General features: G+C 38.2%; 6 protein-coding genes and 2 long non-coding RNA genes across 8 annotated transcripts; 4 read left to right on the top strand and 4 right to left on the bottom strand.

Annotated features, from left to right (window-relative positions):
* The first annotated feature begins 5,201 nt into the window (after positions 1-5,201).
* Positions 5,202-5,650, top strand: LOC110904046. Its single transcript, XR_002572319.2, has 3 exons — positions 5,202-5,323; positions 5,414-5,551; positions 5,636-5,650. It is a non-coding gene; the product is annotated as an uncharacterized LOC110904046 (long non-coding RNA).
* Positions 5,651-8,175: 2,525 nt separating this feature from the next.
* On the bottom strand, positions 8,176-10,451 carry LOC110907496 (RNA exonuclease 4). Its single transcript, XM_022152472.2, has 7 exons — positions 10,187-10,451; positions 9,752-9,903; positions 9,478-9,608; positions 9,172-9,383; positions 8,870-9,076; positions 8,679-8,759; positions 8,176-8,585 (listed from the first exon to the last, which is right to left on the bottom strand). Exons 1-7 carry the CDS (start codon positions 10,207-10,209, stop codon positions 8,339-8,341), a joined length of 1,053 nt encoding a protein of 350 aa, XP_022008164.2. The 5' UTR covers positions 10,210-10,451; the 3' UTR covers positions 8,176-8,338.
* Positions 10,452-24,650: 14,199 nt separating this feature from the next.
* On the top strand, positions 24,651-27,707 carry LOC110904048 (protein KINESIN LIGHT CHAIN-RELATED 2). The gene is made up of 3 exons (XM_022149857.2): positions 24,651-24,886; positions 25,120-27,079; positions 27,179-27,707. The coding sequence occupies exons 2-3, from the start codon at positions 25,164-25,166 to the stop codon at positions 27,351-27,353; spliced, it is 2,091 nt and encodes a 696-aa protein (XP_022005549.1). The 5' UTR covers positions 24,651-24,886; positions 25,120-25,163; the 3' UTR covers positions 27,354-27,707.
* Positions 27,708-54,436: 26,729 nt separating this feature from the next.
* LOC110904051 lies at positions 54,437-57,994 on the top strand. Its single transcript, XM_022149859.2, has 14 exons — positions 54,437-54,653; positions 54,765-54,909; positions 55,886-55,953; positions 56,042-56,095; positions 56,165-56,248; positions 56,324-56,409; positions 56,486-56,566; positions 56,661-56,791; positions 56,915-56,956; positions 57,031-57,107; positions 57,188-57,278; positions 57,356-57,437; positions 57,507-57,579; positions 57,646-57,994. Exons 1-14 carry the CDS (start codon positions 54,559-54,561, stop codon positions 57,812-57,814), a joined length of 1,278 nt encoding a protein of 425 aa, XP_022005551.1. The 5' UTR covers positions 54,437-54,558; the 3' UTR covers positions 57,815-57,994.
* Positions 57,981-61,520, bottom strand: LOC110904050 (phosphoglucan phosphatase LSF1, chloroplastic). The gene is made up of 10 exons (XM_022149858.2): positions 61,026-61,520; positions 60,829-60,935; positions 60,257-60,713; positions 60,091-60,162; positions 59,856-59,977; positions 59,556-59,771; positions 59,366-59,471; positions 59,108-59,217; positions 58,852-58,996; positions 57,981-58,538 (listed from the first exon to the last, which is right to left on the bottom strand). The coding sequence occupies exons 1-10, from the start codon at positions 61,359-61,361 to the stop codon at positions 58,419-58,421; spliced, it is 1,791 nt and encodes a 596-aa protein (XP_022005550.1). The 5' UTR covers positions 61,362-61,520; the 3' UTR covers positions 57,981-58,418.
* Positions 61,521-71,276: 9,756 nt separating this feature from the next.
* On the top strand, positions 71,277-72,265 carry LOC110904052. The gene is made up of 2 exons (XR_002572321.2): positions 71,277-71,959; positions 72,101-72,265. It is a non-coding gene; the product is annotated as an uncharacterized LOC110904052 (long non-coding RNA).
* Positions 72,266-114,806: 42,541 nt separating this feature from the next.
* LOC110906000 (binding partner of ACD11 1-like) lies at positions 114,807-115,187 on the bottom strand. Its single transcript, XM_022151363.2, has one exon. It carries the CDS (start codon positions 115,185-115,187, stop codon positions 114,807-114,809), a length of 381 nt encoding a protein of 126 aa, XP_022007055.1.
* Positions 115,188-124,742: 9,555 nt separating this feature from the next.
* Positions 124,743-125,605, bottom strand: LOC110904053. The gene has a single exon (XM_022149860.2). It carries the CDS (start codon positions 125,554-125,556, stop codon positions 124,912-124,914), a length of 645 nt encoding a protein of 214 aa, XP_022005552.1. The 5' UTR covers positions 125,557-125,605; the 3' UTR covers positions 124,743-124,911.
* Positions 125,606-144,179: the final 18,574 nt, after the last annotated feature.

A 144,179-nucleotide genomic window follows, 5' to 3' on the forward strand; every position in this document is an offset into this window, starting at 1 on the left:
GGTCGGGGGTTAAGGGAACGGTTTGGTAAGGGTCTTGCCTTTGTTCAACGTTTAGAGGTCCTGCAAGGGACCTGGGTCAAATTTAGTAGGATCTCCTTCAATGCCCATAGGTATTGGATGGCGGGGATCCAAACTCTTTGACCCCCTCATAAGTTAACTACTATTAATACTATAACCCGGCTATTTAGGACTGTATCCCTGCTGACTCAGACTACTTAGCCGAGGGTAACGTCACCGCCAAAAGCGGGGCCTACCATAATTTGCATTAATAAGTTAATTCATTATCTTCCAATAATCCAACCCTTTAGGATTGTATCCTTGCTGACTCAAACTACTAGGTTGAGGGTAACGTCGCCTTCAAAAGAGGGGCCTACTACAATAACTAAGATAATCTCTTAAACAAGTGCAAAAGTGCGAAAATAATCAAAGGTTATACTAATACACGAGTCGGATCCAAGTGATTCATCTTGTCTATCTGTTTTTATTTTATTTTAATTTTCAGCATTTAGTTAGTTTTTATTTTCTTAGTTTAAAAATCTTTTATAACTTCTTTTTAATTTGATTAGACGTTGAGGATAAACCGGTACTAAAAGCTCTTGTGTCCTTGGACGACCTCGGTATCTTACCAACACTATACTACGTCCACGATGGGTGCACTTGCCCATATGTGTGTTTAGTGTTAGTAAATATCGTGTTTTATAAATTTAAAACTTGGCTAAAAGTGTAAAACGGGCTTAAATATACATCTAAATTATATCACACCTAACGCACATCATTGTAGCCGATGCACTCAGTAGACGGAGTTATTTGCTCAGTATTCGCAATACCCAAGCCCAGCACAACCTCGAAGCTCTCATCCACAAAGCCCAACATGCTTCTTTTAATGAACGCACTTTAAAGAAGGAGAGAATCTATCACGATGGAGCTCAACTGGTAAGCAAGGCAGATGGGAAAGAGAATCTGGACCGAATTTGGATCCCTAAGCGGATCGATTTGCGAAAGATTATAATGAACGAAGCCCACAAATCCCTGTATTCTATTCATCCCGGTACCGATAAAATGTACCAGGATCTTCGTTACAAGTACTAGTGGCCGGGTATGAAACGGGATATCGCCCTCTATGTTGGAAGTTGCCTGAGTTGTGCGAGAGTCAAGGCTGAACATCAGCGACTTTCTGGCTTACTCGAACAACCTCCAATCCCTATATGGAAGTGGGAGAGTATAGCTATGAATTTCATAACCAAACTTCCGCCCACGCCATCAGGTCACGACAGCATTTCAGTTATAGTTGATCGTCTGACCAAATCAGCCAACTTTTTGCCAATACGGGAAGACTACAAGGTAGAACGACTAGCCCGAATCTACACCGACGAGATCATTTGTAATCATGGTACGCCTCGTGATATCATTTCAGACCGTGATGCTCGGTTTACTTCGCGATTGTAGGAAACGTTTCAAGCGGCCCTTGGTACGTCGCTTAACCTGAGTACTGCATTCCATCCTCAAACTGACGGACAGACTGAAAGAACGATCCGTACTCTTGAAGACATGTTCTGCGCGTGTGTTATAGACTTCGGTGGTAGTTGGAACAAATACCTGTCGTTAGTCGAATTCTCGTACAACAACAGCTATCATGCCAGCATACAAATGGCACCATTCGAGGCTTTATATGGAAGAAGATGTCGTTCGCCTATTGTGTGGCACGAGATCGGTCATTCGCAATTAACCGGTCCCGAGTTATTGCAAGAAACGACTGACAAAATCCTCCAGATTCGAGACAACTTATCGAAAGCCAGGGATAGACAGAAAAGTTACGCCGATAGAAGACGCAAGCCCCTTGAATTTGACGTTGGCGACTACGTACTCCTAAAGGTATCACCTTGGAAGGGTGTGGTCAGATTCGGCAAGAAAGGGAAACTAGCGCCTCGATATGTTGGACCTTTTAAGATTCTAGAAAGGATCGGAAAAGTCGCCTACATACTCGAACTACCGGAGGAACTTAGTAATGTCCACCCAATTTTCCATGTGTCGAACCTCCGAAAATGTCTAGCTGATCATGATCTGATTGTACCGCTCAACGACCTTCAAGTAAAGGAAACTCTACACTTCGTGGAAAAGCCTGTTGAAATCATGGATCGCCAAACCAAAAAACTCAGGCGCTCGCGCATCCCTATCGTGAAAGTCCGATGGGAAGGCAAACGAGGCGCGGAGTTCACTTGGGAAAGCGACATGAAGGCCAAGTACCCGCAGTTGTTCAAATGAAGATCTGTAGCGTCAAATTGGTAATTCACAGTGCTGTGCAGCATTCGGCCTAATTTCGGGACGAAATTCCCTAAACAAGGGGAGGCTGTAACACCTCGTGTTTTCGAATGTCAAAGTCCAAGTCAACTTTGACTTCTTTGACTATAATTAGTCTATTTTTATTTGTATCATGTGAAGTAAGTGTTGTTAATCAGAATGAATCGAAGTAATCTAATGTTTAATCGACGCGAACTGATTTACGACTGTGAATAGTAGGAATCAGTAATCAAACTGATCTAACCATCATCGAACTCGAATCTCGAATTACGCGAACTTTGGTTGTTATTATACGTGTGTGTGTGCCTTATGTGTTACCTGTGCGTGTTTACTTTATGTTTTGTGTGATGATCAATCGAACCAATCGAAACTCAAATCGAAACTCGAAACTCAAAATCGAATGCAATCGAAATCGAATTACGACGAATGGTAATGTAAGGATAGGGTGAAATATAGATGATTGTATGTTAGATATAGTAGTTGGGACTGAAAGTAATTTGAATAGGAAACTCTACCGTACTCGTATCGTCTTCAATCGAAATATCGAAAATCGTCGCACCGAACACTCGAACCAGGCTGTTGATCGATCAGGCTGTCAGCCGATCGAACAGCCCAGCCGATCGGACGGACTGTCCGATCGAGCAGGCTGTCTGATCGGGATGCATGGCCGATCGGCCAGCCCTTTCCTCTTTTGGAGCCTATAAATAGGGCTGTCATTGTCATTCTTTCCACTTTTGGAAACTCTCTGACCGACCAGCTCGTGCTCCCCTCCTTTTCTCAGATTTCTTCCAATTTCGGTAAGTTTTCATCCTAAATCTTGTACTTTCTTGATCAAAACATGCTCATACACCTTTCTATCTTTCAAATATTGATTTCTAACCGTGAAATCATCAAGATCTAAGCATTCTAGTCTGATGTCATCATGGTGTTCTTCAAGAACATCATGTTTTGGCCTCAATCCACCATGAATAGCTCGGATCTAACCGATTTCCACATAAACAAGCTAAGATCTATCACAAATCTAAACATTTACATGATGTAAAGGATTGAAAGAAGGAATTTCAACTTTCTTTCAACTCTTTTACACTCAATGCCTTCGAACCGGTAGAAACGGAGCTTGAGTCAACTCACCAATCATTCTAGTGGATGAGTGGTTCAAGATTCGGATTCTATCTATGAGGTTCACCGACTTCGGGTTAAACATCGAACTACCGTTCCAAACAGTTTATCGACCGGACTTGGGTGATTCCTGTCCGAGCAGAGGAAACAAGTAGGAACGAAAGTTCCATGGTTTAGCTTGTTGTCAAACTACCTCGAAATAACGTCAAATAACCAAAACAGCCAAGTGTTAGACGAACAGGCCGACCAGGTCAGGATGCTAACCGAAAGGTTAGGCTGTCCGAACGAACAGCCCAACCGATCGGACATATCAGCCGATCGACTAGGCCAGCCGATCGGCTAGCAAGTGGCCCCACACTTTGAAAATTTCATGAAGTATAGTATTGAACGAGGTGATGTTCGATCGAACGAGCCGTTTGATAACATTACTCATCGGATCATGAGATACTATGCTTCAACACTTAATCGATTTTCAATTCGTTTGACGTATTGGAATGCCACTCGATCGAGCATGCTGTTCGATCGAGTATGCTGTCCGATCGATTGACATCCTGCTGAGGGCTACTACTGAAGTTCCTAACCGATCGGTTAAGCCGGCCGATCGAACAGACCGTTCGATCGATCGACCTGAAAGGTAAGAACACTTCAGTGTTCTCAAATACTACAACGAAAATTTCAAAAGGTCAAACCATCATACACAAACACATCCTACTCAAGGAAGAAACAATCCACTCGAACAGTCCAGCCGATCGAGCCTACCGGCCGATCGAACAGACTGTCCGAACGGATCTTCCAACCGAACGAACAACCCGTTCGATCGAACCTGCTGTTCGACCGACCAGGCTGTTCGACCCACTTACACTTGTTTCCATTTTACGTGTATTCATCGTTATGCTATCGAACTGTTCAGGCTAACCCTACTCTCAAGCGCTCCCTTCAATTCATCTATCAATCGTTGTGAGTACACTCGATCCCTTTTTGCTTTTAGCACTTTTGGGTGTTACATACGTTACTTATATCAAAACACACTCGATCACACTACTCAAGTTATTTGAACGCTAACCAATGTGCATGTATTACGTGACTAAATGAATGCTTGTTGATTGTGTTTACACGTGGAATGCTGTCTACCTGCCTTAACGACGTAGTACTATAGTTTGGACTCAGCACCCGTTCACACGGGGGTTGTTAAGGATAATTACTTGCATGGATTACGGTGGTAATCATGTATTGCGAACTGTCTCGGACAGTCAACCCGTAGTCACTGGTATCGATAGGTCCATGTCGATAATTAACATGCTTTGTTTTCCTCTGTGTATGTGCTGGTTATTCGTAAACTATTTGAACTCTATATGCTACTATCAAACTTGTATGCTCACCTTTACATTATATGTATTGACTTTATTTTAACGTATGTGACAGGTGTTTAAGATGTTTGCTTGCTAGGAAAGCGAGGCTAGAATAAAGCTCTAGAGGCCCCCAACAAATAGTTGTCTGTCAGGAAAAAGCAACTAGAGCATAGTTGTCTGTAGATCTTGCCAGGCTGGGTCTTTAGGAGCATTTGAACAATATTTATTTGTTTTATTTAAATCTGAGTTGTCGGAACAGAGTATTTGACTGGTTGTTATCTGTAATAATTTGTTTGTTATTTGGGACACGGTATAGGACGTGTTATTTAAACTAAATAGTGATGATAATTGTTATGGAAACTTCTGGACAATCTGTTTAGCTCAGTGCCATGCCCCGATGATTCTGCCATCGGTTGGGGTGTGACAGTTGTTGTGCCGGATCACGTACATTTGTACATGAACGTGTCTACGATGAGTTTGTAGAGAAAGCAAAGGCCCGCACATTAAAACGTGTGGTTGGCGATCCCTTTAGAAAGAGTGTTGAACAAGGTCCTCAGGTATTGCATTTTAATAATTAATTAATTACCCAATAACAAAAAAAAGATATACAAATTTAATATTTTTTGTGATTGTTGTTTACACTGCAGGTTGATTCTGAACAATTTGATAAGATCTTGAAGTATATAAGATCTGGGGTTGACGGTGGTGCTACTCTAGAAACCGGAGGCCAAAGATTTGGCTCTAATGGATATTATATCCAACCAACTGTTTTCTCAAATGTTCAGGTAACGCTTTCAAGTTTCAACCACCGACGTTTTTATTTCATTTTAATCAAATATAGATAATATGCTTCTCCTTATTCCAAGCAGGATGACATGCTAATTTGTTTCGCTTTAGACGTAGAGCTTGAGGCAAGCCAAACTCGAGCTCAAGCTCTTTTGAATTAAAAGAGTTGAAGCTTGGGCTCGGCTTGTTTGCACCCCTACTGTCAGGGTATGTCAATCACCTTGTCAGGGTATGTCGATCACCCATTCTGATATAGTTAAGAGCTAAGGTTGCAGCTATTCTGGTTTTTGATAATGAATGTGTATGTATTTGGAAAATGTGAGAGGTTTCAAGGGTCGTAGATAGCATATTTGTCATTTGAGACTTTATTTAGTCATCATCAAAGGGTCGTTCCGAATGATTATTAGATGACACACCAAGCAGTGTGTCATTTGTGCTTTGCAGGTCATATGGGCATGATTACCTACCAAACCATCAAAGTGCACAATCAAAACGGCACACTATATTCATCATACATGGTTACGAGCATGTCACTTGCACTTAAGGGTGCTTAGCTCCTTTTAATCCTGTATTTTAAGTATGTCTGTAAACGAACCGAACGAACACGAACACGGGCATGTTCGTGTTCGTTCATTTAACTTTAACCGAACATGAACACGAACAGGAACATATAATCGAACACATTTTTTTGTTCGTGTTCGTTCATTAAGAAATTGAGCATGTTCGTGTTCGTTTATGTCCGTTCGTTTAAAGCTTAAACGAACAGTTCACGAACATTAACGAACACAAACGAACATAAACAAAAAAATTTAAGTGAATGTATTTGAATAAACAGAAACAAACATAAATTAGCATGATTGAACAACAAGTCTAACATATTGCAGTTCATCCAAAAACACATCTAAATTAGGGTTCATAGATATACTAATGAATTATATTTATATAAGTAGTTAGAAAACCTAATATTTATATAAATATAACTATTTATGTATTTACTAAAAATTAAATGAACATAAACAAACGTAAATAAGCGAACGTTCACGAACATAAATGAACGAATGTTCATGAACATAAATGAACGAACACAAGGTGTGTTCATGTTCGTTCATTTAATTAAACGAACAAACTTTTATGTTCGTGTTCGTTCATTTATTAAATAAACGAACATAAACGAACTTCCCGCCGAACAAGTTCATGAACGTTCTGTTCGTTTACAGGCCTAATTTTAAGGGTGCTTAGCTCTGTTTATAGGCTCACAACTCCCGTTATATATGGGGAATTATGCAATGGTTCAGTTCAAATGATGTGTCACATTGATGTTCTCAAGGGTCATCAATGGCTCAAATGGAATGGCAGTTACCAACGAACCTTTGTGATGGTCTTGTTCGCATCCATTTGAAACGTCATGACTATCCACGAACCTGATCGGTGCATTTTATATTAATCTTATACCCTACTAATTACTCGATAAATGCACCAATATGTTTACAATATATATTACTTTGATTTCTATTTGTTAGATTATGGAGAAAACGAGCTAAAGCGTTGTTACTAAACTATACTTGAAGAGACTTGAAGAGTTGAAGATTGAATTTTCAAATATCTTTACATATATTATTATTATTATTATTATTAACTTAAAGTTGATAGTTAATAATATTGTTTGCTAAAATTTAGATGAAACAATTAAAATTTTATGAAGAGAAAGAACAAATGTTAAAGATCGATGGTTAACATATGGTGAATACTTGCGACAAAAAAAAAAGGTGGTATTCTTTGCTTTGGGCTTACAAGGATAAATTAATTTGGTTGGATGAATGGGCCCAATAGAAACTTGAAACTTAATTGGATTTTTACGTTGTAAGAACTAACTGGGCAGGGCCCAATAGAAAATGGTGTTCACACTGAAATCTACATACAGCCCACCAAAACTTATAGGGTTATTCACAAATTCACATCAGCCAACTATGGAATTAATTCTTTCTTTTGTTTTTATGATTTGCTAGTTATTTTCCCAGTGGTCACAATCAGGACTATGGCTTAGTTATTTGTTGAATTTACACATGAATATTTACACGGTTATATGCATGTGATATTTTTTCGTTTTGGTGTGATTGATTTTCTTATAGTACGCCGCCCGATCATGCCCAATACACCCTAGTTAGTTTAGTTAAGGATCGGTTGGTGTGTAAGTACTTGAATCGTGTAGAAAGATCAATATAGGCTACGTCTACGTAACCAATTAAACATTGTTGTAGTATAGTATGGTTCCAGTTACAAAATGTATTATTATTATTGTTATTATTATTATTATTATTATTATTATTATTATTATTATTATTATTATTATTATTATTATTATTATATTGGCTTTGTTTTTGTTAACTAATTGATTTTTGGTCTGTGGATTCTACATTTTGGATTTCCAGGTATGGTTAAATATTGTATTGTAAAATTTCATTAAGTTTCATAGATTAGATTTTCTTGTTATAAGCATGAAATTAATATAGGATTAGCTATTGCTTTATAACACACATTCATTCATGTTTAATCAAAATCCAAGATATACTACTATTCTCATCATAAAACATATATATAATCAAATGCTTCAACAATTCATATATATAGGCACATGCCTGGATCATATACATTATGCAAATAGATCTTTAAATCTATAGATAGAATTAATTGACCATGGACAAATTCCCATGTTTTATTCCTCTAATAATCTCATAGATATATAATTAGCTAAAACAATCTGGATTTCAATGGTAGGTTCCGTTAGTTTAAACATAGTCTTTGCCGTCTAGGCACCAACAATAGAAATCGGACCTTGAGATTGCCAACAGTTCCTCAGGAGTCATCCTCTCAAGCTCACTTTGTCTCCATGAAGCAAAGTTATTCTTATTTTGTGGGTCCGAAGCAAGCGGATAGTTCTCATTTCTATGAGCCTGTGATCTCATCCTCCTGTAAAGCCTCATCGTTGCAACGCAATCTTCATAAGGATCTTGTATCCCAACTTGAATATCATACCTGTGTAATCAAAAGTCCATCCATTATTTCAAATTATGGCTCTTTTTAGTCACTAATTCTATATAAACATGATCAAGGTCTACCAAAGATTACCCGAGGTATGCTTTTGTAAGATACTTAAGTGAGTTGCTGAGCTTGCTAGTCTTCATTAAGGGTGGATAGTTTGCTGTATCTCTATATGTTACAAAAACCAAATCTTTATAAACATCAAGAATATATCATGATAAATGGTCATACATATTTATATCATGTGATAGTCTACAAGAAGATGCTAGCTTGCTTGCCTTAATTTAATTGCAGGGTACTCCAACTCCATGCATTTAAGATCATGATCCAAACCATGACCTACAAGAATCCTTGCTTTCCCACCTCTTGGGCGGATCTTCCACATGGGTTCTCCATTGCACAAGAAATCTTGAATCTTTCTTTGAACTTGTCTAAGTGGCATTGCATCCCTGAGGTATTCGGGCCGAATGCCAGTTGTCTCATACCTATGTAAATTCAAAATTTATTGTGTAATACTTACATAATAGAGTAACACACACTCACAGATACATATATAGTACAAGAAGGCAGAATAAAATACCTGTAGTGTGTAACAGGAAGGTATGGTTTGACATAGGACCGGAATAATATATTCTCATATTCATCAATGATGCAAATTTTTGCACAAAGATCCAAAGAACCATCACTACCACCACCAACCATCTTGCAAGCAAGTGCAACAGCTCTTGATTTCCCGTTATCGATTCTTAGGTCATCTTGGATGCCTAAGTTAGCAAATCGGTATAGTACAGCCTGAAATAATTGATAAGCGTGGAGCGGATTTAATTTCCTGATTAGCACACAGAGAAAATAAATGCATTTTCAATCAAGGTCGATGATTTATTACATTATATCCATATGATAGTTGGCATGTATCTCGGTGAACCCTGAGAGCATTGCGACTGCCAAAGATGTTTAAGCATAAGTCACAACCACGCTCGCGAAACACCCTTTCACATTCTGCCTTTGGTAAGGGTCCTGTGAAAAAAAAGTAAGTGGTATGTGTAAGCCATGTTCTTGATGCTAAGAAAATCATGTTATAACACATGATATGATCATTTGTGAGTGAAAATTCATGGTGTGCAATCACTCTTAACAAATCTATATCATGTAGCCAGTACCTATAAGATGTTCTCGAAGAGATTCAAATGATCGAGAGCGTTTTCCACAAATTCCACAAATGGGCTCATGAACCGAGTGGTATGAGGTCCTCATGTGTTCCACTAGGTGCTCCTTTCTGTTGAATTGCCTATAGCAGGATGCACACTTATTCCTGGTCAAAAGAAAGTGTCATGAGATTATATACATGTTTATGGTTGTATGTTATACGTATTAGTTAACATTTATGGAAGAAGTTGGTATATGTAAATGAATAATATATCCTATATCATGTTGGACAACATGTAGCTGATTAAGATATGCATGCATGCTACTAAAATCTTGCAGGTATATGCATAGCTTATTTTACTCATAATTAACTGATAACGTTCTCTAAACACGCCAATCAAAACATAAAGGAGATAAACGTTTCATGTTAGTCGATATATGTTTGTTACCTTAGAGTCTCTGAAGGATCCATTATGCTATCAACTTTGATGTCAATAATCTTGAGGTATTTTTCTTGTAGTTTTAGAAGAAGAAGAAATGTTGAGTAGGAAATGAGAGTATGTCCAAGGTATTTATAACCGAGAAAGAATATTTTTTTTTTATGAAACCAGTTGAAACTGTATAGCTACATTCTCATCTTTTATCCCAGTCTGAGACAAGCACTAAAGAAAACATAGTCAAGGGTTACAAGGTGGTCTGAAAGTGACTGATTCCTTAAGATTAGACCTGTTTGAGTTGAATGCTCCACTGCATATACTTCATTCCCAGAACATGCTTGAGAACTCCATGGGCCCCTTCCAGATCTTTCTGAATAATTCTACTCCTATCCTATCATCATTCCTGTTTTTGTGATTGTTGTGGTTTACTTTATTCCATCCTGCAACTTGCTACTTCCTCTTCGGGCGAGATACCATGCACACAACATAAAAGATTAAATTACTTACATTAATCTATAATTATTTTTTATTACAATCACATATATAGCTACACTACTACATGTGTGTTAATATAACCGGCAGGTAAAAATATGTAATATAATGTAAAAACCAATCCGAAAGGTAATATATATAGGATATGATCAATAAAATTAACCTACTAAACGTACAAATAATTAGAGTAATTATTATTACTCTAAAGTTTTTCAAGAAAAACGCCCATGGGACGGTAGAGGGGCATTATGGGACGTTTTTTGGGGGAAAACGCCAAAAAAAACCCCACTACGGGTGGCCGTGGTCTAACGCACAAAGATGTTATACAAGCCTTTTTTTCAGTTAGAAAAATATAACCCTTTATTCTTATCCAGAAAACCAGATTATATCAAGAGGTACGTATTTCGTTTTTGTAGTAGTACATGACACACACAAATTATATATCAGTTAGTTTGTGTATTCTAGTTGGGTAAATATTGTAAGGAGTAAATTGCCATTTTAGTCCCTGAGTTTTGTCCAAATTTGTCATTTTAGTCCAAATAGTTTTTTTTTTTTTGCCTCTGATTCCCTGACTTTTCCCTTTTTTTGCCATTTTGATCACATACACTAACTCCATCCAAAAACTCCATCTTTAACCAGGGGTATTTTGGGGATTTTCATTTTAAATATTTTCAATTGCCATTTTGATCCAATTCCAAAAAATCAAAAAAATTCCAAAAAATCAAAAAAATTCCAAAAAATTCTAAAAAATAATATAAATTCTAAAAAATCATAAAAATTCTAAAAAATACAAAAAATCCGATTCGGCGCGAACCGTTTCAAACCCGAACCGTTTCAAGCTGAACCGTTTCGACCCGTACCGTTTCGAGCTGAGCCGTTTCGACCCGAACCGTTTCGAGCTGAGTCGTTTCGACGCGAACCGTTTCGACCCGTACCGTTTCGACCGGAACCGTTTCGAACCGAACCGTTTCTAGTTGAACCATTACGACCCGTACCGTTTCGAGCTGAACCGTTTCGACGCGAACCGTTTCGAGCCGAGCCGTTTCGACGCGAACCGTTTCGAGCTGAACCGTTTCGACGCGAACCATTTCGACCCGAACCGTTTCGAGCTGAGCCGTTTCGACGCGAACCGTTTCGACCCGTGCCGTTTCGACCCGAACCGTTTCGAGCTGAACCGTTTCGACGCGAACCGTTTCGACCCGTACCATTTCGAGCCGAACCGTTTCGAGCTGAACCGTTTCGAACCGAACCGTTTCTAGCTGAACCGTTTCGACCCGAACCGTTTCGAGCTGAACCGTTTCGACGCGAACCGTTTCGGCCCGTACCGTTTCGAGCTGAACCGTTTCGACCCGAACCGTTTCGAGCTGAGCCGTTTCGACGCGAACTGTTTCTAGCTGAACCGTTTCGACCCGTACCGTTTCGAGGCACGGTTCGCGTCGAAACGATTCAGCTCGAAACGGTTCGGGTCGAAACGGTTCAGCTCGAAACGGTACGGGTCGAAACGGTTCAGCTAGAAACGGTTCGGTTCGAAACGGTACGGGGCGAAACGGTTCAGCTTGAAACGGTTCGGTTCGAAACGGTTTGGCTCGAAACGGTTCGGCTCGAAACGGTTCAGTTCGAAACGGTACGGTTCGAAACCGTACGGTTCGAAACGGTTCAGCTCGAAACGGTACGGGTCGAAACGGTTCAGCTAGAAACGGTTCGGTTAGAAACGGTTCAGCTCGAAACGGTTCGGCTCAAAACGGTACGGGTCGAAACGGTTCGCGTCGAAACGTTTCGCGTCGAAACGGTTCGGGTCGAAACGGTTCGCGTCGAAACGGCTCGGGTCGAAACGGTTCGCGTCGAAACGGTTCAGCTCGAAACGGTTCACGTCGAACGGCTCAGCTCGAAACGGTTCGCGTCGCAACGGTTCAGCTCGAAACGGTACGGGTCGAAACGGTTCAGCTAGAAACGGTTCGGTTCGAAACGGTTCGGGTCGAAACGGTACGGGTCGAAACGGTTCGCGTCGAAACGGCTCAGCTCGAAACGGTTCGGGTCGAAACGGTACGGGTCGAAACGGTTCAGCTTGAAACGGTTCGGGTTTGAAACGGTTCGTGCCGAAATGGATTTTTTGTATTTTTTAGAATTTTTATGATTTTTTATAATTTTTATTATTTTTTTTGGAATTTTTTGGAATTTTTTTGATTTGTTGGAATTTTTTTTATTTTTTGGAATTGGATCAAAATGGCAATTGAAAACATTTAAAATTAAAATCCCCAAAATACCCCTGGTTAAAGATGGAGTTTTTGGATGGAGTTAGTGTATGTGATCAAAATGGTAACAAAAGGGAAAAGTCAGGGACCTAGAGGCAAAAAAAAAAAAACTATTTGGACTAAAATGGCAAATTTGGACAAAACTCGGAGACTAAAATGGCAATTTACTCTATTGTAAGCATTAACTTGTGGCGGAGTCATTAACTCTTTTTCTATAGTGTCAGTTTTTTTTTCGGTGCTAGGAATTATAACAACCATGGTCAAAATTTTCAGATAATTTTCTCACAAAACCAATAAAATATGCGGTCAATATTTTTTTCATTAATTGGTGTCGCTCATAAAAAACGACTGGTGTCGTGCGAAATTTGACTATTATACGTTCTATATGAAATGCGAAAAAGAATGGTGTCGGTTGACACCAAACCAATAAAATATGGGGTCAATTTTTTTCATAAAATTAATGGTGTTGGTCGTAAAAAAAGATAGGTGTCGTGCGTAACTTGACTATTACATGTTCTATATGAAATACGAAAAAGAATGGTGTCGGTTGACACCAACACCGTGCATGTAACTCCGCCAATGAGTCTACTTGAATAAATTCTTGTCACTTTGTTGATGTGTTATAAATCCAAGTTGTAGATCTGGTTCGTGTTTGCATGGATAAATCAACTTGCTTTTTGATGAGGATAAAAATAGGATACTGACGATTATTTTAGTCTTATCAAGTTGTTCTGAGTAATCGGGATTTAACTGAACACCAAATGAGGAATCATAATAAACATTGATTTAAGTTAAGGGAAGTGTATTTACGAGTTTTTTTTTTTTTTTTTTCAAAAGGGTGTTGATGTAATATTTTTTAGTTTTTTACCAAAATAGGTGATTTAAAAAATATTTATCAAAAATGGGTGTATTTCTTATTTCAAACTAACCTATTATAATTCTTCTCTTTTATATATTTAATCAACCTATTATCCCTTTTGTATTTGTTTTTCTTCAATCAACTTATTATATACATTTTTAAATTAACTTATTCCTTTTTATCATATAACTAGGTCAAAACCCCGTGTATTACACGGGTTGCATAAATAATTTATATACTAAATAATAAGAAAATACATCTTTAAATAAAAACAAGAGTTAATTGCTCGGATGGTCCCTGTGGTTTCAAGTTTTTTTCACGTTTAGTCCCCACCTTTTGAAAATAGCATGTATGCTCCCTATGGTTTGTCATTTTGTTACTCGGATAGTCCCTGAGTAGATGTTAGTTAGTTTGGAAATAGCAGGTATGCTCCCTATGGTTTGTCATTTTGTTACTCGGATAGTCCCCAGAGTAAATGTTGGGGGACTATTCGAGTAACAAAATGACAAACCATAGGGAGCATACATGCTATTTTCAAAAGGTGGGGACTAAACGTGAAAAAACATGAAACCACAGGGACCATCCGAGCAATTAACTCTAAAAACAACATTACAATTATTAAGTATATACCACATGGGAACGTTTGATTCCTAATTTACCATAATTTAAATCACCAAACTCCAAAGTATATATATCTACTCATAATATTTGAGATATAATTTTATGATTATATAAAAAAACAAAAGTTTATTCTTATCTAAATTTTTGTTTAAAATTATTTATTGAAAAACAAATATTTATTCTTATCTAATTTTCTACTTAAAATTATTATTTACTTTTATCTAATTTTCTGTTAAAATTATTATTATTTAATATAAGAGATAAGAGATAAATAGGAAAATAAGGTGAGAAAGCAGATTTTTGTTTATTAGTATAGGAAGATTAAACCATGTTAAAGACATTTTTAAATTAACTTATTCTTATTTATCATATAATTAAACCATGTTAAAACGACTTCAGATTGTCGAACTCGATTTATTTTTATTGAAAGTACCTCTCAGCTATTATTTTAATTTAATTATTTTGAGGTAATATATCATTTACGAGTGTGTGATTATCAATTTAATATCCATATATATTGTATCCTAATGTTATTTTAATTTTATTAGTAGTCATTGTGTTAAACGTTTACTCGGTTTCATAGATATGTTGGCGGTTTCATAGATATGTTGGTTCGTGATATTTCACTCACGTAATAAATCAACTCGATGCTTATTTTATTTTGAAATTATTAACATTTTTTTTAATATTAACATACAACATTTTTTTTCTCATTTAGTTAATGAAATAACATGAGTGCATGTCTTGTTGGTTTATTCATGTTCGTAAACGTTCATTTACGCTTGTTCATTTGAATTCGTATAAGTTGGTTCATTTATCCCGTTTATATTCGTTTGTTTATGTATTCGAATCTTTGAGTTCCATTACAATGTCTAGTTTTATAAATTTAAAAATATAAAATAATTTATCTTACATAACTGTATAAAAGGGAATAAAAGGAAAAGCATTAAAAAATAAAAATAAACTAGTATTAAGTAGCCCCCGCGTTGCGGTGGGGCATACACTAATGCCACACTACTGCCAGCGACCATCGACACTGAAGTTGCGGTGTGTTAATGCGAAGAAATTAAATTGAAACGTAAAACATAAAATAAAATAACTAAGTTCATCTAGCACTCGCGCGTTACGATGAACCCGCATTTATTTTTTCCCATTTGACAGGTTCATCGTAATCTATATATAATATATATCATTACCACTATAAAAACCATAATGCATACATTACAACAACCATTGCATCAATTTGTTGCAAAATATATATTTATACAAGATTTTGGCTAAATTAATTAGATTATTATAAATAAGAATAATTTTCAAATAAAACAACACAACTTTGAATGGATCAAACTGATTGAATATGGTAAGATAATGAAACCATTATTTGATTAGGATACAACCAATTAAGCACAATTTACAACCATACATGCATACAAACAGATTGAATTTGTTAAGGTAATGAAACCATTATTTGAATAAGGTACTTAAGCACAATTTACAACCAAACATGCATACAAATGTTCCAAATTAATAATATATAAATTTACAACCATACACGCATACAAAAATATTGAATTTGTTAAGGTAATGAAACCATTATTTGAATAAGGTAAAACCACTTAAGCACAATTTACAACCAAACATGCATACAAATGTTCCAAATTAATAATATATAAATTTATAAATAATGTACAAATAACCAAAGAAAAGGTACAACTAAAAATAGCATAAACCACAACTAAAGCCACACTTACAACTTCACATTGCACTAACATATTGTAAAATAATAGTATATAAATAACAGAATTATAGTAAGTTAGTAAAAAGGTAAAAGAAAAGAAATACAATAAATTTGAATAGAAAAAAATAAAAACCAGATATAGTAAGTAAAAAGGTTTAAAAAAAAAGGGTACAGTAAATTGTTCGAAGAAAAAAAAAATAGAAACATCAAACATGATAATAGGTTGATTGAAAAAAAAATAAAAGAAAACAAATTACAATAGATTATTTAAAAACAAAGAAATAAGGAAAAATACCCATTTTGATAAATATTAAAAAATCTATTTTGGTAAATATTCTTTCCACCACCATCATTCTAGGAAAAAAAACTTAGAAAACACCCATTTTAGTAAGGCGCTATTTATTTTTTCTGAAAAGCTCTGCGCAAGCTCTTTTGTCTGCGTCGCGCAGACCACGCGCAGACATTGCCAAGCGCAGACTGTTTGTTTTTTCGAAGATGTTTCATTAAAAAACGTCTGCGCGAGCTCTTCTTGGTGCAGATTTAACCCAGCCACTTCTAAGATCTTCTAAGGTCTGCAGAGAGTTAAACACCACCATCGCCCATCAACAGCACCACCACAGTTCACCACCACCCACTACCTTCCATCACCACCACCACCACTGTCTACCGTCCATCACCACCACCACCACCACCACCACCGTCTACCGTCCATCACCACCACCACCGTCTACCACCATCACCGTCCAACACCACCACCACCCACCACCACCAGTTTATTTTAGAAGTGTGCATACGTTAAAAAACAAACAACTTTCTTCTTGCAGACTGTAGAGGTTTTTCCACCTCTTCTTCTACAGATGCGTGTAGATGTGGTCCGCAAATCAAATTATTAATATTTTTCAAATCATACATTTTGGTAAATATTTTTTCCACCACCGCCCTTTTGGAAAAAGACTAGTGTATTTACACGCTTGATCAAATTATTATGATTTCGAGCACCAAAGTTCTAAAAGGCAACACCCTTGGCTGGGGTCGGATATTATCTTACCTTTATATGGTTCGGATCTGCATGGACGGAAATATGCTACATGAATTATCCTCAAAAGTTAGTGACGAGTCAATGTGCATGAGTTGATATTGCTGCCGCACGGGCGAGTGTTGAGATTAAAGTTGGAATCTTATATGATACCCATCTTTGAATATGAGTGATGGGTGCACCCACATAAAGACATATTATAGATTAGACTGAATAGCTAGCTTTTGACCAAGTTGGGGTCCAGGAGATTCGAGCTTTGAAGATACCCGATGATATGAAAAAAAAGTAGTAGAAAACGCATATTTTGCATGGATGCTTCTTGGTCCACTTAATTCATGCCATCAGGTTCCATCTCCAACTGTTGAGTAACATGCTTGAATATCGAATGTCAAATAGAGACTCGAAATGTGGCTTAGAAACGAGAATAACATTTTTCAAGTCATTCATACGGTCAAAGAATGCGACAGTTCGATGAAAGGGTTTTCTCAACTCGTACATTCAAAAGACCAAACACGTATCATTCACTACCTTAGAATATGAAACAAGGCGTCTCGCGAGTTGGGCGACCGCCTGCCCAGGACCGTTGTTTTTTATGTGTATATATATTTTTATTATATTGACTTTAAAAAAAGGCGCCTGGCGAAGTGGGCGACCGCCCGCCATGACCCATTCTTTAGTTGTTTTTAATGTGTGTATATATTTTTTTAAATAAAAACCTACAATAACTAATTTTAAAAACAAAATGTTTTAGTTTAAGTCTAAAATCTTTGAATGAGATTTTATTTATTTTAGGTCCACTAAACATTTGAACTATCTTTTTTTTTTTGAACGGCAAATTTGGATTACTGACGGACCATTGGAGTATCATTGTGTCACCAGCGGAACCACCCGATCACATCCATCTCCACTAGGCATAATGCCTACACACCAATTCAGGAGGAAACCCAATAAATATGGGAAAACCCCCCTTGTGGGAATCAAACCAAGGACCTATTGGTCCCAAAGCCTTATCCCACCATCAAGATGTCACTAGGTTAGAAAGCCATGGGCATTTGAACTATCTTTTAATTAGATATGTTTACCATTTACTTATTAACCAATTAAAATTATAATTTTAAACCAAATCAAAAGGCGGCAATCGAAAGTCAAAATGCTAAACTTAAAAGAGAGAGAGAGAGAGACAAGAGTCTAAGATCAAGAAGAAACACCGGATCTATGGTATGGTCTTGTTCAACCTTTGCAAGTTAAACAAGGATTATGGTATGGTCCTCTACGCTTAAGATGAATTTGGAGTGATTATGGTATGGTCCTCTGCGCTTGCGCAAGGTTTTTGGAACCATACCCCTTCAGATCACAATCAAAATTACGCAAGGATTGAAGGTCGAAATGAGAAAGCATTTATGTGATGTTTTTTTATTGTGCAAGGCTGCAAATGAAACAGATGTTTAGCGAACAATTCGTGAACCGATGAGCGGTTAGTTCGTTTATGTGCAAGTTCGGCAACGAACAGTTCAAACCAGTGGTGTTAAATGAATATGAACAAGAAATTTCGTTCAACTAGTAAAATGAACGAACACAAACAAATGTCTCAGTCGTTCAATTGTGATCGTGAACGTTCGGTAATGTGTTTATGAACATTCGTTCATGTTCGTTTGTTTATGTTATTTATTAAAAAATTTTGTGCATTTATTTAGTTTATCTAAAATTTTCATATTCTTTAATTCTTATTTATATTATTACCTTAACAAATAAAAAACGAAACCTTATTCCCGCATTGTTATGCACCATTCCCTTTCCTTCTCGTTATTCATATCAATAAATATGATCATCCTCCGTCGATAAGGGCTTCATGGTCTAGCATCGCTCCCTCCCGACATCCACCTTTAGCATGCGTGTATTTTATTTGTGTTTGTTTGTGTTGTGAACATTTTTATTTCCTTAATGAACGTACACGGACATAAAATTTTGTTCGGTAAGTGTTCATGAACCGTCAGTGAACACTCTATTTTCTTAACGAACGAAACGAACACGAACAGTGTCTTTTGTTTGTGTTTGTTTGGTTCATTTGCAGCCCTATGCGCAAGGGTTAAGGGTTTGATTATCAAACTTGAGGGTTTGATTGAATAATGAATACTATTATACTAATTTAGTGATTTTCGGACTTGAGGGTTTGATTGAAGGTTGAACTTCGAAGTAATCAAGGAGATAGACGACTTCTATGTATTGACATGACTTGAATATGCTAATTAGAAAATCAGGTATGTAAAATTCAAACCTGTGTTTTTCTATTTGCCTTTAGATATAATATGGATAGGTTTGAGTGAAATCCATAAGTTTTAGATTTGAAAATTTGAATATGTGAAATCCATAAAATTTAGTCCTCTTTAAGTTTTAGATATCTATAAGAAACATTAAATCAATCTAAGTAGCTAACATTGAGTTGATCAAAAGGTTTGCTTCAAAAAATGCTATAGAAAAGTTTCATGATTTGCTTAGGTATTTAAATTTAATCATTTTGCTACAATACTTTTGTTTACCATTATCACAATTACCGTCATACTATTCACTTTTTTATATACGACTTACTGAGTTCATATTTTAAGGGCCTACTTTTTTACTCATCCCAGGCCCCATAATTCTTAGGAATCCTTGGGGACGGCCCTAATGATAAGCCATGACGAGTGACGGTCTTACCGTACATAAATAGTTTTAGATTTATTATTAAACATGCTAAGTTTATCATTTAGTTAATTTGAAAAATAAATATGCTAAGTTTATCATTAGATTACTTTGAAAAAATAACTTTAAGGTGATGGTGATTCTTCAAACCTTAAAATGGCTAAAACTAAAGGTGTTTAGGCTCTCATGAGTCAATGTCCTAAAACAAGGTGTTGCATAATGATGAATTGTGCTCTAACGGATGGATTCCAATACATAACACCTCGTAGCACCTACCACTTAGTCAGGCGAGTTCACTCATATAATAGATAAAAATTAGAGACTTTTCAAGAAAATCTTGTTGTTTTGAATAATTCCAACTGACATTTTTAGTTATTGAGCACGTTTTCATCCTTCAGTGCGTCTCATAAGCTTAATGTATACTTGATTAATAAATCGATACTTGTTAGGTTTTAATGAGTTCTATCGGAGTTTAGGATCTAGAGTATGTAGATCCTTTTCGATTTTAGTTTGAATATCCTCTATCACGTTAGTAGATGAATCAAGCAATGTTTGTTACAAATAATTAATTTGGATATATAAAAAACACAATATATTACAAGTGATTGGATCGAATTTCTAAGCTTTTTTTCATCTTATTAACTTTATGCACAAGTTGGACAATTGTACAAAAACAAAGTTGTGGTCAAAGAGAAAAATAAAGCGAAAAGACAGATTCCAAGATTCTTGGCCAAAGATCATTACGGCTGATGCTTTTTTTTAATAATGTATTTTTATATATAATAATTAAAATTGTTGTACTTCATAAAATTATTTTAATCGAGATAGCTAACACCGGATTTAAAACACCTAGAAGACATAACGTAGGAGTTGTCAAACTATTGTCATATGCTATGTGTATATATAGTTTATCTATGTGTGTATATGTATAAAATAATTGGCGTACACAACCATTGTGTGACCCTCTGAGAAATTCTCAAGTTGTGACATTTAATAGGAAGAGAAACCTTCAAGGAATGTTGGAAATGCTAAGCATCTAATTCCCCTCCATGAGAAGCTTCATGTTTAGATCTTGCTTTCATTGGTTTCTTACCACTTAACCTCTTGAAGGTCATATGTCCAATGCAAACTGTGATTTACTAGTTGTCATTGTTTTATCATGGTGTAGGTGGGGCTTGTAAGTTTTCCCTAAATGGTCATTGCCATGTGTTAATGAGTTAGTTTAGGTTACAACCATTGTAGGTGATGCCAAGTCAAGTTGGTGTGCTAATATGGGTATGATCACTTGTAAACCTTTGGGTCTTTCAATGTGTAACGTGTTAGTGGGCTAGTTTATGTTTATACAAAACAACATTAGATTATAACAAGTAATTTTGCTTGTACACTTAGGAGACTAAATGAGCAATGCCATGTGTTAGTGGACCTGTTTAGGTTACACAAAAACATAGTAGGTCATAATATAGTCATTTTGTAAATATTACAAATAAATTATAAATATTATTGTACTACATTATATATCCAAATATTTAATATATATTTTTTGTTTACATATACCAAGCTATTGTTTGTCTTCAAAACGTTCATCTAGAACAAGAAGCACATAAGAAACCTACAAGGTTATTTTATCTATTTTCTTGGATTAGGCATTAATCCAAGAACACCGCCTTAACCACCATGTGATTTTAAGTCCACCCATCGACGCCTCAATTTTGAGACCACTAATTTCAAGATATTAGTTACACCAAAATAACAAAAAGGTTATAAATAAACATATGAGAATAATTACACAGCCTATATATGTAATTACCTATGATAATAAACATGGCCGGCCCTGAGAGTGGGCGGGGAGGACCACCGGCCAGGGCCCGATATTTCGAAGGGCATGATATTCTAAAAAAACTGGTATGTATATGTAAAAAAAATTAATAGGGTATACCCATACAAGCATCAACATAGCCCCACTTACAAAACTATTTTTATGGTTTATATTAGTTATTAGCCCATTGAGATTAGGTTTAGACATTTAATGAGCCCAATACTCAATTTCGTTAAAGCCTAAGGGCACGTTTTTTGAGTTCGAATAGGGTACACGAATTCTTAAGACCAGCCCTGCTTAATAGGTTATGCCATATGTTAGTGGGTTAGTTTAGGCTACACAAATATACATTAGATTATAACAAGTCATTTTCTATCTATCAATTCACCTCTAAAACCATGTTTTCACAAGGATTCGATCAATTTGAAATCTTTGCCCCTTAAAAATTTAGAAAGTCCTGATCAGGGATGGCTCAACCATTTTGGTGGTCTAAGGCGAAGTAAATTCTTGTGGCCGTTTTCCCAAAAAATTGTATGTAATTGAAAGTTAAACTTGAAGGGTCCAAGTGTAATTATTTGAAAGATTGTGTTAAAATTTAAAAACAAGAAAAAACAATGGTGAACCAGGGATTCGAACCCGGGTCTCACAAACATCCATACATACACAAAACTAACCAACCATCAATTTGTTGATAACTCACACCCTAAATCTTTTATAAATGGACTGTGGTTTTATCAAATTGTAGAGGCCCTATAGTTTTGGTGACCCAAGGCCCAAGCTTCATTTGTCTTATCCTTGCACTGGCCCTGGGCCTAATACAAACTAAAAGTCTGAATAACTTAAAAATATTGTAACTAAAAGAAAAAAAGAGAGGCAAAAGTAGGGTTCAAACGCCTGGCCTAGTTGTTGATTAAGTGAAAACAAGGTGAACAACTTCACACGTTGTTGTGTCGATGTGGGGATTGATCCACACTATATTAGACCATGTGTAGTGGAGAGCATGAATAATGCCCTCACTTATGGGCACTGTAGGACACGTATCATCCTAGTTAGCAATAGAGTATTATGGGGTGTTTTTCTAAAATGAGTATAGTGGGGATGTTGGCATTGTGAGCCATTATGTTAGAAGGGTGTAAAAAGTTAAATAAAAAAAACCACAAAAAAGGGTATTGGCCAACCAAAAAGTAGAATACATGTCATTGGCCAATTCTTTTCTTCTCTGGCGTGGAAAAAAGGACGCACATGGCTTCTTTTTTGAAAATAACGCCTTGGGGGTGGAACAAGGGCGTTGTGGGGCGTTTTTTTAGGGGAAAATGCCTAAAAACCCCTCACTACGGGTGATCTTATTGTTGATGAAACCGAAAATTACTTCATTAATAAAGACTCAATATTAACCCAAAATCCTAAAAAAATATGACTTCGTAAATATTTTGCTTTAAATGGATAACCCAGCTAAAGAATACTTAGGGTAAATTACACTTTTCGTCATTTATGTTTGTATCAGATTGCAGTAGATAACCTTTAACTTCATTTATGTTTGAGTTAAGTCCGGTCATTTGACTTGCACAAAAGGGTAGATCGGTAATTTTACTTATTTTGAATTTTTTTAATATATATAACACATAAAACTCTAAATCTTTCTCTCAGTTATCTCTCCCCCTCTCCTCTCCCTCTCTCTCTTCAACCACCACCATCCCACTGAATCCAACCCCATCACCATCGAATCCAGCCCCACCACCAACCGCCGTATCCAACCAACAACCCCCACCACCGGATCCAGCCACCAAAAAGCCCCCACCACCGCTGACAGCGCACCATGGCCTACCCCCTTTTCTTCAGTTTTCACCTCCCCTTCGTTTTTTTTTCCGACCAACAACCACCGTCGATTTGAAAAAAAAATGTAATAAACAAGAATATGAAAAGATGGAAAAATGGGTTTTGTGGTTGGCGGCTGAGTTGATGGGCAACAACCACCGTCGTTTTTTTTTCCGGCCAAGAACCATCAGATTTGTCTTCACAACCGTCCGATCTACCATCTGAAATCACTTCTCTCTCTTCGCCGGAATCGAAATTCACCAGATTCGGGGCTAGGGTTTGATGAAATCTAACCAGATTTACGGCTGTTATGTTATGAGTTTAGAGAGAGAGAGAGTGGCGGTGGTGTAGCTCCGATGATGATGGTGGTGATGATGTATGGCGGGCTTATGCAACGGTTGTATTATTTTAGAGAGAGTGTGTGTTTAATGAGGATGAAATAAGGTATATCTATTGACCTTTTGGTTTTCTTTATAAAAAACAATTTGAATAAAGGCGTGAAATGACCATAATACCCTCATGTGATTAGACTTAGCTCTAATTTTTAACCATGTCAGTACTAAAGGACGAAATGCGTAATGAGTTATCCAAATAAAGGATTGTGGCTATAATTATTAAAGTTAAAGGTTATCTATTGCAATCCGATACAAACATAAAGGACTAAAAGTGTAATTTACCCAAATACTTAACTACCCCTTAGGGCGGAGGGTATGGTTTGGGTGAGTTAGGGTGTTTAAGTTTTTTCTACCCAATGACATAAAGTCATGTCAACTCCCCCTTTCACTTCTCATTTTCTACTCAAACACTAGGTATGGTTCAAGCACCCACTCAATTAAAAAATAAAAAATTTTGATTGGTTCTTCTCTCCTCTCTCTCTCTCCTCCCTTTGTTCTTCTTCACCTTCGGTATGAATCACCGCTCGGCAAAAGCACTCCCCGAATGGGGTCACCGAAGCCATACCGCCCTCCCTTATGTTTCACAATGTGAAGTTAACTAACTATTAATTCCAATATATCCATAGGAACAAATCAATGGTCCTTTTTATACAAGGATTTGTACTTTTGCATTTATACATTTCAAAAGACAAAAAAAAAAAAACCGTTTTGGCTAATTGAAAACATGAATTTATAAAAATAATCCATGAGGAAATAATAACCAAAAGCGATTGAGACAGAAATAGGGAGGTTGCGCACGGTTGCGGAGGGGGCGTAGATCAGTCATCTTCTAACAATCATTCTCTATTGTCTCTTCCACCGCCATTTTTGTCTGAATTTCACGTTCATTTCATCCTTTTTAAACCCACAATTTCACAATACATACATTCTACTTTGTTTCTCTTGTTGGTGTTGGTGTTGGCTTGAAGAATTTCGGATATAATCGGATTGTTATTCGGTGAAATATCAGGTTTGTCATACATTTTTCGATTATTGTTTCGTTTTGAATTCGGTCATATTTAATTTAATTTAATTTAATTTTGATTGTTAATATTGATGGATCATCTGTTTGTTATTGTGATTGTTGAACTTCAATTTCTTCATGCACATAGATGCATGGTTATACGTGGTTACAAATACGGTGATCATGTCATGTGTTTAGATAATTTGATTAATGGGGTCCTTTTAATTTTCAATTTGCAGAAACAATAGTTTTCTGGTAAGTCATAATTGATTGAGGGATTAAGATGTCGAAATCCGGGGTACAATCGAGCTCGCATGGAAACCTTTCCTTGCCTCGTAAAAACCTGTCCATAGTGCCACCACCAAGGAGTTCATTAAGCACACAAGAACTCGACAACGATATAATCGATTTAGATCAAGCCAGCCCTTTGGCTGCTGACACTTATGAGCAGTTGTTTCGTGATGCATTCGACGAGCAAAGCGTGGATGGATCACCCGTATCATCCGTCCATGATATAAATATCGAGTTGGAGCTACGATCTCTTGCGGCAGGAGGGCATGCAAAAGGAGATAAAACCATGAAAAGGAGTGTGATCAAGATTGATACAATGGAACCATCTTGTAGTACTCCAAAATCTAGTACTCCAAAATCCGGTACCCCAAAATCCGGTACCCCAAAAGCCGGTACTCCAAAGAAGTTAAATCTTTCTCCAAGTGTAAGAAGTGTATCTTCTCCAAGATCTCCACTAGTTCCAAAACCGAAAACAAGAAGCAAATCGTTCCAAGACAATAACCTACCTCTTGGGAGCCCAAGGATAGGGAGCCCGAGAGTAGCGAGCCCAAGAGTAAGCACGTTGCAAGGATCGAACAAAGAAGATCCTGCATACTTAGGGCCTTACTTACTGAAGCAAACTCAGGAGTTGATATCATCAGGGGAGAACCCGAAGAAATGTCTGGAATTGGGGATAAGAGCGATGAAAGCGTTTGAAACTGGTCGGTTTCAGAAGCCGAATTTGGAGTATGTCATGTGTTTGCATATTGTAGCAGCGTTGTATTGTAGTTTAGGGCAGTATGGTGAAGCCATTCCTGTTCTAGAACGTTCTATCGAGATACCAAGTATGGGTGAAGGTCATAAGAACTCACTAGCGAAATTTGCGGGGTGTATGCAGTTAGGTGATACACACGCGATGCTTGGATACATTGAAAATTCGATATTATGTTATACAGCGGGGTTGGGAATTCAACGACAGGTTTTGGGTGTGACCGATCCTCGATTTGGAGAAACTTGTAGGTATGTAGCGGAAGCTCATATTCAAGCATTGGAGTTTGATGAAGCCAAAAAGTTATGTCAAATGGCTCTCGACATACACAAAGCGAACGGCTCAACCGCTTCTGTAGAAGAAGCAGCGGACCGGAGACTTATGGGGCTTGTTTGTGACGCCAAGGGTGAATACGAGGCTGCACTTGAACATTATGTGTTAGCCAGCATCACCATGTCTGCAGCCGGTCAAGACTCTGATGTTGCAGCCATTGATGTATGTATCGGTGACGCTTATTTATCTCTGGCTCGTTATGATGAAGCGGTTTTCGCTTATCAAAAAGCGTTAAATGTGTTTAAGGCTACAAAAGGAGACAATCACCCATCAGTTGCTTCAGTTTTCGTTCGTTTAGCTGAGCTGTACAACAAGATGGGGAAATTTCGCGAATCGAAATCTTATTGTGGTAACGCATTGCGTATTTACGAAAAGCCCATGCCAGGAAGCCCAAATGACGAAATAGGTAACGGCTTCATTGAAGTTGCTGCTATATATGAATCCATGAATGAAATCGGGCCAGCGATAAATCTACTAAAAAAGGCGCTAAAGGTTTTCGGGAAAGTTCAAGGTCAACTGAGCACGATTGCAGGCGTTGAGGCTCAAATGGGAGTTTTGTACTACATGATGAGGAGTTATTCGGACTCGTATGATTATTTTAAGGTTGCTGTTTCAAAACTAAGAGTGGTTGCTGAGAAGAAATCGGCTTTATTTGGTAATGTTTTGAACCAAATGGGACTCGCTTGTGTTCAGATCGATCTGTTAGACGAGGCTGCTGATCTTTTTGAAGAAGCAAAGGGTGTTTTGGAGGTGGAATATGGGCCTCATCATCCAGATACACTTGGGGTTTACAGCAATCTTGCTGGAACATATGATGCAATGGGCAGGTATTTAACACTAATGGGCTTAACCATATTTACAATAGTTTTATTATGGTTTTCTTGTTTGTGTTATAATTAAAAAGATGAATGTCTTGGTACCTACAGGTGGGATGATGCAATTGAGATACTGGAATATGTTGTAGGGATGAGAGAGGAGAAGCTGGGAACCGCGAGTTCGGATGTGGATGATGAGAAAAGAAGGCTGGCCCAGATACTGAAAGACGCGGGTAGGGATCGAAGCAAGAAAGATTTGTCACTTGAATTCCTGCTTGATGGTTAATTAACAAACTCATCTCTCTCTCCCTCTCTCTATTTAAATAGCAATTCATGTATACATACATACATATGTGATATATGTTTGTATATTCATCCAATGTATGCTTCCGTCCTGTACATCCTGCATTTTTAAGAGTTGTTCACATATGTGTGTTTTTGATGTGTAAGTAGTAGGCGGGCCAGGACGTGTAATGGGTCAAAACTGGTTTGGGTCGATGTTGTTGTAATCATATGAAGGGTAGCAGAGATTTATATATCTCATGGAGTCATGGAATGGTAGGGTTTCTTGATTCCTTATTATAGCAACTTGTTTTACAAATTCACATAATGTTAGAAATAGAATTTTGTTTGATTGAAATCTTGAAAGTTATGCAGCATTATCAAAAGTACATGCAATAGGTATGTTGGTCATGAAGGGTTTGTAATGAGATTGGTTACTAACATTCCATCTGTTTATTATGTTCTTTTGTTTTTTCTTTCAAGTAATAAGCAGTTTAAAAAGTGATGTTATGAGTAGATGTGATTTGTACATAATTATGCATTAACATACACTGATTACAAAAAGAATTAGAAAATTCAATACATCTTCCTTCAAACTTGCAAAAATACCATATGTACTCATAAAATAAAAGCAAACTGAATTTAAATAATCCCAACTTTCCCAATTTGGCCGATAATAATCCTAATTCAGTTATTTGCCAATAATAATCCGAACTGATCCACTTTTGACTGATAATACTCTGAATTGCAAACCGATGTTTTAGGGATTTTGATCAGAACGAGGATACAAGTTGATTTATGTAAAACTTACCTCGAAACGGTGCTCCAAACGGATTGATCTTTGTTAACCGGAAGTTTAAACACCCGAATTGAAGCACCGTTTTCGTCGTTTGGGGCAATATTTCGAGGTAAATTTTACATCAATCAACCCGTATCCTCGTTTTAATCAAAAGCCCTAAAACATCGGTTTATAATTCAGAAAAAAAAACTTAACTCCGTTAAGCTATTTTTAACGCAGATTATTATCGGCCAAAAGTGGACCAGTTAGGATTATTATCGGCAAATAACTGAGTTGGGATTATTATCGGCCAAACTGAGAATGTTGAGATTATTTAAATTCAATTTGCCCAAAATAAATAATAATTTCTTTTAAAACATGATTGGGATATATATGCTATTGGATTAGCGTTCTCGATTTCAAGTCATGCTATGAGTTTGAAGGAGAGAAAAAATAGTTGAAATGAAGGATATGTTATTAGATGTAATTTTTTTTCTTAAAATCTACATTTTTTCACTGGCTAACACCTTATTAAACTTATTGGTATCACCTAAGGCTATTCACGAGCCTCATGTTTGGCTCATTTACAAATAAAACCGAGCCGATCAACTCGTTTGCAAATTGAGCCGGAATGGAATGAGTGTATTTTCAATCCGAGCATTTTTCTATTGAGCGTCAAACAATTTGGACAACCCTATAATAAGAATCGACCTTTGATTCAACGAATTAGAAAATAGGAATCGATCCTCCTCGAATCTTCGATTGTAAAGTCCTAATGTAATCAGTGGCGGAGCCAGGATTTTTTTCGTATTGTGTCATTTTTTCCAATACCCGGGTTTACAATACCCCAAAGTCAATATTTTCAGATCATGCCAGGACACGAGGTCGGGTCGAGTCTGGTTGAATGACGTAAATCTTCACACTTTTTAATGGCCTTGTTGTGGAAACTGTTCTTATCACCAAAATATGTTTCAGTTCTATCTTTTTTGTTCTAATAATAATAGCCATCACTAACAAATGTATCTTTTTTACCAGGTTCTTTGAATAAGTAACAAAACTAGCAATGAACCCGATTCGTTTTTTCACTATATTCCAACGAAGTTGGATATGATGGAAACCATTTCACACTTAATCCCCTATCTTCACCACTTAAATTTCGTATTGGAAAATCATGGCTTTTTGGTTTGCATGGACCTCTAGTCAAATATGCTCATCTAATCTTTTTTTTATCAGGATGATAAGATGAAATAGTTTCCTTTCAAAAGGATTCCATGAAAGATCATCCAAATCAATCCTCCCTGATCTACTATGGAAGATGAAGAGCCAAAGTTTATTGACTATCTCTTTAGAAATCGATCAATAAACTCTAAACAAGCCTAAAACAACTAATATTAATAATCCTACAACTCTATAGGGTATTATACTTTCATAATAATAAATAATCAAGTGACCAAATCTAACAAACTAACAACTAACAATCACATAAACAGATTACGCATTTTAATTAATTAACTATAATTTCAACTCTATTCAAGTATACAAAATCCAAAGTTAATAAGCATAAAGTCACAACTTTGAATGATCACAAACAAATGAAATATTCATGTCTACTTTCAAAATTAAAGATTGAAAAATAATTAACCCTTACTCATGTTAGGATATAAGGTGTGGTCATGACCCCATGGTCACCATGACTCTCCATATCAGTGTCATGTCATCCACTTCTAATCCATCACCCAAACCACTATTTTCTTATTTTAATTTATTTTTGTGAAAAGGAAAAGGAAATATTGAAAAAAGAAAGAAGACTTTTGGTTGCCATTGTTTAATCCATGCCAACTATGGTCGATAAGTCAAGGGAGTGGTGTAGCAATCCATTAAAGATCCCATGTGACATTAATGACCCAAACCATGTCACCTACACCCTTTAGCCTTATTGATTGATAATGAACATAATTCAAAATAATGGTCTCCTTGAGTCCTTGACAACAAGGGCGGGCCCACATAGAGCGGGCCGGGTCCCCGGACCCCAATGTTTTTTAAAAAATTAGTAGTTCTGGTATATTAAATTTTATAACGACCTCATAAATACAATTAGGTGGACACCATAGAAAGAAGAGAAAAACTGGGATAGTGGTATAACCCCATCTTTACCAACAAAAGGTAATGGGTTCAATCCTTGTATAGCCCATTTTTTCTGTTTTTTTAATCTAATTCAAACCTCGCTATGACCTGACCCGAACGAGGACTGACCTGAAAGTTTTAACGTTTTGTTATGAAAATTTTGAACACCGAAAAAAATGGACCCCATTGGAAAAAAAAAACCTGGGTCCGCCACTGCTTGACAATCAACCCTCGTCTCTCGTGGCTTCACCAGGTCCTAAATTAGTAAATTTTGTAACCCTCGTAGCTTATCTTGAGTCCTTGACAATCGAGTTCATAATAGAATCATTCATTCAGTCGGCCCATGCTACCTTAGGTGCTGTTTGTTTTTTCTGCGGGAAAAGGTCTGCAGTCTGCGGACCACATCTGCAGGCATCTGCAGGAGAAGAGGTGGACCAAATGTCTGCAGTCTGCAAAGAGAAGAGAGTTTGTTTTTTTTATATATAAAAACCTCTTCTCACACTCAACACACATCTCTCTGATCTCTCTCTCTGCCTCCCTCTACCACCACAACCACCGTCCACCTCCACCACCACAACCAACCACCACCACTTCAGCCACCACCCACCCTATCGCAGCCACCACCACCCCGTCGCAATCACCACCACCACCTAACGCTCACCACCACCATCTCCTCCTTCCTCCCCCACCAACCCCGTCGCAACTAGGGCTGTAAACGAACCGAACGAACACGAACATGGCCTTGTTCGTGTTTGTTCGTTAAGGAAATAAATGTGTTCACGAACGGTTCATGAACACTTATCGAACGAGATTTTATGTTCGTGTTCGTTCATTAAGGAAATGAGCGTGTTCGCGAACGGTTCACGAACACAAATGAACACAAATAAATTTGGTGAACGTGGCGAAGGATAAAGATAGATGGCCCATAGAGTAGCACTCGAACCTGAATCCTTTATTGTGGAACGGAGGTCGCTCGTATTCGCCGATGTAAATGATGAGAAATGAAAGGGAAATGATGCATAAACAAGGTGAAAGTGGGTTTCCTAGTTTAATTGTTAGGGTAATAAAATAAATAAAAGTTTAATCATATAAAAAGTACAAATAAAATATAAGAAAGTACAAAGATCTTCAATTAAAACACAAACATACGAACATAAACGAACGCAAATCAACGAATGTTCACGAACACGTTCACGAACACCTTACCGAACGTTCACGAACACAATCGAACGAACGAGACCTCTGTTCATGTTCGTTCATTTAACTAATCGAACATAATTTCTTGTTCATGTTCGTTCGTTTGTTAAACGAACGAACATAAACGAACTTCCCGCCGAACGGTTCACGAACTGTTCGCTGAACGTTCGGTTCGTTTACAGCCCTAGTCGCAACCACCAAGCACCACCGCCACCACGAAGCCAAGCACCACCACTTCAGCCGCCGTCAACCACCTCCACCGAAACCCTAAGTTCACCATGTTCAAAGGTTTCGATTTGGGGGTTTCTGAAGAGAGAGAGAGAGAGAGATCGAGGGAGGAGAGAGCGGTGGTGGTTGTCACCGGAGATGCTTCACTATCAACTGGCACCGGAGCTGAACCGTGCTGACACAACCTCTGGTTTCTCGGAAGGTTCTGGTAAGTTCGAGATGGAAGTTACTGGTGGCGATGGTGGAGATGACGCTGTTGGGTGGTGACGGCTGAGGAGGGAGAAGAGGGAGAAGAGGTGGTGTCGGAGGTGGAGGTGGTGTCGGCTGGAGGGAGAAGAGGTCTGAAGAGGTTTGCAGACTTGGGGACATGTCTGCTTGGGGAAGAGGTGGGGAAGAAGTAAAATGTGAGAAGCTCTTCCGGAAAACAAATGAGCTGCAGACCTCAAACGTCTGCAAGCATCTGCGCGACGCAGACATAAGTGGCCAGAAGTGCTTCTGGCCAAAAAACAAACACCACCTTAGTCTCTCATTCTATTCTAATTTCGATTGTGATTCAAGAAGTAGGGATTCACGCAGCCTTTTTTGTGTTTAACTTAGGTTTAACAATTAAATTAACTAATTGGATACGAGCTATAATAGTTATTGAATTAGAAAAAGGGAATAACAGATTTTAATAATCCCAACTATTAGCCGTTGATCTAGTGGCGGATCTAGGATTTCGACTAAGCGGGAACGTTTTATAAATAGGCGGTAACGAAATCGAAAAAACGTCAAATTTTTCCAAAATTTACACTAAAAACGTCAAAAATTTTCCGACCAAGCGGTAGCGGAGGCTACCCCTGTAACACCCGGCTATTTTGTACTTTCCATTTATAGAAAGTTTGATTCGTAATTCTAATTTTTGGAAACTTTGTATTCTTGTAATCGTTTCTTTCTTTGTAATCTTTATCAAATCGAGACTTGGATCATTAATGAAGCTTATATTTTGTTACATCTATGTTAAACGCATTCTATGTATACTCGTATGTTCGATTTGGTGAATCAATCTATGTTTAATCATGATTCTTGAAAACTATGTGCGAAACTTGTAATTAAACTAAACTTATGCATTGAACGTGTTTTGAACGAGAACGATACTTAATTTCGACATTCATGCACTCAATTATACTTGGTTTATGATAATCATACTTGTCTTGCCCTTAAACAATGCTTATATGACAAGAACATCCCCTAAAACTCTTAAAAACCCTAAACTATGAACTACAGGGGCCAAATTGTCATTTTTCAAACTTAATTTCATAATCCATGTGCTAGCGTAGCGCGACGGGTATAGCCTGGTTGCTAGCGCTACGCGAGCGCCTTGTTTCGGCAGACTTGTGTTTTCTTTCAAATTTTGCACGAAATCCAACTCTCCAACCTCACCCAATCACCTTTAATCCACCTCTAATCACCTCCAATCACCTTCTAACTCTTCCATTATAAATACCCACCTTCTCCAACCCTCTTTACACTTTCACAACTCCTAAATCTTCACTAAATTGCTCTCTAATCAGCTGAGAATCTGAGTTTTGGACAGATTCGTGAAGCTTTACTAAAGTGAGTGTAACTTGCTCATTTCTCAACCAAATCACTTGGTTCTTCTTCCTAATGCTTTGTTATGTACTTGGGTTCGAATCCTTGGTTTTTCCTTGAAAGAATCATGCTTGGATTTGCCCTAAAATGGACTAAAACTTTCTGTTTTGTTTCAAACTTATGCAAACTTCATCTAACTTGTGTGAAACACATTTCAAACCAATGTCCTAATGCTTACAACCCCTCTTATGGTTGGTTAAGCTTAAAAACATGGTTGAGACATCTAAATCAGAGGTTAAAACCTCATAAACCTTCTGTTTTAATTAGGGTTTTACCCACAAATAATGTTCAAATGTGAAACTTGTTGAATGTGTGGTGGTTGGATTAGCTTGGGCTATCCTTCATAAGAATCCACTCATTACTTGATGTTTTACCATAGATTAGTTGTTGATAATACCTTAATACTTGTATGTTCATGACCCTCCTTGTTGTTTATAACAACAAGTGTAGTGGTGAACAATAGAGGTGCCTAAATGGAAGCTTGTTCTTCCTACCTCATGTATGTATTCTATGACACAAAGAGGTACCTAAATGGAGACATTAACCTCCTACCTCATGCTTGAATCTTAAGACTTGTACAACTATATAATATCTAAGTTATTCTATACGTATACATCTAAGTAACTAAGACTTGATGATGACTTAATAGTTATTTGTTAAGTGGACGTTACATCATCTATGACCATGCCCTTGTTACGACTCTAATGGATCTTAGAATCCATGAAATCATACCAACTCTTTTGAGTTTCAATAGTGTCAAGAACAAGAGTTATGTGTACAAGATGATTATTTTCACCTATGTTACTTTCTTTATATTTTAGAAACTCCGAATCTATAATCTTCCGTATACGCCAAACTCACACACCTACGTTTCCTTGTGTAGAAGGACAAGGTGCTCCAAACTAACTCATCTACAAACTTGCTCTCGGAACTTCAAGTCACCACTTGTAAACCGTGAGTATACTCGAACCCATTTCTACGTTTAACACTTTGGGTGCAACATGTATTCTATATTAAACGCACACGACACTTGAAACTTATTTGAAACTTACTCTATCCATTCAAACATGAAACATGAAACTTGTGAATCTTGAGACTTTTTGTGCAATGTGAACGTTTAATTCTTGTGTGTAGTTCCGCCTTAACAATAGTAGCGCTATAGGAGTAATGCACCTCCCCGTTAGTCTTTGGGGTATTGTTAGGAGGAGACATAACAACCTCCCATTAAACTTTGGGTTGGGTACTTTAAACGCATTGGGAAACTTGGGCTATCACTTGGACTACGTAAACTAGCACGTTGAAACTATTTTGTTATGTTCATGTTGGATATGAGTTTTTATTCTATTATGCTATGTAAACAAACTTGTATACTCGCTCTTTGCTTTTGCATTGAAACTCTATTTTAATACATGTTGCAGGTTGATTATTGAAGTATGGATGATTCATGAAACAAGTTTAGGGTGGACTAGATACACACCTAGATTAATCTATCATTTTGTTTGTTATGTTATGTTATGAAACAAAGTTGTTATTTCCTTTTGAATTATGTATGACATTTAGTTTTGAAATGAAATTTGAATTTAAATTAATTATTGTCACATAGTGTTATGACGTTTTGAGCAATCTACACACTTCGTCTCATCCCGATGTTTCCGCCATCGGTTGGGGTGTGACAGATTGGTATCAAAGCCATAACTATAGGGAATTAGGAAAATTGCCATGCTTTTGCCCTAATCTATAGTTCTAGGAATTTTGCCTCTTATTTGTTGTTTAAAACTTTTGTACTCTACCATGCATGCTTCCTAGCTATACTATTGATTAAATTTATGTGCCTTTCCTAAGGCTAACACGAATACACTTATGCTATTTTTATACTCTTGTAACACCAACGAGAAGAATTTACCAAAATAGGCGTGAAACCCACAATTTGGTAAACGACTCTCATTCTACCTTTGATCTATTTTTTTGCACAAAATTTCACCATTAAGCTAGGAGTGACATCCACAACTTAATGGTAATTTCCATTTCAACTCTAGTGGACCCTCGTCATAGTGTCAAAATTTATTTTGGCCGACGAGTACCAACCACATTTAGGGTACGAAATCGTCAAGTTAGGGGTGAAACCCGCATCTTGTCGATTAAGTCCCATTCCTTGATTTTTTTATTCTCGCCAAAGTCCGAATGTTTCAATCATTTAGAGATGTGTAGTAACCGGAAGGGTAAGATACCGTTAATCGCTTCTCGACGAGAGTATCTTACTTATAGGCCAAAGCACAATATCTCTAATTCGAAAGAACTTTCGACCCACTTTGGAATAGTCGACGTTTCTCTACCCGAAACACTCCAATGTTTTATTGAGCCTCTCTTTTATGTATCTCAATTTATATGTGATTTTTATACTTGAACGTTCGTTCATTTCAAAATGTCGTTTTAAACATTTCGCACGTTATCGCAATCACAAACAATAATAATCCCTCGTGAACAAACTAAATTTACAATGCTTTCGTTTATTCATGTTATGCTATGTGGAATTCATGACTATGCTATATGAAACGTTTAAACTTTTATGCTATGAAAATCAACTTGAACCTTTATGCTATGTGACTCTTTATGCTATGTGATCAATTTCGTTTTCATAAACAAACATTATGACCAAGTCTCACTCATTTCGTTCTTTAAATCTTAGATGTCTTCTCGTCTCTCCAACGCGTCTAAGAAGTCAAAGTCTCGCTCCACCAAGAAGATGATGGCTTTCATGGCCGATCAATTCGCTCGCGTCGTCCCAAAGGTCATTTCCGAGATTCGTGCATCTGAAACTCCTCACTCTTCCGTCGACTCTAAGGTTAAAGCACGCAAGCCCGTCTCGTTCCGCACCAGTATCAAAGGAGGACAAAAGCTTTGTGTCCTTAGAATTCGAATCATTGTTAAAATGTGCACGCTCTAAGCTAGTCGATTCCGTTGAAGTCGTTTTCCGTTGAAGTCGCCAATGGCAAGTCTATCCTAGTCGATTCCATTCTCCTCGATTGTCGTCTTATTCTTAACGAGCACGTTTTCTCTATCGATCTCATACCCATGCAACTGGGTAGTTTCGACGTCATCATAGGCATGGATTGGTTACAAAAGAATCATGCTGAAATCGCTTGTCACGAGAAATTCGTTCGCTTACCTCTTCCCTCTGGTGATGTTTTACACGTTTATGGAGACCGACCTTCAAGGGGACTAAAGTTGATGTCCTGCACACAAGCAAACAAGTACTTACGCAAACAGTACTTTGCCTTTTTAGCCCACGTTGTGGAAGAAAAAGGCAAGGGAAAGAGCCTAAGTGATGTTTCAGTGGTGCGCGATTTCCCTGACGTCTTCCCTGAAGATTTGCCCGGTCCTCCTCCTCCTCGATCCGTTGATTTTCGTATTGATCTCGTACCTGGCGCAACTCCTGTGGCCAAGGCTCCTTATCGTCTTGCACCTTCCGAGATGCAAGAATTATCTTCGCAACTTCAAGAACTCCTCGAGAAGGGTTTTATTCGTCCAAGTACCTCTCCTTGGGGTGCTCCCGTGCTCTTCGTTAAAAAGAAAGATGGTTCCTTACGCATGTGTATCGATTATCGTGAGCTCAACAAACTCACCGTCAAGAATCGTTACCCTCTTCCGCGTATCGACGACCTCTTTGATCAACTTCAAGGCGCTACCTGTTTCTCCAAAATTGATCTTCGTTCTGGTTATCATCAACTTCGAGTCCTCGAAGAGGACGTTCCCAAAACCGCTTTTCGTACTCGCTATGGACATTACGAGTTCGTGGTTATGCCTTTTGGCTTAACCAACGCACCCGCTGTGTTCATGGACCTCATGAATCGTGTTTGTAAACCTTACTTGGATCGCTTCGTGATCGTCTTTATTGACGACATCCTCATTTTTTCTAAATCTCGAGCCGATCATGAGCGTCATCTTCGTCTTATACTCGAACTTTTGCGTGGTGAACGTTTATACGCTAAGTTTTCTAAATGCGAGTTTTGGATCAAAGAAGTTCAATTCCTTGGACACGTTGTTAGTGAAAAAGGAATCCATGTCGACCCTGCAAAAATCGAAGCTGTGAAGAATTGGACCATGCCTAAATCTCCTTCTGAAATCCGTTCTTTCTTAGGATTGGCGGGTTATTACCGTCGATTCATCTCGAATTTTTCAAAGATCGCCGTTCCTCTCACCTCGTTGACTCAAAAAGAGAAACCTTTTGTTTGGGGTCCTGAACAAGAGGAATCTTTTCAAACTCTCAAGGAATTGCTTTGCAACGCTCCTATCCTCGCTCTCCCTGAGGGGAATGATGATTTCGTGGTGTATTGTGATGCCTCGAATCGTGGTCTTGGTTGCGTCCTCATGCAACGAGACAAGGTCATCGCTTACGCCTCTCGCCAACTCAAAATACATGAGAAAAATTATACTACCCACGACCTCGAACTTGGCGCAGTTGTTTTTGCGTTAAAGATTTGGCGACACTACCTATATGGTACTAATGTGTGGTTTTCACTGACCATAAGAGCCTGCAACACATCTTTGACCAAAAAGAACTCAATATGCGACAGCGACGTTGGGTGGAATTACTTAACGACTACGATTGCGAGATTCGCTACCATCCTGGTAAGGCGAATGTCGTGGCCGATGCACTTAGTCGTAAAGCTCATGTAGATGTCATTCGTTGTTTTCATATCTCGAGCGATCTTCACAATCGTATTCGTGAAGCGCAATACTCGTCTATCAATGAAGGTTCCATGGCTGTAGAAATACGTGGAGCTTCTGAAAGTCAACTCGTTTCGAAACCTGATGGTCTTCTCTATTGTTGTGATCGCGTCTGGATCCCAGATCGCGACAATCTTCGTGACCTTATCATGAACGAAGCACACAAATCTAGGTACTCAATTCATCCTGGCGCCGACAAGATGTACTGTCACACCCCCAAAATCCACACGCGGAGTATCACCGCTTGGGAGCGTGACTGACCAGGATCAAGCCACCAATCATATCGAATATGTAATTAATATCAAACATAATTAATGTAAACCAATCATTCAATACGATAGGTGTTCAAAACATAATCATAGTTTATAAGTATAGCGGAAGCATAAGTACGAAAACCCAAATGTGTAACATAAGTTCAATAAGTTTCATAACATAATCCAAGCTCCACAACGACCTGCTCCTCCATGTGCAAGCTCCATAAGTATCTAACGACCTGCAAGGCATGTAACAGAGGATCAACAACTAGTTGAGCGAGTTCACAGTTAACAGTTCAGTAATAGTATAGTGTGAGTAGTAGTATGTTCGTTCGTTTCGTCATGTATCGTATCAGTTTCCATCGCGGCCTCCCAGGCAGGTATGCGAAGATATTAGGGGATATTCATCCCAGGTATTCTAGACTAGGTTTATCTGTATCGCGGCCTACCAGGCAGGTGTGCGAAGATTAGTAAATTCCAGTTCGCGGCCTTCCAAAGGCAGGTGTGCGAAGTCAGTCATAATATCGCGGCCAACCCTTGGCAGGTGTGCGAAGATCAGTTCAATAAGTGTTACTAGTCTAGTCGTAATCTTATCGTTAGGTTCTATCAACTGAGTATGTACAATAAAGTAATCCAATCCCATTCCCACCCTGGGAACCCCATGCCTTGGCTGTGTGAACTCACCTTGGTTTGCTCGGTATGTTATTGCTTCTAGGGTTTATTAAATGTCCAAGTCCGTTACTCACGACCTAGGATACATTGCACATGATTCGACGTAAGTGTTTGCAAACAATTAGGGTTTACAAGTCTTTGATATCCAAGTAATTGTGTTCAGTGTGATTATTGTGTACAGAATAGCATGAGATAGATTGTTCACGTATACGATATTCAGCAGTATACAGCATCATACAGATTTATATACAGACATAAATAGTAGCATGGAAATCATACAGTAAGCTTTGCCACGCATATCCCTCGTAAAGTTCGGACTATTAGCATGCTATTATACACGGAAACATACAGTCAGCTTTATTACAGTTGTTTGCTATAGCACATAACCCTTATTCACTTATTCACACGTATGGAATCAACAGATTGGACAACACATCATACTTATGAAATTCGGACAAATAAACATCATTAAGCTCGGACACATGTGCATATGTTACAAAGTCGGATCCTCATGCATTATGTACAACTTGGACTTATCAAGCATCCATGTGAAAATTCGGACATCAACTTATGTCATAACAAAACTCGGACAAGGGTATCTAAGTTAAAACTCGGACCCCAAGTCCCTTAAAAGCTCGGACTACAACTCCCCCTTCCTGAAGTTCGGACTTTGCATGAACATGATACAAGTTCGGACCCTTCTACAAACCAAAGGTCGGACTAAATCACTTAATATAACTCGGACCAAGGGCACTAGTTAAAACTCGGACACACACAATGGTTTAAAGGTCGGACCATAAGGGAGTGGGGGTTAAAGCTCGGACTCTATGAATTCTTTACAACACTCGATCAAAACAATTAATTATTATCATTTATATCTACCGTTTCACCACCCAATGATCATTGCCGTTTCATCACCCAATGATCATACTATTAACATATACACAATGAATGATATTATTCAAAAACAATTTGGTGGCACACTCATAGACCCCCCAAATGTCCACTGACAAACCTATGCTAACAAGAACAATCTAGCCGAATAGGGTATGGTGATTACATGCAAACTAGCTGACAATTTCCTATGCCATCACATGCACAAACATTAATTTGGCTACACTTTTCATACAATCCACATGCCAATCATGCCTCACAATAGTCGACAAGTATGTATATTGTTTCCATGCTTCCATTGGACCAAATAATCACAACCTAAGCTTCTCATTGGACCAATCAATGCACTACCTAAGCTACTCATTGGACCAAACAAGCAATCACATGAATTATCAATGCACTAACAATAACAATCATGATTATTACATATCGGCAGTTCCCCATTCCCCACCATTGTCCGCCGATTTGACAAATCAAACTATCAATTAATTCTCATCAAGATTTATAAACATTATCACAGTATGCTGATCACATTCCTTAACCTTATTGATCGGCACATACACATTTATCATGATTATTAACCTTAATATGATTGTCATATATCACGTATAAACACCCCATGTCAATCAGGCATACATATAAACAAGATTAAATGAACAAGATTCATTGCGAGTACAATATACTAACCACAAGCTTGATCCAAAAGGGTGATGTTTCGAAGGGGGTTTGTTCACTGCCGTCGCACAACTATTAGAGAGTTTAGGGTTTTTAGTTTATGTATACTAACAAGTCATGTAATCCTTTTGTGCGTGAATATAATGTATGGTAACCGGCCCCCTAATCAAAACAATCGCCCACTTGGACTTCTACTCGGCCCAACCACTATTTTTGTGAATGATGGCCCAACTACTACTATAATGCATAAAGTGTGTGTACGTGTGGATGATATCCCTAGCCAGCCCATGAGTTAAGTAACAAGGTCCAAGTAATCAGCCCACAATCACTTTTTAATACAATACACATACATAACACATAGACACTTATAATGCACGTCACGTATATAACCAATGCTTTGTGAACGAGTATTAAGTTGAGTAGAAACCTTGGAAACTCGGGTTGTCACATTATCTCCAACTTGAAAGAAATTTCGTCCCGAAATTTGGTACGCACTCACTGAGGAAGCTAGGTAAGCTGTATCGTTTACTGGTTTTCCTGGGGTGTCACATCATCCCCCCGTTGATTTGGAATTTCGTCCCGAAATTCAGTAGTAGTAGCTTCGGCCTCAGTAGTGGTTGCATTGGTTTCGAATAACTGGGGGTACTTTTCTGTCATCTGGTCTTCGCGTTCCCAGGTGTACTCTGGGCCACGTTTGGAGTTCCAACGAACTCGGACAAGAGGGATTCTCTTGTGTTTGAGGACCTTAACATCCCGGTCCGTGATTTCTACAGGTTCCTCGACGAACTGCAACCGCTCGTCGATAGTGAGTTCCTTAAAAGGAACTATGAGGGTCTCATCTGACAGGCACTTCTTCAGATTCGACACGTGGAATGCGTTGTGAACTGCACCGAGTTCAGCTGGTAGGTTTAGTCTGTAGGCTACTGGGCCTATTCTTTCAGTGATTTCGAACGGTCCAACATACCGTGGATTGAGTTTGCCTCGTTTACCAAATCGAACCACACCCTTCCAGGGTGAGACTTTAAGTAAAACCCGGTCCCCGACCTGAAATTCCAACGGTTTCTTACACTTATCCGCGTATGCTTTCTGACGGTCGCGTGCTGCCGCCATGCGTTGTCGTATTTGTGCAATCTTTTCTGTGGAGTCCACTACAATCTCTGGACCTGTAATCTGACTATCCCCCACCTCTGCCCAACAGAGAGGTGACCGGCATTTACGTCCGTACAATGCCTCGAATGGAGCGGCTTGTATGCTGGTGTGATAACTGTTATTATACGAAAACTCCACCAAAGGGAGATGCTTTTCCCAGCCGTTGCCGAAATCGATAACACATGCTCGAAGCATGTCTTCAAGAGTTTGGATTGTTCGCTCAGACTGCCCATCCGTCTGAGGATGATATGCTGTGCTCATGTCTAATCGTGAGCCGAAGGATTTGTGCATCGCTTGCCATAGCTCTGACGTGAATCGTGCATCCCGATCCGAAATGATGGAGGTGGGCACCCCGTGCCTCGAAACAACTTCTTTAAGATAGATGTCTGCGAGAGTGGAGAACTTATCCGTTTCCTTTATAGCTAGGAAGTGTGCAGACTTGGTGAGTCGATCCACGATTACCCATATTGTATCGTTCCCACGCTGAGATCTAGGTAGGCCTGTAACGAAATCCATGGAAATTTCTTCCCATTTCCATTGAGGTATCTTAGGCTGCTGAAGTAGACCCGCTGGTTTCTGATATTCAACCTTGACTCTTGCACAGGTCCAGCACTTGCCGACGTAAGTAGCGATGTGAACCTTCATACCAGGCCACCAATATGTAGTTTTGAGATCGTGGTACATTTTATCCGACCCTGGATGTACCGACTAGCGAGACTTGTGCGCTTCATCCATCACAAGTTCTCGTAAACCGCCATAGAGTGGGACCCAAATACGCCCCGTTACATAGTAGGCGTCGTCTTCCTTTTGTTCCATACGTTGCCTTGAGCCGCGTAAGGCTTCAGCCTTGACGTTTTCGGGTTTCAATGCTTCTATCTGAGCAGCTCGTATCTGTGCAGGAAGACTGGACTGAATAGTAAGCTGTAGCGCTCGCACGCGCTTAGGTAGGGTGTCCTTTCGACTGAGGGTGTCGGCCACAACATTGGCCTTGCCTGGATGATACTTGATGGCGCATTCATAGTCGTTCAGTAGTTCAACCCATCTCCGTTGACGCATGTTCAAATCCCTTTTGCTTAAGAATATGCTCGAGACTCCTGTGATCGGTGTAAATCGTGCACCTGGTACCGTACAGGTAGTGTCGCCATATCTTAAGCGCGAAAACAACAGCTCCCAGCTCTAAATCGTGCGTCGTGTAGTTCCGTTCATGAATCTTGAGTTGCCGCGAAGCGTAGGCAATAACTTTATCACGCTGCATCAATACACAACCAAGACCCTGTATCGATGCGTCACAATAAACCACGAAGTCATCTGTGCCCTCTGGCAATGAGAGGATAGGTGCACTGCAAAGCCTATCCTTTAGGTACTGAAAAGCGGTCTCTTGGGAATCTCCCCAACGGTAGGTGACACCTTTCTGTGTCAGCATAGTAAGCGGCTACGCGATCTTCGAAAAGTCTTTAATGAATCGTCTGTAATACCCCGCCAAACCCAAGAATTGGCGTATTTCCGTCGGTGTACGCGGTGCAGGCCAGTTCCTGATCGAATCTACCTTGGATGGATTGACATGAATCCCATCCCTGTTCACCACATGGCCTAAGAAGTGGACTCCACGAAGCCAGAAGTCGCATTTTGAAAACTTTGCGCACAGTTGCTCCTTTCGAAGAAGTTCCAAGATAAGACGTAAGTGCTGCTCGTGCTCCTCCTGACTCTTGGAGTAGATCGGAATGTCGTCGATGAAGACAATGACGAACTTGTCAAGATAGGGTTCGCACACCCTGTTCGTAAGGTCCATAAATACGGCAGGTGCGTTCAATAATATCAAACCATCCATCATATCAAACATAAAATATAGTAGGTAAAATAATTCATAAAACCCAATACGATTAATGTTCGAGCCAAACTTTGTTTGAGTAGCGTAAACATAATAATGAAAACCCAAGTTAAGTTATAAGTTCAAATATCGTTCATTGCGTCTCCTCGTCCTAACACGAAAACTCGACCTCTTGCTTCGTTGCCATTGTTGTTGTTGTTTCCCCCGTTGTTGTTGTTGTTCTCGTTGCCCTGGTTGTTGTTGTTGCGATTTTGGTTCTGGTTCAGTTGAGGGCAATCGCGTTTGTAGTGGCCTTCAGCCCCACACTGGAAACATCCCCGATTTCCACGCTGTGGCTGCTGGTGCTGGTTCTGTGGAGCTGGCGGTGGGAGTTGCTGGTTCTGATTTGCTGGCCGAGAGCTTCTACAATCTTTTGCCTCATGACCCATCTTGAGGCATCTTTGACAACGTTCCCTGCGACATCTTCCGCTGTGGTGTCTGTTGCACTTATTACACAGTGGGTGAATTCCCCGATATCCACCCTGCCCCTGACTGCCAGATGATTGCTGACTCGAATTCTGGTAGTCATTTGTCTTGCGCTGCTGAGACTGAACAGAAACTGATCCCTTGCTGGAATCCCACTCCCATTTCCTCTTGTTGTCACTGGGAGTAGCAGAAGTAGTGACAGCAGTAGTGGTAGCCTTGATACGTTTTGGCAGCCTGTTCTGGTCCACTGCCTGATCTGTAATACGATGAGCAAGGCGCTGAATAGCCTGGATATTATCAAGATTAGCCGATGTCACATGGCTCTGGATCTCTGGCGCCAAACCCTTGGGATACAACTCAATACGTTTCACTGGAGGGTCCACCATAGTTGGGCATAGCACGGCCAGTTCATTCGACCGTTTGGTATAGGCTTCGATCTCTGACCCAACCATTTTCAAGTGATACAGTTCATCTTCCAACTTGTGAATGTCTTCACGAGTGCAGTATTCCCTTTTGATCAATTCCTTGAAATCATTCCAAGGGGTGGCGTTAGCAGCTGCCAACCCTAGGATTTGTACTTGCGCATTCCACCAAGTCAACGCGATTCCTTCCAGGGTGCCAGTGGCGTACTTGACCCTGCGAGCCTCGGGGCATTCACACATTTCGAACACAGATTCTAGCTTCTCGAACCAATGGAGGAGTCCCACTGCCCCCTCGGTGCCACTGAATGAGCTTGGACGACAGTCCACGAAGTTCTTGAAAGTGCAGACACGCTGCTGCGCGTGTTGACCTATTGTGTACGAATAAGACAAAGTTAAATACGAGAGTTAATGTAGGATCTAAGGATCCTAGTGTGAGTCTATACTGCAGGGTATACTACCTGCTTGTGCAGCTGCAAGTGCCGCAGCAACTTGAGCTTGAACGAGAGCCTCTAGCTGGGCTTGATTCATGTTAATTCGTCCGGCCATTGATCTTCACATCAAAGGCAACATAAGTGAGAAAGGTTCGCGAATAGTGCGATGACAGAAGAGTGTAAGCACGTAAGTGTTCTCAAGCAATAACAAGTAGTGAGCAAAGTAATGTAAGCATACTACGAGCAAAGTTCTATGCAGTTCTAGCAAGCAGGTAATAAACATAAACCTTATTACCTAGGATGTCGAGTCTTGCACGTGGAGCGAAGCGTCGTTGTGGATCGTTGAGAGCACTGTTCTGGTTATAGTCTGGTTTTAATAAAAACGTTTTCCCATATTAAAACCAAGTTCTCTATAACCAATGGCTCTGATACCAATCTGTCACACCCCCAAAATCCACACGCGGAGTATCACCGCTTGGGAGCGTGACTGACCAGGATCAAGCCACCAATCATATCGAACATGTAATTAATATCAAACATAATAAATGTAAACCAATCATTCAATACGATAGGTGTTCAAAATATAATCATAGTTTATAAGTATAGCGGAAGCATAAGTACGAAAACCCAAATGTGTAACATAAGTTCAATAAGTTTCATAACATAATCCAAGCTCCACAACGACCTGCTCCTCCATGTGCAAGCTCCATAAGTATCTAACGACCTGCAAGGCATGTAACAGAGGATCAACAACTAGTTGAGCGAGTTCACAGTTAACAGTTCAGTAATAGTATAGTGTGAGTAGTAGTATGTTCGTTCGTTTCGTCATGTATCGTATCAGTTTCCATCGCGGCCTCCCAGGCAGGTATGCGAAGATATTAGGGGATATTCATCCCAAGTATTCTAGACTAGGTTTATCTGTATCGCGGCCTACCAGGCAGGTGTGGGCGAAGATTAGTAAATTCCAGTTCGCGGCCTTCCAAAGGCAGGTGTGCGAAGTCAGTCATAATATCGCGGCCAACCCTTGGCAGGTGTGCGAAGATCAGTTCAATAAGTGTTACTAGTCTAGTCGTAATCTTATCGTTCGGTTCTATCAACTGAGTATGTACAATAAAGTAATCCAATCCCATTCCCACCCTGGGAACCCCATGCCTTGGCTGTGTGAACTCACCTTGGTTTGCTCGGTATGTTATTGCTTCTAGGGTTTATTAAATGTCTAAGTCCGTTACTCACGACCTAGGATACATTGCACATGATTCGACGTAAGTGTTTGCAAACAATTAGGGTTTACAAGTCTTTGATATCCAAGTAATTGTGTTCAGTGTGATTATTGTGTACAGAATAGCATGAGATAGATTGTTCACGTATACGATATTCAGCAGTATACAGCATCATACAGATTTATATACAGACATAAATAGTAGCATGGAAATCATACAGTAAGCTTTGACACGCATATCCCTCGTAAAGTTCGGACTATTAGCATGCTATTATACACGGAAACATACAGTCAGCTTTATTACAGTTGTTTGCTATAGCACATAACCCTTATTCACTTATTCACACGTATGGAATCAACAGATTGGACAACACATCATACTTATGAAATTCGGACAAATAAACATCATTAAGCTCGGACACATGTGCATATGTTACAAAGTCGGATCCTCATGCATTATGTACAACTTGGACTTATCAAGCATCCATGTGAAAATTCGGACATCAACTTATGTCATAACAAAACTCGGACAAGGGTATCTAAGTTAAAACTCGGACCCCAAGTCCCTTAAAAGCTCGGACTACAACTCCCCCTTCCTGAAGTTCGGACTTTGCATGAACATGATACAAGTTCGGACCCTTCTACAAACCAAAGGTCGGACTAAATCACTTAATATAACTCGGACCAAGGGCACTAGTTAAAACTCGGACACACACAATGGTTTAAAGGTCGGACCATAAAGGAGTGGGGGTTAAAGCTCGGACTCTATGAATTCTTTACAACACTCGATCAAAACAATTAATTATTATCATTTATATCTACCGTTTCACCACCCAATGATCATTGCCGTTTCATCACCCAATGATCATACTATTAACATATACACAATGAATGATATTATTCAAAAACAATTTGGTGGCACACTCATAGACCCCCCAAATGTCCACTGACAAACCTATGCTAACAAGAACAATCTAGCCGAATAGGGTATGGTGATTACATGCAAACTAGCTGACAATTTCCTATGCCATCACATGCACAAACATTAATTTGGCTACACTTTTCATACAATCCACATGCCAATCATGCCTCACAATAGTCGACAATATGTATATTGTTTCCATGCTTCCATTAGACCAAATAATCACAACCTAAGCTTCTCATTGGACCAATCAATGCACTACCTAAGCTACTCATTGGACCAAACAAGCAATCACATGAATTATCAATGCACTAACAATAACAATCATGATTATTACATATCGGCAGTTCCCCATTCCCCACCATTGTCCGCCGATTTGACAAATCAAACTATCAATTAATTCTCATCAAGATTTATAAACATTATCACAGTATGCTGATCACATTCCTTAACCTTATTGATCGGCACATACACATTTATCATGATTATTAACCTTAATATGATTGTCATATATCACGTATAAACACCCCATGTCAATCAGGCATACATATAAACAAGATTAAATGAACAAGATTCATTGCGAGTACAATATACTAACCACAAGCTTGATCCAAAAGGGTGATGTTTCGAAGGGGGTTTGTTCACTGCCGTCGCACAACTATTAGAGAGTTTAGGGTTTTTAGTTTATGTATACTAACAAGTCATGTAATCCTTTTGTGCGTGAATATAATGTATGGTAACCGGCCCCCTAATCAAAACAATCGCCCACTTGGACTTCTACTCGGCCCAACCACTATTTTTGTGAATGATGGCCCAACTACTACTATAATGCATAAAGTGTGTGTACGTGTGGATGATATCCCTAGCCAGCCCATGAGTTAAGTAACAAGGTCCAAGTAATCAGCCCACAATCACTTTTTAATACAATACACATACATAACACATAGACACTTATAATGCACGTCACGTATATAACCAATGCTTTGTGAACGAGTATTAAGTTGAGTAGAAACCTTGGAAACTCGGGTTGTCACATGTACCATAATCTACGTACATCCTATTGGTGGCCTGGTATGAAGAGAGACATTGCTGTGTACGTTTCCAAGTGTCTTACCTGTTCGAAAGTCAAAGCCGAGCATCAACGACCTTCTGGTCTACTCGAACAACCTGAAATCCCTGTTTGGAAATGGGATAGCATTGCGATGGACTTCATAACTAAACTTCCTCGTACACCTGCTGGTTACGATAGTATTTGGGTGGTCATTGATCGTTTGACCAAGTCCGCACAATTCATTCCCATTCGTGAGGATTTCAAGGTTGAACGACTTGCTCGTATCTATACCAATGAAGTCATACGCCATCATGGTGTTCCTCTCGACATCATTTCTGATCGTGATGGTCGATTCACTTCGCGTCTCTGGCAAACTTTTCAGTCCGCTATGGGTACTCATTTAAATCTCAGTACGGCCGTTCATCCTCAAACGGATGGACAGACTGAACGTACTATCCAAACCCTAGAGGACATGCTCCGTTCTTGTGTCATCGACTTTGGTGGTAGTTGGGATGTGCATTTACCTTTGATCGAGTTCTCGTACAACAATAGCTACCACTCTAGTATTCAAATGGCTCCTTTCGAGGCATTGTATGGTCGCAAATGCCGATCTCCTTTAAGCTGGGACGAGATTGGTGATAAGCATTTTTCTGGCCCTGAGATCATACAAGAGGCAACGGATAAGATTCTCCAAATCCGTGACAATCTACTCAAGGCTCGAAATCGTCAAAAGAGCTATGCTGACAAGGGACGAAAACCAATGGAGTTCAACGTTGGGGACCATGTCCTACTCAAAGTATCTCCTTGGAAAGGAGTGGTTCGTTTTGGTAAAAAGGGAAAACTTGCCACTCGTTATGTCGGCCCTTTCAAGATACTCGAAAGGATTGGTAAGGTGGCTTATCGACTCGACTTACCCCAAGAGCTCAGCAACGTTCATCCAACGTTCCACGTCTCGAACCTAAAGAAATGTCTCGCTGATGAAGGACTTCAAGTTCCTCTCGAAGATCTTCAAATCAACGATACTATGCATTTTGTGGAAAAACCAGTGGAAATCGTTGAGCAAGAAGTCAAGCTATTAAGGCGCAGCAAGATTCCTATCGTCAAAGTTAGATGGGAAGGAAAACGTGGCGCTGAATTTACATGGGAACTCAAAAAGGATATGAAGTCAAAGTATCCTCATCTTTTCCCTACGTCTTCCTAAATTTCGGGACGAAATTTCCTAAAGGAGGGGAGACTGTAACGCCCGGCTATTTTGTACTTTCCATTTATAGAAAGTTTGATTCGTAATTCTAATTTTTGGAAACTTTGTATTCTTGTAATCGTTTCTTTCTTTGTAATCATTATCAAATCGAGACTTGGATCATTAATGAAGCTTATATTTTGTTACATCTATGTTAAACGCATTCTATGTATACTCGTATGTTCGATTTGGTGAATCAATCTATGTTTAATCATGATTCTTGAAAACTATGTGCGAAACTTGTAATTAAACTAAACTTATGCATTGAACGTGTTTTGAACGAGAACGATACTTAATTTTGACATTCATGCACTCAATTATACTTGGTTTATGATAATCATACTTGTCTTGCCCTTAAACAATGCTTATATGACAAGAACATCCCCTAAAACTCTTAAAAACCCTAAACTATGAACTACAGGGGCCAAATTGTCATTTTTCAAACTTAATTTCATAATCCATGTGCTAGCGTAGCGCGACGGGTATAGCCTGGTTGCTAGCGCTACGCGAGCGCCTTGTTTCGGCAAACTTGTGTTTTCTTTCAAATTTTGCACGAAATCCAACTCTCCAACCTCACCCAATCACCTTTAATCCACCTCTAATCACCTCCAATCACCTTCTAACTCTTCCATTATAAATACCCACCTTCTCCAACCCTATTTACACTTTCACAACTCCTAAATCTTCACTAAATTGCTCTCTAATCAGCTGAGAATCTGAGTTTTGGACAGATTCGTGAAGCTTTACTAAAGTGAGTGTAACTTGCTCATTTCTCAACCAAATCACTTGGTTCTTCTTCCTAATGCTTTGTTATGTCCTTGGGTTCGAATCCTTGGTTTTTCCTTGGAAGAATCATGCTTGGATTTGCCCTAAAATGGACTAAAACTTTCTGTTTTGTTTCAAACTTATGCAAACTTCATCTAACTTGTGTGAAACACATCTCAAACCAATGTCCTAATGCTTACAACCCCTCTTATGGTTGGTTAAGCTTAAAAACATGGTTGAGACATCTAAATCAGAGGTTAAAACCTCATAAACCTTCTGTTTTAATTAGGGTTTTACCCACAAGTAATGTTCAAATGTGAAACTTGTTGAATGTGTGATGGTTGGATTAGCTTGGGCTATCCTTCATAAGAATCCACTCATTACTTGATGTTTTACCATAGATTAGTTGTTGATAATACCTTAATACTTGTATGTTCATGACCCTCCTTGTTGTTTATAACAACAAGTGTAGTGGTGAACAATAGAGGTGCCTAAATGGAAGCTTGTTCTTCCTACCTCATGTATGTATTCTATGACACAAAGAGGTACCTAAATGGAGACATTAACCTCCTACCTCATGCTTGAATCTTAAGACTTGTACAACTATATAATATCTAAGTTATTCTATACGTATACATCTAAGTAACTAAGACTTGATGATGACTTAATAGTTATTTGTTAAGTGGACGTTACATCATCTATGACCATGCCCTTGTTACGACTCTAATGGATCTTAGAATCCATGAAATCATACCAACTCTTTTGAGTTTCAATAGTGTCAAGAACAAGAGTTATGTGTACAAGATGATTATTTTCACCTATGTTACTTTCTTTATATTTTAGAAACTCCGAATCTATAATCTTCCGTATACGCCAAACTCACACACCTACGTTTCCTTGTGTAGAAGGACAAGGTGCTCCAAACTAACTCATCTACAAACTTGCTCTCGGAACTTCAAGTCACCACTTGTAAACCGTGAGTATACTCGAACCCATTTCTACGTTTAACACTTTGGGTGCAACATGTATTCTATATTAAACGCACACGACACTTGAAACTTATTTGAAACTTACTCTATCCATTCAAACATGAAACATGAAACTTGTGAATCTTGAGACTTTTTGTGCAATGTGAACGTTTAATTCTTGTGTGTAGTTCCGCCTTAACAATAGTAGCGCTATAGGAGTAATGCACCTCCCCGTTAGTCTTTGGGGTATTGTTAGGAGGAGACATAACAACCTCCCGTTAAACTTTGGGTTAGGTACTTTAAACGCATTGGGAAACTTGGGCTATCACTTGGACTACGTAAACTAGCACGTTGAAACTATTTTGTTATGTTCATGTTGGATATGAGTTTTTATTCTATTATGCTATGTAAACAAACTTGTATACTCGCTCTTTGCTTTTGCATTGAAACTCTATTTTAATACATGTTGCAGGTTGATTATTGAAGTATGGATGATTCATGAAACAAGTTTAGGGTGGACTAGATACACACCTAGATTAATCTATCATTTTGTTTGTTATGTTATGTTATGAAACAAAGTTGTTATTTCCTTTTGAATTATGTATGACATTTAGTTTTGAAATGAAATTTGAATTTAAATTAATTATTGTCACATAGTGTTATGACGTTTTGAGCAATCTACACACTTCGTCTCATCCCGATGTTTCCGCCATCGGTTGGGGTGTGACAACCCCTTGGTCCTATATATATATCTGCCCCTGCGTTGGTCGGCAACGGTCCCAACTTTAAAAATAACTAGTGGTGGTCTCACATTTTCATATATTGTAAATCAATGGACCTTTACTAATAGAACCTTAATTTCTTTTTGTCATATTCTCCTTTTCTATAAGCAAATGTCCATTGGTTTACAATATGTGAAAATGTGAAACCACCACTTGTTATTTTTAAAGTTTGGACTATTGTCGGCCAACAACTAATAGCTAAAATTATTAAAATCCATTATTTATAAAAAAAAAGTTAGAAAAACATGAGCCTTTTAATGATTTAAAGTTTACTATTTAAAAGCTAACTAACTAAGCTTAATTTTTAAACTATAAAATTGTTTATTATGAAAACCTTTTATAGAGAAAAAAACAATAGGATTTTAAAAAAGCAATGGTTTCACTCAATATTTTTTTATTATAAGATACATATAATACGCAAAACTAAATGGTGTTGGGCGACTCCATCATCAAGTATGTGGCTCTGTCAAGGGCGGATCCACATAGAGCGGGTCGGAGTTACCAAACCCCAATATTTTTTAAATATTAATAGATCCGATATACTAATTTTATAAGAACCCTATAAATACGATTAGGTAAACACTAGACACCACAAAAAGAAAAGAAAAGGTGGTGTAATGATAAACCCTCTCTTTACCATTGCCTAAGGGTGCACGGGGCGCCACTCGGGGAGGTAATCGGTGACCCTAGTCACCGATCGGGAACACCGCCGCCATCAAAGCGGGGACTTGAATCGGTGATGGGGATCGGTGTGGAGTCACCGCTTGGTTTGGCACGATGTTCGACAATGGACCGTTGTTCAACGGTCAATTTTATATAAAAAAAAAATCAACTTTTTTAAATAATATAAATCTAAACCAACCTAAATCAATTTTTTTACCACACCCACCACTCTCAAACTCACACCACCACTCTCAAACTCTCAAATCTTTCAAATACAACACAAAAATGGATTCCAAGCTTCCGTTTCTTTCTACCCTACCCGACTTTCCCGACGATGGAGATGCATCGTCAAGCGACGGTAGCTTAATTTTCTTCCAAAATCTCATCCAATAAGCGGAGCTACTAGACACGGCATCGTCTAGTAAAAAAAAAAGTTGTCCGTCGAGATCGTGAGGGAGGCCATGAGACACTCATGGCCGATTATTTTGTTGAAAATCCAAAATTTAATGACGATACTTTTCGTCACAGATTTCGTATGTCCAAGTCTTTGTTCCTAAAAATTGTTAGTGACGTGGAAGCGTATGACGAGTGGTTTAAAGAGTCTTAGACGGGAGAATGAAGAAAAGTTTCACGCCGTTGCAAAAGGTTACTTCGGCGATTAAACAACTTGCAACCGGTAACCCACCAGACGAGGGGGACGAGTATTTAAATATGTCTGAAAGGACCTCTCGTGAGTGCCTTGAATATTTCTGCGAGACGGTTTGTAAAAGGTATGCCGGTGAATTCCTACGTAGACCAACGAGCCACGACGTTGCGCTATTGTATCAGGCTCATGAGGAGAGGCATCACCTACCTGGTATGTTGGGTAGTCTGGATTGTACACACTTCGTCTCGAGAATGTGCCCCACAGAATTGCGTGGACAATACATGAGAGGCGATCATCAATACCCGACGGTTATGTTAGAAGCGGTGGCGTCTCAAGATTTGTGGATTTGGCATGCTTTTTGTGGCCCGGCGGGTTCACAAAACGACATCAACGTGCTGCAACAATCTCCATTATTTCTTGCTCAACGAAACGGAACGGCGCCAAATTGTCCATTTCAAGTGAACAACCACTTATACAAACGCGGGTATTATCTTACTGATGGGATCTACCCTACCTGGTCCGTGTTTGTGAAGTCTTTTCCATATCCTCACGACCCGAATGAAAAAAAGTTCAAGAGGCAACACGAGGCCGCAAGAAAAGATGTGGAACGGGCGTTTGGTGTGTTAAAGGCGAAGTGGGGAATACTAAATCGTCCAATGCGTTCGAAAACGGTGAGAAAGATAAGGTCCATCGTGTATACGTGCCTTATTTTACATAACATGATTATAAAAGACGACGGAAGGGCGATAGCACCGGTACATATTCAAGATCCTCCAGTCGAACCCGTCTTCGATGATACAACTTATACGGAGCTCATTGACGAAGACACGCATTGGAGACTAAAACACGATCTCGTTGAGCATCTCGGAAGTTTAAATCTGCCTCACCTTGAAGTTGATTCGGACGACGAGTAGTTTGTTTTTATATTTTTCTAGTTTGAATGTAATTTTTATTTTTCTAGTTTGAATGTAATTTTTATTTTTCTAGTTTGAATGTAATTTTTATTTTTCTAGTTTGAATGTATTTTTTTTTAATTTAATGAAATGTCTTTTATTTAATTTTTATTTTTATTAATATTTTTTTAATTTATAAATATGCATAATTTTACAAAAAAAAAAAAAAAAAAAAAAAAAAAAAAAAAAAAACCCAACTCCCCTAAGAGGGGAGTGCCGCCATCAAAATGGGGTGTTAGGGAAGTTTAAGAGGGGAGTTGACGTGACACTAGTTGATTGGTTGGGCGTAAGAGAGAAGACTCACCTCTTAGGTGAGTGCCCCTTACACCCTAAGCTCAACGTAAAAACTCTTTAATGTTTTTTTTGAATTTTGATTGAATTTAAACTCTTCACTTGTTTATTACTTTTAACCGGATTTTTTGAGCAAGTCACGCCTAGGTTCTAATTCTATCATCGTCCCCAAAACTTCCAAATTTCTTAAACCCTAGACAAATCTACTGTACTGAGACTGACTATCACAGACATGGGTAACTTCTGGTCATGGAGCAAAGAACCACCACCGCCTATGGTGTTGGTCCCGCCGCTCTTCGACTTTCCACCGCTTGCTGCTCGCACCAGGTTCTATCCACATTTCCCCATATGATTTTTTATATAATTCATTAGAATTATTATTATTTTAGTATTTTGAGTTCAAATTGATTCTAATCATCTCATTTGGATGTGATGCAGGATGTTAGAGTCGCCTTATAACCTTTTATTTGGGAAGCTCGCTTTAAGATGCCTTTTTGATGATTATTTTGAAGTTGCAAAACATTTTAGTACTAAACTTTTGCTTAAGCCCACTGATGATCCTCATGTGGATCTAACTGCTACTGTATCCTTTAAACCACTGCTTTTGTTAATATCATGCATTTAAACTTTTAGTTGCTCAATTTGCAGCATTATTCTCATGGTTTCTCATCCCAAATTAGGCAATTTAGCATATAGTTTTTAGATTTTTCTGTATCAGATTATAGTCTATAGGGTTGGTTGGATATGGTGAAAAGCTTCGGTTTTTTAACATATATTAGTTTGCCAAGTAAAGTTTGCATTTTTGCCATCAAATGTGTAAAGTTTGCATTTTTTGGATACTAAAGTGACTAATCTACGCGGGACAATCTTATGACCAATTTATTTGTTTCGATCTGTGTTATGATTGGGAGTCGAATTGAGTTATATAGAAAATAAGAATGAAGAATTTTTCTTAGCTCCCACATTTAAGTTTCATGTTGCGCAGTTGCGGTCAAGTTAAGTTCTATTATAGAAACGGTACGGGTCGAAACAGTTCGCGTCGAAACGGTTCGATTCGAAACGGTACTGGTCGAAACGGTACGGGTCGAAACGGTACTGGTAGAAACGGTACAGATCGAAACGGTACGCATCGAAACGGTACGAAACTCGTCCCGACCTGAAACTCACGTCGTGCGGAAACTCGTGTCGGCCCAAAACCTGTTGCGATCCGAAACCCGTCCCGTGCAGAAACTCGTGTCGGCCCGAAACCCGACCCGAACCGACCCCGTTCCGATCCAAAACCTGCGTCGTGCCGAAACCCGTCTCGGCCCGAAACTCAATTTGAACTGAACCCACATCGACCCATTTCTTTAATGTTGTCGACCCGCTTTGACCCGAAAATAACCAGATAAAATTTCAAGTGACTCATTGTGACCCATTTAGTTAAAATATCTTGCCCAAACCAACCCATATAATTTTAAAAGCAACCCAAACTAACCCATTTGGAAGAGTTTGGGTCAAGATTGCCCCCTCTACTTCTATAGAAATGATAATAAAGATTTTTCTTAGCCTCCATTCAGGTTTCAGGTCCACTTGACTCAGATGCCAAAGAGACAATTATTGGCAATGCATTATTTCGCTTGCAAAGGTATTCAAGGAGTTAGTTATCTCAATATGTTTCTCAATTTATATATCTTGACATTGTGTTTGACTTAAATCTCCTATGGTTCTCACAGTGATATTGATGATCCTCACACCTTTGCTGACCTATTTGTATCCAGTTCTGATCCGTAAGTAGCAACTTTTTACTTTCCCTAAAAATATTCTATTTTTACGAATGTTTATTTGTTTATTTTCAGGATTTTACTCATGAGAGCATGTGCATACTATCCAAAATACGGGCTGGGAGCATTTGGTATTGTTCCCGTGCTTCAAAAGAAGAGGTTTATTCATCTTTGTCACAAAAATCAAACATATTACCTTATTCAACTTTCTTAATCTTGATAATGATCGTGCAGATCGTCTTCAGAAGATTATGGTATCATTGGTTTGAGATACGGGTCATCCAATATATCACTTGGAGCCACACTTATGCCATATTCATGTACATAGGTTCTGTCAGTTTTCATTTGCGGATTTTTTGGGCCATTTTTTTTATAATGTTATTTTTTTAATTGGAGTGAGAGATGAATTTCCTAAATCTGCATGGTTGGTCAGCAAGATAGGAAGGTTAACTGTTGGTGTGCAGTTCGACCCTAAATGTAAGTTTCTTCTTCAAAGAAAAACCCGTTTACCTTTTACGTGCTTATTGATAGATTTATAGCTTGACAAATTCCCATTGTTGTTGGTTGAAAGTTGAAAAGAAGGAAGATGCAAGATATAGAAATTTAAAAAATTGGAGTTACGCCATAGGCTATGGGCTTGGAACCGGCAGCCCGTTGAGCCCGTCATTCAATTTTGGTCTTGAACTTGCACAAAATTCACAGGTTTGCCACTGGCTAATGTTTCTTACCTTGTCATTGTTGATTTGTTTCATCATATGCTTTTACTAAATTTATTTCTTCTTAAGCACTCAAGACTAAATTTTCTTTATAATATTCATTGTGCAGTTCATAGCCTCCTTTTATCAACATGTGGTGGTCCAAAGAAGGGTAATATGTGTGTGCGCATCTGTCTTCTGTCTGTAAGTTGAAGCTGATATAAGCTGTTTATTGCAATTGTGTAGGTGAAGAATCCTCTTGAAGATAATGAAGTTGTTGGAATCACAAACTATATAGACTTTGGGTTTGAGTTGCAAACAAGGTAAACTTTGGGGGTGAGATGTGAAAATCTATCTGCTTATTTTTCAAATAAGGGATCTAAGTCCTTAAATCTTTCGACAGAATTGATGATGAAAAGACATCAAACAACATTCACGATTCAACCTTTCGTGTTGCTGCATCTTGGCAGGCCAATAAGAACATCTTGGTCAAGGCAAGTCTTTGTCTTTTTTCTATTATTTGCTTATATACATGTGGGCCATATAGAAATTTTGTTTTTTTTTTCTTTAGGCAAAAGCGGGGCCCCTAGGTTCATCGTTCTGTTTAGCCTTCAAGTCATGGTGGAAACCTTCGTTCACTTTTAGCATGTCAGGTAATCAAGAACATAATAATGTATCATGATAATGTGGATATGATACACAATTGCTTTTGATTTTGGCAGCTATAAGAGATCGGACGGTTGGAAAAACATCGTATGGATTTAGTGTTTGTGTTGACAATGTTAGAGAAGCAAGGTTCGTGTTCATTTTTAGGACTATCGTGGTGGACGGATTAATTATAACAGTACGATTTAATTGCAGTTATCAGAGGGCCGATCCGAATTTTGTAATGCTGACACCGAACAAGGAGCATCTAGCGGAGGGGATTCACTGGAAAACTGGGTCCAGGACATTGCTGCAATCCAATGTAGATTCTGGCAACTTTGATGGAGTTCCGAAGGAACTCAGACCCTTGGGTAGAATCTTATGATCTTTTATTATTTGCGTTTGTTTAGGGGGGAGTAATCCCAGTGCTGTACTCGTTGCCATTTGCCGAGGCCTAGTTGCCAATTGCCAACTTAACTTTTTCTACTTTAAAAAAGAAATGTAAGGCTTAACTCATCATGGAGAATCAGTAGCGCCATAATAACGAAGGATAAACTAAAAAATATTTTACACAATGAGTTGAATTAGATTGCAGCCAGCACTATGAACTAGAACAAAGGCAGACCCAAGCTAACTTGGTCTAGTAATAATGTTTTCTATGTATGACAAGTATATATGTATGTATCAATGTATATTATCATTAGCAAATAAACGAAATAGAGAGAATACCAGTCAACCAGTGGGAATGTTGGCATTCATACGTAAATCATCTGAACCAGCAGATGCCAAAGATACCATTATCATGAACATTCTTGAGCTTGAAGAAAACACTATTTTTTGATGATTTGCAGTAGTCTTCTTCATCAGTGGGACACCGAGTTAATAATGACTCGTATAGGGTGAGTTGGTGACTCAACAAGCAAATTCAGTTGACTTTGACCAATATTTGTTTCAAAGCAATTGTATGGTATGGTATGGTAGATGTAAGACTATTTAGGAGCCAGTCTTATGGGACAGACAGAGAATGCAATACATCGAGCTGCTTTAGCTAACATAAACCTCTCGTTTTCTGTCAACGGCCTCTCAATCACCTTCACAATATTTGCATCCTAAAACATATATAACGTGCATGAGAAGATTGACATCAATAATCTAAAGGGTAATGCACGGTACCCCTGACCGCGGAGGGGATAACCCCTCCCAGGCCACCACCCGACAAGCCTGAGCCTGGCAGTAAATACCCATGCCGAGCCGACGCCTTGAGGGTACTTTGTTCGCCCCAAGTTTCGAACCCGGTACCTCTAGTTAAGAGGAGGGTGTCGGTGGCCAACTGGGCTACCCCAGCTGGTTGACATCAATAATCTATATATACAATATACATGGTTCCTGCTTTTTTGAATATTCTAAAATATTAATATATACCTTTTTCGGTTGCGGAATAGAAGGCCGGACATTTGCAATTCCACCAACCTCAAGAATGTTGTTAAGGTTTCCCCTGTCGTCCCTTTCAGTGGGTGAAGATGTCGAGTGCCTCCAATCCCCGTTCACTATGAACTTGTAGTAATACCTGAAGACGGAAAGTGACAAAATGTCAGAAGGGCCAACAACTAAGATTCAATATATAATAATAATCTATGATCTATTGTATGCTTAATGACTTGAGATGCAAGTAACTTACTTCCCTTGTGCAAGTCGAACCTCGGCTTCATATCTTGGGCCGCCTTTGTGGGTTGCTTTAATTGGTTCTTTCCAATTACTAAAATCTCCAATCAATTCTACATTCTCTCCCTGTCATGCAAGATGTACGAGCAAAAAGAATATCATAACATGACAAAATTTCCGGAAGATGGTACAGAGTGTAACTGAAAGATACCATCAACCCATAACTGTCGAATGATCTTTAAATGTGTAGGAAAAAGGGAAAGTCGTTAAGAACCTCATGTCCATTCCATACAAACGTCACAGAATGAGTTGCAGGTCCATCATGTTTTCCGTTTTCCACCATTGCTATGAGATCCCATGTTGCCCAAGCAATAGCCGGTCTGTATTGAACATTAGATAAGTACATAACTCAACACTATTTACTACTTCTGATCACATCATGTGCAAGGTTATGAACTACGAACCTGTCAGGGCGACATGTGTGCAATCCAGATACGTAGTTGTAGGCTGCGTGAAGTGAAGTATCTGTCATCCAATGGAGGTATGCAATCACGCAGGTGGGAGACCGGTCAAAGCCTGTGGTGCAAGTAACGTATACACAATGGTTCTTTTTCAGCAATCGTAATAGAAGACCGACACAAAACGGAAGCTTGCTCCTCAAGTCAAATGAGTCTCTTTCCCTGCAAAAAGAATATATTTTTAAAGCAGTTAGCATGCAGATAACGCGTGCAACAAAATTTCCCTCAAGGAAAACTTTCAATTACCTTATTGGATAGTTAATCATAAGGATGTTATTATGTTGGCATGACTCGTTAATTGATTTCGAATCGATTTCCCAATTTTCTGCTTCATTTCCACCTTGGAAATTTAGTATAGCAGTGACTCCCTGTGGAAAAATTCACCATTTTTGTTGGTATTTGATAAGAGATAAGAACAAATATCACGATAAAACGAATAAAAATAAAATAAAGGGATTTTAAAAAGTTTGGTAGCGCTTACTGCAACATTAGCCAAAGTTTCTATATCTTCTTCAGTTTGTATGCATGACCCTACATACATTTGATCTGTTATCTGTACGATACCAAGTGCATATCAATTAGCATTATGCGTCATAATAAACTGTTTAAAATAATATGCACTAAAAAAAATAATCCGGATATCTCACCTTGCTATAACGCATGCCAAGAGCATGATCATAATAAAGTTCTCCTCTAGATCGATCTAGTGCTTTTAAATACTCCTCAAGCGGGAAGCTTCCATGCGACCAATCATCTCCAGATTCTTGATCAGAGAAAATGGTGACAAGTTGAGTAAACGGTTCATCAGGAATGTTCTTCTGTATCCTGCCGCGAGGTTGTCCGTTTTGATTAATCAAAAGATTCCAACCTTTGGGGGTCGAAAATCTCGGAGTAAACACAATAAACCCCGGATTCCCATTGCCCTCAGAAGACGCTTGCAAACTTGACGTCAGTATCGATTTGTTCCAAGTGGCAATAGGAACCCGACCACGATTAAACTGGATATCAAGATCACTTTTGTGATGCAGTTGTTGAATTGGAAAAGGGGAAAAAGGTCTTTCGAGAACAAGACTACAAAGCCCGGATTTCTCTAACATCATCTTCCTGCAAACACCAACATTGTATTAAAAAATCACATCTGGATATATCATAGTGATCATATGATTCATATCACATGTAATCGTCTAGCATGTGATCTTAAGTTGAATATAAGACCTACTCTGCATCACTAAAGTCTTTAATCTCAATCAAACTACCACCAGAAGATGCACTTGCTTTCTTCAAAGTGTCACCAACCATAATTATTCTGGATTTCTCGGCATTTCCCTACACAAGAGTTGCAACAAGATTATAAAAATGCAGTAAAAAACGCCATTTCTTCATGGTTTGGATTATTAAAACGGAACAAATACCGACCCCTTTCTTCATGGAATGAACCAATATCTTGCCATCTAACGACAACGCAAACCGAATCCCTAACGGTTTCTCTAACGTAACCATATACTCATTCAAATTCATCTTAAACCTCGGATTCGTCGAGGCAGACATCGCTACAACCCTATATCCTCTTCCTCCTGACCCAACTCTTGGTATTCTCCCTAATTTTCCATCAGTCGATCCCTCATTGATCACACAGACCTCTTTCCCCCAAAACGATGAGCACATTGGACCGTTAACCGATCTTTGAACCAAGAACAAGCTTCTGGAACATGAAGATTGGCAGAAAATGTTGGAGACTTGAAGCAGAGACATGAGAGATCGATCGTAAGTGATGAATTTCGTAATGGGTTTAATGAATTATAATAAGAGGATTGATTAATAGGGTGAATGTGTGTATTGAGATTGGAGCAGAGTGGTATCGGTGCAGGTGTAACGTAATGTAGTTGGATAATTCGGGAAAGAGAAGCCACATACATAGTCGGTCAACGTTTGACCTTTCAACATGTTAGTGTGGTGGGCCTACTTTCCACGTGTTTTGCTCAACCTTTTCTGTATGTTGCCGCTCGATAACATGAAGTATCTGGATCATCTCCATTCTCCAATGGAGATTGGGTAAATATCTATCTTTTAAAAATACTTTTTGATCTATCTTTTAGAAATGCTTTTTGAGTTCTTTATTTGTTTCCGATCCATCGTCACCGATACTTAAATTTTCACCCATTATCACCGCTTTTTGTATTTATTTTTTTTAACAAACTAGTTATATGTATTTATCATAAATAAAGTCATTTATAAAAAAAATCAGCTAGTTATTTATAATGCCAAATGACTCCCTTATCAGCTGGATTGGGATGAGGCATCCCATTGAGATGTGAAGGTTATGAGTTTAAGTCTTACTTGGTGCAATTTGTTTCGGGTGGTCAGGGTGATAGGAGTATAACCCCAAATCACCGGTTCAAATAAAATGATAAAATACAGGATAGATCTAAAGCCCGTTTGTGATACAGAAATTACCACACAAACAAGCGATAGGGCAAACCTAACCCGAGATAGGATACAGATACACCACCTAGCTCCGAATAGGATCCAAAGAACACTGTCTAAGATGCCACACTTAAACTAGCAATGGAAAAAATTAATTCACCTCAAAATCCATTGAGAGAAAATTAACCAAAAGAAATTCTTTACTCAAAACCTTCCTCCATTTTGTTCCTCTCGTTCTTCTTTATAAACCAACAATTGAGTTTCCTAAAAACTAATAACTACCCACTAACTCCACTAATCTAAATAAAACTGAAAAATAAACAACTGCCTAAACATGAGAATTAAAGAAAATAAATTGGAAGTAAAATAGAAAATAAAACATGGCAACATTTTGCTGCAACCGTAACCCATGGTCATTGGTCCACCCGTTTCAAGTGACCCGAACCCGCTGCTATCATCCTCTCCATCTTCGAAAATGTTTGTCCTCAAACTTGGGATGATCTCGTTCGGATCAAAGTATGGCTGCAGAGCGGAGATGTTGAACATGTCATTGACCACGTATCCGTTACAGAAATGAATCCAGTCCAAGTCGCTAGGGTCGAAAGGAATATCTCGGCGATCCTTGTCAACCGTGGTGTGGACTTTGCCTCCAAAGATGAACCGTTGTTCCACTAGCAAGCCGACTTCATTAGCTATACTCTTTTTGAATTTGGAAACTAGCACCTTGAGAACACTCTCCACTATTGAGGCAAAAGTTTTTGAGTCGTCACCTTTAATAGCAAAATTAGTTACCATTGCACCCTCGTTAGAATGCATATCTGCAACATCCTTTGATCTTAACTATTCAAGGACAACTTCAGTTATACTTTCGCCATCATCTAAATGTGGATTTGCTACATCAACTGATTCAAAGTTTCTATCAGCAACATTTTGATACGCACACATTCATCAAAATGTTCTTTTGTCACAGTTGTTAAATTAGAATTCTTCAAGGTACCGAGAGCCCTACGCACAAATAAACATTCTTCTTCATCGGGAAGTGATCCGTCTTCATCGTACCGAGGCTCCTCATAATGTTGTGTAGAAGTGAACTCTTCGGACCCTTTGAACTCATAGAAATCAGATTTAATGAGAAAAGTAATGAACATGGTTTTTTTTTTGGACACGGGGGATAACAGAATTGGTGATATATGGAATGAATCAAATCAAGAGTTTTTTTTTTTGTTGAATGTAGAAAGAGTAGGAGTCGAAACAGATCGCTTCGGCTCTGATACCAAATGATAGGAGTATAACACCGAATCACCGGTTCAAATAAAATGATAAAATACAGGATAGATCTAAAGCCCGTTTGTGATACAGAAATCACCACACAAACAAGCGATAGGGCAAACCTAACCCGAGATAGGATACAGATACACCACCTAGCTCCGAATAGGATCCAAAGAACACTGTCTAAGATGCCACACTTAAACTAGCAATGAAAAAATTAATTCACCTCAAAATCCATTGAGAGAAAATTAACCAAAAGAAATTCTTTACTCAAAACCTTCCTCCATTTTGTTCCTCTAGTTCTTCTTTATAAACCAACAATTGAGTTTCCTAAAAACTAATAACTACCCACTAACTCCACTAATCTAAATAAAACTGAAAAATAAATAACTACCTAAACATGAGAATTAAAGAAAATAAATTGAAAGTAAAATAGAAAATAAAACATGGCTCCATTTTGCTGCAACCGTAACCCATAGTCATTGGCCCACCCGTTTCAAGTGACCCGAACCCGCTGCTATCACAGGGGTTTTACTACAGTGGGTCTTAGTGATAGGTTTCTTTGTAGGGGTGAGCAAGTTTAGGTCCGGACTGAAAATAACCGAGAACCGAACCGAAAATATACCCAACTCGACCCGAACCCAAGTACCTAGGTACTTAGATCGGTTCCAATTTTTCTTATAAAATAGGGTCGGGTCGGTTCTCGGTTCTTTTCATGGTGAAACCCGACTTGGACCTATGGACCGGAACCGACCCTATATTTAGGGTAGTGAATCGGTTCTGTATTTTATGTTTGATCGGTTCTCGGGTCGGGTCGGGTTTTTCCTTTTGCTCACCCCTATTTCTTTGAAATGACGGGCTACCTTGACTTTCGCTACCTATATTAGGCTTTTTTGCCTTTGTCTTTACGACCTTGGCTTTTTCCGTTCTCTGAGGTTCTTTTGATCTCGTAAGTGGTAAGGCTTTCCCGTTTTTTACTCCCTAGGAAGCTAGACTTTCTTCTCTACTCACTTTGTAGAGCTAATTTGACTTCTATCTTTTCTCAGTTATCTAGGGAAGGTAAGGTTTCCCCATGGGTTTCCTTGAAATGGCGGACAACACAGGACGTAGGTGGTCTTTCGTCAATAGATTTACCCGGATGACCAGACTTGTATAGTATTCGTTGGCCGTTTAAAATAAAAAAAATTATGATGGATAACTGCTTTATTCAAGATAATATAGTGAGAAAATTGTGTAAATTAATTCATATATGATAAAAAAGAAACAAAATGAACAGTGGATTTATTATTAAATTAATATTAATATTTAATATTATGATAAAAAAGAAACAGAATGAACAGTGGATTTATTATTAAATTAATATTATAATTAGATTATTAAATTATTAAGAGATGAGCAAATGGTATTGAGTATAGGTACCGGTCTCAAATTTACCAAATCGGTGTATTTTTGATACCGGTTCCGCACAGGTATTCACCGGTTTTTACCCTCAAATACCGGTGTCGTACCAATACCGACCTGTACCGAACCGTGCCATACTAGGTATATTCGGTACCGGTACCCACTTTTTGGGATTTCGGTACCAGTATTTTCAGTACCGGTTGGTAACGAGCTCATCAAATCCTGTAGCAACGCAGGAATGCAAGTAGCAAATGGTATTGGGTATAGGTACCGGTCTCAAATTTACCAAATCGGTGTATTTTTTGGTACCGGTTCCGCACAGGTATTCGCCGGTTTTTACCCTCAAATACCGGTGTCGTACCAATACCGACCTGTACCAAACCGTGCCATACTAGGTATATTCGGTACTGGTACCCACTTTTGGGGATTTCGGTACCAGTATTTTCGGTACCGGTTGGTAACGAGCTCATCAAATCCTGTAGCAACGCAGCAATACAAGTAATTGCACCGTTTAGATTACTTTTCATACACACAGTAAGTAAACTGTATTTCGTTTGAATGAGGTTTTATATACACAACAACTTATTTTGCTTTCTTTTTTGTCTTTTTCTGTAATGAATGAATTGTAGCATGTAAAATTAACTTGGATATTTAGAATATTGATGAGCAAATCATATCAAATCCTGTAAACGAACCGGTATCGTATCGGTACCAAATTTACTATACCAAATCATTTTCGGTACCAATTTGGTACCCACCTTTTGGTGTTTTCAGAATCGTTACTTTCGGTTCGACATCGGTCTAGCACCATACCTGTATTTATTGATTTTTATCTTCAAATACCATACCGTATTGTACCGAGCATTTTCGATGCCGGTACCTAATTTCAATGATTTTCTGGATCGGTACTTTCACTGCCGTTACCAGTACCGAGCTCATCCATATTTTAACGTGTTAGCACCGTAATAACTGAACTGAAAACAACCGAATTTCCAACGTGTAGGGCGTGTGAGTCCTATTATTATATATTAGGTTATTTAAAATCGTTTTTTTTATGACGGAGTGACTATCCTTACCATGTCATTTTATTTATGTTTTGATATTCGGTATCTGTTTGCCGTTGCTGACACGCCTTTTGTAGTCATTGGGTCCCACCGCAACGCGCGGGCAGAAAATAACTAGTTTATATAAAATTAAAACATAGACATATTTTATTATTCTAACCAATTACTATAATCGAAGATTAAAATAAATAAATACATACAACTTATGAATATGGTTCAAGTCAATAACACAACTAAAACAACACTCAAAATAAAATAAAACCCCAAAAACACAATATTGGGTGTCCAATTCAGTAAATATATATAAAATGAACCTATTTAGACACACTAAAAATAGTATGAATGAAGCCAGGTTCGTGTCCACGGGGATACAAATTAGTTAATTATGTCAAAAGATTTTATCTAGATACGATTGTTTTGAGACGGGGAATTTAATTTAATGTAAAGACAATTTTAATTTTTATAGATTAAAAAGAAAAGCCAATTAAAAGTGGTTAGAAAATTAAGATGTTAAACTTATGAAAACAAACTCAAACAAGTTTTTATTGTTTTAGAAATCACAAAAGAAAGAATTCCTTCTTGCGATCTCCACTTAAGCCGTCGACCAAAGTTCCCGATTATCCGGCCAGTTGTTTCTTTTTTTTTTCTTTTATCATTGTTCCCCCACTCAAGTCTATCTCTTGACCTCAAAACTGATCCAATCAATTTTTAGGTGGGCTCCAGGCTTAACAAATTTCCAGCCCAATGTAATTGGAGGCTAGGCCCAAACTAATTGTTATACTTCAAATCGTTGGTCCACAATTGTTTCCATCAAGCTTGTTGGCATATTGATGAACTTGAGTGCCATAATTGAATTTGTAAACTCCATGCCCAGGGGCGGACCCACACTATGAGGGCCCACACTATGAGGGTCGGAATCCTGGAACCCTAAGGTTTTTCAAAAATTAGTAGAAACGGCATGTTAAATTTTTTAGTAAATTTCCAAAATCCTCTCTGAGGTTTGGTCATGTTTGTCATTTTCATCCAAAACAACTTTTTTATACAGTATAGTCCTTCATTTTTGGGATTTTTAGTCATTTTCATCCGAACATTTAATTTGCTTTATTTTTTCTATCAAACATTTGAATGAAAATGACAAAAAAATCCCAAATCTCATAGACGATTCTGGCAAAAAAGTCACACAATTAAACAATCACATAGCAAACTTCATAGTCGCTTTATTTACCCAACTTTATCGGAGAAGAATTATATATATCAACCCCTGAATTACATGCTAGTTATACTACTATATTTTATTTACCCAACGAAGAATTAATCTTACATGGGTTGATACCATCTCTTTTGGGTTCGGTGTTCCATCAGTTTTTATGTAATTTTATGACGACTTGTCCCAAATCGAAGAACTAATATGATAGTTGGAGGATATTGTTATAATCAAGTTGTCCATACAGATTTGATATGCATTTATTTAGTGAAACTGACTAAAAAGTTACAGAAGAACATGTGGGTGTGAACCAAGTTCTCTTATTTGCGTTATATCGTATCCATTACATGTTCGATCTATAACTTTTTAGTCAACTAGCGTCATATGATGTAATTCTAGTTTTCTACCATATATATGACCAAGTAAGAGAACTTGGTAGATATGAAAGTAAGGCTTTTTTTTTTTCTTTTTTTCATGCATTCAATCAAAAGTTACTTTTGATGTTGGCTATAACTTTTATCACCTTTAGTAGTGGATACGGTATAACACAAGTTTTAGATTTATATGAGTCGTGCAAGTAAGTAAGATTAAGCACTCACTTTATGATATTGGATATAACTTCTTTCTGTGTCTGCTTTTATTTTTTAAACCTTCAAGTGGTATATGGTCTTTTGCACAATTAATTCATCTTTATATTGAGGGACTGGATAAGCTCTTCAAGTTGCTCAAGTGTATGTTTATGATAAAGAATACATATTCCCCTCTGGTCCAAATTCTTTTTTCTTATTTTTTCATGTCTTAGCATATCTTTATTACGAGTGGCAAAACAGGTGGTCTGAGTCGGGTTGCTTGTTAGACCATGTGTAATGGTTAAACAAAATAATGCCCCCACCATGGGGCATTATTTGACACGTGGCAGTCCAGTCAGCATGGGGCGTTATTGAAAAAGTGGCGTAGTGGGAATAATGCCTAATAATGCCCCTTCCAATCATTAAACAAAAAAAAGCAAACTATTTTCTCATTGGTGGGTCAAAACCAGTCAACCATTTCACAAACCATATTAGGCGTTTTATATATAATGCCCCACCATATTGCCCTATGTAATGGGGAAGGGGACGTTTTTTTTTGCCCTATAATGCCTTATAATGCCCCACTACACATGTTCTTATATTTGTTTTTATGATGGATAGTGATGACGTACGGTGGTGGCGGTAATGGCAACGACTTTGATGGTTCCTATTGCGAAAGGTGGTGTAGGTGACAACAAGTATACACAGTGAACCCCAAGTTTTTAAGGATGTGTGTAGACAATAATTGGTATTCTAAATTTCATTTTTGTTTAACATAAAAGTTCATATTTATTTTGTTTGAATAAAAGGTCAGGAAATTTCATTTTTATTTAACATAAAAGTTCATATTTATTTTGTTTGAATAAAAGGTCAGGGATATGGACTAATTAATCTCCATTGCGTAAAACAAGATGCGTTCTATCTAACATTGTTTTGTAGTTATCCATGTCGAAAGTTCATAATAATTGGTATTTTAAGTTTTTATATATGGACTTGTATATGTAATGACAATTTTGTTGTCTTAAGTAATTTTTAAAATATAGTCCCACCGATATCGAATATATGATTGATTTTATATAAGATTTGAACAACATTGTGGGGTAGGGTTTAAGGCCTTATTTAAGCCTTGTGCATTGGTTCATGTGACGAGAGATTTGGACGTAGACTGGGTGTCGATATGTCATCCATTCACATTGATTACTATGAATGCATGTATGAAATTAATATGCGAAAACATTATTTAAATAAATGACAAGTTGATGGCATAAATTAAGCTTATAATGGATGCAATACAAGTATACAACTATATATTTGATGGTGTGTTTTCTATCATTAATTATTATTATTATTATTAATATTATTATTATTATTATTAATATATGATAAAATCAAAACTGAATGAACAGTTCATTCAGTTTTGATTTTTTAGTTATTTTTAATTCTTTATTTATTACGTGATTTTTTTAATATTGGTGTGAGGGTTGGGCCATGGTTTGGGTACAAATGCTCACGTCACCACCCCGGGTGGGTTTGAGTTTCGGCGTGGCCCCTTGGACGTGAGTTTCAGCCCGGGCGTTGGGCATGCCTAGCGGTCCTCCATGGCCGGCTCTCATTTGTTGGGTTGGCTAGGCCATAGCGGCTAGGTTTAAATTTTAAAAAATAACCGTTTGGCGCTAGGTCCTCTGTGGTCGGCTCTCATTGGCTTGGTTGGCTAGGCCATAGCGGCTAGGTTTAAATTTTAAAAAATAACCGTTTGGCTTCAGCCCGGGCGTTGGGCATGCCTAGCGGTCCTCCGTGGCCGGCTCTTATTGGCTGGGTTGGCTAGGCCATAACGGCTAGGTTTAATTAAAAAATAACTGTTTGGCGCTAGGTCCTCCGTGCCGGCTCTCAGTGGCTTGGTTGTACCATAGCGGCTAGGTTTAAATTTTAAAAAATAACCGTTTGGCTTATATTGGGGCGAGGGTTGGGCCGTGGTTTGGGTACAAATGTCCAAGTCACCACCCCGGGTGGGTTTGGGTTTCGGCGTGGCCCGTTGAGCGGGAGTTTCAGCCCGGGCGTTGGGCATTCTTAGCGGTCCTCCGTGGCTGGCTCTCATTAGCTGGGTTGGCTAGGCCATAGCGGCTAGGTTTAAATTTTAAAAAATAACCGTTTGGCGCTAGGTCTCTGTGGCCGGCTCTCATTGGCTTGGTTGGCTAGGCCATAGCGGCTAGGTTTAAATTTTAAAAAATAACCGTTTGGCTTCAGCCTGGGCGTTGGGCATGCCTAGCGGTCCTCCGTGGCCGGCTCTCATTGGCTGGGTTGGCTAGGCCGTAAGGGTTAGGTTTAAATTTTAAAAAATAACCGTTTGGCGCTAGGTCCTCCGTGGCCGGCTCTCATTGGCTTGGTTGGCTAGGCCATAGCGGCTAGGTTTAAATTTTAAAAAATAACTGTTTGGCCAAGCCAAACGGTTCACCCAAGTCACTATAAAACCCTCCAACCCCATCGTTGTCCACATCGCTACCCCAACCCTTCGCTCCACCTACCCGAACCAACTACCCACACTTGATACCGGCACAACGCGATGAAGGGCAGCCAACCCGATGAGACCCGTTACTGGCCGGAAGCTTTCGCTAGCTATCGGCACAACGTGGGGAACGACCGGCACAGTTTAAACGCGTGCTAACACAAGTGGCGCGAGCTACGACCGAAGCTCGACCGTTTTAAAGCCTATTACGATATTGTCCCGAGTGGTGATATAAGTCACGAAAACCGGGTGGCGGTGGCCAACATCGAGTTCCGGGGCAAGAAGCGGAAGCCGTTTGACAAGCTCGCACTGTTCAAAATCTACCTAACGCTTTAGACTTTTTTTTTCTTAACCGACCCAACACGTCACTCACCAGCGGGGAGGCTCGAAGTCCACGTGTCAACCCATGCCTCAAACATGAATCCTGTAACTTTTACAGTGATTAAGTGGTGAAACAAGAGTAAGGGTCTACGTTCAGTCATTGCAAAAAATGAAACAGTTAAAAGAAGAGTTGCAGGATGATGTCGGTCGAAAACACCAACGCCTTTCGCGCAACGCGCGTCATTGAAAAACACTAGTTATTAAAATAAAATGTGTTTTCATGGTTTATCACCAAAATTAAAAGTTGGATACGATAAATTCTGTTGTCATTTTCTAGAAACAAATACAACAGAAGACCTACAAGTTTAATAAAATGAAGGTCAAGTACGAAGTCCAATGATTAACATTATCAAAGAGTGGACACTAGAGTATAATCATCTCATATGTGAAAAAAACTTGTGAAGGTTTATTTTGTTATATTTAGGAAGCAAGAAAAGTTTTTAAAGCGATTACACAAAGGATTTTACACAATAAACACAGTGATTAAGTTTAATGAATACTTAACACTCGTTTTAAGTTCTAGTACAATAACTATGAATATAAGGCTATGTGGTATACTTTCATGCCTCTTAACTATACGTAGGCGTCACATCACCTACTTGACCCTCTTTCACTTCACCTCACAACAAGGAAATGGTTTAACCCCCGTTAACGCCGCTTAAATTAATTAAAATATATATATATAGGGAGCCGCTAAAATAGAAACCATCCCCAGTTGTAAGAACCGTGAGAACCACTCTCAACCAATCAAGAAAAGGAGTATTTTAGTCATTTACCCCAAATGTCAAATCTCTCATCTCTCTCCTCATTTAAAGTCAGTAACTTTTTAAATACTCTCTCCTCTCTCATCTCCTATTTACTCTCTCCTCTCTCATCTCCCCCTTTACATCTCGTTTCCCTCATCTCCAAAATCAACTCCTCTGTTACAAACTCCCCAAAATCAAGCTTTATAAAATTAGTCATAATCGATCAATTCCTTTTGTTAGAAACTCTCCAAAATCAACCTTTGGAAAATGATTTCAAGATCTTCGAACAACAGGGAGGTGCCAGCGATGAAACCTCCGACAAACAACACCCACCTAAACCTCCTCTACACACCTCCTTTCGTAAACCCACCTCACGACTCCCTTCTTCCTCAAGTAAACGACCGGCCACCACCATCTGGTGGTGGCGTACGGCGGCGAAAACACAGTGTAGAGAGAGAGAGAGAGGAACCGTGGAGAGAGAAAGCTGAGTTGGAGAGAGTGGCCGCGGCGGTGGTGCACGTCGAAGCAGCGACGGCGGAATATCTGTGGTGGCCGGTGGGTGACGTCGAAGCAGCGACGGCGGAATAACGACTGCTTTATCTGTGGTGGCCGGTGGGTGACGTCAAAGCAGCGGCGGCGGCGCAGTGGTGGTCGAGCAGTTCGGGCCAGCAATGGTGAAATAAAGATGACGATGGTGACTGGCTTGGCAACGGTTGATGCTCGGTTCGAGGATTATCGGTGGTGGTTCCGACGGCAGCGGCGGACCGTCGGGACTCAACGATTTTTCTGGTCAGACAACACAAAACTCAATAACTTGCTCCCTCTTTTTTAGATTTTGCCACTGATGATTTGGGTAAATTGATTGTAGGTTTATTTTTGAATTTCTTATTTCTCACAAATTTCTCAAAAATTGTTATTGTTGTTTTGTAGAAGATTATTCATTTAATTGAGCATCCATGTGCAATGGTGATATACGGTGGTGGTTTTTTGAAATTAAAGTACGTTTGTTGGTATGTTGGAGTTTTTACAAGGCTATTTTCTAAGTTTTGAAATGATGGACCAACATCTATTGGATATGCTTGTTTTTTTTTATTTTTTTTTAAAAAGTTGAGTTGGTAGAATGTAGTTGGTAGAATGCAGTGGCGAAGCTTGTTTTTTGTAGTGTAAAAAGTTGAGTTGGTAGAATGTAGCGTAAAAATGTAAAACGAAAAAGGTAAACGGTAAAACGTAAAAATTTAAAAACGTAAAAACGTAAAACGTAAAACGTAAAAACGTAAAAGATAAAAGGTAAAAGGTAAAACGTAATTCGTAAAAACGTAAAACGTAAAAACATAGAAACGTAGAAACGTAAAAATGTAAAAACGTAAAGGTAAAACGTAAAACGTAAAAACGTAAAACTAAAAAATGTAAAAATGTAAAACCTAAAACGTAAAACGTAAAACGTAAAAACGTAAAACTTAAAACATAAAACGTAAAACGTAAAAATTTGAGGTAAAAACTTTTATCCCGTAAAAACGTTTTTGTAAAAAAAATTAAACCGTAAACTTGTTAACGTAAACCGTAAACTTTTCATCGTAAAACGTAAAAACGTGAAGCGTAAAAAGTGTTACGTAAATTTTTTCGTAAGTTTTACGTAAAACGTAAAAAAATTTTCGTAAGTTTTACGTAAAGTTTTTCGTAAATTTTTTTCGTAAGTTTTACGTAAACTTTTTCGTAAAACGTAAAAAGTTTTACGTAAAACGTAAAAAGTTTTACGTAAAACGTGAAAAGTTTAACGTAAAACGTGAAATTTTTAACGTAAAACGTGAAATTTTTAACGTAAAATGTAAAAACTTTTACGTAAAACGTAAAAAGTTTAAATTTTTAATGTAATATGTAAAAAGTTTTACGTAAAACGTAAAAAGTTTTACGTAAACCGTAAAAAGTTTTACGTAAAACGTAAAAAGTCTACGTAAAACGTAAAAAGTTTAACGTAAAACGTAAAAACTTTTACGTAAAACGTAAAAAGTTTAAATTTTTAACGCAAAACGTAAAAAGTGTACAAAAAGGGGCGCGTTAAAAAAAGTGAAAAAAAACGGTGCGTTTAAAACGGCGTGTAAAAAAACGACGCATTAAAAAACGTGGAGAAACGGCGCGTTCTAAAAAAACGACGCTTGAAAAAACGGCGCGTAAAAACGCGTAAAAAAACTGCGCGTTAAAAAACTTCGGAAAAACGGCGCGTTAAAACGGCGTGTAAAAAGCGTGTAAAAAATTTGGCGCGTTAAAAAATTGGGAAAAAACGGCGCGTAAAAAACGTGTAAAAAACGTGTAAAAAACCGCGCGTTAAAAAAACGACTTAAAAACGGTGCGTTAAAACGGCACGTAAAAACGGCGCGTAAAAAACGACGTTAAAAAACGGCGCGTTAAAAAAACGCCGATTGAGAAAAACGACGCTTTAAACAACGGCGCGTTAAAACGGCGCGTTAAAACGACGCGTGAAAAACGGCGCGTAAAAAACGGCGTTAAAAACGGCGCGTTAAAAAACGGCGCGTTAAAAAACCGGTGCGTTAAAAACGCCGATTGAGAACGGCGCGTTAAAAAAATGACGCGTTAAAAACGCCGATAGAGAACGGCGCGTTAAAAAACGGCGTTAAAAAACGGCGCGTTAAAAAGTCGGTGCGTTAAAAACGGCGCGTTAAAACGCCGATTGAGAACGGCGCGTTAAAAAATGGCGCGTTAAAAACGGCGCGTTAAAAAACGACGTTAAAAAACGGCGCGTTAAAAAATCTGTGCGTTAAAAACGGCGCGTTAAAAAACGGCGCGTAAAAAAACGGCGCGTAAAAAACGGCGCGTGAAAAACGGCGCGTAAAAAACGGCGTTAAAAACGGCGCGTTAAAAAACGGCGTTTAAAAACAGCGTTAAAACGGCGCGTTACGCTTGAAAAACGGCGCGTAAAAAAACGGCCGGTTAAAAAACGGCATTAAAAACGGCGCGTCAAAAAAACGTAAAAAGTTTAACGTAAAACTTAAATTGTTAAAAGTATAAAAATCTTTTAAAAAAAATCTGAATTTAAAAATGTTTTTAACAAAGAAATTTTGTTTAAAAAATAAAAGTAATAAAAAGTAATTAATGAATAGAACAAAAAAGGTAATTTAAAATTAATATATATAAAAAGACAAAATAGAGTTATTTTACTTAAATACCCTTTTGTATTATAATATTAAAGACATAATAAGACAAAAAAGTTTTAATATTAATATTAACTACTTTTAATCACATCCATCCATCTAGTTGATCTAAGGGCCATAAAGTGGTTCTCATGGTTTTTACAACTAGAGGTGGTTTTCATTTTAGCGATCCCCTATATATATATATATATATATATATATATAGCATGTTGTGTGTCTGTAATTTTGTAATGCTTGATTCTCTCCCTCTCTCTCCTAGTTAACTTCTTAATATGTGAAGTTTTTAATCTCACTTAACACCCTTTAGGATCGATTTAACAAGTGTTAACGGATGCCAACTAGGATTAACATCTATGGATGTTAGAGTATACTAAGTGGCCTAAGATGAGTTATCCGTAATTTAATTTCTAGACGTTTAACGTACAATATATGATGGTGTATATAAGAACTTGACCCCAACCAAGCAATTATTGAATGAGTATTTGGAGAGTTCGCAACTATATATGGCCGTCACAACGGAAATAAGGATTTGATCATTGATTCCATTATTTAATTGTCTTTTCTTCAATATTCTAGTCATGATAGTAGATTTAAAGTTGGGTGGATTGAGTGATTGAAAAACGCGCTCCTTTTCTTGTAAGTGTTTAAGAGTCCAGGATCCGGCATGTTTGACGGAGTTTTGGTCCCGAGATAATCGGTTCGGTGAAGTATTATTGATAAGAAAAGAGTAGAAGTAGAAATCGACACCGAACACGTCAATTTAATCTGGTTTCTATTAATGTTTAAAAGTTACATACTCGTGAAACCAGTTGGACAGCATCTCCCCTCAGGGAACCAAAAGCTTGTCCAACACAAGACCCCAACACCCATATATATATCGGCAAGTTGCCTTCGTACGAAGCTACACCTAGTGCCTTTGTACGAATCGGGTGTGTCTTGTGGCTCGGTACGAACCGGCTCATGTGTCCGTTCGTACGAAGGGACTCCCTTCGTACGAAGGAACTGTTACATCACAAAACCTTCAGTTCGTACCAGATTTCACAATATTCTATACAATATTTAACACACGCTCTATCTAGCCTATTCGCATAGTGGCGGACATACAATATATTCACCAACAGATGCCCCATTGGCCGTCACTGTCGAATCGTCTCATCGAAAACCTTGAGTCGTGTTTTCAATATTTTGCAACTTCAATCAGGCATCTTGACATCTTCAATCTGTTCGCTGAAGCCCTGACGGTGACCCCGAACAACCCAGGTTGGTCGCTAAAAACTCAAAAAAAATTTCAATCACCAAATTTTTTCTGGAGACTCACCTCGTCATTGCGATCAAAAAATGACTTTTTTAGGCATTTGTTCTAGATCAATTTTGACATTTTGTACCATGGTCCCTTCGTACGAAGCTGCTAAGATCCTGTTCGTACTAAGCTAGTCTGCCGGTTCATACAAAGCTAGCCCCTTCGTACGAAGCTAGTCGCTTCGTATAAATCTGGTCGCTTCATACGAACCTGGTCCCTTCGTACGAAGCTGTGACATGAGTGAACCTGGAATGCCGGTTCGTACGAAGCTGTGCGTTCGTACCAGAGAGGCTGATTCCTCAAGAACACTCGCGAACACATTTTTCGATCCAGAATCTTTATTTCTGCAAGTTTCATGATGAAACTTCACAGGATTGTGCGCAAAATCAATCACGAACACAATGTTGTCTTCAATTTCAAATTCCATCCGTGAATTGACCTTCAATTTGATGTTTGTTTGATGTTTTATGTCAAAACCTCCAAAAACTCCAAAACTTATGAGCGTAGGTGATTTAATCAACTGTTAGATCGATTGAATCGGTACCGTAGCTCTGATACCAATTGAGAGTCTAGGATCCGGCAGGTTTGACGGAGTTTTGGTCCCGAGATAACCGGTTCGGTTAAGTATTATTGATAAGAAAGGAGTAGAAGTAGAAATCAACACCGAACAAGTCAATTTAATATGGTTTCTATTAATGTTTAGAAGTTACATACCCGTGAAACCAGTTGGACAACATCTCCCCTCAGGGAACCAAAAGCTTGTCCAACACAAGACCCCAACACCCATATATATAGGAAAGCTGCCTTCGTACGAAGCTACACCTAGTGCCCTCGTACAAACCGGGTGTGTCTTGTGGCTCCGTACGAATCGGCTCATGTGTCCGTTCGTACGAAGAGACTCCCTTCGTACGAAGGAACTGTTACATCACAAAACATTCAGTTCGTACCAGATTTCACACTATTCTATACAATATATGCACCAACAGTGTTTTGTTTCCTTCTTGGGTTAGTGTTTTGCTAGCCGGTGTATGGTTTATAAAGTTAACTTTCTAAAAAAAGAAACATTTGTTTAAGATATTACAATAACATGGTAAAGGAACAATAAAATAAGGTCAGGATGTTATATTTTGGAATATATATTAGAAAATATAACATATCAAAGACAGAGAAAATAATCCGCCAGCCCTTATACAATCTCGTATGATGTCTATAATTTTGTATGATAGGTTGTGGGAACTTAGAGCACCCACAATGTGGGTTTTTTTTTGCTCAGGTCCAGATGACGTGACTGAAAGAGGTGGTGGATCTGTGGAGGTTTGCACAGTGTGAAGGAGGTTTGTGGGTAGAACACGGACTTGTCCAAGGAAGTCTAGATGGAGGGTTTGTGGGACCCTTCACACAGACACATTTGTATATTGTGGAAAAAGTGAGGGTTTATTTTAGGAAAGATTGGAAATCTGATTTGACGCTAAGATAACACTTTATGAAATTTCCATGTAGTAGGTGCTCTTATAATCATTCACAATAATACACACATGTATCCCAACAAGTATCATCAATCCTTACACTATCACTCAAAAAAGCCAACTACTTGTCCGAGCACATATTTAAAGGAGGTGTGGAGTGCTCACAGTGCTACGAATAATGTCATGTCACCTATGCTACAATGATATGCCTATATGTGGTATCTCCATAGGTAAGGAATGTTAGTTTTGAGTGTCAAATTAGATTGCAATACAAAGTCGAAAACATATAAGTACAAAATACACAATCTTTGAAACAAGTGTCTAATTAGATTCTTTTAAGTAGCGATCATGCAATAATACATTAACGAGTTCAAAGCAAGTAATTCTTATCATAGCCAAACTAAAAGTTAAAAATCCAAAGTATATAAAGTCTGTATAACATAACATAACAAAACAAAACAACTAATATATAATGGATACTAATACTAATATATACTAGGGAAAAGATCAAATAGGAAGTTAATTTTCGCTAGGAAGGATAGGAAGCCATAGGATTATGACATGTGGCAAATTTTAAAATAAAAAGAAAGGGTATTTTAGTCAATCAAACTCCTTCTTCTTCCTTTTTCAAAACCCAGTAAATTCAAAAACCCACCATTTTCAAAACCCACCATCTTCAACTATTTCTTCACTTTCTATCTCAATAATCACTACATTATAGTGCGATTTTCATCACCAATCAATGATTCAGAACCCGATCAACGTGTTCTTCAGCTTTTTTTGAAGAAAACCCAGTTTAATTTCCTAAAAAAATCTCGTTTTTTCCGATGATTTTGGAGATAATCACTCGATTCGTTCGATTCGAGCGTTGATAAGTGTTTCTATCATTCAAATTTTGTCAATTGATGAAGAAATCGGCTTCGATCCATGTAAGAAATTCTTTAATTTCATTTTCATGATCTGGGTTTTTGATTTAGTCATTGCGTTTTACGATCTTTGCGGGGGTCCGGGGGCGGCAGCTCCCGGTAGCGGGGTCCAAGGGGCAGAGCCCCTGGCTGGGGTTGAGCTGTACTAAAAACGCATCAGAAAAATTAATTTTCCATAAATTGGCTCATTTAGGTAAAACACATTTTTTAGGTGTTTTCAGTCCATTGCGTTTTAGAATGAGTCATTTTTAAGTGTTTTCTGGCCATTGCGTTTTACATATAAGACATTTCTTTGTGTTTTTGGTGCATTGCGTTTTAGGTAAAACACTTTTTTATATGTTTTCTGGCCATTGCGTTTTACAAATAAGACATTTCTGTGTGTATTCTGGCCATTGCGTTTTACAAATAAGTCATTTCTTTGTGTTTTTGGTGCATTGCGTTTTAGGTAAAACACATTTTTATGTGTTTTCTGGCCATTGCGTTTTACAAATAAGACATTTCTGTGTGTTTTCTGGCCATTGCGTTTTACAAATAAGTCATTTCTTTGTGTTTTTTGTGCATTGCGTTTTAGAAAAATGATATTTTTTAAGTTTTTTTTTTTTCATTGCGTTTTACGTAACTGGTGGTTTTCTATTGCGTTTTACGCAACTGGGTTTTAAATTTTTTTTTAAAATATAGCAATAGTATACTCGTTTTAAAGATAAAAAAACGCTCGTTTTTTTGGTGCAATTTTTATAAAAAAAATAATGTCGTATGAAAGAGTTATTAACGTTTAAAAAATGGGGGGGAATTGGAGGAGAGAGAAACTATTGGCTTGGATTGACTAGAATGCCCTTGAACAAACTCACGCGCTTCTTTTCTTCCTTTCAATTTCCCTGATTTGATCTTAGTCCTTGATTAACTTAATGGATGGTTAAGATCACTTCCTATCATTCCTAGCCAAATAAACTTCCTATTGTATCTCCACCCATATATACTATTCAACGCAAAGTCATATAAACTTAAGGTACAACCTTAAAAAGTATGTCATGCGACAAAAATGCATAGAAATTTCAAAATATGCATATCTTGAGATTTGAAATCCATACTTGAAACATATCCGTCTAAAATGTTCCTAATGTTAATAATTTCCTCCTAGTGATAATAACGTCTATAATATAATAATTTTCAAATTAGATAAGGTTATAAATATACTTTACACCTTACGAAATATTTGTTAACTTGAATATTGATATTAGTATGATTCATGTGTTTCTCTTATATCATTTACTAGGTTATAACCTCGTGTATTACACGGGTCGAATAAATGAATTTTATATAACTCATTATTCATTTATTTATTTAATTAATATAAGATAAGTTTGAAAGTGAGTCGAGAAAATCATAAAATAAATGCTTACAATGAATGATAGGTGTCACAGATTAATATTTTATTATATAGTATAGTATAGATATATATTTATATTGATATAAATAGATTATTTTATTGTAGTAAAATTTGTTAACGAAGTCTTAATAAATTTAACTATTTATTTAAAACTTGCAAATGTAACGAAGTCTCAATAAATTTAACCCTTATTTAAAACTTGTAAATGTAGAAATGATAAATAATATTAGTTAATTTTATTTTGAGTTTCGTAAAATCTATTTGATACCAAACTAAACAAAACGTTTAAATATATAGTTAATATCAAGAGTAAATTACGATTTTGGCCCCTGTGGTTATATCACTTTTACCCTTTTAGCCAAAAAATGAATCTTTTAACATCTGGGCCCTAACGTCTTTTTTTCTAAACCTTTTGGCCCCCTAACACTAACCCAATCCATTTACTTTTAGGGGGCAAAAGGGTTAGAAAAAAAGACGTTGAGGTCCAAAGGGGTTAGAAAAAAAGACGTTGATGGCTCAGATGTTAAAAAATTCATTTTTGGGCTAAAAGAGTAAAAGTGATATAACCACAGGGGCCAAAATCGTAATTTACTCTAATATCAAATTAGATAACTAAGTTTGAATTTGAAGTAATAGATAAATATAAAAGTAATAATTAGACTAAATAAAATTTAGTAGGAGAATTATCTATAATTAATTAGAAGAGATTAAACTAATATAATAATTATCCATAAGACATGATCTAATACGATGCCAAGTGTCTCAAAAATGATTTTTATATATAGTATATAGATTCCACCATATCTGATATATGATTCATCTGTTTCTCTCCATATCTGATATATAAATATTATATATTAGGTTGGGACAAACTGAAAATATTCTTCGAAATCAAATTATGCAATTATGAAATTTCTCATTTTTATTCATTAAAACTTATAAAAAAATACCACACTTAACTTAATTTTGGCTTTATTAAATACCACACTTAACTTAATTTTGGCTTTATTTTTTTAGCTTCTAGGGGAATGTACATAGCATATAGCCAGCCATATCTTCTTAAGCATTGGACCGTTGACACCAGGGACCGCCGAAATCAATGGTGGCAAGTTGTTGGTTCTGTTAACGCAAACGGATTCTTAAGTTTTCTTTTGTAAATTCTTTAATTTCTTTATGTTATTTTCTTATAGAACTTCTTACATTTTTGTTTTTTCGTATTAACTTATTTCTTTATTTTCTGAATTAAACATTCATATTTATCACAAAATTTAAATGGCTTAAGTTTAAAAATATACATTTAAAAGCTTTTTTCACCATCAATTACAAACACTTATTTTTGGTTAAATATATCAAACTAGGTTATAACCCGTGGTACTCACGGGTCGCTCTATTTTAAGAATATTAATATTTTATTAATTTTATTACAAGGGTTTTTTTACAAAATTTGTGAGGATATTTATACAATGTGAATCGTATTTAATAGTATATGCAAACAATGCAATTTATCAATGGTAACAATTACCATATAATTTTCAAAATATTACCAGATAATTTTCTACGTATGTAGAATGATTCAGACCAAGATGAAAGGATGATAGCTCGTCTCGCCATTCTTTGGATACACATTTGAAGCGATGAATTGATATAGTATTTAGGTTGGTTAAAATCTCAAAGAGTAGCATTTCAAAAGAAATATATAAAGCATTGTATGAACGAATGAAACATATAAATGTATTACTGAGTATAACATATAGATTAATAACCTAATTTATAAAAGTAAAATAAAAATGGGCTTGAAACATAAATTCAGTTTAGCTCATATCCATTGTGATTACTATTTAATAGAATCAATTAATCCATTGAAATATTTGTTCAAAATTATTGCAAATATTCCACTTTTTTAAAATGTTGAACCATCTGTATCTTAGCAATAATATAAACATGTGATTTTTATATTTTGAATTATTTAAATATGAATAAGTCGATTGCAAACATAATGCTAGTTGTAGTCTTTAATTTAGAGCCAATATTTCAGTGACTTTTATCACCCAGGAATGCTTGCCGGGTAGTTTTATTTTATTACTTATTAAACATGCATACTTTTTTTTAAAAATCTGACGTATTATTTTATTAAACTTTGTTAGTACATTGTTAATTCTTAATACAATAATATGACATATTAATACCTTCCCTATAAGGAGTCATAAATTTTTCATAAGTTAATCACGAGTAGACTTATAAACTTATTGATTGTTTATGATTCGTGTTTATAAATTCCTCTGTATTAAAAATAGGTCTTTTTTTAAACAATTAAAAAATAAGTTAACGTATTACACATAAAAAGCTTGTTCAAAAAATTTAAAGGATAAGAAATCAATACAATACTAATAATAAGTGAATAGATGAATGAAAACATCAAACTCCGTAAAGGCTATTTTAGTGTGGTCCATGTTTTGGAGGTTTTGCAACCAAAAGCTTCCATTCGCTCCGAGACCATTTAAAAACACAATAATCACCAATTGACATGCCATCGCCTCTTATCAAATCACACCAACCGATGACAAACCTTCATTAACTTAGTCAACAAAAAAAGTAAAAAGGATATGTCTATTTGCATTTACAACAGAACAATGGTCCATTTGAAGTGAAGAATCAACTATGATGACCCAGAAAGCTTTTTCATCCAAAAATCATATGGCATATGGTTTCTTCAAATCATCAATTTCTAATTCCGAGTATATGGAAACCAACCCCAATAGCGACTTGCTACTCCTTTCCGATCTACGAATACTCTACCTTTCCAAACTTTGTTCACTATTCAAATCCCCCTTTGTGCAACATTGGCGAATGTACTGAATAAGAAAAATAATAACAAAACGGCTGCAAAACATGGATATCCTAAAAGAAAAGTAAAAATTTTGACTTTTGAAAGCTTGTAATATAAACAAAATGAGATGCCTCACCTTAGAAATTCAAATTAAAGTATAGACGAAAGAAAAAGAACACCTTCCATAATAACTCGTTCCAAAAGAGATCCATGGCATGTTACTCACGCTCGTTTAAGCTCGACTCAAATTAAGCTATTAGCAAGCCGATCTCGAGTAGCCCATGAGCAGCTCGGCCTATTTACATTCCTAATTAGCAGTCTGCAACTCCTAATTCAAACCTTTTCATCTTCAGTCAATGAAGATCCACTTAACTCTCATTTTTCTATGAATTGTGGGATGGATTGTTACACAATGTACTAATGTATAAAACATCAAGGATTAAGGGAATGGGTGTGTGTTCACATACAATATTGCTGGATCATATGAGAGGGCTGGATATAGTGCTCAAAGTTCTGGTGCCACACTCATCACTCCTTTTCTGGATAACCAACAAATGTTTGACTTGATTTTTTTACGGGCTTACAAATTTATTATTTATCTTTCTTCTTTGTGCAGGATGTTGTTACACCACCTTCTGAAGCTGAGTCTATTGATTTGGTGAAGACATGTTTTGCATCGGCTACAGAAAGAGATATATAGACGCTATGTTTGTCTTTATAAACTGTTCATCATTTTTTCCATTATATATAAGTGGTATCCTAAAGGTTCTTTTAGTCTTTATTGAGAATAAAACTTTCACTTTGTCCCCGAATTCTGTTGATATAATTTGAATGTGAAATCTCTTGGTAAAAAATTGACCTCTTTATATTCAAGTTTTGTTGAAACTATAAAATTCAGAAATGATAATATTATTACCATTACATGACTTGCATTTGTTGTCTGACCTCTGTATACACCTTCATGAAGCTCCAACAAACAAAAAGTCAACACTCTAGACCTCGTCAAAAGTCGTCTTCAGAAGTGGCTTAACTTATACTAAGGCATCTTTTCTTATTCAACCTTTGAATGTTATCAGATGTGCTACCAGTTAATAGCAATCTCCTAACTCTTTTATTTAAGTTTAAATATTATTATCACAACACTTATAGGCTCAAAGTAGTGGCTTAGCTCTGATACCACCTTCTGTCACGACCCCCGACCCCATCCTGGCCGGAATCGGTGCCGTGAGCAGTCCAGTGGTACCGGTGGTTATTTTTGAAAAACGTTGCAGCGGAATTTTCATCAGGAACGTGAGTTAGGAAAAATATCAGAGTTTTGGAAACACCGGATTTTAGTTAAATAGATGGAATAAATTCCATGTTTTACAAAGGTAGCTTTTAATACGGGATAAACCCAAAAACAATATTTCTTAAGTTGACTTAATTTATAAAATAAGCCACATCTTGATGCCTTTCAGTGCCATATCCATCTTTTACTCCAATCTACTGTAATTACCTGAAAAGTGTTTTAAAAACATTTTTATCAGTAATAATTACTGGTGAATTCATTCCATTTTATGAAAACTATTGTTATACTTTACAGCATCAAGCTTTTTATATTTATTTATATTTATCCAACTCAATTGGTATTTGTCACCTGGGGTAGTTCCGATTGTAACAATAATCATATTACTTTATTGGCTTACTTTCGTCCAATAGTGAATTTTATCAAGTAATTATATTGTATTATTATTCAATTTATCTGTCACTAGGCGATTCCTGTGATAGTGATTATATCACTGTTGATCATTCTTTCAACTAGTGCTTTTGGTTATGTTACTGTTGATCATTCTCTCAACTAGTAACTCTGGTCATATCACTGTTGATCATTCTTTCAACTAGCGATTCTATTCATGGCACTGTTGATCATTCTTTCAACTAGTGCTTTTGGTCATGTCACTGTTGATCATTCTCTCAACTAGTGACTCCGAACTTAGCTGTGTCCGATGATATTTACTTTGTCAAATATATTACTTATGGCATAAAACCATTCAATCCATAAAATGACATATATTAATTTATGTTAAACTATTATTACTTATCAAATATAATATGTTAATTCTATCAATATTTGATATATTAACGTGATTAACAATATAATCCTCGTATGGTAGGATACCTTTATATGTAACACCCTCACCCTGTAACCCGGGTGATTATGCACAATTGATACACTTACAGCGGAAACAACTAAACTTTCATTAAAACTTATAATAGTCTGAGTACAACACTTTATTTATTTGCAAACTTTTGGCAACTAAGAACTCCTTGATTTTCTAAAACTCCACAACTGTCAAGTAGTTCCTATAGCTTTCCTCATGACTCACCTGTGATAAGTATACTCAAAACGACGTCAGATATATACTGGTGAGCTCATACTATACAATTTTTATAAAGACAGACCACAGTTTACATTATATGCATACACAATATGGGCATGTGACCACATTATAGTCAGGTTGGGCCTCATTGAACCTTATAGGTCACATTTGACTTGTCACAAACCACCGTACAAGAGACATACTGGTCCTCCAACTGTGTCCCCCTATGGCCGTCACATAGGTATGAGTGTGTGTCGCTGGACCTTATAAGCACGAAGTGCCTGTGGGTACAACACCTTATTACCCTTCCCAGAGTGACACACCTCATTAAGCATAATAGGATCCCATATACCCCTACTGACACATGCATACTGCAGCATTCTCATTATTACCAGTTATGGACGAGTATACTATCACAGTTTAAAAGACAAGTATGATGACTCACCTGATTAGCAATTGCTTAACAGCCGCTAGTAATACTGGGTTATGTCTCAAGGTCCTGACACAATTACATAATCCTAGGTTAGGTAATGGTACACCTAACTAGTCATTATCATGGTTGGATATTGGTTAACCCTACCTTGTTTAAGCATGGGTGATCAGTCCATGCCTAACTAAGGCTAGGCTACCCAATACCCGCCCCTGACAATAACCCTAGTACCTAAAAATAATACTAACACTACTATTACTAATATATTATTACTAATAAAAAAACTAATATTAACTACTAAAAATAAATAATAAATTGTCACACCCCTAATTTCCACGTGTCACCGGTGGGCCCGGTGGGGGATTTCGTGACGTAGTTGATATCATCATATGTCAAATAACACAAATTATAATGCACAGCGGAAGCAAATGAAAATAGATTTATTTCAACTATTAATTGTAATATCAAGTATCACAACCAGTCAAAATAGATCCACAGGCGGATCGAAGAAAAAGAAAGAAATTGTTCAACAGATATATGCATCCCAAAAGCTTGCGAGACTCTACGATGCTAAGGAGAAACCAGCCTATTGCGTATAGCACCTGCACTTAATCTTTTTGGGGAAAATACGTCAGTTTGCACTGGTAAATACAATTTAACTGACTCATTTTGAAAATATTTAAAAATTGGTTTTAAATGCACAAGGCACAAAACATTATATAACTTGGGAATAATTAGTCAGAGTTAAACTTGTAAAAGATTTACATGTTTGTTAACCGTTCAGTCGCCCGAGTCGTATCGGGTTTAAGGTTAAATGACACACCACATGGTATAAGTCCGCGGCGGGAAGCCAACGTTAATACATTAAAAATAATGGACATAATACCGGGTGTACGCCTACACCCGGGTGTCAAGGTCGTGGCCAAAAATGATGCCAAGGATATCCGGGACATGGTCATTAAGCTCCCAAAGGCATAAAAACAAACAACACCAGGTTTTTAAACAGGTCCCATTGATAATACCCAACTACTAATGAGATGGGGTCAATCGCCCGACCAAGCGGTATTTTATATACCGTACCCCCAAGCCCGTATAAGGGAAAATAAGTTAAAAGTATTTACCTGAGCAAGTATAACCACAAATTCAAAATGCACGTGTCTTTTACTGGGCTCCTATTCTGGAACGAAGGTTATAATAACCTATTAGAATCCTAACGGGTCTTTTAACATAGCCTAAGCTTAGACCGGTTAGTTTCGAAGAATAAATATGGTTTAATCGCGAGGAATGCGAAAACCGGGAAGGAATGTGATTTAGACCCTACAAGCTTGGATACTTGTATAATATGGGTAAACTAAACACATTCTGAATTTTGAGACTTAGATGATATGGTTTGACCCGTTTCGGCTAATATGCGTGAACTAGTCACATAAGCCGATCCGAACGCGAAAGTGCGTAACGAGTAACCATATAAGTCATATGCAAGTTTTCCTGAGATTATATACACCAATTATATTGTAATATCAGTAAGGTATGTCCAAATATGCCCCAAATGTTTTTTTTTATACGCCATTTATGCCTCATAAGGGCATTTTGGTAATTTTACATAGGTAAAAAAAAAGTAAAAACGGAAAATCTGAGTTTCCAACTTTAGTCTACTGTTATAATATATATTTTTATAAAATATATCAGTAGATATTAGACCTTTTATATATAAACTCGTTCTGACATATACTATGTCGTAAAAATGCCTAAAAGGCGATTTGGAGCCATTTCCGGGTTTAAAAAGGAAAGCTGATATTTTTATATTTCCAGAAGGCTCAAAATATCATATTTAATATAACAAATCAGTAGGAAAAGGTTTGGGGTCAAAAGGTTATGTAAAACTCATTTTATGACCGTAAAGGGTAAAACCGGCATAAGCCGAAATAAGCTTAGAATCTCTAGTTATGCTCAGCCTAAAAATGAATAAAAATCTTTAAAATTCCCAAAATATTATTATATAACAGTGGGTATAAAGTTTTGGTATAAAATTCGGGTTTAGATAGGTTATGCGTTAAATACGCTAATTATTTAGAAAGCTTCTAATTATGCTAACGAGCATAACTCTTAATCTAGACCTCAAACTGATGTCAAATTTTGGGGACAACTTTATATTTCAGTAACTAAGGTGTCTACCCTTTTACATTTTCAAAGATTATAATTTTTGGACATTCGGGCATAATGGTCAACATATGGGCATTTAACGGAAACATGCATATGAACAAGATATCTAATGAACCACATTGTATGATCACAGGAGGATATACTAACATGTTAATAGGTTCAAAAGAAGCTCAAAGGTATTTTTAATCTTAACTAAAACGGGTCAGAACTGAAAGTCAAAGCGAAAGTCAAACTATGCGACTTTCGGTTCCGAACCGGGTCTAAACAGAAAATTGTCGAGTTGAACATGTTGGAACATGTTCTTATACTTATTACCAAGTTATATTAATGTTCAAACAGGTTACATACAACCTACATTGCTAATTATGCGTTAATTCGAAATTAAGCATTCTGTTGACTTTTTATAATTAGCTTTGACTCGACAATTAGCATGCTTAGAGTGGGAATCTGGAAACACCCTTTTAAGGGTCTGTTACCCACTTAATTACCTTCCTAAAGGTATCTTTAATTCGTGATTAGACAAAGCACATTATGCTTAATCACGAAGTCAAACCTTAATTACGACGGTTTGACTTTTACTTAATTAGCTAAGCTAGAAAGGATTAGAGGTGGTTAAGGACACTTACAAGAGTCCTAAGATGGATTAGAGAGCCTAAGAAAATGTGTTGGTGACCAGAGGAGTTCCAGAGAGCTTTTAGCCAAAGTTCCAAATGAGCAAGTTCATATGGTCACACTTCAAGCTCTTTATATAGTGAACTAGAAGCTCCAAGATCTTGACAAGCAAGTCTAGGGTAGTTACAAGATCAACCCAAATGTCCCTAAGGGTCTATATACTGCCTAGGAAGCCCATAGAATCAGGATTTTACGTTTTAAGTCGGTTAAAGGGCTGGACAGGCAGCTGTCCAAAACATACTGCCAGCGACGGTCTTACGGACCGTAAGCTTGAGGCCTTACGGTCCGTAAGGACCTCTTGCGGACCGTAATGATTTGCGGTCCGTAACAGACTTTACTGAAACATGGTTCAGGTGCCCACCTTACAGACCGTAAGCCTAGGGCTTTGCGGTCCGTAACCGATCCATGCGGAACATTCCCAGGTACCCTGCTTACGGACCGTAAGCCTGGGTCCTTGCGGTCCGTAAGCGATGGTTAGAAGACAAAATTTTTGCAAACTTTTAAGTCTTGACCATGCAACCACAAAAACCCGAAACATGCTGCCTCTTTTCAGATGTGGGGCCTTCAAGGCCAGCCATTGCATGTCCTACTTCTTCTTACATGTTCCCATTCATATCAACTCAATGAAGGACTTGTATTTCGACGGAGATTCAAAGAAATGAGTCTTGGAATTTTATAGAAATTGGCCAAGCTTATAACAATTCTTATTCATAAGAATTTTATTAAATTTGGGAGTAGTAACAACCTATAATTCCATGGCCCTTAATAAAGATAAAACTTTATTTATTCAAGAGCAACCGGTTATCGAATGAGGTGATCATCATTTGATTTAAGGATCTTGGGATTTATAAAATTTGGGTCGCTCAGAGGTGATTTAATAACGTGTCGCCCTTGGGTCGTTCAGAGGTATTTTAAATAACATGACGCCCCTTTTTATTAGAAATCTATCACATATCTCTTTATTAAATCCGGTTTTTCTGACATGTCTGTCACGGAGGACACGTGTCTTTATTCAATTGGACAGGAATTTTCGAGGTGTTACATCCTCACCCCCTTAAAAGAAATCTCGACCTCGAGATTTACTGAAACAATTGAGGGTATTTCTCCTTCATCGTGGATTCTAACTCCCACGTATAATCAGGACCTCTGCGGCCCTCCCATCTAACCTTGACAATGGGTACGTGCTTCCTTCGAAGCTTCTTTACCTGTCGGTCCTCAATCGACACAGGTTTTTCTATAAACTTCAAGCTTTCATCAATATGCACATCTGTATGCGGTATGACTAGCGATTCATCATCCAGACACTTCTTCAAATTGCAGATGTGGAACACATTGTGAATACCACTAAGCTCTTCTGGTAAGTTCAACTTATAAGCCACTGATCCTACACATTCGATGATCTCGAATGGTCCAATGTATCTTGGGCTTAACTTACCTTTCTTGCCAAATCTCATTACCCCTTTCCAAGGTGATACCTTGAGCAAAACCTTATCGCCAACCTCAAACTTGAGGGACTTTCGCTTACCATCGGCATAGCTTCTTTGCCTATCACGGGCAGCTTTTAGGTGCTCAGTGATTTGGGTAACTTTGTCAGTCGTCTCCAGGACTAATTCGGGTCCTGATACTTGAACGTCTCCTACCTCTGCCCAACAAATGGGTGTTCTGCACTTCCTACCGTATAGTGCCTCAAAAGGCGCAACCTTAATGCTGGTGTGGTAGCTATTATTGTATGAGAACTCGATCAGAGGCAGGTGTCTATCCCAACTTCCTCCTAGGTCTATCACACATGCACGAAGCATGTCCTCCAGGGTTTGAATAGTACGCTCGCTTTGTCCATCCGTCTGAGGATGATAGGCTGTACTAAAATTCAGTTGCGTACCCAGAGACCTTTGGAAACTTTTCCAGAAGTGTGATGTATATCTGGTATCCCTATCAGAGATGATGGATACTGGTACGCCATGCAGGGATACTATCTTATCCATATACAGTTGGGCTAGCATGTCAGAACTGAAAGTTTCTCTAATGGGTAGGAAATGAGCTGACTTAGTCAGTCGATCAACTATCACCCAAATAGTGTCATTTCCCTTCGGTGTTTTAGGCAACTTGGTAATGAAATCCATTGTTACCATTTCCCATTTCCAGGTGGGAATCTCAGGCTGTTGCAGCAAACCTGACGGTTTCTGATGCTCAGCTTTAACTTGAGCGCACGTCAGACATTTAGCCACATGGGTGGCTATAGACTTTTTCAAGCCTATCCACCAGTAATTTGCCTTTACATCCTGATACATCTTGTCCGCTCCAGGATGGACGGAATATTTGGAACTGTGGGCTTCCTTTAGGATGACGTCACGAAGACCTCCAAAAATAGGAACCCATATTCTTCCATTCAACCTCAGGATTCCGTCTTTGCCATAGGATAACTGTTCTTCAGTCACTCCTAGCTTCTCATTAGGGTAGTTAGCTTCTAGCACTGCTTCCTTCTGTGCAGCTAACAACCTTTCATGCAGACTATTCCTGACCTCAATGCTTTTGGCATTGATTCTGATTGGCTTTATCCTTTCCTTCCTGCTTAGGGCATCTGCGACTACATTGGCCTTGCCGGGATGGTATCTTATTTCACAATCATAGTCATTTAGAGTTTCCATCCAACGTCGCTGCCTCATGTTTAATTCTTTCTGGTTGAACAGGTGCTGAAGGCTTTTGTGATCAGAATAGATCACACATTTAGTGCCATACAAATAGTGCCTCCACAATTTTAGTGCAAATACAACGGCACCCAATTCCAAATCATGAGTGGTGTAATTCTTCTCGTGCACTTTCAATTGTCGCGAAGCGTAGGCAATGACCTTGCCTTTCTGCATCAACACACAACCCATCCCGGTGTGTGATGCATCACAATATACTACAAATTCATCAATCCCATCAGGTAACGTCAACACGGGAGCGTTACTTAATTTCTGCTTCAACGTATCGAATGACTCTTGCTGCTTAGGCCCCCAATTGAATTTGCTATTCTTGCGAGTCAGCAAAGTTAGAGGTGCTGCAATTCTTGAGAAATTTTCGATGAATCTCCTGTAGTATCCAGCTAAACCTAGGAAACTGCGGATTTCCGTAGGTGTCTTCGGCTCTTGCCAATTCATGACAGCTTCAACTTTTGCGGGATCCACTTGAATACCACGCTCACTAACCACATGTCCAAGAAATTGGACTTCTCTCAACCAGAACTCACATTTGGAAAACTTTGCATACAGTTTTTCTTGATGAAGCAGCTTTAGAATACTGCGGAGGTGGTTCTCGTGATCAGCTTTACTCTTGGAATAAATGAGAATGTCGTCAATGAAGACGATAACAAATTTATCCAAATAAGGCTTGCAAACGCGATTCATGAGATCCATGAATGCGACAAGTGCGTTTGTGAGTCCGAACGGCATTACTAGGAACTCGTAGTGGCCATAACGAATCCTAAACGCAGTCTTGTGCACGTCTTCTTCTTTAACCTTCAACTGATGATATCCCGATCTCAGGTCGATCTTGGAGAAGTAGCTTGCCCCTTGAAGTTGATCGAATAGATCGTCGATCCTGGGTAGAGGATACCTATTCTTAATGGTAACTTTGTTGAGCTCTCGGTAATCGATACATAGACGCATCGAACCATCTTTCTTCTTGACGAATAAAATCGGTGCTCCCCAAGGAGACGAGCTAGGTCTAATGAAACCTTTGGCTAGCAAATCATCTAGCTGCGTTCTCAATTCCTTCATCTCCGTTGGTGCTAGCCTATAAGGTGCTCTAGCAATAGGTGCAGCTCCAGGAACGATATCAATTTTGAATTCCACTTGCCTGTCTGGTGGCAAACCAGGCAGTTCTTGGAAAGACTTCAGGGTATTCGGATATAACGGGGATATCTTCAATCTTGGGCTTTTGCTCGTCAATGGTTACCTGTGCCATATAGATGACACAACCATTCTTCAAACATCGGGATGCTTTAAGCATAGACATCTGTTTAGGCAACCCATGACGTGTATCTCCCTGAATGGTGAGAGACTCACCAGATGGAGTCTTGATTATTACTTGCCTTCTACTGCATACGATCTGGGCTTGGTTATGCGATAACCAATCCATACCCAATACTATATCGAAACCGGCTAATTTGAAGGGTAATAGGGATAGAGGGAAAGAGTGGTTCCTAATGGATATAGCACATCCATCTAACACAGTCGAGACTATTTCTAAGGTACCATCTGCTAACTCTACCTCATACTTAGCACTAAGGGCTTTAACAGGCAATCCTAACAGCTCACAGAATTTACTATCCACAAAAGACTTATCTGCGCCAGAATCAAATAATACTCTTGCGAAAACGTCATTAATGAGAAACGTACCAGTTATGACGTTATCGTTCTGGATGGCCTCTTGAACATTCATTTGAAAGACCCTGGCATTGGTCTTCTTTCCTTCTTCCGCCTTCTTGGCATTCTTTGGGCAGTTGGTCTTGATGTGCCCTTTCTCATTGCAACTGAAACAAGTTGCATCTTTTAACTTCTTGCATTCAAGAGTCCGGTGTTCAGAAGACTTGCATATCCCACACATCTTAGACTGGGATTTCTGTTCAAACCTGCACCTCCCAAAATGGTGCTTTTGACAGGTCTTACACTTGGGCTTATCGCCCGATCGATGCTCGTTCCTTCTGGCCTCAGAGCCTTTCTTACCGTCATGGTTTCCCCTATGCTTCTTATTTGATCGACGTGAATTATCATCTTCACGTTTTCTCTTGTCAGATTCCGAACTTCTTAGAGCTTTCTGTCTCGCTGCATCCTGAGTGAGAGACAGAGATAAGTCGGTGACAGATCGGAATGTAACAGGTCGCGAGGCCTTCACACTGGCCTTGATCTCTGGGGCCAAACCCCCAATAAAACGCGCGATCCTTTTTGGTTCAGGGGTTACCAGATAAGGTACCAATCTGGATAGGGTGTTGAAACTGGTGAGGTATGCTTGGCAATCAAGGTTCTTCATAACTAAGGATAGGAAATCGGATTCAATACGCTCAACCTCATGCTGAGGGCAGTAGTTTTCCTTGATAAGAGCAACAAACTGCTCCCAAGACATACTGTACAGGGTAGCTTTTCCAGAAGCCTGGATCAATGCTCCCCACCAGGCTAGAGCCTCACCTTTGAAAGACTGGGATGCAAACTTAACCATATCCCTCTCAGCACATCCACTGATGTCTACCACTGTCTCAATCTCATCAAGCCATGTCATACAGTCAACTGCCCCTTTCTCTCCTGTAAACTCTCGAGGTTTACATGACACAAAATACTTATACGTGCAACCCTTAGCATGTGGGGCTTCATCAACCACAAGCTTCTTGGGGTGAACACTGTTTTCATTTGAGGAATGACGATCCTCATCTTTCTTAGGTTTGGGAGGAGTAGGTGGCGGCTTGTTGCGAATCTCAGAATGATTCTTTGGTTTCGCATGTGGTGCAGACAGGGTTCTACTGCGGGTTTCACTGTACTCACTGTACTGTCGCGCTAAGGCTTTCTCAACCGCTTCATTCACAATCGCTTTCAACTCGGCACTAGTCACTAGGAACTTTGCATCATCACGGTTCTCAACCGGATGGCTATTGGCTTCCTCTGATCTGGTCATGTAGCTTCAACGCTACATATAATGAATAGACAAGATTTTCACTTAAAGGCTCTTTATAGTATTTTATGTTTTATTAACCAAGGTTTTAAATTGCCATTTTAGGTTAATTTATTAAAACATTAGGATGTTGTTATTATCCTATAATACTTTATTATTAGCACATAAGGCCTAGTCACAAGGACATTTAGGATATTTAACAACCAAGATTTTACAGTATCTGGGTGTTTTAGGTCGAATCATAGTTCTCTACCATTAATTAACAGGGAGTCATAAGCTGCCACTGTCTTTAGTCACGGAGGACATTTAATTATTGCCCACAGGCACTTCACTTTCAAAGAAGTGGTTAAATAATTTAAGGGAATTTAAAACTAACCCAATTATACATGGCCTGTGTGACTTTACTGATTCACAGTTTGCCAAGAGCATTAACATACTAGATGTTAATAATTGGAATCTATTATGTGGGTTATACCATCTTGGCCAGGTTTGAATAACACAAAGGCTAGGTTTTACCTCTAAGATTCTTTTAGTAATTAACGCAGAATAGTCCTAAATTGAGATGTTAATTATGGATCTTATCCTAATTACGGAACTACCATCTTGGCCTTGTTTTATAAAGCTAGGTCTTGGTTCACTTTAGATTTTACCAATTAATTATAATGGCAGATCCTTTTAAATATTTCATTTATTTTCATAATTTATGCATGCAATAAAATGAAAAACTTAATTAAAACATCTCACCAATTGTTTTAAAACAGTACAATAATTGCCCAAACGGGACTTCTACTAAAAATAAATAAAAATGCCCACGCAGGGGCAGGAAAAAGAACAAACCCACGCAGGGGTTAACTAACCAAACTTGCTCACGCAGGAGCGGAATACAAACCACATGCTCAAGCAGGAGCTGAATACTGGAATAACAAGTCCGCGCAGGGACTGAATGACAACATAAATAAAATAATCAGGGTTTTCAATGACCCATCCTCTTCGACTTCCCCTTAAGCAAGTCTGACAGCCCTTTGAAGAAACCTTGCCGCTCTCTGCGGTCTTCACGAACTTCTTGTTCAACTTGGTTTAGCCTCTCAAGGACTTCCTGCTGAATCTGTGGCTGTGGCGGCTGATACACCGGTGGAGGAGGTGGCTGATGCTGGTATCCATAAGTCGGGTAACCAGTAGTCCATGGCCCTCCATATGGTCCTTCAGGATGAAGGGCATTGTAGTCCCGAGCTACTTGGTACGGATCTACCTCCGCATAACCATAGTGGTAGTTGTAGTGGGTGTGCGTTGGCTGCTCGAATGGGTTGTAAGCCGCTGACCCAGCATACGCAGGAATCGGGTTATTGAAACCCAAAGGTGGTACCACAGGTACTGAGTTAACATCTGGTATAGGGCTTGACGGACCACCATTATATGGGTCCTCTTCCTCCTGAAGTGGCGGATAATGGCTGCCGCTTGATGGCTGGGGAGTACTAATCCGAACTCCACCTCGCACGGACATCCGTGCGTTCGACCTTCTTCGCCTCGGTGGCTCTGGAGGCGGCTGTTGTTCCACTGGCGGTGGTGGCGGCGGCGTGACTGCCACAAATTGTTGACCAACCGAAGGATCCTGTTGCTGCTGATGGTGGGAGTGTTCAGACGGTGTGAAGTACCAGTCAATGTTCCGGAATCTCTCCTCGTAGCTGTCTGGACCGCGATAAGGCGATCCGTGAAAAGATGATCCGTCAGAGATCTCTATCGGGTGGTTGGGCGTCCCCGTAGCAGGCTCCATAGGGTCAGTATCCTCGTCCATATCGTTATCCCCGGAGAAGTGGTCTTCCGGTCCAAGTGGGTTAAAACCCACGGGTTCTGGCAGAAGGTTAGCCGGGTTAAATCGGCTTTGAAAAACAGGGGTCGGGTCGCCAAAAGAATGGTGAGAATTGGATCTCTGAAGAGGTATGAAAGCTGGCGGCTGGTTGTTGGGCTCGTTTTCAGAATGGGGCCCAAATGAGTGTTGGTACGAAGGAGAGGAGCTAAGGGATACTGATCGCCTTCCGGGTTCGACATAGAGCCTCCATGGCTCTTGCGGGCTGGTGCTCATGGTGATGGAAGGAGTACGTCGATGCGACGGCCCGGCCTCGTGATCATGTCCTGACACGGGTCCTTTGCCTCTACCGCGAAGGAATCTGGGTGGCATAATGACCTGCATACAATATTCAGACAATAACAACAATATAATAAAAGACTCAAAATAAAACAAAGCAGAGTTTGTCCTATGTTCAATGTCTAGACTTGGAACTCGAAGAATGTGCAATTTGTACACTGAGATTAAACACAAAAGGCTAGTGTTTAATTCACTCAGTGTTGGCTCTGATACCAACCTGTCACACCCCTAATTTCCACGTGTCACCGGTGGGCCCGGTGGGGGATTTCGTGACGTAGTTGATATCATCATATGTCAAATAACACAAATTATAATGCACAGCGGAAGCAAATGAAAATAGATTTATTTCAACTATTAATTGTAATATCAAGTATCACAACCAGTCAAAATAGATCCACAGGCGGATCGAAGAAAAAGAAAGAAATTGTTCAACAGATATATGCATCCCAAAAGCTTGCGAGACTCTACGATGCTAAGGAGAAACCAGCCTATTGCGTATAGCACCTGCACTTAATCTTTTTGGGGAAAATACGTCAGTTTGCACTGGTAAATACAATTTAACTGACTCATTTTGAAAATATTTAAAAATTGGTTTTAAATGCACAAGGCACAAAACATTTTATAACTTGGGAATAATTAGTCAGAGTTAAACTTGTAAAAGATTTACATGTTTGTTAACCATTCAGTCGCCCGAGTCGTATCGGGTTTAAGGTTAAATGACACACCACATGGTACAAGTCCGCGGCGGGAAGCCAACGTTAATACCTTAAAAATAATGGACATAATACCGGGTGTACGCCTACACCCGGGTGTCAAGGTCGTGGCCAAAAATGATGCCAAGGATATCCGGGACATGGTCATTAAGCTCCCAAAGGCATAAAAACAAACAACACCAGGCTTTTAAACGGGTCCCATTGATAATACCCAACTACTAATGAGATGGGGTCAATCGCCCGACCAAGCGGTATTTTATATACCGTACCCCCAAACCCGTATAAGGGAAAATAAGTTAAAAGTATTTACCTGAGCAAGTATAACCACAAATTTAAAATGCACGTGTCTTTTACTGGGCTCCTATTCTGGAACGAAGGTTATAATAACCTATTAGAATCCTAACGGGTCTTTTAACATAGCCTAAGCTTAGACCGGTTAGTTTCGAAGAATAAATATGGTTTAATCGCGAGGAATGCGAAAACCGGGAAGGAATGTGATTTAGACCCTACAAGCTTGGATACTTGTATAATATGGGTAAACTAAACACATTCTGAATTTTGAGACTTAGATGATATGGTTTGACCCGTTTCGGCTAATATGCGTGAACTAGTCACATAAGCCGATCCGAACGCGAAAGTGCGTAACGAGTAACCATATAAGTCATATTCAAGTTTTCCTGAGATTATATACACCAATTATATTGTAATATCAGTAAGGTATGTCCAAATATGCCCCAAATGTTTTTTTTTTATACGCCATTTATGCCTCATAAGGGCATTTTGGTAATTTTACATAGGTAAAAAAAAGTAAAAACGAAAAATCTGAGTTTCCAACTTTAGTCTACTGTTATAATATATATTTTTATAAAATATATCAGTAGATATTAGACCTTTTATATATAAACTCGTTCTGACATATACTATGTCGTAAAAATGCCTAAAAGGCGATTTGGAGCCATTTCCGGGTTAAAAAGGAAAGATGATATTTTTATATTTCCAGAAGGCTCAAAATATCATATTAAATATAACAAATCAGTAGGAAAAGGTTTGGGGACAAAAGGTTATGTAAAACTCATTTTATGACCGTAAAGGGTAAAACCGGCATAAGCCGAAATAAGCTTAGAATCTCTAGTTATGCTCAGCCTAAAAATGAATAAAAATCTTTAAAATTCCCAAAATATTATTATATAACAGTGGGTATAAAGTTTTGGTATAAAATTCGGGTTTAGATAGGTTATGCGTTAAATACGCTAATTATTTATTAAGAAAGCTTCTAATTACGCTAACGAGCATAACTCTTAATTTAGACCTCAAACTGATGTCAAATTTTGGGGACAACTTTATATTTCAGTAACTAAGGTGTCTACCCTTTTACATTTTCAAAGATTATAATTTTTGGACATTCAGGCATAATGGTCAACATATGGGCATTTAACGGAAACATGCATATGAACAAGATATCTAATGAACCACATTGTATGATCACAGGAGGATATACTAACATGTTAATAGGTTCAAAAGAAGCTCTAAGGTATTTGTAATCTTAACTAAAACGGGTCAGAACTGAAAGTCAAAGCGAAAGTCAAACTATGCGACTTTCGGTTCCGAACCGGGTCTAAACAGAAAATTGTCGAGTTGAACATGTTGGAACATGTTCTTATACTTATTACCAAGTTATATTAATGTTCAAACAGGTTACATACAACCTACATTGCTAATTATGCGTTAATTCGAAATTAAGCATTCTGTTGACTTTTTATAATTAGCTTTGACTCGACAATTAGCATGCTTAGAGTGGGAATCTGGAAACACCCTTTTAAGGGTCTGTTACCCACTTAATTACCTTCCTAAAGGTATCTTTAATTCGTGATTAGACAAAGCACATTATGCTTAATCACGAAGTCAAACCTTAATTACGACGGTTTGACTTTTACTTAATTAGCTAAGCTAGAAAGGATTAGAGGTGGTTAAGGACACTTACAAGAGTCCTAAGATGGATTAGAGAGCCTAAGAAAATGTGTTGGTGACCAGAGGAGTTCCAGAGAGCTTTTAGCCAAAGTTCCAAATGAGCAAGTTCATATGGTCACACTTCAAGCTCTTTATATAGTGAACTAGAAGCTCCAAGATCTTGACAAGCAAGTCTAGGGTAGTTACAAGATCAACCCAAATGTCCCTAAGGGTCTATATACTGCCTAGGAAGCCCATAGAATCAGGATTTTACGTTTTAAGTCGGTTAAAGGGCTGGACAGGCAGCTGTCCAAAACATACTGCCAGCGACGGTCTTACGGACCGTAAGCTTGAGGCCTTACGGTCCGTAAGGACCTCTTGCGGACCGTAATGATTTGCGGTCCGTAACAGACTTTACTGAAACATGGTTCAGGTGCCCACCTTACAGACCGTAAGCCTAGGGCTTTGCGGTCCGTAACCGATCCATGCGGAACATTCCCAGGTACCCTGCTTACGGACCGTAAGCCTGGGTCCTTGCGGTCCGTAAGCGATGGTTAGAAGACAAAATTTTTGCAAACTTTTAAGTCTTGACCATGCAACCACAAAAACCCGAAACATGCTGCCTCTTTTCAGATGTGGGGCCTTCAAGGCCAGCCATTGCATGTCCTACTTCTTCTTACATGTTCCCATTCATATCAACTCAATGAAGGACTTGTATTTCGACGGAGATTCAAAGAAATGAGTCTTGGAATTTTATAGAAATTGGCCAAGCTTATAACAATTCTTATTCATAAGAATTTTATTAAATTTGGGAGTAGTAACAACCTATAATTCCATGGCCCGTAATAAAGATAAAACTTTATTTATTCAAGAGCAACCGGTTATCGAATGAGGTGATCATCATTTGATTTAAGGATCTTGGGATTTATAAAATTTGGGTCGCTCAGAGGTGATTTAATAACGTGTCGCCCTTGGGTCGTTCAGAGGTATTTTAAATAACATGACGCCCCTTTTTATTAGAAATCTATCACATATCTCTTTATTAAATCCGGTTTTTCTGACATGTCTGTCACGGAGGACACGTGTCTTTATTCAATTGGACAGGAATTTTCGAGGTGTTACATAAATAACTAAACATAAACTTAAACGAGAGTATACCTCATAACTATCTACGGCACGTTGATGTAGAGTTTCCCTACTCCTGCTCCTACTCGCGCTCCAAAAACGACTATTAACAACACCCAACGGGGTATCGTATACTCAGGATTCTCTATACTAGAGCATTCCTGTTAAAAAAACTGGTACCTAAACAACCTACTGAGATTCTTATTTAAAGCAAGCAAGCAGGCACCTCAAATCCTTTTCTGGTCGATGTGGGATTCAATTGACGTGCCTACCTACCTGCTTGACCTGCTAGCTTGCTTGCTTATATATATTAATTCAGCTGCTTAACTCGTTTTTCTTGTATAACTTTTAAAATATGACGTTTTATAAAACGACGAATATGTCATTAGAACGAGCATATTTTTATCTACGTTTTAACCTAAGTTTCATTAAATACGGAGTAAGGTAAATAAAATAATATATTTAATTATTAGTATTAACGGTCTCCTATATTAGCCAAGGTTTGTCAAGATATTTCACCTTTCACACAATCATCTTACTCGTTTAACAATATATGAAATATAAATTACATATTTCACACGTTTATAACCAGCACATTAAGATTCGGGGTATTACATCTTTCCCTCCTTACAAAAATTTCGTCCTCGAAATTTGTCATTACTTAAAAAGATGAGGGTACTTATCTTTCATTATGTTTTCTAGTTCCCATGTAAAGTTGGGTCCATGACGTGCGTTCCACTTGACTTTGACTAACGGGATTTCCTTCTTGCGTAACTTTTTAACCTTCCTATCTTCGATTTGTAGTGGTTCTTCAATGAAGTTGAGTTTTTCGTCAACCTGTACCTCTTCCAGGGGTATTTGTTGGGCTTCGTCCACTAGGCACTTCCTTAAATTTGATACATGGAAAGTATTATGTATTCCTGCCAGCTGTTCAGGAAGTTTTAGCCGATAAGCCACTGGTCCTACTTTGCTTGTTACTTCAAACGGACCAATGTATCGGGGTTTCAACTTTCCCTTCTTTCCAAACCGAATCACTCCTTTCAGAGGTAATACCTTAAGCATTACTTTATCCCCTAGTTGGAACTCTAGGGGTTTACGCCTCTGATCTGCATAACTCTTTTGTCGATCTTGAGCACTTTTCATCCTTTCTTTGATTTGCTGGATCTTTTCTGTGGTCTCCACAATGATTTCTGGTCCTGATAGTTGACTTTCCCCTACTTCCGTCCAACAGATAGGAGTGCGGCACCTTCTTCCGTATAAAGCTTCATAAGGTGCAGCTTTGATGCTAGCGTGATAGCTATTATTGTAGGCAAATTCGATGAGTGGTAGATGAGTGTCCCAACTTCCACCAAAATCAATTACACAAGCCCGAAGCATATCTTCTAATGTCTGAATAGTCCGTTCACTCTGCCCATCCGTCTGAGGATGATATGCAGTGCTTAGATTAAGCTTGGTTCCCAACTCTTGTTGGAAACTTTGCCAGAATTTAGATGTGAAACGACTATCTCTGTCTGATATGATCGATACAGGCACCCCATGTCGCGAGACTATTTCTTTGATGTAAATTTGAGCTAGCTTGTTCATCTTATAGTCCTCACGAATTGGCACGAAGTGTGCAGACTTGGTCAATCTATCCACTATTACCCAAATAGTATCATAACCGTGACTTGACCTTGGGAGCTTCGTGATAAAATCCATGGTGATTTTCTCCCATTTCCATTCTGGGATCTCTGGTTGTTGCAAGTATCCAGAGGGTTTTTGATGTTCTGCCTTCACCTTAAGGCATGTAAGGCATTTTTCCACATAATGGGCAACAGATCGCTTCATTCCTGGCCACCAATAATCTCTCCTTAAATCCTTATACATCTTGTCACTGCCAGGGTGAATGGAATACTTAGACTTATGAGCTTCCTCTAAGATTGTATCCTGCAGTCCTCCAAAATTAGGAACCCATATCCTATTGTTGAACCTAAGGATATTATCATTTCCCATTGTCAGTAGCTTCAGTCTCCCAATTATTCTTTCTTTTACAATATGATTCTCTTTTAAGGCTTCTTGTTGTATATTCTTAACTTGATCTAAGAGACTAGTTTTAACCTCTATTCTGGTTGCACGAATTCTTATTGGTTGAGGTTTCTCTTTTCTACTTAGAGCATCTGCTACTATGTTTGCCTTACCTGGATGGTATTGGATCTCACAGTCGTAATCACTTAATAACTCCATCCATCGTCTCTGACGCATATTGAGCTCCTTCTGCTCAAATATGTGTTTTAAACTTTTATGGTCACTATAGATAGTGCACTTTGTACCGTAGAGATAGTGCCTCCAAATTTTCAATGCGAACACTATGGCACCAAGTTCCAAATCATGGGTTGTGTAGTTCCGTTCATGAATCTTCAACTGTCTAGAGGCGTAGGCAATCACTTTGCCTCTTTGCATGAGTACACATCCCATACCATAGTGAGATGCATCACAGTAGACGGCAAAATCTTTTATTCCCTCAGGAAGTGACAGTATTGGGGCGCTACATAACTTATGCTTTAACGTGTTAAATGCTTCTTCTTGTTTAGGTCCCCAATTAAACTTAGAGGCTTTCTGGGTTAGTGTGGTTAATGGTGTTGAAATCTTTGAGAAGTCTTGAATAAACCTTCTATAGTATCCTGCTAACCCCAGAAATCTTCTGATTTCAGTGGGATTCTTCGGTACTTCCCATTTCTTGATGGCCTCGATCTTTGCAGGGTCAACTTGTATTCCACATTCATTTATCACGTGGCCTAGGAATTGCACCTCACGTATCCAAAATTCCCACTTAGAGAACTTTGCATAGAGTTTTTCTTTCTTAAGCAATTCAAGGACTGCTCTTAGGTGTTGTTCATGTTCTACCTCGTTCTTAGAGTAGATAAGGATATCGTCAATAAAAACGATCACAAACTTATCGAGGTAAGGTTTACAAACCCTGTTCATGAGGTCCATGAACACTGCAGGTGCGTTGGTCAGTCCAAATGGCATTACCAAAAATTCATAATGTCCATACCTAGTCCTGAAGGCAGTCTTAGGTATGTCTTCTGGTGCAACTTTCACTTGGTGGTATCCAGACCTCAAGTCTATTTTTGAGAAATAGCTTGCCCCTTGTAATTGATCAAACAAGTCGTCGATCCTAGGCAAAGGGTATTTATTCTTTATAGTGGCTTTATTCAAGTCTCTATAATCGATGCACATGCGCATCGTCCCATCTTTCTTCTTGACAAACAAGATGGGTGCTCCCCATGGTGACGAACTAGGTTGGATAAACCCCTTGTCAAGCAAGTCTTGTAGTTGCTTCTTGAGTTCTTGCATTTCTGTCGAGGCTAGTCTGTACGGCGACTTAGCAATCGGTGATGTACCTGGAACTAGGTCAATGCGAAACTCAACCTGTCTATCCGATGGTAGTCCCGGGAGCTCATCAGGAAACACTTCGGGGTATTCTCGTACTACTGGCACGTCCTCGACCTTCTGCTTTTCTGTAGTGTTTACGACATATGCTAAAAAGGCAACATACCCTTTCCTTAGGCATTTATGTGCTTGTGCTATCGTGATGAGGTTCTTAGTCTTGTCAGTGCGGTCTCCCAATACAGTTAGTTGTTTACCGTTGGGTAATCGGAGTCGGACGATCCTTTTGTCACATATAACTTCCGCATGATATGGTGTCAACCAGTCCATTCCTATGACTATGTCAAATTCTCCAAGTTCCATAGGCATTAGGTCTATAGGGATAACATGGTTGTTTAAGCTTATTTTACAATTCTTAACTATGTCAATTATCTCTCTTTGACTTTCATCAGCCATTTCTACTGTAAAGGCATGATCTAGGGTTTGGGACGCCTGGTTCAAGTAAGGTCTAAAGGTAGTCGACACGAGACTTCTATTTGCACCGGTATCAAATAACACACGCGCATATACATCATTTACGAGATACATACCCGTGATAACGTCTGTATTGGTCTTGGCTTCTTCCGTGGTGAGTACAAATGCCCGCCCTTTTGGCTGATTTGGTTGTGTCCTATCATTTCTTTTAAGTTCGGGACATTCAGATCTCATGTGGTTAGGGTCTCTACATTTGAAACACTTCTTCTTTTCCTTGCATTCTTGAAGAGCATGACCCGTCTTTTTACAATTTGGACAAGGAAAACGACATTCCCCCGTATGAAAGCGTTTGCAAATTTGACATTGAGGAAATGTTTTAGGCCTTTTAAAGTTGTTATTCCGGGTGTCCCCCTTTCTTTCTTCCCACTTTCTTTTTGGTGCGGGAGATTCAGCCTGCCGCAGAATCATCTCGGCAGCCATGACGGCGCCAGCCTCAACAGTTTCTGCAAAAGTCTTGGGGGATTTGGATTTGATAAACACCCTCATTTCAGAGGGTAGACCCCAAATAAACCTATTGATCAGTTGTTCCTCGGTCAATGCTAAATAAGAAACCAGTCGAGATATCTTGTTGAAACGAGAAACATATTCTCGATAGGTTTTATTTCCCAATTTTAACTGAAAGAATTCCACTTCCAGTTGCTCAGTCTCACTGGGAGGACAATACTTAGCAAGAAACTTATGAATAAACTCCTCCCACTTCATCTCCTTAACCTTTTCTTTTCCCTCTGTTCGGACCACAATGTTCCACCAGTGAAGGGCTTCAGCTTCAAACATATGTACAGCGAACCGTACTTTGTTGCGGTCATCACACTCACATATGTCTAATACTGACTCCATTCTGTTGAGCCAGTCTTTAGCTTCTAGTGCTCCCTTTCTTCCGTCAAAGGATTGAGGTTTACAGGACATGAAGTGCTTATAAGTACATTCCTTTGATTTGGAATATTCACCTTTTCCTTCTAGTGGCATGGTTACAATAGTGTTTTTCCTTTCGCCCATTCCTTCCCTTTGTACTGGCGTGGAGGCTGCTGAGCTTTCTTCATGTCGTTCTCCAGATTGGTTAACATTACCGGTTTGTGCATTCTTCATTACCTTAGCCACTTCCACAGCTATATTGTGGATATCCTCAGTATTTAGACGCATGCTTGTACTAGACCGAGACCTGACACTATGAGAGGGAGTTCGAGTCCTATAAGAACCTTCCTCTCTCCTTCTGTTATTTTGATTATTTCTAGACCCTTGTTCATCTCTATGTTCAGACATTGTCTCCATCATATATGAATATGAGTATAAAGAGTTACTAGTATGTATGATACATAATTATAATATAACAACTATATACGTCACATAGATATATACATATATATATATATATAGCACATACAAAGGCACAACATAGTTTACTTCTTCTAGCGTCACTCAACTGACTATGCAAGTACTTTTCCTGAGAACATGTTATTTGGCCTAGTCTGAGTGTGCTATTTAATCTTTAGAGAACTACTTGTTAAAGCTTAGGCATTCCTGCAATACCTAATTCGCTAAAACCTCGGGCTCTGATACCAACTGTAACACCCTCACCCCGTAACCCGGGTGATTATGCACAATTGATACACTTACAGCGGAAACAACTAAACTTTCATTAAAACTTATAATAGTCTGAGTACAACACTTTATTTATTTACAAACTTTTGGCAACTAAGAACTCCTTGATTTTCTAAAACTCCACAACTGTCAAGTAGTTCCTATAGCTTTCCTCATGACTCACCTGTGATAAGTATACTCAAAACGACGTCAGATATATACTGGTGAGCTCATACTATACAATTTTTATAAAGACAGACCACAGTTTACATTATATGCATACACAATATGGGCATGTGACCACATTATAGTCAGGTTGGGCCTCATTGAACCTTATAGGTCACATTTGACTTGTCACAAACCACCGTACAAGAGACATACTGGTCCTCCAGCTGTGTCCCCCTATGGCCGTCACATAGGTATGAGTGTGTGTCGCTGGACCTTATAAGCACGAAGTGCCTGTGGGTACAACACCTTATTACCCTTCCCAGAGTGACACTTTACAGCACGAAGTGCCTGTGGGTACAACACCTTATAAGCACTGGTGAATTCATTCCATTTTATGAAAACTATTGTTATACTTTACAGCATCAAGATTTTTATATTTATTTATATTTATCCAACTCAATTGGTATTTGTCACCTGGGGTAGTTCCGATTGTAACAATAATCATATTACTTTATTGGCTTACTTTCGTCCAATAGTGAATTTTATCAAGTAATTATATTGTATTATTATTCAATTTATCTGTCACTAGGCGATTCCTGTGATAGTGATTATATCACTGTTGATCATTCTTTCAACTAGTGATTCTAGTCATAACACTGTTGAACATTCTTTCAACTAGTGCTTTTGGTTATGTTACTGTTGATCATTCTCTCAACTAGTAACTCTGGTCATATCACTGTTGATCATTCTTTCAACTAGCAATTCTATTCATGGCACTGTTGATCATTCTTTCAACTAGTGCTTTTGGTCATGTCACTGTTGATCATTCTCTCAACTAGTGACTCCGAACTTAGCTGTGTCCGATGATATTTACTTTGTCAAATATATTACTTATGGCATAAAACCATTCAATCCATAAAATGACATATATTAATTTATGTTAAACTATTATTACTTATCAAATATAATATGTTAATTCTATCAATATTTGATATATTAACGTGATTAACAATATAATCCTCGTATGGTAGGATACCTTTATATGTAACACCCTCACCCTGTAACCCGGGTGATTATGCACAATTGATACACTTACAGCGGAAACAACTAAACTTTCATTAAAACTTATAATAGTCTGAGTACAACACTTTATTTATTTACAAACTTTTGGCAACTAAGAACTCCTTGATTTTCTAAAACTCCACAATTGTCAAGTAGTTCCTATAGCTTTCCTCATGACTCACCTGTGATAAGTATACTCAAAACGACGTCAGATATATACTGGTGAGCTCATACTATACAATTTTTATAAAGACAGACCACAGTTTACATTATATGCATACACAATATGGGCATGTGACCACATTATAGTCAGGTTGGGCCTCATTGAACCTTATAGGTCACATTTGACTTGTCACAAACCACCGTACAAGAGACATACTGGTCCTCCAGCTGTGTCCCCCTATGGCCGTCACATAGGTATGAGTGTGTGTCGCTGGACCTTATAAGCACGAAGTGCCTGTGGGTACAACACCTTATTACCCTTCCCAGAGTGACACACCTCATTAAGCATAATAGGATCCCATATACCCCTACTGACACATGCATACTGCAGCATTCTCATTATTACCAGTTATGGACGAGTATACTATCACAGTTTAAAAGACAAGTATGATGACTCACCTGATTAGCAATTGCTTAACAGCCGCTAGTAATACTGGGTTATGTCTCAAGGTCCTGACACAATTACATAATCCTAGGTTAGGTAATGGTACACCTAACTAGTCATTATCATGGTTGGATATTGGTTAACCCTACCTTGTTTAAGCATGGGTGATCAGTCCATGCCTAACTAAGGCTAGGCTACCCAATACCCGCCCCTGACAATAACCCTAGTACCTAAAAATAATACTAACACTACTATTACTAATATATTATTACTAATAATAAAACTAATATTAACTACTAAAAATAAATAATAAATAACTAAACATAAACTTAAACGAGAGTATACCTCAAAACTATCTACGGCACGTTGATGTAGAGTTTCCCTACTCCTGCTCCTACTCGCGCTCCAAAAACGACTATTAACAACACCCAACGGGGTATCGTATACTCAGGATTCTCTATACTAGAGCATTCCCGTTAAAAAAAACTGGTACCTAAACAACCTACTGAGACTCTTATTTAAAGCAAGCAAGCAGGCACCTCAAATCCTTTTCTGGTCGATGTGGGATTCAATTGACGTGCCTACCTACCAGCTTGACCTGCAAGCTTGCTTGCTTATATATATTAATTCAGCTGCTTAACTCGTTTTTCTTGTATAACTTTTAAAATATGACGTTTTATAAAACGACGAATATGTCATTAGAACGAGCATATTTTTATCTACGTTTTAACCTAAGTTTCATTAAATACGGAGTAAGGTAAATAAAATAATATGTTTAATTATTAATATTAACGGTCTCCTATATTAGCCAAGGTTTGTCAAGATATTTCACTTTTCACACAATCATCTTACTCGTTTAACAATATATGAAATATAAATTACATATTTCACACGTTTATAACCAGCACATTAAGATTCGGGGTATTACATTATACTTGATTATTTTATTATAGTATATACTTTTAGATGTATTTCAAACATAAATTTATTATCGATTTAATGTTAAAACAGTTATAGGTTGTAGATACTGGGGTATAATTCTTACTGTGATGGTGGTCATGCTTTTATTAGCTATCTTTCTGGCTAATATTAACGAGGATCAAATAATATATAAAACTTCCTATATCAGCAATTATTCATAGAATATAAAAATTTAATTGCTGTAAGTATAACAGGTAACCCTTTATGATTTTGGAAAACATTTGTAAATATAATTATATCACAAAAAGGTGATAAAACATTGAGAAAAGAGAATGGACTCACAAACGGTGAGAAAAGAGAAATGAACTCACATTGCAGATTTCTATGGGCAAAGTTTAGTCTAAAGATAAGCCTTGATATATTGCTGATTCAATTTGGGCAGAGTCTAGCCTACTGATTAACCTAATAACAATTCACACAAACGGGGTTGTAACTAATACAGCAGTTACGACAATTCATGAGATTAAACCCTCACAACGAATTAACAAGTGCAATACTTAACAATTCAACGGATTCACAACGAATAACAGAGCATAGTCCGAATTCGAACAACACTCATATATTCAAGTCGAAATCACTATGAATAACAAAGTATAAGCTCAATTTGAGCAGCACCCGGACAATCGTTGGATAGTTATAATCGATCGGACGTTGAATCGTAATAGCGATCGAGTTATTACCCTGATTGCGGCAGCGTTTCGAGGTGTGTGTGTTTGGGTAGTAGAAGAAGTATAACTCGACGTCAATTTGGAATTTGAGCGTCGTTTTTGTGCCCAGAAGCAAGTCCCGAAGCCTGCTATTTATACACGAATTTGCTCCTGCTTACGGACCGTAAGCCTGAGCCCTTACGGTCCGTAAGGGACACCTATAATTCTTTGGCTTGCCCCCCACGGGACTAGCCCTGATGAGTCAACAGTTTTGGCCAATAGAATTCAAACAACGATTTATTAAGATAATCGTTAACTAGGTTTTACCCCCCTTGAGTTTTAGGGGTCCTGATCCTGATTCCGATTGTTCTGAAACTTTCAGGGTTTGTGTAGAATTACTTGGGTGTCTTAATTAGGTTTTCCTATTGAATAAAATAATATAATAAATAGGGGTTTTGACGAGGGTTGTTACATCCTCCCCACCTTGATAAAAATCTCGTCCTCGAGATTTGGGTTATGATATTTCTATTAGATTTATGTCATAATTTAGTCAATAAAACTAGATTCTTAAGGTAAATGACACATAATCAAATTTTGTGAATACTAGATGTATAAGTAGGGTTCAAAAAGTTCAACTGAAATAGTTCAAGAAATCGACGACAACCGAATGAGATGATATAGTTTCGAATGGGACTAGGTTCAAGCCAACAGATATATGATCAAATAGATATCTGTTTACAATTAGTGAATGTCTTTTTAGAATAAAATTCATGGTCAAAAGAAAACTTACTTTGATTGGCAACTGGGGAAGACTCAGAATCAATAAGCTCAGAATGAAATAATAGCACGAAGATGATTGTTAATTTTCGAATCATATCAAGAGAAAAATCAGTGTGTTGACATTATTGAATTTGCAAGGATACACCGAAATACAACAGAGTTTAGTGTATCATTGTCTTAATACACAATTGTATCAAGACTACTTTCAAATGATGAGTCAAACGAAAGATATACGTGGGTTTTGAATGATTCGTATGTTTATGATAAGTTACAAGTTTATAACGACTCCGCAAGGTGTCGTAATGATTGGAATAATTTCAATAATTACGGTGCTCGAACAATTTCACCGTATAATCAACTGAAAGTTTAAATGAAGAAAACTTGGATATTCATTTCAAATAGGAGTTTCAATTTATAATGAAAAGACCAAATGAAATATTATAGAATTTTCGATAAATGATGAAAGAAACGTTTAAGAAGTACACCGGAATATGATACGAATTTGTGTACTGTTATCTTAACACATAGTTGTATTAAGACTGATTAAGAATATGAACCAAAAATTAAAATTCGTATATTAGGAGTGTTTTTGGAAATAGCTCAAGCTTCAAGGTAAAGAAAATGCCACCACAAGGTGTCGTATTAATTGAAATAGTAGCGGTGAATGAGAATGAGTTTCACCATCAAATGAAGTAAATCCGAATGTTTCAAATAAATCTAGTAGGATTTTTGAATTGAAATGGAAATAATGAAATAATATTTTTCGATCAAAGATGATAAAGCAATAAAGATTACGAAGCGCTCGATAGATACATGGAAATATGAAATGAATTTGTGTATCATTATCTTAGCACACGATTGTGTTAAGATTGTTTTGATAGAATAAATCAAAGCGGATTCAACATAAATAAATAATTAAACCCGTATGTAAGAGGTGCAACGAGATTAGCACAAGCTTCAAATTTGTGAAAACGTCACCACAAGGTGATCGTGACCAAATAAATAATTCAATGGAAGTGAAGATCAACCAAGTCGGTTATGGGTTTGAATAGACGAAATACTTGACAAAATTTATTTATTTAAAACTTCTACTTATATTAGGGTTAAATAATAACTTAACTTATATATCAGCGATTACGTCTGGAATCGTTTCTGCTTCTTGCGTAGTAAGTACAAATGCTCGCGTGTTCTTAGCTCCATCTGTTGTTCTGGCCTTGTTGTTAAGTGTTTTGGTTAGTTTTGGGCAATATGGTTTGATGTGTCCTGTTTCTCCGCAATTGTAACAGACGTTAGTTTTCCTTCTACACTCTTTCTCTATATGCCCGGTCATCTTGCAGAAGTCACAGTAGAATGCTTTCCTAAAACGACATCTTCCTGAATGCTTTTTGTTACAGTTTCTGCAGATAGGTTGTTCCAATGACGGTTCAGTTTCTTTCTTCTTAAGTTCTTGGAAAATTTTCTGGGCTAATTCTTTCTTCTTGTTTTCTTCTCTTGTGCGGATTAGTCCATCTGTCAACATATTAGCTAGTTCAACTGCTTCTTCGATAGTCTGTGGTCTAGCGACTTTAACTATGTCTCGGATTTCGCTAACTAATCCCCAAATATAACGAGAAATTAGTACGGGCTCTGGCGAAGCCAGAGTTGGTACCATTCTTGCATATTCGAGGAATGTTGTCGTATATTCACGAAAATTCACATCTATCATTTTATGATTTAAGAACTTGTTAGTTATTCTTTCCTTTTCATAAGGAGGACAAAATTTTCTTTCTACCATTTCCTTGAATTTTTCCCAGTTTATGGCATAAGCCATGTCACTTCCTTTTGCCTGAAGAATAGTATTCCACCATTCTAAGGCTTCTTCCTTAAAGAGGTTAGATGCATACATCACTTTATCTTCTTCAGCACATTTGCTGATCGTAAGAACAGCTTCCGTCTTTTCCAACCATCGCAGAGCAGACGTGGCACCTTCACTTCCTGCGAACTCAGTTGGTTTACAGGCTAGAAATTCTTTGTAGGTGCATCCGAGAGTCATCGCCTTCTTCTTCTTGGGAAATGGGGTTTTGGTAATATCATTATTATCACTATTGACACTATGGTTAAAACTATCGTCACGGGTATGCTTGCTACTCGTAACTTTGGTGGGTTCTACGGGATTTTTAACAGCTTTAATTATTAAAGGTAAAGCATTAGCTATTCCTTGAGCTATTAGATTTTCTATAGCATTTTTATCCAAAGGATTTTCATTATTAGTATGAGCTTCTGGATTATGTGATACTTCATTCGACATCTGGATTGCAAATATTTTCACTTATTAATATCACAGAATAATTAAAACAAGATAATACCTCCAGGATATTATATGTGCATATTGACATATACATATTCATGTATAACACATAAGTTAATTTGTATTAGTTTCCTAACTTTATTGTTTAGGTATTAAAGAACACCTAAATAGCTTAAACAAGTGGCTTAACTTATACTAAGGCATCTTTTCTTATTCAACCTTTGAATGTTATCAGATGTGCTACCAGTTAATAGCAATCTCCTAACTCTTTTATTTAAGTTTAAATATTATTATCACAACACTTATAGGCTCAAAGTAGTGGCTTAGCTCTGATACCACCTTCTGTCACGACCCCCGACCCCATCCTGGCCGGAATCGGTGTCGTGAGCAGTCCAGTGGTACCGGTGGTTATTTTTGAAAAACGTTGCAGCGGAATTTTCATCAGGAACGTGAGTTAGGAAACATATCAGAGTTTTGGAAACACCGGATTTTAGTTAAATAGATGGAATAAATTCCATGTTTTACAAAGGTAGCTTTTAATACGGGATAAACCCAAAAACAATATTTCTTAAGTTGACTTAATTTATAAAATAAGCCATATCTTGATGCCTTTCAGTGCCGTATCCATCTTTTACTCCAATCTACTGTAATTACCTGAAAAGTGTTTTAAAAACATTTTTATCAGTAATAATTACTGGTGAATTCATTCCATTTTATGAAAACTATTGTTATACTTTACAGCAACAAGATTTTTATATTTATTTATATTTATCCAACTCAATTGGTATTTGTCACCTGGGGTAGTTCCGATTGTAACAATAATCATATTACTTTATTGGCTTACTTTCGTCCAATAGTGAATTTTATCAAGTAATTATATTGTATTATTATTCAATTTATCTGTCACTAGGCGATTCCTGTGATAGTGATTATATCACTGTTGATCATTCTTTCAACTAGTGATTCTAGTCATAACACTGTTGAACATTCTTTCAACTAGTGCTTTTGGTTATGTTACTGTTGATCATTCTCTCAACTAGTAACTCTGGTCATATCACTGTTTATCATTCTTTCAACTAGCGATTCTATTCATGGCACTGTTGATCATTCTTTCAACTAGTGCTTTTGGTCATGTCACTGTTGATCATTCTCTCAACTAGTGACTCCGAACTTAGCTGTGTCCGATGATATTTACTTTGTCAAATATATTACTTATGGCATAAAACCATTCAATCCATAAAATGACATATATTAATTTATGTTAAACTATTATTACTTATCAAATATAATATGTTAATTCTATCAATATTTGATATATTAACGTGATTAACAATATAATCCTCGTATGGTAGGATACCTTTATACTTGATTATTTTATTATAGTATATACTTTTAGATGTATTTCAAACATAAATTTATTAACGATTTAATGTTAAAACAGTTATAGGTTGTAGATACTGGGGTATAATTCTTACTGTGATGGTGGTCATGCTTTTATTAGCTATCTTTCTGGCTAATATTAACGAGGATCAAATAATATATAAAACTTCCTATATCAGCAATTATTCATAGAATATAAAAATTTAATTGCTGTTAGTATAACAGGTAACCCTTTATGATTTTGGAAAACATTTGTAAATATAATTATATCACAAAAAGGTGATAAAACATTGAGAAAAGAGAATGGACTCACAAACGGTGAGAAAAGAGAAATGAACTCACATTGCAGATTTCTATGGGCAAAGTTTAGTCTACAGATAAGCCTTGATATATTGCTGATTCAATTTGGGCAGAGTCTAGCCTACTGATTAACCTAATAACAATTCACATAAACAGGGTTGTAACTAATACAGCAGTTACGACAATTCACGAGATTAAACCCTCACAACGAATTAACAAGTGCAATACTTAACAATTCAACGGATTCACAACGAATAACAGAGCATAGTCCGAATTCGAACAGCACTCATATATTCAAGTCGAAATCACTATGAATAACAAAGTATAAGCTCAATTTGAGCAGCACCCGGACAATCGTTGGATAGTTATAATCGATCGGACGTTGAATCGTAATAGCGATCGAGTTATTACCCTGATTGCGGCAGCGTTTCGAGGTGTGTGTGTTTGGGTAGTAGAAGAAGTATAACTCGACGTCAATTTGGAATTTGAGCGTCGTTTTTGTGCCCAGAAGCAAGTCCCGAAGCCTGCTATTTATACACGAATTTGCTCCTGCTTACGGACCGTAAGCCTGAGCCCTTACGGTCCGTAAGGGACACCTATAATTCTTTGGCTTGCCCCCCACGGGACTAGCCCTGATGAGTCAACAGTTTTGGCCAATAGAATTCAAACAACGATTTATTAAGATAATCGTTAACTAGGTTTTACCCCCCCCCCCTTGAGTTTTAGGGGTCCTGATCCTGATTCCGATTGTTCTGAAACTTTCAGGGTTTGTGTAGAATTACTTGGGTGTCTTAATTAGGTTTTCCTATTGAATAAAATAATATAATAAATAGGGGTTTTGACGAGGGTTGTTACAACCAGAATTCAACATCATCCACAAACTGAGACCAAACAAACCAACTCAATCACATCATTTTTAAATGTATAAATAAAATAAAATACAAACAAAGTGGCATGTTACATAAATTGGTGACAAAGTGGAAATACAACAATTTAAATAAATAAGCCATAACTATATAAATAAACGATATATAAACGAAATTACATGTTACATTTAATAACAAAATGAAAAAATTACGATTATAATTCATAAATCTCTAAATAAACAAAATATGAAACCGGTCAAATGGGTAAAGTGAAGTCTCAGAAACTTCATTGTTCATCTCCAAGTCACCACAAAAGGGTATCCTCATGTCCCACTTCACAGTATCACACCATTAGATGCAAGTCCATATCTGGTACATACTGCTTGTGGAATCACCTGTATTGCAAAAACGGTTGGTTTATACACTGATACGCATATACATGAAGATGCAATGCAATGCAACAGGAAGGAAAACAACTGAATTTTTCAAGATACCTCTCCAAAAATTACCAAACTTACAGAAAGCACGATACCAACAATTTGATTGAAAATCTTGTCCAGGTATATTGGCAGAACCTGTAGACTACAACATCATATACCATGAACAATAATAATTGTTAGAAAAAAAATATGCTGAAAAAGATCATACTAAACTAATAGTTGATAAGAAACTTCAAAAGAAGGTATGAATTATGGGCTCATATTGTGCTACATTAATGTACTTATCATTAAATGTATCTAACCAACCAAGCACTGTTTGGAAAACTACATGTTCTAAAAAGGGACGTCGAGTCAATTTTATACTTTGATCAACCAGCATCGCTCGCCTTCTGCTCAGCTTTAGCAACGACGGATTTTGTTGCTTCGGATACTTGGTAACGTTCGTCCACTTCTTTCATCTTTTCATAAACGACAGTTGTCCCCGTACTTAACTTCTGAGTCAAACCCATCTTTTGGTCAATGGAAACAGCGGTCGCAGACGCGTTCGATGTCAACTGGTGTTTCTCGTCAAATGACTTCGCCTTTTGCAGCGCGTCTTTTCCCAGAACGGAACCCTTTGCAAGCATCGTGCTTACCACTTCTTCTGCCTGTTGCGCAACTTCATATTTCCCATTTGTATTTGTCTGCTTCAGAGTCAAATCCACTAATGAAATTATTATACATCCAAAAGTAACAATATAGAAGGCCATTCAATAGAAAACCAATTTTAACGATGATACATAAGATTGTTGTGTAGCCGAACAATTGGTTTTGTAATGAATGTGCCCCAATGATATATAAGTGAAAATATAGTAACGACCGGTGTTAGAGGAGGAGGCCCTGCAGGCTTAGTGAAACTAATAAATCGCCGATCGTGGCTCCATGTAACGTTTGTCTAAAAACATTAAAATGACCATAATAAAGCTAGTTAAATCATAGTCACATGGATCGCGGTACGTTCCGGTACGCGGAACGAAAACTGGTACATTGTTCGTGCATTTCTAACATTCGGTACGAGGGGGTAGGTTCATTCGAAACACCAATTCGGTACGTTGTACATCGAATCAGCGACCCACAACTAACCGGTATGTGTTTTATTACAACCCCTATTAGCGAATCGATCTATCGGGTACGCAAATTACATGAACAAAACACGATAATCTAGAAATTCGAAAACTATCAATTAGAGCGATCCGGATCGCGTACCTTGAGCGATCTATACGATTTTGTACCCGTCTCCGGTACGAACGATCTGGCACGTAGATAGATCGCGGGTAGGCTAGCGTTTCCTGTGACTATGAGATAAAACTTAAAAGTTAACTTACTGTCAAAAGAAGTGTTGTATGTGTTCCCTTTGATTCCTTGAAGGTGACAAACGCGCGTTGGGTGGTTTCACTTTCACTGCAGAGTTAACCATCTAAAATCAGAAGGCTTCTTAAATCTCAAGTAGTCATACCTCTTTTCCAAAAATACACTTTAAAAGTTGTCAAATTTTACCTCTCTATACAATTCAAATATTATTTTTGAAGACACTTTTTCTCTAACTAGTATTTTATTATGTTTCTATAAAACATCATTACAAATTAATAAAAAGATATTTTTAAACAATAAAAAAGTTTCAGACCTTTTTTTTTTTTTGAAAAAACAGTTTGTTTTATATTTTATTTATATTTTAGTTCTCTCATCTTTTATTTTTTTATTAGTATTATTACTATATGAAAATGTTTTTATAATATAACTAACAACTTTTATCTATTAAAAGTAATAAAATGCAAAAGAAAATAAAACGTTAACTAGCACATTAGGTAGTAAAATGATTTGATCAAAGCATGTAATATCAATTGTAATCGATATAAGTGAATTTAATTATTATGAGGGTATGTTATTGAGTAATCAAACTCATTATCTAAAAATTGACGGTGGTGATTCTCAAATATATTTATCTTCTTTTAACTCTAAAAACCATATTAAGTTGGCTGCCTTCAAAGCTTCACTTAAATTTTTGTGTATTACTATTTATACAAATTGTATTCATATACCAACTTCAAGCCGTTATGTACAAAAAAAAAAACAGTTCAAAATTAAAATGACTCATTTCAGTTTAAAACATAAGAAAACGAATAAAAAAAGCTTCAGTTTAAAACGTAAGAACGAATAAAAAAATGTTTTTAACTAAAATAACGTTTTAAAAACAAATACTAGAAATAATAATTAAAGATTAAAAAATGAAAAAAAAAAGAACAAAAGGCTTTAAATTGCATTAAGGTTATAAATATGAAAGTTGAAGTAAAAAAAATAGGTAAATTTAGCAACACATTTGTAAAATAACGGGCATTTCACACAACTTTAATAGTTCAATTTTTATCTATATATTCGGTAAAGAGTTTGATATTAGCACTTCAATCAATTTATAGCAGTGGCAGATTTAGTAGAGTATCAAATGGGGGGCAGACAATACACCTATAGATCGGATAACGGAACTAAGATGAGCAAATTAGATAGATTCCTAGTGTGTAGGGGCTTCATGGGGAAATGGCCGTTGGCTTCATGTATGGCTTTATCAAATTTGGCTTCAGATCATTGTCCAATTCGGTTGTCTACGGTTCAAACGGATTACGGCAAGATTCCTTCTAGAATGTTCAATTCATGGTTTGAGATCCCGGGGGCAGTGGATTATGTGTTACATTTAATGGGGTCGTTTCACTTTGAAGGTTTACATGATTTGGCTTTGGATGTAAAGCTAAAGTGGGTTAAGAGAAGACTGAAGGACTGGGTTGGAGCCAGAAAAGCGGAAATGGATAATTCGTACACTACAAAGCTGAAAAGGTTAGAAAGTCTTGAAATTGCGGCGGAACAAAGAAGTTTGGATCAGAATGAACTGCAGGAGAGAGCGGGTTGTAAGTCGTATATTCAAGAGGCGGATAGATTGAAATCTATGGATTTGCAACAAAAATCAAAGGTTAGGTGGGCAAAAGAAGGAGATGAAAACACAAAATATTTTCATGGAGTGGTAAACGCCAACACAAGCAACAACAAAATACATGGTTTGTGTAACACCTCGAAATTTTGTGTCCAATAATGTATTGACACGTGTCTTGAGTTTACACGTGGCATTTGAATACTAAATAAAGGACTAAAATTGACAAACCTTGAAAGTATGTAAATTCGAGGGTTAAAAATGTCAACGAAGGGTAAATATACTGTATAGTAACCCTAAACGATGCCCGTACCTTCAAACGAATAAATCATGGATCGTACGGAGCGAAACGCAGAAGAAAGTGAGAGATTACAAAACTACAGGGGTCAAATGTGTCAACATGTTTAATTTATACCTCTGAGTGACCCTTTGATGAACCCGAGACTTTGTAGCAGTAAAATACGCTCACTAGAATATACGATATAAATTTCGCGAAGTTCCGTTTTAAAACGAGGAAGTTATGATCAAATTCGTATGCGAGGGGTTAAAAGCGTCAACAATAAAAGTTAAGGCTTTTCGGACAGTAATTAAACTAACCGGGGACTTAACAATGCGGGTAAAAGTCACAAGGCCCTTAATTGTAAATAATCGAGGGCCAAATCGCAAAGTTACCCCTTCGAAACCGAAAGGTCAGGTTAATCATTACAAAAGATTTGAAAATCTTGGAAATCAAGCCTAATGCGGGCCGCGTTGAAGATATGCATGAGCTGATGCGGGCCGCGCGCCATCTGCAGATTTGGTTACTGACATTAGGATCCAGGCGGCCCGCGTAAGCCAAGCCTGAATCCTAATGCGGGCCGCGTGCAGGTCCCAGATGCAGAATTCTTGGACAGATTCAATGTTTGAGCTTGTGAACGACCTTGTGTGCATTAATTGAAGCATGGGCGCCCTCTACATGTCCCCTAGCACTATAGGACACCTGTTGATCATCCATGAACCATTGTAGAGTGAGTTGTAATGATCTTATGCCAAAATTTTCACTATAAAAGGCAAGGTAGTGTTCCATTGTTCAACACACCTCAAACCTGCCTTCTGATCATTTCTGGAGCTCTCAAGCATTCTACTAACATCCTTAGTCGTGCACCAAGCTTCTGTAAGTATGCCTACCCTTTTGTGGCTTAGATTTTGCTTAGTTTAGCTTAAAAGTCAATCCGTCGTAATTAACGATTGACTTTGCGATAAATCACAAATGGTCCAGTGGTTTGTCGAATCAAAGATAGTTATATGTTGGTAATCATGTGGGCTTTAAACCCCTAAAAGGGCACCCTCTGATTCCCACTCTAACTAGTCTGAATGTCGAGTCAAACGTGCTTAGAAAAAGTCAACATAAATGCTATTTTGCAATTTCATGCATAATCAGTAATGTAGATGATGTGTAACCTGTTTTAACACTCATAAAACAAGATAATAAGTATATTAACTAGTCTAAGCTTGTTTGATCCGACCATTTACTGTTTTGACCCGGTTCGGAGCCGAAAGTCGCAAAGCTTTGACTTTTGCATTGACTTCAGTTCTGACCCGTTAAAGTATGATTTAGATATGCCTTAGGACTCTCTTAGGACCAGGTTATATGATGGTATAACCCTCTGTGACAGGTTCGTTGTTTGTCCGAGTCTTTTACACATTTCCGTTAAATGCTTAAAAGTTGACCGTAACGCCCTTTTCAATTTAAAACGAGAATTTCGGACATGTGAAAGGACTATAACCTTAGTTACTGATTTCTAAACATGTCCCTAAAATTTCACGTCAATCCGAGGTCCAGAATAGGAGTTATGCTAAATAGCGCAAATTACGGAAACTTTAGTAATTTAATAGCGCAATTAGCATAACGCCTATCTAAACCCAGATTTCGACACCAAACCTTTTACACACTGATGTAAAATAATATTTTGGGATTTTTAAAGATTTTTTAATTATTTTTAACCTGCTCATAACCTACGGTTATGGCATCGGTTCGGTAATACCGAGTATACCCTTTTCGGCCATAACTTAAGTTCTACAAGGTCTTTTGACCCGATTCCAGTTGCTACTGATTTTAAATAATAAATAAAGTATTTTGGACTTTATAAATATTCGGGTAACTCAGATTTCCTGTAGAACTCAGAAACCTCTTTTATAATCTTTAAAAAGACCGAAATACCCCTACGGGGCATAATATGAACTAAAACTCGTTACAGGCATTATGGAAGGTATCCTACTGATACCACAACCTCTTTAAGGCATATTGACTTAGGAAACCAGTGTAGGACTCTTACGGTTACCCGTTACGCCTTTTGCGCGCACGGTTCGGCTTATGTAACTAGTTTACATAAACTAGCCGAAACGGGTCAAACCATATTGTTTTGACCCCAAAATCCAGAGTGTGGTTTTTATACCCATATAAAACAAGTCTTCAAACTTGTTGGGTCCAAATCACATTCCATTCCCGGTTTTCGCCTTTCACGCGATTAAACCGTAACTATCTTTTGAAACTAACCGGTCTAAGCTACGGCTAAAATAAAGACCCGTTAGGATTCTAATAGGTTATTTTAAACCTCCGTTCCAGAATAGGAGACCAGTAAAAGCTATCTGCAATTTATTTCGATTAAGGATTTATACTTGCAAAGGTAAATACTTTTAACTTATTTTTCCGTTATACGGGCTTGGGTTACGGTATATAGCATACCGCTTGATCGGGCATCAAATTCTCCACCATTGAGTGGGTAATTGAATAATTTTGATCGGCTCGTTTAAACAGTCTTGTTACTTAGAAGCCTTTGGGGGGTTAATGACCATGTCCCGGATATCCCTGGCAGCATTTTACGAAATGGCCACGACCTAAGCGCGGAGTGTAGGCGTACACTCGTCAGTGCATAAATAGTTGATGTGGTGTGTCTATTGATCTTTAACCCGGACAAGATCCGGGCTACTGAACGCACAAGGAACATGTAATCCGTTCACAAGATTATAAATTTAAATAATTCTCCCAAGTTATAAAAGAGTTTGTGCCTTGTGCATTCAAATCAATTTTAATAAACCTTTTTACAAAAGTGTCGGTTGAATGTATTTACCAGTGTAAACTGACGTATTTTCCCAAAAAGACTAAATGCAGGTACTATGCGTAATTGGCTGGATATTTCTCCTTAGCATCATAAAGAGTCTCGCAAGCTTAAGATGCCTACGTCTGTTGAACAAAACTTATATTTTTTTTGATCCCCTGTGGATACTTTTCGACTATTCGCAATACATTTGATATTGCAAACAATGGTTGAAATATAATTATCTTTATGCTTCCGCTGTGCATTCATATATATTATGTGGTTTGACTATATTGTTGCCAACTACGTCACGGTAATCCCCCAACGGGCCCACCGGTGAGACACGTGGAAATCGGGGTGTGACAGATTGGGCTCCTGGGCCAGATGGAATAAATTTAAAATTCATAAAAAAAATTGGAATGCTGTGGAGGGAGATTTCATGAGTTTATTCCAACATTTTTTCTCGGCTGAACAATTAAATAATGGATGTATGTCATCCTTTCTAGTTCTTATCCCAAAACGGACGGATCCAGGTGGTCTTCACGAATACCGCCCGATTAGTTTAATCGGTTGTATCAACAAAGTGGTATAGAAGGTATTAGTAAACAGATTGAAGTTGGTGATTCATAAGCTAGTATCAGAGGAACAAACGGGATTTTTGGCGGGAAGAAGTATTCTTGATGGGGTAATAATTCTAAATGAGATTATCCCATGGCTAAAAAGAAAGAAAAAGGAAGGAATGGTTTTCAAAGTTGACATTGAAAAAGCTTATGATTCTTTATGCTGGGAGTTTCTCAACTCTATACTTTGTCAAATGAATTTTCCAGTGAAGTGGCAAAACTGGGTCATGTCTATTGTATCATCGGTTAGAGCATCGGTCCTTGTAAATGGCTCTCCAACACAAGAATTTAACTGCTTGAGGGGCCTGAGGCAAGGAGATCCATTGTCTCCTTTCCTGTTTGTTCTTGCTATGGAGGCCCTAACAGGAGTAATGAAACAGGCTTGTGACATCGGGGTGTTTAAAGGACTAGGTTTGTCACAAAATGGGGCTCCGATATCTCACTTCTTATACGCTGATGACGTAATCTTTGTGGGTGAGTGGACCTTCAATAACTTGTTAGTCTTGAAACGCATGCTTAGATGCTTTTATTTAAGCTCGGGACTGAAAGTAAATCTGAAAAAGAGTAGCCTTTACGGGGTTGGTTTGGAAGATAATCAAGTTCAATTAATGGCAAATATGATGGGGTGCACAAGAGGGTCGTTCCTTTTTAAATATTTGGGACTACAAGTAGGAGCTAATATGAATTTAATAAAGAATTGGGATCCGGTGGTGGAAATATTCCAAAAAAGGTTGTCGCTTTGGAAGGCTAAGACACTTTCATTCGGAGGCCGCATTACTTTGGTATGTTCCGTTCTTAATGCATTACCTACATATTACTTCTCCTTGTATAAGGCACCGTTGGGGGTAATAAAGAAGTTGGAAAAGATACGTAGAGAGTTTTTATGGGGGTCAATTGATGAAAAAGAAAAAATGAAGTGGGTTGCTTGGAAAAACATGATGACACCAAAAGACTTGGGAGGTATGGGGTTTGGATCCCTTAGAGTAGTGAACCTAGCAATGCTTTCAAAGTGGTGGTGGAGGTTTAAGGTAGAAAAAGATAGTTTATGGAGGAAAGTTGTATGGGAGATTCATAATAATGCAAGAGTTTGGAGCTTTATTCCACTAAAATCATCATTAACAAGCCCGTGGAAGCAAATTTTCAGTATAAAAGAGGACTTTAACGCAGCAGGTTTGTGTCTGGAGTCTCTGTTTCGAGGTCGCCCAGGAAGAGAAAGTGAAATTTACTTCTGGAAAGAAAGGTGGCTGTTTGAGATCCCATTGTGTGAAAAATTTCCGTCACTATTTCAGCTTGAAAGACACAAGATGCGCTTATAAAGGATCGACTGACAATCGGGAATTCTGGACTGGTGCCGGCTTTCTCATGGACCTGCTCTCTGTCATCTGTAGCGGAATTATTCGAGCTGAATATTTTGTCCGAAGCCTTGTCTAGCTTCCATTTCGGACATGGTTCGGATATGTGGAGCTGGGTGTTAGATTGTTCGGGTTTTTTCTCTGTTTGCAGCGTAAAAGAGTGTCTACAGAAATTGTTCTTCTCGGATCTGCAGGTGGCTTTCGAGTGGAATAATTGGTGCCCCCAAAAAGGTAAACTTTTTGATCTGGAGGCTAATTCAAGATAAGATCCCGACGTACGCGGCTCTAGCGAGAAGAAACATTGTGATTCAAGATGACGTCTGTAAGTTGTGTGGCGAAGAGGTCGAATCGGCTTTGCATTTATTCGCATCATGTAAAATTGCAGAACAAATTTGGGAATTTATGTCTCGGTGGTGCCGAATTCAATAGGTTTATGCATTAGAGCTAAAGGATTTGGCAAATATACGCAAAAGCAATAATGGTTCCCAAAGGTGGAAGAAAGTGGTGAGCATGGTGACCCAAGCAGCCATTTGGGTTATTTGGAAGAGCCGAAACGAGGCGGTATTTGAAGGGAAACAGCCTTATGTGAACAGGATGAAAGAAGAAATCAAGTTGTTTTGGTATATGTGGTTAAAAAGCAGGGCCAAGAATGTTAATATATCATGGGGTGATTGGTGTAATTTTGATTTAATTAGCATTGGTGTATAAAGGTGATGTAATTGTTGTAAAACACTGGTGATCATCTGGCCAATAGTTTGGTTGTCGAGGTGAATATGGAATAAAAAATTTTTGTTGATCTTTAAAAAAAAAAAAAAATTCTCAACCACTTTTCTATTTTATTGTAAAATCCCAAAACTAAAGAATTCACATTAAATAACACCACATTTTTCCAGAAAAAACTGGGAAAAGTAATTGTATAAATAATCGCATTTTTCAAACGCATGCTTGATATCAGTAAATGTGTCTGAAAACCCAAACCATTACTATGATTGTGTTTGATATAATTATAATTGCTACGGTTTATATTACTATCAGACAAATTAAACCTAATCAACTAGTGAAAATTATAAACTTAAATATTGACAAAAAATATATTCAGACTTATATATTTCACTGTTTTTAATCTTAACCGCTTTAAAGATAATGAGAGCTCGAGCTCGATTAATTTATGAGAGCTCGGGCTCGAGCTCGGCTCGTTTGTATTTTATCAAGCTCGAGCTCGGCTTGGGTTCTGCTCGTTTATTATCTATTAATTAGTATATTAAATAAAAATAATATAAATAATAGACTTTTTAGGCTTGCGAGCTCGATAAGTAAAGCTTGGGCTCGGGCTCGTTTACTAAATAAGCTTATTTTTAGGTTCGAGGTCGGCCTGTAAACAAGTTTAAATAAGCTCGGCTCGACTCGGCTCGTTTACACTAAGGCTCGATAAGGCTCGACGAGCCTAACGAGCTCACATGTGAGGCTCGAGCTCGGGCTCGATAAACAAACGAGCTTTGTTTTGAGACTCAAGCTCGGCTCGGGCTCGATAAGGCTCGGCTCGTTTCGAGCTTTTTCTCGAGCCGATCTCGAGTAGCTCGCGAGCCGCTCGGCTCGTTTGCAACCCTACACATATCCAGTAAACTAGGGGTGTTGAAAGGGTTTCAAGTAGCTTGGTTCAGGTTATTCAGATTTTTTATGTATTATATTGTATCCGATAACTGATCCGTATCACAATCAGGTTCAGGTTGTTTGGTTATCAGGTTAATGACGTCCGGTTATGAGGTTGTTCAACTTAAGGAACTATTTGTTAAATATCCTAGAACTATTTGGAAAAGGTTAATCCATGGTAGTTCGGGGTAATTGGGTTTTAGATTAGGGATTGTTTGTAAACTTCTAAGTGGTTAAGTGTTTAACCGGTAATAGATCTGAACTATTAAGAGTCAGTATAATGTTTGATCGTTCAGAGGCAAATGTCTGACCAATTCTGATTAGAGATGTTAACCATTCAGACTCAGTATACTACTTAACCATTTAGAAGCAAATAATCTAAGCTATTAAATATTGAACTAACCCATGGCATTATAGCCTAGTGGTATCTTAGGGGTAGGATAAGGCTTATGATCATTAGGTCATGAGTTCGATTCCTATAAAGGGGGTTTTCCCAGATTTATTGGGTTTCCTCCTGAATTGGTGTATAGACATTATTGCCTAGTGGAGATGGATATGATCGGGTGGTTCTGCTGGTGGCACGATAATACTCCAGTGGTCCGTCAGTGATCCAAATTTGCCGTTCAAAAAAAAAAAAATAACAATAATATTGAACTAGTAATAGCCTCGTTTGAGTTTTATCGTTAAAGAAACATTCAATGAGAGAAAAGTCTGAGACTTGGGAGTATATTTTTACAATAATAATATGTATGATGTCTTGCAAATAATAAACTATTGAAAAAACAAAATTGGGTTGTATCGGATAATTCAATGTTGCATTACAACTTTTTACCCGACCCGTTGACATTGGAAAAAAACCCTACCAACCCTTGCCGGTACGGCAAATACGATTTCCTCCTCCCACCTTCTCCTTTACCTCGTTGCACATACAACAACTCATGAATCGACGGTTTCACTCTTCCACCAACCACCGTAACTTCACTGGAACTACCTTTCCGTTTAGCAGCCTCCACCTTCTTCTGACTCAACAACCCTTCACTATTACTCCGCCGTAGTAAATCGCTAATTCTCCACCGTCTCGATCCAGATCCAGTAGAACCGCTTTTTTTACATTTACTAAGAGGAGATGCTCCGGCATCCGTTCTATTCCTCCACACACAAAACACTGCCGGAGATTCACCATCGGATTCCGACGACGAAGAAGCAGTTTCCGAGCAAGCGATTGCTTCTTCAACAACAGGTTCATGACCTACCTCATTTTGAATCGGTAAACAATTCTCTCCGAGGTCAAATGAGAATTCAAATTCCTCATCGGCGGCCGATTGTTGTTGTTGTTGTTGTTGTTGTTGTTGTAACTGGTTGCTGATTCTAGTGGCGGCAGTGGAGGCTAGAGTGTTGGAAGAATAGCAGCTGAAGCTAGGGCAAAACCCTAGATCATCAAGTTGTTCATGTTGCATATTCATTATTTGAAATGTGAATGAGAGAAGGTGTTTGGTAGTAGGGTATTTATAAGGGGGAGAACGTGTGGAGGTGCATTTGGAACAAATCATCGGCTAAAAATGTAATAAAAGTTCGTAGGCTGTGACGTACGTAATAGTTTTATGGAATAATATATGTTTTAGAAATGCCTCATATAACTAACTAATAAAATATATCGCACGTCGTGCATATTGCATATTCTTTACAACAATAATGTTTTTAAAATGATTTTAAACCATATTGCATATTCTTTACAACAATAATGTTTTTAGAAATGATTTCAAACGGATAGAATATATAGAAACCTTGGGCAACAAGAAAGCGTTTACTTTGGAAAAACAAAAAGGAATTTATAACATAATGTTGGTTGGCCAATAAGATAGTGGTGGAGTGGTTGGGATAAGTGGGTAACACTTGGTGTTCCTTGTGACCCAGATTTGACTCTCACTCTCCCCATTATTTTCTGTGTCATTCAGGTGAAGGAAAAATACGGGCGACGACGGTTCGTCTTGGATGGAAAGCGGGGTTTTACCGTTTATTCCAGTGTCGTGCCTTCGGGCGGGTGGAAGTCAGGTTTCCGCGCATCTGGGAGAGCCAAGGGGCTGGCGGCGGTCAAGTAGTCGACCTTGGGCACGGCGTTCCTTGCCATTCAAAAAAAAACATCAACTTGGTTGGGGTTTTCTCAGATTTATTGGGTTTCTCCAGAATTGGTATATACGCATTATTGCTTAGTGGAGATGGATATGATCGAATGGTTCCGCTGGAGACACGATAATACTACAATGGTTCAAAACTTCAAATTTGCAGTTAAAAAAAGTTGGTTGTAAATAAAGATGGATAAATAACTATGGGTTTTTTTTTCCATGTGGGGTAGCCTACTTGGTAGGGGCACTTGCCTCTTAAATGGAAGGTCTCATGTTTAAATCTGGGCAAAAAAAATATTTAAGAATTATTGGTGTGTAACATTTGTCGTTCAGAAAAAAAATAACTAAGTTGTATTTGAATGAATCTCTAATGACAATTGATCGGTTCAACCATCAAATAAATATATGCATACAAGTGCATTAAAAAAGGTACAAATTTGTTTTTTGGTTTTGAGCAGTCGCTTTCATTTTTTATTAAAAGGTGGTAGCTTTTATAAACATGACTTAAATTGCACGATTCTTGAAGGCCAAGTTCACACGCATGTGTAATAAGTTGGTCCGTGTCTCACCACTATGTACTTTTGAATGAAGGTAACAAGAAGTTGCAAGTTGTGTCATTAAAGCTTGTACTGTTTGTGCTACTTGCAGTCACTGATGTTTCTTTACGAATGTATGCCATCGGCCCATCGCTAGAGATCCGCCACGCCATCAATGGCCCTCTGCCCTTTTCCTACCTGGTCTTTCGTTAGAAGAAGATCAAGATGAAGATACCGGACTAAATGGGGTCTAAGATATTTACCAACAAAGTATCATACAATTTTTCACTTGAATTAAACTAATTTTTCACTTGAATTAAACTAAATCCTTTTGTACACTAACATTCTCCAAACCAAACTTCAAGTATTTATGTTGATTTAATTACAAAGATAAAGTTACACATATATGATATGTTTTTTTTTTAGTATTATTTTAGTGTCATTAATAACAACTTAGCAAAATTTTATATTCTACACACCATATGAGAAATTAGAATAAACACCAGCATGAAAGATAATTACAATTGGTTATAACCGTCATTTGTTATACTCTTTCGAAAAGAGTTCAACAACATTTCATCTCAATCATCGTGGAGGCTCGACCCCTTAATGCTTAACACATAAAATTATCAATTCGCTTTTACAGAAAAGAACATCACATTGTTTACATATCTACGTCTTATCCGACTATTGATTCTATACACACACATTATACTTTGAAAGTGTGCACGATTCAGAAAGATATTCAGGAAACTAAAATATGAAACCAACATGGTAACCTACACAAAAACGACTTAGTAATATAAACCTATGTTGACCTAACATGTAGGTATTTCAAAACTCCACATATTACCAGTGGCGGACCCAGGATTTTATTTCAATGGGGTCCATTTTCGGGTCGGTTCTCGTTCGGGTCGAGTTAAAGTGAGGTTTGAACTAGATTTTTTTAAAAAAATAAGAAAAATGGACTTATCAAGGATTGAACCCATGACGTCTTGGTGGAAAAGAGGGAGATTTACCACTACACCAGCTTTCTTTTTATTTCTATGGTGTCCACCTAATTGTATTTATGGGGTCCACATACAATTTAATATACCGAATCTACTATTTTTTTTTTAAAGATTGGGGTCCGGGGACCCCGTGGCACCAATGTGGGTCCGCCCCTGCATATTACCAAGTATAATCTACTTCATTTTTAACCTTTACACTGTGTTCCAGAGTTTACTAACGGAAGGAAAGGAAAGAAAACAAAAAGAAAGTAAAAATATTTTGTGTTCCAGAGTTTCATTTAAGGAAGGAAAAGAAAGGAAAATAAAACATGTCGTGTTCCCGAGTTTCATTTAAGGAAGGAAAAGAAAGGAAATGACGGGAAAGCTAGGCTAAATTCTTTAAATTTTCTTTCCTTCGGATTTGGGAGAAAACGGTGGGAAAGTCATCTTTTATTTTCCTTTCTCGTCCTTTCCTTTCTCACTTTTGCTTTCTTTTCTTATCCCTCGTTAAGTTAACTCGGGAACAGAGCGTTAGAGAAGAGTCATTTGTTGGTAAGGGTGGAAATGGTTTTTGCATGAGGACGGGTTTTGGTACGATTACATAATCATGTACCATACTTGTCATATATTTGTTACACATGTTTGCACCTTGCATGTACATGTGTATCCATTGTTTATGTTTTAAATTATATGTTGGAATGTCATTACTCGCAATGTATTATCTTAAACTCACCTCAAGCACCAACTAAATTAAAATATCATAATCAAATACACATCTAAGAATCTATAGCATTAATAATTTCATTACTATATTTTTTAAGATAATAAAATATATTAATTTATTTCGTTTTGATGCAATAACTAAAGGGTTCGGTAATCAGCGAGTATCATATATTATCATTCTCATCCCAAACCCGTAACATTTTTTAAAACTAGTCTCGTATCCAAACAACGATAGAGGATCCTGTATATTAATCCAGAAATGTGAGAAGTGTATTATAACACTATATAACACCATATAAACACCGTATAACACTATACAACAACATATAACACCATATAACACTATATAACAAATATAACACTATATTTTGTCTGATAGCATGTCTATGATAGATGTATAGTGTTATATATTGTGATATAGTATTACATAGTGTTATATGGTGTTACATAGTGTTATACGGTGTTTATATGGTGTTATATAATGTTATATATAGTGTTATAATATATTTCTCACACTTCTCACACTTCTAAATTAATGTACAGAATCCCTACCCTCCAAACAATACCTTAATCAAGTTAATATGCATCTCAATTGCTTATCTTGAATATTTCAGTCATCATGTTTTATCCTTATTTGCCAGGTCAGAAATTTAGATTAATCCTAAAAGTTGTGGCCAACTGTTGTAAATCTTAGTCTAAATCTACTTATATTTCATATATTTCTAACTACATACAATAGTTTATGTTTTAAAATCACAAACATGTTATTGTATCTTACGCAATAAGAAGTCATGTCTTTATAGCCTGTACCCCAAGCTCACAAGAGTCTTACCACTAATAAACGGGGCACACAATATTTCTTATAAATCATAAAAGAAACTAGATTAAACTCATTGCAAGCAAAGTGTATTATCAAAGTTTATGACTTTTGAATTTTATTTGGATTAAACTCATTGCAAGCAAAGTATATTATCAAAGTTTATGACTTTTGAATTTTATATAAGCCCATGTTGATTTGAAAGTTGAATGGATTTAATTCCCTTTCAATTAAGATGGTCTTCTTTTACACATGTACATACCGTACTTTTCAAAAGTTTCACTTTACTTTTCCTTTCTCTTTTTTTCTAAAATTTCCCCAAAACTTTATCTACACATTATCTATTACAGAAATATTATTAGACCATCCATTGCAATGGTGAATTATTTATTGAATTTTTATAGGGATAATTGTTAGTTTGAATTAGATAGGTTTATCTAGTTAATATTTTATTATTTAAAACAGAGTTTGAGTCGGTTAGGAATATAACAAGTTTAGTATAAATAGATGGTTAGGATTATTGTATTTTTATACTTTCATTGATAATTAATAAAAGAGTCGAACAGCTCGTTCACATATTGTGTTTGCGTGTTCGTTCAAGGGGCTGATTTCCTACAACCATTCACAAACAAAGTGTCATGTTACAGAAATTAGTGACAAAGTGGAAATGCAATTTAAAGATAGTCAAGTCTTTTTGAAGATGCATATTTTTCGAGTAGCCAAAACATTTCCCTTAGGAAACCGAGTCCCCTCTACAAAATTAACCAATCAAATTATAAGTGTTTAAATATATAATAGAGTAAAGTACAGTTTCAGTCCCTGGGGTTTACACCCAATCACAGATTCAGCCATCATTTGAAAAAATTCAACAGTCTGGTACTCTGGTCCTTGTGGTTGTCGATTGCTCGCAATCAGGTTCCTCCCACTAACGTCCATTAGTTGAACGTTGGGGTTTATGTTAAAAGACCTTAATGCCCCTTAGGGACTGAAAGTGCAAGCTGAAATGTGTGGTCTTCTTTAAAAGCTCTGCAACACCCAACCCACTACAAGAATCTCAGAAACCACTCACCATCACCACCAACAACCACCTTGTGCTACCATCGCACCACCCAGGTAGGTATGCTGGAACTTCTAGGATTTCGACAAATTCCGGTTAACTCCGGTGAAGCCCCAGTGACCTGAATATGTTGTTCATTTCAGAATAAAGAGTATGTTGGTACTGGTTTTTCCTATGCAAGAACCACACAGGCCTCGTATTCCAACGACATCCAACTTGGTAACCATGCCTATTAATTCATGAGAAAGGTAGAGGAAAGTATGTGGCTTACTCTGAGGTGAGATGATTTAGTTCTTGGAGATCGAGTAACATTATAACTTTGTGCATTGATTTGAAAGTCACCCAAAGTTCGTTTCTAATTCGTTCTATGTCGGAGGAGATTCCTATTCGGGGGTCCCAGTCACAATAATCACACATCTGATATCAGACTTGATCATCTGCACTAGAATTTTCCATAACATATTGACCGCAAATGTACAAGAAATGAAGTTGGCAATGTGCCTCATATTAATTTAAAGGTGGTCTCAGTCTTATTCTATGAAAATAAGTTATAATTTAGAAAATTTATTTGCTGAGTGGATTAGCTTTGGACATTAGGGATGTGTTCTTGGCAATCCTTCGACATTTCCAGAACAAAGTAGCTACAAAACTCGCTTCACTAATGGTATGTGACTTATATCAAATGAACTCTACAAGGTTTCTTCTCTCCTATGATCTTATAAGTTTCCTATTTGTTTTAGCAACTAATGTTCTTCATGTTCAACATCCATAGTCATTGTTCCATACGTGTTGTAGAAAGTATCGATCAGAGTATATAAGCACGAGCAACACAAGATGTCGTCAAAATCTTGAGTCGTATGAAGAGTTTCTTTACCAACTTTACATTGGCTCTTTACTCCATCTTGATGAAAAAAAATTAACTTGAATGAACTTTTTGTAGTGCGTATATAGGTTTTTTGCATACCATGTTATGGAACCTTATTGTAGTGATCCTATACAGCTAATTAAACTACCCACTCAGAAGCTGCAGACCATGTTTTGGAACCTTATTGGATGCTTGAAGCTAGTGAAGCGTTGCATACTCGCAAGGTATTCTTATATATATTTTTTTAGTTTATAGAATTGTAGCATTTCTCACACAGGCTACAAACACCACATGGGACCATAATAGAATGGAAAAGATGCTCAGATTTAAACTTTACAAGAACAGTTTATGATGTTAGACCATACCATCAAAACCTCAGCAAGAAAGGTTACTGCTCTCTATACGTTGGCATTTATATGAGTGTGTATCTGGAGAAAAAAGTTCTTTTGTTCAGGAGCAATACCATGAAGATGAGAGGAGTGAATGGAGAAGATGGAGATGATGGGATGACTAAATGGTTTAATTTGGGGCTTTGAGAGGGATGGTATGTGCTATATTGGATTAGAAGGTACGAAATGACGATATTGCCCTTGTTTTTCTAAGTAAAAAGACAACAATACCCTGGTCAACTAACTGTTTCAAAAAATGTGAGGGACCTTATTGCGAGCAATCAACAACCACAAGGATCGGACTGTTGAATTTTTTCAAATGAGGGTTGAACATGCGATTGGGTGTAAACCGCAGGGACTGAAACTGTACTTTACTTTATATAATATAAACTTTTGTGTCGATGCTATGCTACTATGCGGTACCAATGGCAGACCCATGATTTTTTTCCACTGAGGATCAATAACGGGGCTTAACCAAACTTTTAAGGGGACGATTTGGAATTTTGCCGAATAATGACACTATTCTTTCCCGGGGTGGCTCCCTCCTTTTCTTTACATGTGGGAGCACCCCTATGCGAAATGGTACCGGTTATATCAACCCGCTTACAAAGAAATGGGATGAAATTGCTTCCTTTACTTATTTGAATATAATTACCATTATTATGAAAATATAAAGGCATTTTGGTAATCCTATCTTAAAAGGAGAACATAACACCAAATGATAAAAGTGTTTGTAAAGTGAATGACAAGAAAATGTTCAGAAGTTACTAATTTGGTTGTACAAACAATGAAATCGAATATTGGTTTACAATATGCTACCTTCCAACAAGTTGACACTGCATCATTAGAGCAGAAAAATGGATATCCCATAAGTATTTCAGACATAATAGCACCAAGAGACCACCTAAAGCATAACAAAAGTTGTAATCAATTTAAAGAATGCAAATCAAGATTGGAAAAAAAAACAATCATATCTACCAGAAACATTCCAGAGTAAAGGAGAGAGAAAAAGTAATGGTAAGGGTATACGGGGCACCATGCGGGGAGTGGGGCGGTGACCAAGTATAGTCCAAGGTGGGATCGGGGAGGGTTCACCGATGAAGAATGAAGAGAGAGAGAGGGAGTTTGCATGTGGGGTCCATTCATTCCCACCAATCAAATTATTTTCTTTTTTTTCTGTTTGAATAAAAAAACAAGTCCCCTAAGAGAGGAGTGCCGCTATCAAATTGAGGGTGTGAGGGGAGTTTAAGATGGGAGTTGACGTGGCATAACCTGATTGGGTGTGTGTAAGAGAGGGGACTCCCCTAAGAGAGGAGTGCCCCTCTCACCCTAAAAGTATAAAAAATATTATTTAATTGAAAAGTAGAAAAAAAAAAGTAATGATTTTTAGTGTAATTATATAAATGGAGATGATGAGGGGATGTGAATGCCAATGCTCTTGAAGTGTGGTCTCACATCCCTTCCCCATCTTCATTCTTAGACCAGGTAGTGTGGTCTTACGTCCTTGTCAAATCACCCTCAATAGCTCCTCATAACGCCCTCTTCCCATTTCCTGGGTGCCAAAGGGGTGAGCCATAGATGGTTTCGCCATGGGTTTGTCGAACGTTAAGGGCTGCCCATGTGGGGGCCACTTTTCAAGAGCCAATCACATTTTTTCTTTCTTTTTTTCTTTTTTCTTTATTAATAGGTAAGGGGTTTTATAGCATTGCGTGGTAGTTAGCTATAAAGCTCTTGTCTATGTGGCGTATATGTGGCACTAATGTGACGAGATAAAGCCCTTAGGGGCTTTATATCACACCACCCAGCCTTATAATTACACTAAAAATCATTACATTTTCTCTCTCTTTTTCAGTTAAATAATATTTTTTTCATACATTTATAATTGTCTTTTCTCTCTTCTCGACTCAGAACCACTTTCAAAAACTGTTATAAAATTAATATGGGTGAACAATATCTCCACAAATATACAGATGAACAGGGGCGGACGCAAGTATAGTCCAAGGTGGGCGGGCGCACCCCCGGGGAAAAAAAATTTAGTGTTAAGTTCTGTCGAAAATCTCGTCCGCACCCATTGGAATTTTTTGTCCGCACCCCTTGGAATTTTTCGACCGCACCCTTGAAATTTTTCGTCCGCACCCCTTGGAATTTTTCGACCGCAACCTTGAAATTTTTCGTCCGCACCCCTTAGGTAAAAAGTGTTATCAATTTATATTTTAAATTTTTTTAGTAAACTCTTATTTAAAAAAAAAAATACTACCTAAATTATATAACTTTTAATACCTAACTAACTAAACCCAAATACTCATACCTTTACCCCCTTATAATTTTCATAACTAGCTAGCCCACTAAGTCTTAGCTCATTAACCAAACCCAACAATATTTCAAACTATAATAAAATAATTAAAACCCAAAACCTTTAGAAATTCTCTCCCGCTCACTGCCAACGAACAACATCACCCAGCGACAACAGTCTAGCAGCCGGCGACCACCGTAATCAACCACCATACCACCGTCGTTTGACGCTAAATCTAACCGGAATCCGAACACGGGTAAGTTTCTTTATTATTTTGATGATTTTGGTTGATATTATAGGAGAAAAAAGGGTAATAAAGTTGTTAAATAGGTTTGAAATTTTGTGTGTTTTGACGTTTTTATGGTTGTTTAGATGATTTTTAGGGTGATTATGTTGTTTATATATTTTTAGTGTGATTACAACTTACGTTATGATTTCTAGGGTTTGAATAGTTGAAAATCAAAATTAAAATTGAAACATTATATTATTGAGTGATGAACTTATGTTATATAGAGAAAGAATTGCTTAAGAAATTAGCTTTAGATGATGTTTTGGATAGATTTCAAAAAATGAAAACCCGTAGGGCGTCGACGTTTTAATTATGTTTGTAACAAGGTTTGACATGTTTTTGATGATTATATAAATTTAGTTTGATGTTCGTTTGTTTTACATGACCCGACCCGACCCGACCCGACCCGATACGAACCGATTTTTTTACTTATATACCTAGGGGCATAAAATTTTTAAAAATGTTCCGCACTCCCATGGAAAAATTCCTGAGTCCGCCATGCAGATGAACAATAACATTTTTTTTCTTCTCTACTCACAACCATTTTTTAAAATATACAAATAAATGTAGAGTAGAATGTGAATGTCTCTTGGTCTTAAGAAAAGTTTAAATAATTTAAAATAAAAACGTCGTATATATCTATCAATATATTGCTTCAAAAGCGCTTTAGCTAAAGAGAGCGGACCCACTACAAGGAAATCTTTTTAAGCATAACAAGGAAAATAAAGCAATTATACTTCTAATTTTTAAATCGTTCTAGTGGAAAGATAAGATATTTTACATGTTCTGGTGTTCATGTTTCATGTTTGAATTTATTAAATATTAATTACCTACTCCTATTGTACCGAATCAATCTTTTTAACTTCAAAAGGCTGCATAATGTAACGCCATGTAATTCGGGTTATTGAAAGATACAGAAGCCCACTAAAGTAAGGCCTTTTTTATGGGTGAAAACTGAAACAAACGGAGGCTTGTTTTGTTCATAATTTTGACTTTCTAGTTATTGTATTAAGATGACTTGGGATACCGGATTGCCCCTACTAGGCTATGCATGTGTCATAGCACCAACCGTCACCTCACCATGTTAACGGCCCCTGCATCGCCATGGGGCCGCCATTTGTCGGCGAGGGAGTCGCCAAGATGTGGGGACATCTTGAGCTAGCCAATCATTTCTCTTTTTTAACCAATAGTTAAACCACACCATCCTAGTTAATGTTAAAGTCCCCGCCTATGTGGCACTGATATGACACAGTAACTATCATGTGGGCTTTAACCCACAACGGAGAGCCTTATAGTTAAAACGCCTCACAAAACACTCGTTTCCTTCTTTCTTCTCTTTTTGTATTTCGTTCAACGTGGATGCCTCTCATCCCTATCACATCCACATTGGTGCAACATTCGGAAAAAAAAAATGACCAAAAACGTTTCAATTAGGTATGCTCTCAAGGGTGTAAACAATATGTGTCTAGTCTAACTTCAGCTCATAAATAAAACTCTTGTTCCTTTTGTGCTCGACTTGTTGATTATTTATTAATTATTTTATATATAGCTATTTTTATGTATAATTATAAAATTGAGCTTAAAGGTTATAGATTGAGTTTAAGCTTGACTCGATTTGAATTTTTAGCAAAACGTTTTTAAGTAGCCCATGGGTAGTTCAACTGATTAACACCTATATTTTTTGTAAGATTAATAAGACACTCATGATCCTAAATCGCATATTAAATGCGTGATAACAAAAAACGAATCAAGACAATTATTTATATAATATTAAAGAAGAAGGTCGGTGGCTGTCACATCACAGCCACCGCCTTCTTTTATATATAATAATGTTCGGCGTTAGTTAAATCAAAACTCTAACTTGATCTGGTGGTTGGTTGTGTCAAATATAAGTTAAAGGTCAGGGGTTCGACCCTGCCTTTTTTGTTTAACCAGTTCTTTCCTTCTGTTTTTATCATTGTTCTTTCCTCTTTTTTTTTACTATTTTTTTTTCCTTTTTCCTTTAATCATTTTTCTTTCCTTCTTTTTTTTACTATTGAAGAACCAAAAAACCAAGTCTAGGCCGAAGCCTGTAAATGAGGATTTGGATCTTGTTAAGGATTGAGAAAGGTTCCTGCAAAACAGAAAACCGTTAGGCTCGCCGCAGAGATGGGAGGGCCCCTCTGCGACCACCCTCCGGCGTGAGGATAAGTATTGATAGAGAGAGAAAGTAGAGAGAGAAAATAGGGACGAAGGTTCAGAGAAATCGTACTTGGATTTGTACTTGAAGGGGTATTTATAATAGTCAACTGAGATGACGTCATCCGTCTGGACGCACTTGAACGGGGGCTCGTCTTCGGAGCTTTTTGATATGGGGCGGACATGTTTTGGATGTCCGCCCAAGTGGAGTCCGGTTCGTCTCAGGGATCATGTCCGGCTTCGGACATGTGTCTTCAAGTCCCCTAGTTTGGGGAGTCTTTTGTAAAGACTTGGCAAACTATTATTTCAAGCTTTTTTGTCTTGCTCAGATGACGTGTCACTGCGGGAGTGGTTTTGAACTGATTACGTGGCGTGTATTGAATGGTGTGGGTGACCTTCATTATTTGGGCCGTTAGTCACCTACAAGTGACGGTAACGAAACCCCTGTTGGGAATCGTGGGAAGCGACGGTTGATGTGATTGGTCCCAACCGACTTATATTTTCTATAAATTCGATTTTCACCATTTCATTTTTACCTTTTCTCTTCTCTTTTTCCATCTTCTCTGCTGTTATCTTCTCTAGTGTTTTCTTCTTCTTCAAAGAAAAAGGTGCGTCTTTGTTCCTTTTTACTTTTTACAGTTATGGCTCCGGGTAAGGAAAACCTTTCGGAAAGTGTGAGTGTGCTTACCCAACGTCAGTTGGATAAGTTTATTAGAGAATATAGGATTCCCCTAGATCTCCACCCGGTCCTCCCTTCCAATACGGAAGCCATATATCCGTTCCGTCAAGGGAAGTTCCCCTTGTACACTCGCGTCTGCAACTTCGCCAACTATAGGGTTCCTTTTTCCCGTTTCTTGATTAGGGTTTTACAATTTTTTAGGGTTCACGTTTGTCAGGTTAATCCATTTGGCCTTAGCCGTATTAACCATTTTGAAATTTCTTGCCGAGCCCTTGATCAGAAACCGGATTTAAATGTTTTTCGATACTTTTATGAGTTCATCTCGGCCGGAGACTGGTACACTTTTGCACACCGGAAGAATGTCCCTTATCCGTCCTCCAACGAACGGTCTAGTTTAAAAAACTGGAAAGATAATTTCATTTGGTTAGATGACCGTTGTCTTCCGGAGGACATGAGGTGGCGCTTCAAGGACCAGTCTATGTCTTTTGATCTTGACGAAAACTTTGTTTTTAACGAGAGTTTAGGCCGCGCCTTGGTTGAGCATCAGTCCCCTATTCGTCCTCTTCCCGAGCATTTCCTTTGGCTAGGTCGAGTTAGTTTTTCATGGGCCCGGGGGGATAAGGATTGGCCGATTATACGCCGGAAGAGTGATCGTAAGTTTCGGTTCTTTATACCCCCTTCGGCTCCTTTACTTAATTGTTTTGCTAACTCTTTATTTGTTTTGGAAATGTAGGTGCCGCAATGTCGCTTCTTGATGCTTTGAAGGTTCCGAGTATGGACGTTTTTGACTTTGATTTCGAGCAGCAGGAGGATGTTCCGTTCATGAAACAGGTGGCACCCTCCGCTCATCCCATCCGTGGCCAGGCTGATCCGAACATACCCGCGTCATCTGCTGCTGAGACGACTTCTTCTGTGCCGAAGGATTCTTCTGAACAAGCCGCTGCTGAAACGGTTTCCCTTATTCCAACATCTTCTAAGGAGGCTGGGGGTGCGTCCGGATCTCATGCTGGGCGGAAGTCTATTCTTGACGATGTGGATGATGATCCAAAGATCCGTAGTCTGGATGAGGCCCTCCTGCATCGGCCCTCGTCTTTGAAGAGCAAAAGCGTTGGGGCGGATACGGACCTGGTGATCCGATCCTGCAAGAGGAAGGGTGAGTCGGTTCAGATACGTTCTTTCGATTCTCTCCCAATGCCAAAATTGAAGAAAACGAAAGGGAGTTCTCATTCCGAAGGCACTGTGATGGAGGAGCTTGACGAACATCTTTCTGGGGGTAAGAGTTCAAGGGAGGAGGCAGCTTTAGCTCGTAGTAAATCGACTCCAGTTTATTCAGGTGGCTTTGTCCCTGATAGCGAAGTGGAAAGCATGGAGATGGAGAATCCGGTGGGTGTGGATAAGGGCAAAGCCCATAGTGAGCCGAAGGTGGTCACTTTTTCAGGTACGCACTTGGGCTCATCTTTGGGTCCGGACTGTTTTATGGATGATGAGGAAGATCAAGTGTCTTCGCTTCCCCCATCTTGGTTCGGACCTGAGTTGATGTCCTTTTTTCGATATGCAGATATTGTGACAACTCGAACATTTCAAGGTTAGTGTCTTCGGTCTTGTGATCTTCCGTGATTCTTCGTTCTTGTTTTGAACCTATCTATCCGACCCGTGACCCTGTTAAACATGTTTATATATTTGGTTATGTGTGTAATTGGCCAATATCTATTATGGTGGTCCATTGGGCCGTAACGTATAATTGGACCGCAATGTATATGTGCTTGTTTGATTAAGAAACCCTTGGATATAATGTATCGAGTAAACCTAGGACTTGGCCCAAACCGCCCCCACACTATGGATAGAACCGGCCCAGAACTTTGTGTTAATTGTTATTTGCAACCGACCCAAAATCCCCTTGTCCATATAATTATTTAAAACGTGATTAGTTAGTGAGGCATAGTAGAGCAAACCCTACTTTTACATCTATTATACGACGGCAGTGGAACCCCCCTCTTGCGTGATATCATTCGGCTATCAAGGATTGTGGTTAGTGAATCTCTACTATACTAGTTGTTAGCCGATAATTCCTTAATGTAGTCGATGATCATGTCTTATAGACACGGCAGATTTTGATAGGCCCTATGTGATATTAATTGATGCGTGTAACATGATTGCTATGATTATATATGATTAGTTGTTTTGTGATGTGTGTGAGGGTGTAAAATAGCATGGTAAAGTCTGAATGATATATGTATAAATAATTGTGGATCTCCTATCGAAACTGGTAATCACGTGAGTATCAGGCATAGCTTTCTATTAGGAGGTTTAATAATAATGGCAGGCTATTATTAGTTTTTGTTATGAAGTGATTGGTTGTAAGTAGGGTGCAATATAGTTGGTAAGCAATATTAATAATCAGTGTGTAAAATATCAAAATGTAGAACAGATTTAGTATTTCTTGTGGGGGGGAAAGTGGGATTGGACCGAGAATGATATGCATTTGTTTTAGTGGACCGCTGGAATCAACCAATAGGATAATACTATGTGAATGAACCAAAATAATTAAATAGGCTGTGTACAAAACCAACAACTCACCGACCTGATGTGGCCCACTCCGACCTGATCCAAATTTGATACATATTCAGCCCACCAGTTTGCTAACGGAGACATGCGGATATCCAACGCAATGGGCTGAAACCTTCGGTTAGCTGGGCCGGGTATTCAAGGGGTTGTACGGGGGGCCCAAGTACCTAGTATATATATGTATATACATAATACGGTTTGGGTTATAAACGCTGAACAGTGGGTGGTCAAGTTAACTCGGGCTACCCTATATTTTTTTAAAAAAGGAGTGACGTGTTAAACGGTTATGAAATGTTAGTCGGGTGTGTTGGTGAACCCAAGCAACTTGTAACTCGAATGCTACTAAAGGATATGAAATCTAACTTATAGACTTAACGGCATGATTGTATGATATTGAATAATACGAAATGGTAACATGAGAAGTTTGGTGATTCGTACCCTTGTTGCGATAAGCGGTAGGGATATGTGTGATACTTGTTTGTTACTCGTATGTTGTGTGACAACCTATGGAATGCAACGTGAATACAAACTAATCGTGTTGATAAACAATGATAGGACGTGGTTGACCGACTATTAGGCAGTAATTAACCCTACCGAGCAAACCCAAGGTGAGTTCACTACATTCGAGCATGCGTCCCAGTGGTTGGGGACAGTCAGTGGGTATCCCATGGGAGGGGATGAGTCTTTGGGTAAAAACGGGTATATTGGTTAATGATCTCACCTATCATCTTTTGTAAGTCCCTCATCGGGTATTAGTTAGTAGCGCTACTTAGGTTTGGCACCCTCACCCCGTGCCTGTAGAGGACGGAGGTGAACTAATGACCCAGTCTGGCCCAGTACTAGATAGGAGTACGTGGGAAGGGCAGTCCGTGAGCCGTCCGTGTTTGGAAATGAGATATTAACAATATTACTTGCATTGGGTATTAAACTGTTTTACATACACCGGGTAACAAACGTTTTCTAAAACTGTGAACTCGCCAGCTTTGTCTGATACGTGTGTTACATGCTCGCAGGTCCTTAGGTGCGTTGAAAGCAGGAACTTGCTGGCTGGAGGGCGCGAGTGGTCATGGTTGCTTGATGGATTTAATATTAGACATTTATTTACTATGATTGATTGGATAACATTTATATTACGATACATTAATGCTTCCGCTAAACTTATGGTTTTTGAATAACTTATGTTGGGATTTCAGTATCTTTAAATAATGAAGTTTTATTTCAAACTTGTGTTTCAATGTAATTGGTGGCTCATTGCTAGTCGTCACACGCCTAGCAGGGACACTCCCTAGGTGGTAATTTTGGGGGTGTGACAGTTTGGTATCAGAGCCACTGGTTATAGTGAATTGGTTTTAAAAATGTTTTATAAAACCAGACTATAACTGAACTGATACGACATACCGATACGACATGAACCATGACACTCAGCTCCAGGCAGCAAGGTTCGTCTCTTGTTTACTATTGTAGGGCATAGTTAGTATATACTCATGATTGGTATCACACTCGAACGCACATATGATGTTACGATATGAATTGCTATGCTACCTGTCTATACTACGTGTTTTAAGAGTAGGACTCTACTTGTGTTTGCATGCGCTATGTTGTGATATCGACGGTCGTACTGTATGAATTAGGGGAAACCTTCTAACATGAGTAGGGAGGAACTGAGATAAGCATGCAAATCAGGTTATTATTATGGGTGCACACATAATAACAACGTGAGGTGCATGTGAGTCCCAGTAAATCTCGACTAGTGTGAAAAAGGAATCCCGCGTTGTTAGTCAGTGTTGTATTAGAACTTCGAAAACTGTGAATACTATAGCAATACTTGACATCTGCTTGAAATGGTCTGTTAATTTGTTACTTCTTCCCATACTTATAGAATCATGAACGGACGTGGAGGAGGTCGTCGTGGTGGACACGGTGGACGTGGTGGAGGCCGCGGTGGCGGACAAGGCGAAATCCATATGACTCAAGCTGAGCTAGAGGCATTACTCAATGCCCAGGTGGCTGCAGCCTTGGCAGCTTATCAGGCCGGTATGACATGTACCAGACATTCCTTCCTTTGAATCGTGAACTTGAGTCTTACTTGTTGGTTTATTTTCTCTCGTTAATAGGTCAGCCGGCGCCACAAAACCAGCCTCACCCACCGGTCTGCACTTTTAAAACTTTCATGGATTGCAAGCCACAGACCTTCAGTGGCACTGAAGGGGCTGTAGGACTTATACGCTGGTTCGAAAAGGCGGAGTCAGTGTTTGCGATATGTAACTGCCCAGTTGGGGATAGAGTAAAGTTTGCAGCAGGCACGCTTCAGGATGGTGCCTTGACCTGGTGGAATGCCCAGGTCCAACTGCTAGGTATTGAGGCGGCGAACGCCACTACGTGGGATGATTTTAAAGAACTGATGAGGGAAGAATACTGTCCTCGAGATGAAATAGCGAAGTTAGAGAATGAGTACTATCATCTGACAATGGTGGGGTCTGAAATCGAGGCGTATGTGAAGCGGTCATATGAGTTAGCTGATTTGTGTCCAAACTTGTCCCGACCCATGCCACGAAGAATCGAGTTGTTTATTAAGGGGTTACCTCCACGGGTGAAGGGTTTAGTTACAGCAGCGAACCTCAATAACCTAACCCAGATTGTTAGACTGGCACATAAAATCGTTGACCAGGAGGTGGAGAGCGACTCATTGCCACCTCGTATTTCTAGCACTACCACAGCTGCCACTACTTCCACTGCATCTGCTGCTGATGGCAAACGTAAGTGGAACGAAGCGGACAAGGGGTCCAACTCTGCACCGCCTCAGAAGAAGACGGATACTGGCAGCACCCGCAGTTTCAGCCAGACAGCATCAGTAAATCAGAACTCGAGTAACAGATCGGGGCAGGGATCATATGCGGGGAAGCTACCCTTGTGCAGCAAGTGTGATCTTCATCACAAGGGGCAGTGTACTCGAGTTTGTTATCGGTGTAATCGACCGGGGCACAAGGCCAGGGATTGTAGGACCACACTTCCAGCTCAGCAGCAGCCAGCGCAGCAGGCGGGTAGGCAACAGCCTCAGCAAACTCAGGGTAATCAGAAAGGGTGTTATCAGTGTGGAGCTGAGGGGCACTTCAAGCGAGACTGCCCTCAGCTAAGACAGAACACAGGGGGTGGTAACGGGAATAACAATGCGGGGAACAACGGGGGTAATGTTGCGCGTGGGCGCGGATTTGTGCTGGGAGCTGGGGAAGCGCGGAACGACGGCAACGTGGTTACTGGTACGTTTTCGGTAAACGGTGTTATTGCTTCTATTTTATTTGATTCTGGTGCCGACTGGAGTTACGTGTCTTTAGAGTTTAGCTCTCAATTAGGGTTAAGTCCTACACCTCTTGTAATGAAACACATAGTAGAAATCGCAAATGGTAAAACAATCGAAGCTACACATGTTCTGTTTGGGTGTAAAATCGATCTTCTGGGTCAAGTCTTCGACATTGACTTGATTCCTATTACTCTTGGAAGCTTCGACGTGATTGTTGGTATGGACTGGTTGTCCAAGTATCAAGCGGAGATTCTCTGTAAGGAGAAGATCATACGTGTTCCCCTTCCCAGTGGGGAATTTCTATCAGTTCAGGGTCATCGCAGCGGGACCCCAGTCAGTATTGTTTCGGCAATGAAGGCTCAGAAGTATTTACGTAAGGGCTATCCTGCTATATTAGCTCTTGTCACCGATTCACCGTCTGACGAAAGGAAGATTGAGGATCTTCCAGTTGTTCGTGAATATCCTGACGTATTTCCTGAGGAACTCCCTGGTTTACCTCCACATCGGCAGGTGGAATTCCAGATTGACCTCGCCCCAGCGGCAGCCCCAGTTGCTCGTGCTCCTTATCGTCTTGCGCCAGGAGAACTGCAGGAATTATCAAACCAACTCCAAGAGCTGTTGGATAGGGGTTTCATCCGACCTAGCTCTTCCCCCTGGGGAGCCCCAGTCTTATTTGTGAAGAAGAAGGACGGGTCCCTACGAATGTGTATAGATTATCGCGAGCTCAACAAGATGACGATCAAAAACCGTTATCCTTTGCCTCGTATTGACGACCTGTTTGACCAGTTACAAGGGTCGAGCTTTTACTCTAAGATCGACTTAAGGTCTGGTTATCATCAAGTGCGAGTCAGAGAGGAAGACGTTCCCAAAACCGCGTTTCGGACGCGATACGGTCACTATGAATTCTTGGTTATGCCATTCGGGTTAACCAACGCACCAGCGGTTTTCATGGACCTCATGAACCGCGTGTGCAAGCCATACCTTGACGACTTCGTTATCGTTTTTATTGACGACATTCTAATTTACTCCAAGAACAAGGAGGATCACGAGCGGCACCTACGCCTTATCCTAGAACTCCTGAGGAGGGAGCAGTTGTACGCAAAGTTTTCTAAGTGTGATTTTTGGATACGGGAGGTACATTTTCTGGGGCATATAGTCAATGAGGTAGGCATACATGTGGATCCTGCCAAAGTTGACGCCATTAGAAATTGGGCGGCACCAAAGAACCCTTCGGAGGTGCGGCAATTTCTCGGTCTAGCAGGGTATTATCGCCGTTTCATTCAGA

Source organism: Helianthus annuus, chromosome 14, assembly GCF_002127325.2.
Source record: "Helianthus annuus cultivar XRQ/B chromosome 14, HanXRQr2.0-SUNRISE, whole genome shotgun sequence".
NCBI lineage: Eukaryota > Viridiplantae > Streptophyta > Magnoliopsida > Asterales > Asteraceae > Helianthus > Helianthus annuus.

Excerpts from the sequence above, each read along its gene's own strand:
- LOC110907496 (XM_022152472.2), bottom strand. The coding sequence starts at position 10,209 with ATGGATCCTTCAGAGACTCTAAG. Across the intron at positions 9,609-9,751 it reads TCTTCGAGAACATCTTATAG|GACCCTTACCAAAGGCAGAA; the intron begins GTACTGGCTACA and ends TTTTTTTCACAG. Across the intron at positions 9,077-9,171 it reads CTTCCTGTTACACACTACAG|GTATGAGACAACTGGCATTC; the intron begins GTATTTTATTCT and ends GAATTTACATAG.
- LOC110904048 (XM_022149857.2), top strand. The coding sequence starts at position 25,164 with ATGTCGAAATCCGGGGTACAATCGAGCTCGCATGGAAACCTTTCCTTG. Across the intron at positions 27,080-27,178 it reads ACATATGATGCAATGGGCAG|GTGGGATGATGCAATTGAGA; the intron begins GTATTTAACACT and ends TGGTACCTACAG.
- LOC110904051 (XM_022149859.2), top strand. The coding sequence starts at position 54,559 with ATGGGTAACTTCTGGTCATGGAGCAAAGAACCACCACCGCCTATGGTG. Across the intron at positions 56,792-56,914 it reads AACTTGCACAAAATTCACAG|TTCATAGCCTCCTTTTATCA; the intron begins GTTTGCCACTGG and ends TTCATTGTGCAG. Across the intron at positions 56,957-57,030 it reads ATGTGGTGGTCCAAAGAAGG|GTGAAGAATCCTCTTGAAGA; the intron begins GTAATATGTGTG and ends GCAATTGTGTAG.
- LOC110904050 (XM_022149858.2), bottom strand. The coding sequence starts at position 61,361 with ATGTCTCTGCTTCAAGTCTCCAACATTTTCTGCCAATCTTCATGTTCC. Across the intron at positions 60,714-60,828 it reads AAAGACTTTAGTGATGCAGA|GAAGATGATGTTAGAGAAAT; the intron begins GTAGGTCTTATA and ends TGGTGTTTGCAG. Across the intron at positions 59,978-60,090 it reads AAACTTTGGCTAATGTTGCA|GGAGTCACTGCTATACTAAA; the intron begins GTAAGCGCTACC and ends ATTTTTCCACAG.
- LOC110906000 (XM_022151363.2), bottom strand. The coding sequence starts at position 115,187 with ATGGCCTTCTATATTGTTACTTTTGGATGTATAATAATTTCATTAGTG.
- LOC110904053 (XM_022149860.2), bottom strand. The coding sequence starts at position 125,556 with ATGAATATGCAACATGAACAACTTGATGATCTAGGGTTTTGCCCTAGC.